Below are 106,529 nucleotides of genomic sequence, written 5' to 3' on the forward strand. Positions count from 1 at the left end.
AAGTATGAATTGTTGATGAAAACGTCTCTCTGAGCTCTACAACATACTAAAATTTCAGACCTCTAGCTATAAGGGAAGTGATTGATAGTATTTCAAAATGGCGGACGGCGGCCATCTTGGATTTTGAAAATGCGAAAAAATGAAATTTTACACCCATATTTCTATAGAAAACTTCAAACCGGAAGTCTCTATCTCTTACCGTTCGAAAGTTATAAGGCAAAGTTTAGGCGACCGGCCGGCAGGCCGGCAGGCCGGCCGGCAGGCCGGCCGGATCAAAAATTTTCCACCACCATTTTCGTAATGTGGGATGTCTAAAACGTGCTCATACCAAGTTTGAACCCGATCTGAGGTGGCCGGTTTTTCCGACGATTACAATACTTGGTGTTGGCCACGAAGTGGAACACCAACTAATGGTGTAAAAACACCATAGCATGACACTTCCATACAAGCATGATGTGTGAGTGTATGTGTGTGCATGTTTTCATCGTGGAGCACCCCTAAGCGTGTGTTGCGCAGCTTTTGTACTGCCTTCATGCCGCAATAGGAAAAGCGACGATTCAGTATGGGTTTTGCGAGACGGCTTTTTGTTGCAAAGGTCGCGAGTTCGAATCCAATTAATTAATTAATTTTTTTCCCAATATATTTTTTTTCCTTAATAATTTTCATCCCTTTCTTTCACATTAAGTCATTTGGTACAATGTGACATGAAATAAGATGAAAAATATTCGATTTTAACTTTTTTAACACTTTAATCTCCTTTTATTTTTATTGCTCCAAGAATTTTTTATTTTACTGATTATAAAATTATTTCTATAATTTGTTATTTTTAAATTAATTACGTACTGTAACAACCTGGTCTGAAAAGTTATTTTTTAACAAAAAAAAACAGTTTAATTAAAATAGTTTTAAGTAAACCAGTTTTTCTTTTTAAGAAAAAAACTTTTAGAAAATGGCAAGATGGAAAAGTCACAAGATCTTAGGAAAAGTTGTTGGAAAATTTGGTCAAAATTAAATACAAATATGCACAAAATATTTTTTAATTAAAATCAGGGAAATTTTATCGATTAATTATTTAATTATTTAGATTGAGAAAATGGGGAGTTTTTTGAAATTCTCCTTCCGGTGAGCGTATTTAATTATTTAATTTATTTTTTATTAAAATCAGGGAAATTGTATAGATTTATTAATTCAGTTATTAAATTAAATAAATTCTTAAGAACTTTTGAAAGAGAAATGAACAACACTCTTTAAATGTGTTCTCTATTTTTCTTTCTCTTTTCCATCTTGCCATTTTCTAAAAGTCTTTTTCTTAAAAAGAAAAACTGGTTTACTTAAAACTATTTTAATTAAACTGTTTTTTTTTTGTTAAAAAATAACTTTTCAGACCAGGTTGTTACAGTACGTAATTAATTTAAAAATAACAAATTATAGAAATAATTTTTTAATCAGTAAAATAAAAAAATTCTTGGAGCAATAAAAATAAAAGGAGATTAAAGTGTTAAAAAAGTTAAAATCGAATATTTTTCATCTTATTTCATGTCACATCGTACCAAATGACTTAATGTGAAAGAAAGGGATGAAAATTATTAAGGAAAAAAAATATATTGGGAAAAAAATTAATTAATTAATTGGATTCGAACTCGCGACCTTTGCAACAAAAAGCCGTCTCGCAAAACCCATACTGAATCGTCGCTTTTCCTATTGCGGCATGAAGGCAGTACAAAAGCTGCGCAACACACGCTTAGGGGTGCTCCACGATGAAAACATGCACACACATACACTCACACATCATGCTTGTATGGAAGTGTCATGCTATGGTGTTTTTACACCATTTTTCCCTCAAAATATCATTGGTTGATATTTTTAGCGGAAAAACTTATTAATTAATGTCCCTGGAATAAAGTTATGGCGAGAATTCATCCAATATTTAATATTTTTTGGCATAATTTTTGATCCAAATTCGCAAAGGATCAAAAACTATACCCATCTCATACATTTGTCTCTTTCTCAAAACATTCGTGCGTGCCAAATTGGGCGTCACACTGAGAAAATTTGCAGAGCGGCGCTTTCATGTCGCATTTTCAATGCAAGTCCATTGAAAATTTTGCGTAATTAATGCTATAATTTTTATTTGCAGTTTCATAGCAAAACTAATGATAATTACGGGCGAGATCGAAAAATTGCCAAAAAAATCGAATTTTATTAGGAAAATGGGTATAAAGTAAAACAAGGCGTACTTTGACCCGCCACTTGAAATAGTTAATGAATTATTTTGTTAAAGAAATTTTTCCAGGAAATTTTTATTTGCAAAGGATATCGTTGTAGGGATGATATTCTATCGATTTGCAAAAAATTTGGTTTAAAAAAAATTTTTTTCCTATGAGTTATCAAAGAAATCCTCCGGGGGTGTATCGAGGGGTTTTCAGGGGGATCCTGGGGCTACGGTTTGGGGTCCCTTGGCCAAATTATCACTCAAATCGGTCAATATTGTGTTCCCCTAGGGGACTGCGTTGAAAAAATTGGAAAAGAAGTATTATTGGCTTCAAAAAATCTAATGGACCTATTTGAACTTCGCTTCATTTTGGGCCATTTTTCAGATTTTTGCCCAAAACTTCCCCAGGATCAAAATCCTGTGGATAATTTGAACATATTCTATTGTAAAAGGATGTAGGCTATACTTTTTGGTTGATTTTGGATTAGGTTTCCCAATCATCTGACCAAAATCAAGCAATAATAGGCCGGACCTATCTAAATTTCGTCCACTGTACTGCCAATACTTCTTATTATGTAGCATTTTGTGTTTTATTTATCAGAATCGAGTATCTTACTTATCTAATGGTATGTTTCGTTTAAAATATCTTTCTTAAATCTATATGAATAATAATTTCTTTCATTGTGTTCATTTTTGATTCTTCAAATGAACATCATGATAATTATCGATATTCCAATGATTAAAAAGATTTTTTTTCAATCATACACATACCGGCTTCTTATAGATTGTCGGTATTTCAGAGTTGCAAGAAAACCTTTTTTTTAATTGATCCCATACCGTGACACTACAATTTCCACTAAATACCGTGTGAGGCCATCAACAATTTCAGATCTTTTTCTGCAAGAATGATGAAAAATTTGAGAAAAACATAATTCTTTATTTTGCATATAAATATTGCGAAAACAGCTTTTACATTAAAAAAATCTTTTAATGGTCTAGAAAACACAAAATCATATCAATGGACAGTAATGGTTTGACTCGGCGTCTCCACTGTATCTGTAACTTATTTTCCACTAAACGTTTTGAAAACCAGGCGCCTCCATCGTGACATACATATCTGATTAATAAATTTCTTATATAATTAAATATTCAGAAAAAATCAGATCAATTGCTTAAGGTATTAAAAATAAATGGAATAATCCTTAGTTGGCAGTATTCGATTTACGTGGCTGTTAAACACCTTTTATTAAAAAAATAATTGAAGTGATTTTTGTTACCTCTTTAATCGAGCGAAAAAAATAATTTCGTGCTAAAAGCAAAATTTTCGTACCTATAATTTTATGCAATTGAGAAAATTTTAAAACGTAAGCGGGTATAATTAAAAAATTCTATTAGAATTTCTTGCAAGGTTGTTCCTTGTCTGTTCTGACTCGGCTTTGTAGGCAAAATATTGCTTATGGTGCCACAGCCCGTTCTCACATCATTCCATCGACATGGAAATGGTAAAAGTGCTTTCAGCGACCAGTTTGCTCCCGATTGAAGGTTGCCAACTCCAATCAATGGTATGTACCTATATGAAAAGTTATTTCAGCAAGTGCACAAATATGTATCTGGTTAATGGTTTGCCTAAATTTATTTTTTTGTCTTCAGACGCCTGGCATTGGCATTTTCTTATAAAGAGCCACCACCGTGGAAGGGACTACACGTTGATACAAATTCAAGTTTTCACCTCAAGGTCATTTCCGGACATGTTTTGGGTAAATTCTTCAAGTTTGAATTTCACAAGAAGTTAAAGTCAATACAACTGGTTCCCATACTTCTTGGACGAAATATCAACGAAGAGGCGGAGAAGTCTTCCTTAAACTTAATTTTTTTTCTGGTCGGCACAAGTGGACTTTATGACGGCAAAACTACTTTTCAGAATATTTATCAAGGCTATCGTTCAGCCTCTCCCATTTTGGATTGTTACCTGTACACAGAAAATATACATATTTCTTGTGTGGACAATGCGAAAAGCCATTCTGCAGGTTCCGCATTGTCTTGATCTTACCTCAATAAGCCATTTGCGCATATACAATGTATATGCAGATACATATATGTAGGTATAGGTAGGTGTATCGTGCATGATGCTTTCAATGCAGATAGATCAATTTTCAGAATGAACATTTTTCCTTGTGTCAAATTTGTAGTGTCACTGCGACTAATTGAACCTTTAATCTACTCAATCAAGCGATGATGCAATGATTCCAATTTCGCATTCCTTACGATGCAGATAAACACCTCTTTTCATAATTTGTGCAGCGCGAAATAACCACAATAGCAGTGGCCCATAGGTAAGCTTTTACATAAAAGAATGGAGCGTTTAAAAGCTCAAATTGTAACATAACAACACAATCAGGTGGGAGTTGCTATTAACACATGGTCCAGTATTAGGAAATTTCTTGATTAACGATTTTTGATTAAATTCCTTTTAATTATGCAACCCCATAGAATGCACATATAAGAAGAATTGGAAAGTAGAAAAGTATATAATTCATTTTTTTTTGCGCAAACCCATAGAAGAGAAGCCTCTGATGAAATATATCACATGATGTTCAGTGAAAAAAAGAAAATCTTAACACAGAGTCTTTTATTTCCTATTTTGACTTTAAGGATTTTAGGGCACTTGCATTTGATTCTATAAAGAAGAGAGGAAAAAAAGAGGAAAAGAAGATGGTTGAGTATTGAAGTACAAAATCAAAATACATAGTGCAATTGGCTTTTGGTACATTCTTTTAAAAGTAAGAACTACATAAGAGGGATGGGGGAAATGTAGGTGGAAGGACTTCTAATCGAATTTATCCAGTGTACTGAAGAGTGTATGATCCTGTGTTGATGTCAAAATGCGTTGCAGCAGGGTGAGCTTGGTATCGGCCATGTGTTTGTGGTTGATAGTAATTCTGTGGTTGATGATAGTTGTTGAATCTGTGTTGGGGTTGTTGTTGGTAAACCGGTGTCTGATCTTGGACGGCATTCTGAGAATAATACTGATTGGGACCAGCTTGGTAGTTGAAACCATGCTGGGAAACAGGTTGTTGACGGACTGGTGTGTTGAATTTCTCATCCTTGTAGTACACACTGGGATCCTCACGATATTGACCATCGTCTTCTTCATTTGGACCCAAAGGACGAATAGCTTCAGGGTTATTGTCCAGAGTCGGCGGTGGCACATTAATGTCAGTACCTGTAATGCGCAAAACAAGGTCGCAATGAAGTTATCTATCTTCTTATTTGATATGTGCTATAAAGTGAAAGTGGATTGACCGTATGAATATAATTACCTTCTGGCTCAAAACCTCTCTTGCTAGCTCCATAAGAAATTTCTCTCAGCTTTCCTGTCCCATCGACATAGCCATATTTGCCGAAAACCTCCCCATTTGGATGCTTTGTCTCGATCTTGAAACTACCATCGGCTGCCTCATAACCATAGCTGTTGGATATAATGTCAAGTTTTATTTTTAATTACAAAATAAACAAGATAATAACATGAATTTAGGCATATGTAGAAAAATATCTGCGCATGCAGTCAAGAAAAAAATATAAAATATCTACCTATATGATCCATCCTCATTGTGACGATTAATTTGTTTCAGGATTGGAATGGGTGTTGTGTACTGTTGACTTTGAACCACTACGACGGTCGTGAGTGCAATAAAAATCACCTGAAAATTGACAATTCTCATTATTAATTCTCGTATCGAATTGTTTTATTTTTGCCGTTTTGCCAAGAAATTGCTAAGAGTGCAAATGAAAAATTTCTCTCTCGTACGGTGAAATGGAAAGTGGTGTAAAACACTGATTTACTCGTTTTCATACAAATAAATTAAAACTTTGCACACAGTATAACAGGAAGATTTATCCAAATTTTCGTTACACACTTGCAATGAAGATTATCTTTGAATGCAAATTGCAAAAACAATTGCTACACAAATAACATTGCACAATTAAAAAAACTTCACGAAAAAAAGGTAGTTAATCCAATTTCGTTAGCTGTGGGGCATTATTATTATTCCATTTGATTCATGCACTACACTTTGCTCTCAATGAGAAATAAACTCATATGAAACTCACCAGACTTTTCATTTTGATTTATTTTTTTTTAACAATTAACTTATTATTACTAATAATTCACAGACAAAAAGTAAAATAAAATTTTTCGCTTCGGATGTACTACTTCTTCGATGCTTGTTTACCAACAACACCTCCGGAGTGGTACCACTCGACTTATATACGCTGCGACTTTATAAATCCCGCCACCAGTATTGCATTGGGAGTCGCTCATTTCTTGCTACATTTTCAAACACACAGAAGAATCAAACAGGTGGAACAATTTCTTTTGAAGTACAATATTATTTTAATCGAATCGCGTGCTGATCTGAGGAATGTGTGTGGGGTTGTTTTCGTCACATTCGGAAGCATTGGTTGTGCTACTCGTTCATCAATTAAATGTCTCAACTCTTCCTTGAATGTGGTAAAGGTCGAAACCATTTTCTTTACATAAATCAATATTATACGAAAATTCATACAAAAATTTTATAGCCCAACTTAGAACAGCATAATCTACTTAACCACAAAACTATATTAGCTTATGTAAAAATCTTTTTTTTTTTTTGACTATCAAATGGAACTCATAAAAATTACATGGTTAGTTTAATGTTATAACTTTTTTTTAATAATATAAAATCATAGATATATAAATGGTCATATGTACATACAAGTGTTTGAAATATGTATGTATGTATATAGTTGGTACCTATAAGGTACTTATTTGCTATTAACATTACCTTTGAGTTACATAAAACATGGTTGAATAAGTGTTGGGTGAATTCAAATATAGGTATAGAATAATTTTTACTGATAGTGATTTCGTTTTTTTGTTTTTATTTCAAGCAAAAATTGTACATTTTATGAGCATGATGGTTATGGTATATGAAGTTCTGAACGTATTTCACGTGCAAATAAAATAAATTCCTGCGGAATGAGCATGTTAGTGGGTGATGTAAGAAATTATAACATTTTTCTGTGGTTTATTAAAAATTCAAATAGCTATATTAAGTTCACTTCAAACGAAAAGGGTCAATAAAAACCAATGTATCTTGTTACTATGAAAATTGGTTTTAGGATTTGAGGAAGGAACATGAAAATTCCATTTATCACAGCGAAATTAACTTTAATTTATTACAATTTGTTATCATCAAAGATAAAGTTATTCACCAGAACTTAAAGCTTTTATAAAGAGCCTGCCTCTAACTGAATTCCTTAAGGTATTACACAACATTCAACCTTGAAAGATCTTAAGACTGGTTCAATAAATTGCTTACAAGCATTCTAGGAATTTACTCTCTTTCTCTTTCTTCCTTTAGATATCAACAAATTGGTTTATAAATAGAAATTAATAAAATAAAATTATTACACAGTAATTATAAATATGTAATTTACTAATCCTTTTTATTTAATAAAAGCAAATTGGAAAAGAGTGTTAACTTGTTAGTTATAATTACAAAATATTAAATAATGAAGCAAGTTGGAGCATTTTACCGAGCATTTTTGCGGTAGATTACATAATTGTTTTAACCACCTCCACCATTCTGTCACCGTCATTGATACCGCCATGTGAAACACACGTTCCTAATGTGGAACCAATTTACAACTAAAGTAACAGAATTGTTTTTGTTGATTTATTCGATTAATACGCGGGCGCATTAATTTTTTTTTAGTTGTGAAATTTCAACGAAGTTCACCTGCAAGTTTCATTGGTGGGCAGACAAATCCAGCATAATGTTGAGGATAATTAATCTATGAGCATTTAAAAAGATCTTAGCTAACCTTTCGCAACATTATACATATTTGAATGTACGTACATAATTTCTTGAGAATATAGAACAATAAAATTAGAGGTAAAATTGAGATCTTTTTGAAACTGGGTCTAATTTGTTAAAACTTTTTTATGCTGCTCAAATTTTTCGACAGCTGCTTTTCTTTTTAAATTCCTCTACATAACTAGACTATCAGGTTATTTTTTCGGTATTATAAAAAGAGAAAAAAAGTATTATGCCTTTTAGTAAAAAGGTAGAAGTGGAGACTACAGACAGTCACATATTAAGGAATTCAAGCCGTTAATGAATTTTATGAATTCCTTTCTCAACACATGCTTCTGACGTCATTAAAATATAGAATTGCATGAGAATTGCGTACAATGTCATGCGTTTTTTTTATATTTACAGTTCCTTGTATAAATAAAATAAGTATTTGCATATGTATGCAATGTGCTTTCCATCTGGGATCGTCCCACGTCTGATAAGTATGTAAGTAATTTTAGTACAAAGTAAGTATGCTATTAATTTGCCTACCAATAGGCGAAAAAAGTATGAAGATTTACAGGGTGACTCACATGGAAAATTCTGTGTGCATAAAAGGCTTTTAAAATTGAAAGCTGTCATTATCCTACAATTTTATTGGAAAATTTTCTATGCAATTACTTATTAATTTATTTTTTTTAAAAATGGTAAAAAAAAGTATTTAAAAATACTTCTGAAATTACATTTATAAACCTTAGCACAAAATTATGTTTTATTTGCAAATTTGTAGATGAATAGTTGCATCATATTGGTGCCATGCGTGTACTATATATGAAGCTTTGAAAGCTTGAAAAGTTAAATTACTTCCGGGATATGAGTACAAGATTTTTGTCCATCGCGCTCTCTAAGAATATATTCTGCACACTTTAATACCTTTAAGAAATTAAAATTCAATATGAACTAAAATATATTTTTCTTCATTTTGGTATTTTTAATTTTCAAGAATGACTCACCAAATCTTATCAGGATCGCAACGCCTGCGAAAAACTAATTAAAAACAAGACAGAGGCAAATTCCGCATTTTCAGTTCTTTATCAAAATTTTGTGGTTGCAACATACATCCATTATTGGAATATTCATTTAAAATTTTCCAAAGCATTGGTTTATTATCTCGTTGTTTTCTTAGGTAAGTAAAATTACTTTTTTTTTAACTTATTTATGTACAAGTTTCTTTTAGTAATAGGATTTTTGGCGCAAAACTTAACTCTCCTGGTGAAGAAAAAAAAAATACTGAATATTCGTCATCTTGGAAAAAAAACTATTTTAGTCATCAACCTTTATCGGTCAAGGTGGGATAATTCAAGCCCTATATTAATATTTTTATGATTTTTAAGTGATTAAATCAATAAATTATGAATCATTTACTTAAAAGAAAAACCAGTGGAGTTAGTGGAATGATAGTGAGTAATGGTATTGTGCCATATGATGCATTCATGTTGAGGAATATTTTTCACCAGCTACCGGATATGAATAATAAAAACCACAAAAACCAACAAATTTTTACTCTTTTGTACCTTTGGTTTTTGGTGAGATACAAAAATTATATTTCCATATACGTCATCGGTGCAAATTTGAACTTGAAAATAATTCAGTTTTATTTTAAAATATATTAACGTTGAATGCGGTAAAAGGAACAAGTTCACCAGACCACAGTCAAGTTTTTTCAAGTTATTCGCATCGTCATGTGTAATATACATAAAGCTAAGCAGTTCGAATGGTCTGGAATGAAATTGTGTTTAAGAAAAAAAAAAGAAAGAACCTGTAATGGCTGTATGTAATATTATGTAGGTACATATTCATGTTGTGTTTAATGCGATAGATGCCGAATATTAGTGATTGAAAGTATCTGTTGAATCACTAAGTTTGTGTTAAATAATCTTTTTTTTTCTTCAACAAAATGTCAAGTTCAAAAATGATTTGAGAAAAAAAAACATACGTATTGTAGATATTCAGAGTCTTCATAATTTGACGATGTCAGAATGGCAATATTATTGGGTAAATTGAAAAAAATTGTAATATAATTAGAATTGAGATGAATACATATGACAAAAGCTTCAGCTTTTTTCCTGTCTCTTTATTCGAAAGGTATTCGAAAATAGGGTGTGACGAAAAAGGAAGTTATTTATTGATATTTCAGGTTTCCTCCCCCTGAACCGTCAAGTCAAATTGCACAAAAAATTATTCGAATTTCATACAAAGAATCCCAAGTTGCAACAATTTGTTCCCTTTCCTGATGCTGTGAATACATTATACATAAAGTATGTACGTCCAATGTTCAATCTTTAATTCTTATTTTCCGCAAGAAGAACTATTTTTATCTGCGAACAACGCGATAATAAATGTAGGGTTGGCTAAAATCTTTAAGAAGAAGAAAAAAGTTGAATCAGATTAAAAAAACAGACTCCACACCAAGAATCACCTGGCGTCTCCACATTCACTTTTCGCGAGGGTTTGTTTTCATGTGTATATACAAAAAGAAATATGTTCAGTGGAACTTGTCCAAGCACCTAAAGCTCACAACTGGAATTCACATAACGACAGTTTCACTATTAAATATACATACATATGTACATATATCTATTTATATCCACATACACACTTTAAAAAAATTTTATACGGCACTTATAAACACTTCCATATAGCCTACCTCAAGACGGGAGACTTTCTTATGCCAATTTAATTTCTGTTTCAGATTCAGTGCACTTTAGACCGCGGAGCGGGAAACAACCAACATTTGGCATTGCGGTGTAGTTCGCAAAAAAAAAATAGTTTTCTCGCCATACTTTTGTGCTATATACAAGAAGTGAGAGAAAAGTAATTTAACAATAAAAAAAAAACATCTAACAACATTACAAGACCAAATTTCGTACGGAGAATTTCAAGGCTGACATTATAAAGATTTTTCGTAATTCCTCGAACACAGCCAATGATTTCAATCAGTTTTAAATTGAGCGTTATTTAAAGAAATTCCATGCAATAATGGGATTGAGTATATTGAATTATGAACGCTCAGTGCAATAAATGGTGATTTTCGTGTGTTGTTCTTGTAAAAGGTACAACAAGTGGGCGTTTAATCAATCCTATATAATAATTAACATATATATGTATATCAAGAAAATCTCACAGAAGAAAGTGATTGAGCGTTCAGTGACATGTCAAATAACTCATAGATTGCAACAACAATGATTTTTTGCTTGGATATGGTACTAAAGAGAAAAAATGGATTGTTCGTCATCAATTTTGGATGCCTAAATGTCAACAAGTATGACATTCCATCACAACAATAAGCCACAAATCATTACTTTGGGATATGCCTGAGAATTAAATTGGCACATCAGCGAAAAAAAATTCTTGAGCAACAATATCAAAGCGAAGGATAGCCATGGTCCATGTGCCAAGTTTCATTTTTATCCTCTTGGTGAGTTAAATCGATTTGACAATATTAATTCACATACATGTCTTACGCTCATTGGTCAGATGATTTGATTTAAATTGAATGGGCATCTTGTGGTCCAAATATTTATTGAACTAGAACTTATGAATGGTAGAATGCAAAATAATTGTGGGAGTTAATCCTAGCGTTTTTCTGAGAAAAGGCGTTTTCTTTTAAATGGATTAACAAACAAAAACTCAGGGTAGGTCACAGATTTTAGGATGTAGGTATTATGTTTAAAATCAAATAGAAAAAAAAATCAACAAATAAATGAAATAAAGAAATACCAAAGCACTCATAGCTTCACCTGATTACGAAAAATACTACAATGAAAATTTTATGTTTGGAGTTTGAAAGAGAAAACAAAGTATTATGAATTTAATTTTCAAAACTAAAAATGAGAATTCATCCATTATACACCTAGACGTCATGAAAATTGGTAAAAAGTTAAATTCCAGGAAACGCCAAAACTCATCCTATAGCACTAATTTTATCGAAATTGGTCAAGGCGTCTATATTTTGGAAAGGTAATACGTATATACATATAATATTACACCAATACGTACAGTTATTGTTCAAAATAAGGTAATAAAAATGAATATGGCGTGTATTTCTACACTATTTATGAATTTCTTAAAAAATAATATTTTCTTTAACACTAAGAATGTTTTGTATAATTTATTCTTATTTAGAAAATAAGAAGTAATATATTGAAAATCGATTAAAGTTGTTAATTTAAATGTGAAAAAATATATAAATGATTTCTAATATGTATATATAATAAAAGTATAATTTGTAACGCAGGTGACTGAAAAAAAATCACCTTCAATGTATGTGTATATAACGTATCTTTGTAATCATATATTCGGTAATTACCTATTTTTACGGTTTTTCTATCAGTCAAGGTAAATTAAAATTCCAAAAGTAGATGAATGCTTAAATAATTTTCCTAATTTCGTATACATTATATTTCTGAAACATATACATACATAGGTATCAATATATTAACAGATGTGGCCAAATCTAATGAAGATTAGATAGGTATAATGAATTTGATTATATATGTATTCTATAATGCGTTTCATTATTGCATATGATTGATTTATGTATTTGTATGTACAATCTCTGCTGTAAGGTTACAAGTATTATGTATTATATATTACATGTTAAAAAGTCTAACAACGGGTGATAAAGTCAAAGTCAAATCTTAAGAGCATCTCCAACATGTTTATTTAATATTTTGCCAAGTGCAACGGCGTGTACAGTTTTCCGACAACACAGACATTTAAAAGTAAATTATGGATGAAGATGTCAACAATAAAGATATGGCTACAGGTAGTTTGTTTCTTTAGTACATGCATTTAGGTGTCTCTTAAATCATTCGATTCTAATTGCAAAACATTAATGCAAATAGCATATAAAAATGTCATTATTGTAATTAATGGCACCAATAATGATATAGCACCACCCCATTTACTATTGTAAAATAAATTGCCTATTGGCCATATACATGTGCATATGCACATACATATAACATGCGATTGTATGTATAGAATTAAAGTGAGATATTTCCTTGCTATGTACATACATATTTAAATGACTTAAATATTTTCCACGACATAAGATTGTATGTATTAATAAATTATAAAATTATAATCTCTTTTGATAAATCTTTAAATATTCAAAATGATTTTTTTTGCTTCAACACATAATAAGAATAATATTTAAACCGAAGTTTAAAAAAAAGTAAATGGTGGTCAAGTAGATTTACCAACGAGAAAAAATCTATTCGTTATGTACCAGAAGAATTTATGTGTTATTGATTATGAATACATATAGTTTATTTAAGAACAAACCAGATTGAAACATCATTAAAAACTCCCTTCAACTTCAACTATTTATCAAATTGTACGGGACTTAAAGATCACATGATAGACCAGTTATGTATATATACATAATTGGAATCACGTATGAGTTACATGATCGAAAAGAATTCCCGGTGATAAAATTGTAAGAAAAAAATATATATATATAGCTACAGAAAAATGACAAATAAATCTTTCTGTGTAAATATCGCAAAGTTATATTCGCAAGTTCTCTTTTCGCATTCTCTGAAATTACTTACAAGGTAAAACCACATAAAATGTACTGGTAAGCTGACCAAGCTTACGAGAGCTGTGTTTCTTTCAGTGTACCAATTTTGTGAGAGCAAACTAGAACGCGAATTAATTTAAATACATGCAAAGTCGGGAAAAGTTGAAAAGTCATACCCTAAGAAATCTTTAAAACGCCATATCTCGGGAACGGCGCCATAGATTTTCGAGTTTGAGCTATCGTTGGAAAGGTCTTAACCTCAACTATAATATATTAAAATATGAAGTAAATCGATAATGGCATTTTCGAAATATTCGAGTTCGAAATTTTCGAAAGTTTTGATTTTGACTTTAGCGCCTCTCGCGGTCATTTCTCGAACTTGCAATGTTCTAGACATTTGTAGGGCTTCACGAAACCTTTCATTTGCACTTGAGTTGATCAAAATCGGACTTGTAGAACCCGAGATATGACATGCCAACTTTGTAAGGCTATATCTCGAGAACGGAGACATAGATTTTCTTCATTTTTGGCATGGAGCTAGATAATATGGTCGGCTATAACATATCAAAAAATGAAGCAAATCGATAATGGCGTTTTTGAGATATTCATCGAAAACTCATCGAAAAATTTGTTTTTGATTTTTGGCCCCCTAGCGGTCACTTTTGAAACTTCGGATGTTCTAGAGAGTTGTAGGGTTTGTTGAGAGCTTTCATTTGACCCCGGGTTGATCAAAATCGGTCAAGCCGTTTTCGAGTTATGGTCGATTTTCGATGAAAAATTGTGGCGGCCATATTGACTAAACGGCTTGACCGATTTTCGAAAATGAGGTATCGTTGGAAAGCTCTTGATGGGCCCTACAACATATCAAAATTTCAGACCTCTAGCTATAATAGGGGCTGAGATAGAGCGAAAACAAAATTTTGAGGTTATTCAAAATGGCGGACGGAGGGGTGGGGGGGTGGATTTGACTTCATAATCGGATTTCTTCCTGTCGATATTTAAACTTTGCCGTTTACCGCAAGTCTCTATCTATCACCGTTCTCTTGCAATTTAAGTTTATAATCCGGACGGACGGACAGACGGCCGGACGGACGGACGGCCGGACGGCCGGACGGCCGGAAAAAATCTTATTTTTGGCGCATACGTTTTTTGGAATGTGGGGACCCTAATTCGTGCTCATACCAAGTTTGAGCCCGATCTGACGACTTTCGATTTTGCTCGGTACACAAAAGCTGTGTCTGAAAGAAACACAGCTAAAACGGAATCAAGTTAATATAAATTGAATGTTCAGTCAAAATAAGTACATAATGGAAAGAAAAAAAATTTAATGGACGCCTTATTACGTGTGTTGCCCATCTTAGCCTTATGGAATTGCAAAGACTCTATCTGAAACAACGGCAAAAGCAACGACATTGAACGGCCTTGGTGCAATTTCATGAGACTATTTACAGTGAAATATACAATTTAACGTTCAACTTGCCAATCAGACAGTATAAAATCAGTTAGTTACAGTCACACTATGGGCCAGAGAGTCAATTCTCTTCTAATCATTTCAAAACTTTAATTACAAGTCAATTTAATAGAAAATAAATTATTTTTTGTGAATTAATTAATTTTCTTGAATCTAAAAAAGTCCATCAGAAAAACACGAGTTCTTATTATTTGAACCAAAGTTTCTTTATCTTTTCACATAAAACTTCTATAATAAATTAATTAAACCATTTTGTCTCAAATGCTGGACACAGATCAAAAAAACGAAACTGGTAAACTCTTATTCCACGAATGGAGGTGTGATTTATTTTTAATACTCAATTCCATTTATAAAACAAAATTTATGCAAATTATAAAAGAAATAAGAAAAATCCATGAAAAATTCAACATAAAAATTGAAAGTATCTTAAATGTGAAAGAGGGAGTTTGTTATTTTATCTTGATCAGACTATATTAGTAGGTAGTACATAAAAATATTTATTTGGATACATAGAGCGGCGTTTCTTCTTTCTTGGGCGACATACAGTCACTTGCGTGCTAAATCAGGAAATATAAAACAAGTTCACAGATTTGATATAAAAAGTATCACAACTAAATTATACATACATACATACGGAGTAGTATAGTGTGGCGGCGGACAAGTCTTATTGCAATACCAAAAGTTCTAATAAAAATTTCCTTTAAAGGATATTTAAAGTTTTACTAAATTGTAAATTCTTTTCTTATTCTAATTTTTAAGAGATTTCGTTTAAAAGGTTATTGCGATTGAACATAGATTATTTAAACAAAAATATCAAAATATCATGACAAATTGTTGATAATATTTTTTTTTAATTTTATTTTTTGCAGATTTTGATCAATGATTCATGTGGTCATCCGGCTGCTCATGGGGACCTAATAACCGGCCAAGATTTTCTATCATTATTCACTGATAGTAAAAATATTCGCCCATATGCAGAAGACACAGATAAAGTGGATTATATTAAGAATTTGGAAGAGGATGATACAATTTTGCCAATTGAGAAATTATTCCTGTCCAATGATGAGATGGTTGCCGAAAGTTCTAATCACTTTTCATTCGATCGACGCACAAATCGAAAATTGGATACATTCACAGCAACAGCTACGCTAAAGCCCCCCACACCTGTGATGACTGATGTAAATAATTCACAATTGCAGCTTGTCAAGACTGGAAGTAAAATCATTTTCATCGAACAACCCCAAGAGGAAAACAAGGATGCAGTGATTTCTTCAACAACATTAAAGGATGAAACAACAACAGAGCAAAATCCAAATAGTGATAAAAATGTGCGGGTAATTGCTGTAAGTGTATCATCATCTGTGGCACAGCGATCGTCCACACTGCAAAGGGACTTTCCTGTTGATGCTACACCATCGCGAAGATCGGGTAATGATTTTTCAATTGAGGAAGATGAACCACTGACAAAGCTCAATAAAGAAATATCCGATTCAGCCAGAGAAGAGTCAATGAACGTGCACAGTTTCGTTGCACCACCTGATTCAGATGTTGTTTCGCAACTTCCAGTGGCTCAACCGCCATCTCAGCAGGTGAGGTCAAGAATGCAGCGCAAACAAGATGACGTGGTTCCTTACCAAACATTGCTTTATCGCAATAACGAGGAGAAGAAAGACCGTGCACCGCTGCCTCGCTCCATTTCTTACACATCTCTGGGTCAAGCTCTCATCAATGAGCCCAAATTGTGGCGAAATTATGATGTGCAGCAAGTAAATAAGACCGAAGATTCCCTCGCAAGTAATAGTGCATATTCACAACCAGAAAAAATCTATGGTGAACCATCAAAAGTATATTCAGTGCCAGCAAAAATTTATGGTCAACCGTCGAAGGTGTATTCTGAGCCAGCAAAGATATATTCAGAACCAGCAAAAATCTACTCGGAGCCAGCTAAAGTGTATTCGGAGCCAGCCAAAGTATATGGAAAACCAGCTCAAGTTTATGCACAACCACCCACACCCTTTCCCACTCTAACCACTAAGTCGCCAGTACATACATCCGTGTCACCATCTAAGAAGATTGTTTTCAACCTCGACAAACTTCCCTATGATTTACTCAACAGACCTCAAAGCACACGACCTACATTTGCTCATTTTGAAGTAAATCAAGGGGGAAATAACTTCATACCAAGTTCAACGCCCCAAACGTTGGAGGAATCCACATTAACTGCATTTGAGATGTACGAGGGGCCAACACCCGAACGAAATTATGAGGTTGATGAAGCAGTTAGCGTAATGACAAGTGGGAGACACCATGGAATTCAGCCGTCACCCAGTGCCGCAACACCAATTACAGATGACGCCAAGAAAGTAGGTTACGTCGTGGAAGGACGAAACTTTAGAAAATATCGCGTAGAAGAAAAAACCGCCGATGGATTTATTGTAGGAGAATACGGGGTAGTTAGTAATGATGATGGTAATCTACGTGGTGTTAGATACACCGCAGATTCCAATATTAGTCCGAGTCTCATTTATAATGCTCTTCTAAAGTTTTTGTCTCTCTAAAATACAAATAAGAGTATATTTAGAAATAAGGTACCTACTGAAGAAGATAATGAAATCATGTCATTTGCATAGTTAGGGAAAATAAATAAATTAAAATATAAAATATGCCATAGTCCAACGAATCTTTAAATGATTTAAAATCTTTGAGATAGGTAGGAACATTATGTATTCACTTTGAAAGACATTGTCGTGTATTATTTAGGTTAATAAAAAAAATCATGCATAAGTTAGATAGAATATTTCAATTTTTATTTATAAAATACGAAAGATTTGCATGTTATGGATATATAATTCATTATATTGTGTGATAATAGGAAATAATTCAATTAATAAATTTATAGAAAAAGAAATTAATTTGTTTTATTTTTTGCTCTATTTCTTTGTCACCTTGTGTTTGGAGTAATAAATTTTCCGGATCAGGTGAGTTGATACTTGAGAAAAGTTATTTATCAAATTGATTAAATCTTGAATTGAAAGCATGCTTGAAATACTTTTATTGCTTTGTATGTTTAATAAATAACTACTAAAATTTATTAAAACTTTGCACAGACTTTAGACTTAAGTCTTGACGAGGCTTACCAATATACTTAAAAGAGTTCTTTTTTATAAAAATTATACAAAAATTGTGTCATATCTTGTGAATATCGCTAAAAATCTACAAATTTTAGAAGATTTTAGTAAGATTCTTAACATAATTTTAATAAGGTCCCGAATCAATTCCTTATAGAATTAGATATATTTTTTATTTATTTTCGATGATTTTCTTTGTACCTTTCTCGAAAGAATATGTGCTTTAAGTTCCAATTCAATTACATATTTGATCTTGTGATTAGAAATCATTTGATCCGACGAGACACCCCACAATCTGTCTTTAAAAAGCATTTTAAAATCACTAAATGATTTCATTAGAGGCGTTAAGATAATTTTTAAAGAGCAATTAAACGAATTAAACAAAGTGTCGCCGACACTATCAAATTAAATGTAATTAACTACAACGCTTTTTACTGTCTCATATGGTTTATATTTTACAACATCCTCGACGTCCAGGTAATTGCTAAATCCACAATAATAACATTTAATTCAATTTCATCCACATCTAAGAACTCATTCTGCACAATATACTGTGGCGTGGCGACATAAAAGTATCGGATAATTTTCATTTCCATCATGTCGATTACCAAAGAATTAAGTGTGAGGATAAAGGTGCATTATCCATGTGCTGCATTGTGTATGTGGTGCATTGAATTCACGCATAGGTGTACGTACAAAATAGGTGTGATTCCAGAGAATTTAAGCACAGCGAGAGCGGAAATGGCGAACTAATCTGAATTTATTGGCGACTGCTGATTTACATTTTAGTTAACCGCGTAAACAACATATTCAGATTCATTTCGGTGGAAGATATCAACATCAATTGAATGTCAATTCAACATGACTAATCAGACGAGAGGGCAGTTAAATATTTCCACCCCTACTGATGGAAATTATTCAAATTTATGTAGGAATCTACTTTGAAAAAAATCATAATACTTACTATTTTTATTTAAATACAATGAATATTTTTTTATTTTAACTTTCTAAAAGCCTTATTCACAGCAATGTCTGGGATGTGATGCTGGGTCATTTAAGAGATCAAGTGATGATTCTTCAGACTTCCTCTTATGCTAAAATGCTATTAGAAATATTATCAATGGAATATTGTTCTAGAGTGCCGCTGGTATGCAACGACTGACCAGATACATCCAATAGTTGTCCATATAAAACTAATAGCAGTTCGCGGCTGGTGGATAACATAAAGGAGGGTACAAACCAGGGTGCAGCAATGATCAAGGCAAACATCCATGACGTTATTACGCAGTACATACTTATATCCATTTAGGCTCGTTCGACGTCACAATATCCAAATTTTAAATTAGAGAGGCGGCACAAAAATGCGTCGCTGTATTTACACATGATACATATCTTATGCACAAGCTCAAGAGTATGCAATGAAGCATAAGAAAAACTATTTTACATTTTTACAGTTTTCTCGATTTTATTATTTTAATCTACAAGAAATAATGCAGATAATTGAAATAAAGTAATAGATACATACATATATGTACGTATGTATATGTGAATTGTATTAATACAAGAAAATAATAATATAGTGTAGGCGGCTTCGGGAAATGGTCAGGTCAAACTTGGGTGTTTTACTTACTCTTTTGCGATCGAACATATCAATAAATTATTGCAACTTGGAAGAATAAAGAACATACATGATCTGATCAATATTATACATATTATTCTGTTGTGATCATTCCATTAGTGTAAATCTTATACTGTAAATAAAATTATTGAGATTTCCAATGATGAAATGAATGTTCAGCATTTTAATAAACTAAATTTATCAGTGTACACACTGCGCCTAAATTGCTACTAAATCTTCAGAGTGCATTACCCCAGTAAAGAATGTCTCTACATTTTGCCATACAAAATGTAGACAATTGAGAGGAATAATATATTTTATTACAGGTCATCTTATGTTGAAAATTAAAATATTATAAAAAAAATATATTTAACGATAGATCGGCTTTAACTTCCAGCTCTACAAAGTTATGTTAAAATTTTAAAAAAATCTCACAAAACAGATTTCGATACGTATCTATTCAAACAACCCCTCCTACCTAGAAACGAAAAAGATAACCAAAATTAAGCATTTCATTACAATTGATCTACGCTAAAATTTTTTGCAAGAGTGTCTTTCATTCATTGTATTTCTTGCATCAATCAAAAAGGAATAGGCAAATGAAATTTAATTCAATGTTACAAAAAAGTATTCACTTAATGATATTTTCTATTCGTAATTGAAAGATGGCTTTTCGAATTTATTGTTAATTGTGTAATTGGAGTGACATATTAATTGTTTGTTAAGAGTTGCACTTATCCCTTCTGAGAGATGTACATTGTACAACGTATGTAAATTTTGCAACAATAAAAATGCAGACAATTAATTGTTTATTAATGACATATCGTGAATAGAGAAATCGGAGTCTCCCTCATTGTAAATTTCCCACGTTGTGTTATTTGATGCCATCGAAAATTCATTTATCTCCGAAGCAACACCATGATGTAGGAGTTGCAGTAATCTTGAAAAGTCCCCCAGTCTCGGTGGATAAAAAAAAAGAAAGGAAACTGGTCTTTTATAGGGAAGAGGGTTCTTTTGTTATTAAACACGCCTTTACATCGATATGAATGGAGTCCTTGTCGCTATAAAATGCGCGTAGGGATTCATCAGGTGGCTCGCCGCATTGTTCTTTGCAGTTAATATTTTTTTGCCAAGTTATGTTGAGTGGGATATATCTTTTCTCATACATTCTTCACGATATCTTTGCTCTTTAAGAAGACAAGCTTGACTCAAAGTGGATCATAATGAACACACAACGAACATATCCTTATATATTGTTTTTTGTACAACGTGTACAACATTTTTTTCAATCATCAGAATCATCATGTTTATGTACACAGACTTTTTAAATTTTTGATTCTTCAGTTTGATTTAAATACAACGCATTAATAATTTAATATATTAAAAAAAATCAACCCCTTACAGGAAATGCTTTATTTGGATTTAAATAAAGTAAACTAGACTTTGGTCTATATATACATATATATATGCTTGTCGCATACATAGTATTTGTGTGAAAGCATATTTTTTACCTCACTTCTCCCATATTCCTTCTTAGCATGTTGTAGACCAAGTATTTCATTATGCAATTGACGAAAAGGCAAAGGAAGGACTTACATGATGTATACATACAATTAGAAAAGGGACAATAAACAGGGTGTAATATAAAACTCTGACGGATGAGAAGGATACCTCTAAAAGAACATTCACCATGTAATTTCGTAGCTGGAAAAGCAACCACACCTCCAAAAGTCTTTCTTTTGAGAGCTCGCGAAATTTGAGATGCCATATCGAGGTTTATTCATCGCAAGCATATAGGGACAAAATGGATTTTAAACTCACTGAGAAGAAAAAACATCTTTTGTTAATCGCACTTTGAAGAAATCTTTTTTTTTTTTAAGAAAAAAATCACACGATCAGAGGAAATTCAAGTAGGTACATTTATCCGCCTTTTGACCATTTATTTTCAACTTCTTTTACATGTAAGTCCATGACATTAAAAGTCAGCAAATATACACAATCTTTTCATGCTATTTGTGCGAGGAAAAAAGAAAATCTTTGTCCTCTTGAACTAATAGGGCTACTGGACTTGATGTAAAGTACTTTTCAATTGAAAAGATGTAGCTAAAATTAGACAAATAAATTATATTTACTTACATACATATATCACATATCAAACTATCGTTATTTTTGTCTAATTTATATAGTCTCAAAGTCAAGTTTTAAAAAGTCATCTCACATAAATACGCGCTGGTTAATCTCTCAAAAAAAAACTTCTCTTGAAAGTAAGTATATTCTAGACCCAGTTCTACGGAAAGAAAATATATGTATGTGGATAATATCTGCTGAAGATAGGTAGTTTAACTTTTTTTTTCATGCATACAAATAATTTGGTGAACTTAAGCAGCATTAAAACGTATTAGCACAAAAATCTCAAAAAGAATTTTTCATTTTGGTACTTCAACGCTGTTTATGTTTCATTTTTAAGCACTGTCGGGGGTGTTGTCTTTTCGCCTTTCAAATGCTTTCAAATATTTGCATTTTTTACACACTAAATTCGTATTTTTTTTTTTTACATAAGGTACTGTGAGCATAAAATGCAGAAGATGCCTCTCGAAGAAAATTTTAGAATACATAATGTGCTCATGTTGCGACACTCTTCAAAGCTTGTTGGGCTGTTGGCAATGCTCTTGTAATTGTGGGGTTTTCCCAACCCTAATTTTTGGAAAAGATTTTTCAGCCCCTGAAATACCAAATATGCCATAAAATCTCTCGCCCAAACCAATTTAGAAATTATTGAGTACAATAAAGTTTGGCACTTACAGACTTCCTTCTTAAACGAGACTCAATTCATAAAAAAGGTGCCCCAAGCCTATTAAAATTTCAGCTTCGCTCCTAATACCAGGGCTCTTGGTCGTCTTAAAGGCAAGAAGCTGATCCACAGAGAGCTTAGCCAGATAACTTAAAGATCACTAATTTTTGTGATTTTCTTAATTGCAGGAATTTCCCAAATTTTGTCCCTGAGGGATTTTCAGAAAAGATTTTCATGGAACAATTTTTACTTTAACTCGACGAGACACTTTTAAAATTTCATCAAATCGTTTCTCATGAAATTCCCATACACGCATGCAATCACCCCTTAAAAATTTTTCATATCGATCCTCAACACGCAATTAATATAAGATAGAGAATGTTCCTGTGAGAACATGTCACCCCTCATCGAATGACCATCACCAACTATTGCTAAACATGATGCGGAAATAGTGAAAATGAACAACTCAAAAAAGGTATCATCACCATCTGTTGTGGCATTTAATCATCATCTCAGTTTCATCTGATGAGAATAAAAGCGAAACAAGTGCGTTACATTGATAACCCCAATAATAAACATACATAAGTTAGGGGTGGGTTTGAAACTGGAATAGTAGGTGTGATGATTCCCTGTCCAAATGATTCACAAACAGATGTTCTCTCCGTCTCTTACGCGTGGGAAATTTATTTAAATAATCGGATTTTTTAGAACTTATTTTATTAGAGAATAATTTTATATTTTTGCAATTATTTATGCATTTAGAATTTTTTTATTAATTATTTTATCTTCACCGTGATAGAAGACTAGGGAGACCTAGGTAAATATTTTGTATCGTATACTCTTTAGGACACTTGCACTAAGAATCTAAATCATATTTTCTTCCATCATGAGATTAATAACGTAAAAGATTTTCAAACTAAGCGAGATGTATAATTTTTAATTTATCTCATATTTCGCGGTTCAATCTTCTGACTTGCACGATTTGATGCTATATTTTAGGGTTCCCCCATACAATTCTTCTTCAACAAATCATTTTAGAAATGAGTAATTCACATTCCATATTTTTATTTAATATGTTTGCATGATACAGATAGAACGTAGAAAAATAGCATATGGGGTGTACGTAATATAATCTTCATCAAGTGGAATTCAAGAAATAACTGAGAACAAAAGGAATTTTCATATAAAAATCCATATGACATTGAATAAAAAGCCTAAGAAGAAGAAATTGTCACTATACAGAATATTTGCTCTATTTTTTAGAATTTTTTTTTATTGATTAATTAACAGAATTAATAAGGGTTAAAAAAATTACCAATTTTAGATTTTATTTTAAAAAAAATAATTTTTTCAAATGAGTTTTCTATGTTCCAAAAAAGATCACTGTGATGATTAGATAAATATACTACGTGCATATGTATATACATAATTTGTGCCAAAATTCTGTTCAATACAACCCTTTTATTAAATCGACACTGCATAAGTGGAATAAGACTTAAAAGGTATTAGCTTATCAACTGGATACGTGAATCAACCATCAACGCTTCCTTTCCAAGCACCACTTTATATACTTTGCGTGAAATTTAGGGGTCCCTTCATTCGAAAAAAACACCACTTACATGCCTTTCTGGCTTGCTGAGCAAAAATACCACATAATGAAATACACAAAAAAGAAGGTAAGCTCCTCCCTACCCATAATTTCAAAAGGGCCCCTGCATGAACCAATCAAGAGAGGGATGCGGCATATTTTACACAAAATACTGCCTGAAATGCACATACACATAAGGGATCGAGCAGTAAATGGCCCTGTTTCCGATCCTTGATGCCTACTGAATTTTTCAAAACTCCCGAGTCCCTTTGGTACACTGAACTTCCAACTCTTCATTCACACATCCAACGCCGTTTAGTCAAAACGTCAAAGAGCAAAAAGTGGAAGTGAGTAACTTTGGTGAAAATTCAAGTGTTTTCATAGCAAAATTATAAGTTGAAAAAAAAAATTCTTCAGAGGAATAGAATAAAAAAATTTCTTGATTATTGTTGGAAAGGATTTAATGAAGATAGAGTGTTTTGGGAATTTTATGAGAAAAAGTAGTTTTTATAAAAAGTGGAAAATGCAGAGTCCAAGTACTTCACCTGATTTAATGGATCCCCGTTACAACCATTTACGCATTCAAGCTTCTTCAAGTAAGTGCACCCATTTTGTGCCCATTCAATAAAACTAATGGCGTTACGCAATAAATAGTGAAATAAATAGTTTTGGGTAAATATAACACCCGAGAAAATTAAAATAATTCAAATCCATAGTTTGAACAAACAAACTCACAGCAGGACTTCTTTTACGGGCAAAACTATTGGGCTATTGGGTAAAACTATAAATTAAAATAGTTTCAGGTCAAAAACTATCGTTGGGCAAAACGTGAATGGCAGAGAGAGAAAATTCTTCGTGCAAATAGTTTTAGTTTTAGTGCAGTGCAATTTTTCTACCTCTACTGGCTACTGGAAGATTATAGGGGTGGTGCTTCAAATTTATTCAAAACTAATATTTTCTTTTACTCAATGAAAATAGTTTTTGTGATGAATTAACTTTGAAGAAAGAATTACAGCTAAAATAACCAAAATGTCAATTTTACCGGGAGAAATAATAATAAATACAGAACGGTACAAAGAGGAGGTGAAAAAAGTGCAAACATTTCCGGTTTATTGTGATCGCAAGAAAATCCCTCACCATTGAAATCAGACTGCTCTTTTATACATAGCTCCTTACAATGAAGTGAAATAAGAGACTTTTCTCAGCGATAGACTTCTCACACAGCCTTTTTTAATTGACTTTTAGGTCGAATTCTCTACGATACTCCATGTAAGGTATGCAGAGATCACAGCTCTGGCAAGCACTATGGAATTTACGCATGCGACGGATGTGCTGGATTCTTCAAGAGGTCTATTCGACGAAATAGACAATATAATTGCAAATCACGTTCCGAAGGACAATGTGTCGTTGATAAAACACACCGTAATCAATGTCGTGCGTGTCGCTTGAGAAAGTGTTTCGAAGTTGGGATGAACAGGGATGCTGTGCAGCATGAGCGTGGTCCACGAAATTCCACGCTAAGGAAGCAAATGTCTCTACTTATCAATCGAGATCACCCAATGATGACGGACTTACAGAGCATGAGGCGCGAACTGATAATGACTCAAGCAATGCCATTGTCTCTCGCGGCACCACCAACTCCAATAGTCCTTGATCTCTCATCACGGTCAACACTTCTCTCGGCATCAACCAATTTTATGCCACTCGTTACACCACGACCTCTACCACCCACACCCCCACTTATGGCCGCAGAGGCTATCCGTGAATCTGCGGCACAACTCCTTTTCCGCAATGTGGAGTGGCTGAGAAATCTGCATGCTTTCACTGATCTTTCAATGCACGATCAATTGTATCTGTTGGAGGAATCATGGAGAGAATTTTTTATTCTTGCCACAGCACAGTATTTGATGCCTCTCAACTTTTCGCAACTACTCTATGCGTATGAAATAATGAATAACAATAGGGACAATCGACAGCCGACGGCAACTCTCATGCAAGAAGTGGATAACTTCAAGAAAATCCTCCATCGTATTACGCAGCTATGTATCGATGACAATGAATATTACTTCCTTCGTGCAATTGTGTTGTTTAAAACAAACTCCGATGCGGATTCCGATTCATCCAGTACAACAGATGAGGGTGGAAATGTATGTCGGGCACTACAGGATCCAGAGCGTGTAAGGATTCTCCATGAGGATGCAAAAAATAAGTTGAGTGCCTATATTAACACAGTTTACCCAATCCAAGTGCACAGATGCAAAGAATTGCTCCTAATTCTCCCAGATTTGGGATCAGTGTCCAACTACACCATAGAAGAATTATTTTTTAGACAAAACATTGGATTGGTTTCAATTGCTAAACTCACTGCAAATATGTACAGTCAGCGTAAAACATCACATTTTGAGTATCAGCAGCCTGTTGTAGTATCCAAATAGCATATACATAGTAATAAAACATTGTGATAGGTTTATTGAAATTGCCTTAAAATTTATCGAACGTCCGAATTCTCAAAATTCACAATAAGTAAAATATAATCAGTTATCTTTATACATAAACTAAGAAATTATACGGTGAATTAAAATTTATTTGTGAATGTTTTTGATCATATAGACGAAAGACTCAAGTCTAGACGGATCATTGTATGCTTTCTGTGCTTTTATGCATCGAGACATGATTTTAAGAAATATCCTTATGTCACTCACTGTGGATATTCTATAATATGTCTGAAAGTTTTCCATACGATGATAAAATGCCCAAAATGTTTAAGTCCCGTCGGAACTTAAGTCTTTACTCTATGTCTATGGAAGGTATACTTAAGAGCATGAATATTTTTAACATAAAATATTAGAAATATAAAAGTAATTTACCATCGTTAAATAAGAAAAAATAAATGTTTATAAGATCACTTATTTGCTTTATTATTCATCCAGCGGAAGCAATTGGAAAAAGTCGTGGTTTTGTTCATCAAAAGAAAAAGGGAGAAATTGAAATTCAAAATAAGTTCAATGAACATAAACTTTAAACATTATAAAGAGTGTGAGTATTGTACAAATTAACTAAAACTATTGGTAAGTCTCATATGAATATTCCCAGTTTCAAGCATTATTTTCCTTTAAAAGAGTAAAAAACAAGATTTTTTGTAGAAATTGTCGTTCAAATTTTCCTAAAGTTCTCATTCTAAACAAATCATAATTTATACACAGAGACGAGGTATAACTTTGTACTAAAGTATTGCTTTAAGACTGTGAAGTGTTTAACGATTTTGGAAGTTCTTTCACATGAAATTGGACAGATCTCGTCTTAACCAAACTAAAACTACCCCAATTTCACTCTCTTTCTTTTTTCATGAGATTCCCCAATTTGCAGTGATCTAATTTCATTTTGCTTTGCTTTCTCGGCTTTCTCGCATTATTTTATCGGTATTCTGTTTTGAAGTGATTTTTTTTGAGAATTCTCTTTTTTTGGAGAATATCTTTTATATATAGCACAAACACTGTTTATGTGTTATGTACATACCGATCCACAGATTTCAATCAGCACCCCATTTTCGATAATCCCTACCGTAGTAAAAAAAAGCGTTCGGCTTTAAATTCAAGTCTAGTAGCCGCATTACCCAAAAAACAAGGATCGAACTAGGTCAGTTACAAAGTAATGCTGAAATGTTTTGGAAGGCGATGCCAAAATTCCTGGATTCCTCTCTGAATTGACTATGTGATTCCAAAGATGGCTTTTCTCTATCCTCACCATTCGCATTCATGTGATGTGAAAAGAGCTGTTCGGCAAACCAGGTAAGAGACTTTAGCATGATGGTGTCTTATTCCAGGTGCGGTACATTTTTGTAGTTGCAAATAGTTTTTTTGTGTATAAATAATCTCCATCATTTCGGCTATTTAGCATTGTTGAATTCAATAGCCAACTGACAAATTGCAGTATACACGACAAGGATTTTCCATCATCACCACAGCATCACTACATATATATTTGTATAAGTCATATACAAAAACTGCTGTTGACAAGCAATAAAGGGAGAAATGGGAGAATAATAAAGTCTCTCCTTTATTTCGGTATAAAGTTATTCAGTCAGAAATACTTTATTAATTTCGGATTTGTCACTCAAAAATCTCACATAATATGAATGCATAGATATCTGAAAAAATATCAAAGTTATTTACAATAAACTAAAGATTTCAACTATAGAATCGATAGAAACTTGATTTCAATCACCACAGTCATAATTTCTCACACTTTCTTGGTCCTCACGCTAGGCGAAGTGTCTCATGCGGGTCTCAAGTGTTCTATAAGGAGTTTGCGATAAATATTGAGACCTCATTTCAACCTTCATGCAACTCTTATGGAGCTTAAGATATTTTTTATCTCATTGGTAAAGTTCTCCACAATAGGACTTCCGAGGGAAAATGAATAAACCACATTTCAAGTGTATCTTATTTTTTCACCTTTCCATCAGCAGGAGGTCTATTCGAATAATTGAGAAGTTTTTGGTTCAATTCAAAAGTATTCCAATGGGACAAAATTGAACGTGGCTAAGAAATTTTGAGAGTGTCAATGAGTTTTTTTGAGGGCTAATAAGGAAGGTTTTCTCAGCATTTTTTTTCGAAACATTAATCAATTGTGGTTTAGATATTTCTCATGAAAAATCACATCATACACATATTAATCAGAATATATAATGCACAACATTCCCAACCCCTTCGTCGCGTAATTTCGCAGCCGGCATATATTACAAAGAATCAGTGATTGTAACACATTTCGATGGAGTAGCCACTCTTGGTTTGGCTACATTTGAGTACCTACTTTATTCTTGGGTTTGTAACATTTTAAGAGTGCTACCTATAGAGTGGGTTGTTATTGTTTTAAATATCATTATTATTGTGGTTTTATTTTATTTGAGCCATGTTATACAGTTCATAAAATTAAATGAAAAAAAAACTACTTACTTAAAAAAATGCATGAATAGAACGGTGCGAAATACCTGAAAAGGAATTTCATTGCTGCTGTTACAATTTTATGAGAATGCTATTTATAATTTTTTTTTTAAGATATAGAATAGAGAGATAGAATACCAATCTCTGTGAATTCGGTTTTTTAATGTGAAAGTTTTATAAATAAATCAACAGTACACACTTGAATTGACAACGACCTCGAGGCGTTGAACGTTTCCGATGTGAAATGACATAAAATACACTCTAACATCCTCAAATTAATCTGTCGTGCAAACATTTCTTTGAAAATGTCGCCTCAACGTGGCTGCCTGTGAGTTCGATCGTCATACCTCACCCCATCTATAAGGACAATTGGTTTGCAACACTCTTAAATATACTCAAAAGTACCCACTTCAGATTTTATTGCGTCACAAAGCATGAGATTTTCCTGGTTATTCTCGCATATTTAGTGGATTAGGACCGCACTTGCATATGGTCGGTCGAAAGGCGCAGATGATTTTAATCTAAATGTCGCAGTATTACATAATAAGGGGGAGGTTTTGTGGTGATTAAACGTCCCACGTGAAAAAAATATATGAACAACATACTACACTACATACACAAGTTTTTTAGTTATGTATACCATTCATTTTCTCACAAAATCATTGAGGCATATTATAATTCAGAGGCATCTTTGAAGAAAAAAATGTTTGCAAAGTTTTGGGTCCTAAGTCTCCTTATGACTTCCGACCATTTTTTTCGTTAGTGCTGTGGCATATACCTGTAAATTGTCTTAGAAATCCGGGATAGAAAATTGAGTCAAACAAATCAAGGTAAAAAATTCCCTTCATTGTACCTTATTAAAATTCTCATCAATTATAATTTACTTTCAATGAAATTTTAGAAATCCTGATTTTTAACGATAAATTAGCACTTTATAAAGGAATTGTTTTTATCTCATGAAAATTTGTCAAAGAACTGCACTAATTTAATTATCTAAATAGCCATATATAAAGAATTTTTTGTCGTTTGGTGAATTATTCCAAAGAGAAGTAAAGAAAGTGAGGAAAGTGCCGAAAAGGGTAAAGACTGTTTTTTTCTCTTTACCTATATACCTAACTTTTTACCTATTCGGCTTATACAAGAGTATTACACTTTGTCTAACGTTTATTTTTTGCTTCTTCTTTGTATTTGAATAAAGAAAGTGGCAGAAAAAGATAAAGGCAGTAACTCCTCATAATTACCCAAAATCCTCTCACAAAATGCCGCTACAAATTCAAGGAAATTCTATATTCTTTTGATAAAGTACACCATTTTTAGTAAATAGCCTCCAAGCCTTAGACTTGGGAGAATCAACTTGAAGAGCTCTTTGGTGATATTTAATATTGCAAATTCAACAGTGGGTATAGAATTAGGATAATGATGACGATATTATTTGATATTGAATAGACAAAAAAAATTTAGTTTATGTTTTAATTAATATTTCAACGATAGATATTTGGAGGGTAATTTCGGGATAAACAAATTATTGAATTAATAAAGATGCTAAGGGAGTAACTTTTCAACTTTCCTTTGACTTATTCTCTATTCACGTAATGCATCAAAGTACAAATCATTCCATTTCATTCCCTCTCGACCTATGAACGTATTACATACATATGTATATGCCTAAATAATTTATGTATAACGCGATGCTCATTGTGTTTAACTTTTGCACAGGATGGAGTGCGTTTGGGTATAACTTTGGGTGAAGTTACCACTGTGGCGTGAAGGAACTTCTTTGAGCAATTCATTTCTGCCATAATTCCCTTATGTGCCTTTTGAAGAGATAATCTCTCTGAGAGAGTGTGTGAAAGTGGCAGGAATGGGATCGTGTATACACATTGTGAAATCATTGGGATCACTTATGGTACAGCTGGAAAATATGAGAACACTACATATGTGAGAGACCTTCAAAATTTCCACATAGGATGAGCTAAAAATCACGAATGAACTCCCGATTCATTTTAATGGAAAATCACAAAAGGCACCAATCTACAAAAATGAGGGGGTAAATCTAGTATAATGAACTAATGGGCAAAAAGTTACCTGAAGTCTAACACTTATCTCACAGTCTCGTAGTATTATGTCCCTTCTAAATGCCCTACAATATATGCAATATATATTATATATAATTCTAAAGTGCGTACGCATTTTTTGAATTTCGATTAATGTAATATTAAAAGAATCTTTTGGATATATTTAGCATTAAAATATCTATGTACATTATTTTCCCTTTAAAAGATATCGTGGAGCACACAAATGCCCCATGGTGTGCAGTGCACCCACAGTTGCTACACTATGGCATCAATTCGTGCTGTCTTTCCATAATTGCTGCACAGTGGATACAAAACTTGCACTTACTACATATGTATGTATATTGGGAAACTTGTCAGAAAAAATATTTTTATATTTCATAGCTAAATAAGAAGTTAAGTTTTATAAGAATTTTTAAATGCTTTTTAATACGTGGGCCAAAGAGCCATTGTCCGTGTAATGAGGTGAATTGGCGCTTAGCGAAAATTTACTTCGTTTTGTATACCTACATATTATAATGAAAAGAGGAGTGCATTATATTAAATGTATGAAGAGTAGAGAATGATAGATAGTAAAGGAGAGAATATAAAGAAAAAAACGATGGAAGGGATTTTGTAAAATGGTCTCCAATCGTCAGATATTGTCAATATTGCTAATTTTTGTAATATATTATTTTCTATCATAGAGACATAATTTTTAATTATTAGGTACCTACTCTAAAAATTAAATTGGTCTTGTATTAAAATAAAAAATCTTATTCTTAAGAAATCAAATCAAATAAAAGCTTTAAAATGTCTTACAACTTTTAAATAAATGAAAAGAGAATCGTGATTAAAAAAAAGAAATCGAAAAATAAATTTTGTAAAAACTTTAAACATCGCATAGAATATTAAATGGCTATATAGTTCATTGTGGCAATTGAGTGCGAGCTTCAAAAATCAAGCATTATCCGCAAACAAAACATAAGGGGAATATTTAGAGGCTATATTATGTATTATCAGATATAAAAGACAATATGCTTCAGTGAGTTTAGCCCAGTGAATTGAGGATATGGAATCCTGAAAAACTATTCCAGGCTATTTTCTTTTTGCCTTTTTTCCCTTTCAATGGAAATACAATAATAGCCATCTAACTGTGTGCGTTGACTGATGTGACGAATAGACTTTTGTAGCACCTGAATAAATAAATTACTTTTCTGATCCTTCCAAATTATATACAGTAATATTACCCTTCAATTGGTCTTTGGTTGAAGTACAGCAAAGAATGCATTTACTTTATGGCAATTGTGTACCTTTATATAACTCAGTTTTGTAAAAATCCTAAATTGGTCACGGGGAAGGAAAAATTATTTACTTTTTTATTCCTCAATTCCCGATTGGTTTAAAAAGTATAAAAAGAAAAAAAAAGTTGAACCATAATACCAAAATAGGAATGTAGTTTTGAAAGTGAAAACCTTGATATTGACCTGCCGGCATTCGCAGTGATACAAAATGTGAAGAGAGTTTGACTGATTGACGAAGAAACATTATGTCTTACTACATAAGAAAAAGAAGTATAGAAAATGAATTGTAAGGACAGAGTACTTATACTTTATCTCATAGGAAATTTCATAATATTCAAATGCACGTGCTTATGATCTTGAACTGATCTTTTGTATAAAGTTATGTGCATCTTAGAAAAATATTTCTTTCAAATACTTTCATTGATTAATTTATGATCAAAACATTCCATTGACTAGGAGATTTATGTGTAGGATGAAAAAGAAATGTATTACGCATCAATTAGATACTGTTATTAAGTACTTATTTACTTATTTCGTATTTTATTTCTCTTGTATTGATAGAGGTTTTGACGTAATCACATCAGTGTTTTTATTCCACATAAGTAGTACAATATATTATGCAAATAGACACATTTCTCTTCACTCTTCAGAGAAAATACCACAGAGATGTAGTGAAACGGAATTTGGTAATAGCAGTACAAGTGAACTTTATGAGAAAATATCATTCCTAAGAAAAATATATTAACAAAGTTCGCTCTCAAATTTTAATTATGATTCCCATAAGTAAGTAGGAAATAAAATAAATGTTTATTTTATTTTAATATATTCATTGCAAAAAAAAACACAACAACAATTTTTTTTTAACTTTAAAGTTTGACTTTTTAAAAAAAAATTTTTTTTGAACAGTCATTTTGATAAAATAAACCGGGAGTTTATGAAAGACTTACACCTCACTAACCACAATGATGATTAATACCTGTCCCTTCCCGCAATCACTAACTATATGCGTAAATATTTGTATTATTCATCAAAAAAAAAAAAACAGTGAGACATGAGACAAATTCAGCAACAGTCGATCACCTTGGGTTGGACAAGAGAAATGAATGTAGAAGAAATACGAATTTCAGGAAGTATGTAAAATCGGAACCAAGAGACACATACGCAAGAAGTCCATTTCTTGTAACTGGAACACCATGAAAAGTACTTTAATTACATGCGAAAAATAAAGAGAGGAAAAACAGTGGTGGTATTATTTATTCAAATCGGAAGTGAAGTATAGGTGCTATGTATGTTTCTTTTTTTTTTACTTATAAAAATACGCACAATGGTATTTGGTGGATTTGTGGAAAAGAAATGTGTGTATATTCATTTTTTTTATGCAGGCGATTTAAAATTTGAAAGAGAAATTACCTACGTATAAAATGTGTTATCTAATCTTTTCTTTCAAATAGACAATAATTATTGCAAAGAATGCATAAGAAATTTTGTGGTGTTAAAAATGCAAGAACGTGTGAGTTATTAAATTGGACATGCTCCAAAAATGAAAATTGTTTAATAAGTCATTTTCTCAGACGTTTTTTTTTTCTTCTTCTTTAAGTCTTTTACACATTGATTAGGTACATTATGTAAAAGATATATAAGATGACATTGTAAATTGGTCTTTCATTAATTAGGGGCACATGTGTAAAGAAAGAGTAATTTTATTCTTCTAAAGAAAAACTGCAATAGTACATAGTTTTGCGATTACCTGTAAATTGATTTGGAAATTACATTTCACAGCTCAATGGTGCATCATTCTGCATATGCATACATATTTATGTATTGAAAATATATCATGTTTTGTAACTTTCTATAAAATTTATTAATAAAATAGCATCTCAAACAAATTGAACTAATACGCTACTGTTTTTAACCATTTCTGTGAGAATATAATCTCTGCAAGGAATAGCACAATTTATTATAACACTGGAGCGATTGCAGTGACGTATTTCTTCAGACTGCTGCCGCCGTGGAGTGGAATTGAATGGGGGACCATCAAGGTTTCCTTCACTCATATAAAAGTGAAGCGGGAGACCGAAATGTATCAGTTCTCTTTTGCCATCGGTTAGTGATTGGACAGTGCCTGTTGGAAGTACAACACGCGGAAATTGTAAAAGTGGGAAAAAGGCTGAAAAGCAGTTTATAACCATGTTGAAGTTTGTGAGTGTGCTTTGGAAATATACCTAATTTATTAAACAACAACAAAAAAAATAATATTCAAATTACCTATAAGACATGGATTTACAATCAATCAACTTACTCTTCCTTCAGGCGATTTTCTTTGCTTTGGCCCTTGTGGCATCCGCCCAGCACGGCTACCATAATAATCCACAGACAGCCGCTATTATCAGTGAACAGAGGTACTTGTCTGGTGATGGAAAATTTGGAGCTGCCTACACACAAGAGGATGGCATTGACTTTAAGGAAGAGACTGATGCTGATGGAAATAGGCATGGTTCCTACAGTTACATTGACCCCACCGGGCAAAAGAGAACAATTTCCTACACTGCGGGAAAAGATGGGTGAGTACAAGCTATGAGCATTTCTCCATGCTTATTTTTCTCTGCATTTTTTCCACTTTGCTCCCACATTCTTTCTTTTTTTCTCAATTTTGCCATTGCACGATTTCTTCCACGATCATTGACGTAATAACTGATGCAATTGCGAAATTGTACAGCAGACAAAAGTACTTACACTCTGATATGCAGTTGCATAGAGTAATGCTAAACATATACCTATACATATATTAATTATTTATAAAAGTAGAGTATAGAAAACTGCATTCATGTGTGAAGTCATTAATATAAAATTCTTTGTTTGATCGCTAAAAGTCCACTACTTGCTATATGTACATATGTATACATAATATGCATATTACAATTTATGTAACACTCTATCCATACCTACCTCTTGTTCATTGTGAAGTGCATATTAGGAGTAGGAGAGATCAGATAGGAAAATGAATTGTTTGCCCCACATGATCTCATTGTAATATCTATTCTGAATTATATGAAATCAATTTTGAGATTGCTCAATTTGTAACTGCTTTACTTTCTGATTTACAACCGTGTACCATAGATTCCGTGCAAGTGGTGATCACTTGCCTGTTGCTCCAGCTGCCCCGCCACAGCATGCTCCTCAGCCACACTACCAGCCCCAGCCTCAGTACCAGCCCCAACCCTACACGCAACCTCAGCAGTACCACTCTGCCCGCAGTGATGACTACGACGATGGATCCTACGACCCTCGCTACAATGACCCAAGCTTCGGCCAGAGCGGAAACTTCCACCAAGCCCCACAAGCCCCTGTGCACCACCACCACCACGCACCTGCCGCAGTCCCAACACATCCACCACTTCCCACCCACCCACCAAGTGTGCAGCAGCAAATCCAGCATGCTCACCAATTCCACCAGAGCCTTCCCCAGCACCACCAGCAGCCATCAAACTACCACACTACCCCACCACCACACCGTTTCCAGCCACCAGGCAAACTCTCCCTCAACCGCACACCCGACGGCTACAGCTATTCCTTCAACAAGGTCTAGATATTACACAAAATTCTAACTCTTTTTAATTTTTTTCCCAATTTTTTAATTTATATGATCTTCATCTTATATTTTTCCCATATTAACACACTTCTTTTCTCCTTTCAAAATTCAACTCCTTCTCCCTCTACTCTTCTATTCTACTACGACCTCTTCCTTCCTTCATCTTTACCTACCCCTCAAAAAAAAACAGCCGAATCATGCAGCATAAATTTTTGTGATAAAAGATCGCGCAGTTTTGATAGAGCAATAATGGAATTTGTTATTGATATCTATTCGTATACTTGATATTATCAACTCAGAGAGGACTGTGTGTATGAACAAATTTTACATGAGATAAAAAAAAGAATCACGTGTAGAAACAATAAAAAAGGATGTGTACAGAAAAAAAAAACAAATGTCTTTCTCTTAAATATATTTGCCACTTCCTCCTCCGGGTTTGGAATCACACCCTGTTCTTGAGAGCTGTTGTTTTTCATCGCCAGAAGCGGGAAGTGTATGCGATTGGTAATAATTTAGTGCCTGGAGGTGCGAGCTGCTCTTACTCCACCACATATAGTTCACACAGACGTTACTCCGCATGTAACCAGGTGGAAGAAAAATAGGTAAAGTCAAGGTGAGCGTCACCCAAGGTTTTTCTCCTCACGCCACTACCATCTCCATCAATCGAAATTGTCTCAAAGTGGTTTTAGCATCAAAGAACTGGGAGTGGACTCCCTCTCCTGTATTAGATCTTGTGGTGTTTCTAAACTGATATCCGCCAAAGTGACGATTTGCCGATGTAATTGGAGGAAGGTGAACCTCTTCTCACTCCAATCAATACACATTTCTGTACAATATTATATTATGTGGATTTCATGACCCGAACCCATATTCAATTCAAATTACACGTGAGCACCCATATCTTGGGCGTGGGTGGCCAACACACCGTACACTATACTATTTCCTCATAACAAGAAAGATTATTGCACTTAAGCGCGGGATAAATTGTGTGTAGCTGTGTGCTAATTGATTTCAACATTTACCATTGCCATAATACACATTTTACTTTTTCGCAAAGATCATTTGAAATGTCTCAATTCACTTGAAAAAATGTACTCCAATTTAGTGGCAAATTAGCGCTAATTTAGTCAATTCGACATACCTACCAATATATTAATGGGCGCAATTAAGAAGTGCGTGAAACCACTGATTACAATTACGCGATAAAATCAGACACGTGATACCATCGCTTTCTTCAAGTAACGCAGTGAAACACTTTGTTCTATATCATACTACATACCTACATATGTACATAATCAATGTAAAATTTAAAGAGAAGAAAATTAATTGATTTTAAATAAAAAAAATTGTTTAATTGTAATTTTGAATTCAAAAGTATAATGCCTGGATTTTTACTTTTCTTACACGTTGTGTCCCAAATACGACAATTGTAAGTGGTTTGGTAGAAATTTTTCGGTCGTGAAAGTGTTAATACATTAATAATTCATTTTAGGCTTTTAATTAGCATTTTAGCAACTATAATGCTTTTATGTGATACAAATTAAATGAAAATATTTTGTTCAGTGTGTCTAATGAGATATTTTTCATGTATTTTTTAGTCAAGAGAAATTCCATTAATCTACTATTGAAAGATTTCTGTTTCTTTGAAAATAAGGTAATGTTTTTGTAAAAATAAGATTCATAGATTCTAATTTGTTTGAAAATTAAAAAAATAAAATTTAAGCATAAAATGATATCAATGGGAAATTCACAAACACGGCTAATATTGTTCAGCGATAACATTATTTCTGTTGTTCACGAAATATTTTTCTCAGTGTTAGCCGAGACACTTAACACGACTATCCGATACCCTTAACATAGATAGAGATGGATATATAATTTTCACTCACAACTGTCTTACTCACACCGATAGTTTTTCGTAATTTTCTCACAATTTTCCGAAAAAAATTGATAAAACGGAAAAGCATTTTAAGAATAAAAATAATAAAAATAGAGAAAAAAGATTTCTGGAGAAAAATATTTTGCCTATTTGTGAAAGAAAATTGAAAAGTAAAAGTCCTGTTAGAAAAATAATAAGCGACTACTTTTGACGAGAAAACCCTAAGACCTCCTGAAACACGTGTCTTGTATTTCCAGAAGCCACATCTGGGCAGGAATAACCAAATAAGAACTTTCATTTTTTCTTAGTTTCTACCAAATAATTCATCGTTGAATTTTTTATTATATCTAATAAATTATAATATCATAACAAACCGTTATAACAAAATTGGTACAAAATTAGCATTGTATGAACATCATCACTTACATTAATGCATGTATGCTAGTGAAAACATGAAAAATGAGAGAAATTACATGGAAATGCGAATGGAATAAGGTCCATCGATGATTGGCCTTGATTTGTACGGGGTTCTCGCAGCGGCAGGTGTAAAAGCTCTCGATGGTTTCCTCCTTGGTGCACTGAATCTATGTGGCGGTTGTTGGGGTACAATGGGACGGAAGTTCGTTTGACTCGCCTGACCGTAGCTGTAGGGGGCACGAGACTTTTTGATTTTCTCCATGATCATTTGCTGCTGCAACTTCAGTTGATTCTGTCTCTTCAGGTACTGCTGTGGATTTTGACTCTTTGACGGTGGAACTGCACCACCATCTACATTGTAGTATTGCACATTATCATTGGTGTAGACGTACTTCGGGGGTGGTTCGAAGTATTCCTTTTGTTTCGATGACGAAACCTTATCGGGGGGGAATTCCATTGATGGCTTAAATGATGGCTCATCTTTGGGGTACAAATTGGGGACATGCTGCAATTTGAATTTGGGCTTAAAATTCTTTGGATCAGGATCAGCAATGGGTTTTTGGGAGGGTTTATTCTTTGGAATGAGATAATTATTGGGTGCATTGGGTGGGATGCCGTTGTATTTCTTAATTTGACTCTTTGGCGTATTTGCTGGTCGTCGAGCAATATTTGACGATGCTGCTTGCAATTTTGACAGGGCTTGTTGGTAGTCATTGAGATACTTATCAGACACTGGGGCTACATTCACTGTATCACGTTTCGTATCAACGTATTCTTCTTCATCCTCGTAGTATTGCTGGTAACGACTACTTATTAAGTTTCCTTGATTCTGCTTCGGCGGTGGATTTGGATGATTTACCGTGAATTTTGTCATTACGGGGCGAAAACTTCCCTGATTCGCATTGTTATTGGTATGGCTGATTACAGATGGTTTTTGGGATGTTGGCAAGCTATTGTAGTGGGGACTAGGCGTTGTGGAGAAGTGAAAACCTCCATATTTGAAGGGTGATTTTGTTGTGGATGATGTTTGATAATTCAATTTATCATTGTACTTTTCTTCATCATTGTCGGTATTTACAATGTAAATTGGTCTATTGAAGTTTGTATTTTGTGGATTTCTTTTAGCACTGAAGGGCCCTCCAAAGTCAGTGAAATCTCGATCGGAGGTGGATTTTGCTGAACTCTAGAAGTGCAATGATTGAAAGAAAAATATGTTAATGTAAAGAAAATATCAACAAAAATATTCCTATGTATAATACAAAACACTTTACCTTCTTGTCTGTTTCATAGGTGACGTGAAAAATAGCTCCATGTGGATCTGAATAGCTGTAGTGCCCCTTGACATTGGGTGGATCAGCACGGGGTTCTGCAAAACTATGGTACGATTGCGATGCTTTTGTACCACACATTGCGGCAGCAGTGATAAAAACCACAATCTATGGAAAATAAATTGAATTTTCTCTTTTTCATCTGTAATTATACATAATACACTGCATTTCGAGTGAATATAAATGCATTTTCTAAAAAGCATTCAACGCTGCGACGCAATGCAAAAAGTCTCGGTAAATGATTTACTTTTCTATCTTATTCTGTTTTTAGCGCATAGGTATACACACTTTCAGTAAAACATCAATTATCTTCATTGATATATTTTCTCATTTTCTTAAGCCGTTATATGCCCGCAAATAAAGCTCATGTTTAAAAACATCATGAGACGGCTAATTTAACACTTCCTCGTGCACTATTTTATATTTGGATGGGAGGTGTTTGAAGAAGAAAGATAGAAGTGTGAAGATGCGAATCTAATGCACGATGAGGAAGTTTGAATATGTATATATGCATGCGAAGAGCGTTTGGCTATGCCAGGAGAGCAAGAGGTGCAATAAACTGCACTAGATAAGTCAATATATGTACAAAGAATATCGCTGGGAAGGTCGTCCATCCACCACTTTCACTTTATAACATACACTATACACCATCCAACAATTTCTTAATTGATGCCGAGAATTGATCCTCGGACATTGTGAAAAGTCGCTTGGCGATTTCTTGCTAAATATGCACCGATGCATGTTCATGTTCCGGATATTGATATTGAACCTGAATTGCAGTCGTGTCAAAAACTGGTTCGATATGGTGGAAAGGAAATTTTTATGACTATATATTCAAAGATATGTTTGATCAAGTTCAATGTTTATTTGGTGTAAGCGCCTTTCGCGCGTGAATCTTCTCCCGGCTAATTAATGCCAACAAACAAAAAGTTAATATATGAGCTAAGAAAATAACTGTTTCATTTCTTTTTGAGAACAGATTTTTATAGCATATTTTTTTTTTATCAAAAGAAGCACTGACTTGGGCACAAAAATAAGTAATTGATGTGCAATCAATTAGAAATTTCAATATAATCGTTCACAAATTGCAACTGTAAGAGAAATTATTGTAAAGCTCTCTTATCCGGCTATCGTCATCCAATGTAATTAGAGGTATAATTAACTTTTTTTTTCACTTCTTATCTTTTCACTTTTCTTCTTGAGGCGCAATGCTGTATTTGCGGTACTTGAGAAATTATGTGTATATATAGCCATGAACTTGATTTATCTTTTGCAATGAATGAGCTCTTTATGCTCATTCCAGCATCACTAACTGTTGATGTTTTTGGCACAATGAAACTTCAATCACATTCAGTATTGAGCAGTGAAAACAAATAAATGTAGAATTTATGTCGATATGAGATTTCTTTTGGAATTATGTTAATTTCACTTGTTGACATGGCTTTTGGAATTTTTGTGAGATATTTGCACTCTTTTTTAAACCATGTTCTACTGAAACTTTCTACGCGCTTTGCACATTATAAGATCACCTTCGGTCCAACTTACCAAACGTTCCATCATCTTGGATATGTGCGTATAATCTCTGTGAACGGTATCTCCGTTTTGTTGGACGCCACGGAAGAAACTAAACTTGTTGCAAATCCTCAGACTGCTTTTATACCAAATGCCCAAGATGATGAGTTTACCAGCGAGAGAAACAGATTTCAGTGCAAGAAGCAAAGTTGTGGTGAATGATGATGTTGATTTTGATTAAATTCCCCCGTGTATACGCAGTGATTGTAGTAGTGCGAGTAATGTTGAATTTGCATTTCAATATGTTTACTTTTTTGTAGGTATCAAGAGCACATTGCCAGTTAAATTTTACTTTTGCAAAATGCAACTATAAATATGCGCGCTGCCACAGTGAATGCAATGCTATAGATATTGGTGGATTTTGTATGCACATTATAGAAAAGCTAATAGCAATGCGATTTACTGATTAATTGTACCATCGAATTATGATTAAATTATTAATTTTTTTATTGTTGTATATATAATGCTTTACATCTTTGACTTTTCTCTCTTATCGTTCCGAATTAATCTCCCTCATGCATCCTCATTTTTAATTCAGAACCGTACATATCTTTTTTTATTTCCTTTTCTTCACAATGAATAAACGCAAATTTCCTAATTCAGATATGTCATTATATATTCAGTTAGATAGGTTTTCTATTTTCCTTTATATTTTAGATTTTTTTTTTTCATATATAAATAATGCAAATTCCCTCCAAATACATACGCCAAATAATTCCACTTCTTTTACAATTTGCAGAATTTTTATTCACCTCATTTCAGTTGAATTGAAGTTAATTTGATTTTATTTTTTTCCTCTATATATTATTATTTTTATACACGTTCATATTTTCTTTTGTAAATATAATCATTAGATCATATTTTCTTAAATCCTTCATTGGAAAAAAAAATAACAAATTGATATCTACATCTTTTTTTAGTATTATGTGTTATGTACTAAAGTTTTAGTTGAAAAATTTCCTACAATCTCTTTCTCATATAAAATAATTCCAATTTTAAATATTACTGGTTGTTTGAAAGCTGAAGGACTCTATGTACGGGTATAGTTTCTCAATTGTTTTTTCAAACCTTTTTTTATGATATAAAAAATGTTCTATATAAAGTTACATTGTGTATGTAAAAATTTCTATAGAGACTGATTTTGAATTTATTCTTTTTTTATAGTTGATTCTTTTGCTTGTTTTTTTTAGAATTGTATGATTTTTTCTGCCACTAAAGAAGGATTTTATTCTATATACCTATATGTACAAAAATGAGTCAAATTCACGAAGAATATTGTGTGGAAATCGTATTTTCTCCAAAGACATTATGCGGAATGGCAAATAATTCCTGTCTCACGGGGAGCTGAATGCTGTGGCATTTGGTGTGGAAAACACATTGTTGACAGTATATTGATGGTGGTTGGGTGTAGAATTGACCAGCATTGCGCACTGACCGAGATGCCAGTGACGCTCATCTAGATCCACTGCATGGGCTGATGTGGACGCCGAGTGGAGAAATTGTTGTACGGCCGGTGATTTACTACTTGCCGGGTAACCATTTAAGGCGCCGGTTGTTGGATGATGAGCACGGTGTACCTGATGCTGCTGCGACAGAATAGCTTGGTTTTGATGAGGTAACAACATTTTGTCCTTCACTGGAATCATACCTGTGCCCACATCCGAATTACTGCTTTGATGCAACACGTCTCCATTTGCCTTTCCCTGATGTCAATACTGCAAAATAAATAAAATTTATCAATTAAATGCTCTCTTTGACGACAGAGAAAGTATATTTTTCTATGCCGAAAAAAAAATTGAAAAATAAATTTTCTCATGTAAAATATTTTTCGGTATTTTTCCAGTTGTGTTCTTTTTTTCTCTTCATGAAATGCAAAATAAAGTTGTACTTTCTGTGTAACTTTCGGAGATGAGTACATGATGATCTGCATTCACATGGAACGCGTGGAATAAAAATAATAAATTCAAACTCTCCATGTATCGCGGTAGGTGTACCCGCTTCTTTGCAATTTTGTAGACCGTTTCAAATTTAAAGAATAATTAAAGTCTTTTGCAGTGACGTCAGAATAGAAAAAAAACTTTCTTCCTATACTTCTTCATATTATGAAAAATTCATAGACAATTTGTGCTCTATTTTTTAACCATAATATTGCGCTTGAGGAGAGATTTAGAAATAACTTTGTCACAAGTCACAGACAGAGAAAATTGCATTTAGTAACAATGAACTGCGCTGGATATAACAGTCAGCGTAGTTCCTGATCTCACAATTTATTAAATTACTAACATTTTATCCTCTTTTCATATTCATTGATTTTAAACAAAAAGTTTTAACATTAAATCATGCATAAATTTCTTTAGTAGATAACATTAACTATGTACAATGACCCTTCTGGAAAAATATTAATGCAATTTCTTCAAGCTCTGTCCATTTTAGAAAACTAAAAATTTATTTTTAAAAATAAGCATTTAACTTAAAATGAAAAAAAATGTTATGTACCTCCAAGTGACTCTTGGCATGCAAAGACCACTCATCTCTTGTTGAAAACATCCTGCCACATAACTCGCAGGTCCACGACAGTTGTTGTTGGTGATGGTGTGGCAGAGGCACCCCCGGAATAGGGGTACTCGTCTGTGGATGTGGCTGCTGCGGGGGTACCATACTGTGCGACACTGCACTTGGAGTGGTCTGCTGCGACAAACCCTGATGATCAATAGTTGATTGTTTGGTATTCTCGTTGTTCTCCTCCTTCTTTTTCACCGTCAAGTTGTTGTGACGCTTTCCCAGTGGTGCAATGTTGGTCGGGGTGACATGCTTAAATTTATTCATGTGGATCACAAGCTTATCTCGCCTAGCGAATGCTTTATTGCACACCTAGATGTAAATGGGTAGCGGAAAGGAAAAGACACAACAATTAATTGAATTTCATCGTACACGCTATCCAACATCATTTTCTTTAGCTAAAGAATATACTTCACAAATGTAAGGTTTTTCTCCTGTATGGATACGCATGTGAATTGTTAATTTATCTTTCCTGGCCAGTCCCTTTCCGCACACGGAGCACTCGAATGCCTTATGACCTATCCATTTTCATATGGGATGGGTAGAAATTATATACAATTAGGATTATTTATCAATGTCAAAATATATAGGATAAAATATATGGTGTTGATTTATACTCGTTTCGCCAGTGCTAGTACTTTTGGATGATGTGTTCGCTTTTCTAATACCACTTGATGCTTGTTGCACTTGCTGTAGTGCTTTTAGGCGACTTGCAGGATGCATTGAACCACCCTCCACATATGGTTCTGTGAAGGGTATTAGGTTTGGACGTGGCACATTTGGAGGAATGTCGGGTGTCCTTTAATAAGGAAAAAAATCCTTAATATTCGATTATTTCATTTAACAAAAGAATAAGCAGATCTTAAGAAATTAGAATATTTTTTATAGATTTTCTGGTTAAAATAAAGTTTCTTTTCTTGAAATAAAAAAAGCAAAAAAAAATATTTTGTACAACCAGCAAGAAAAGAGAGAAGTTAACGTATGGATAAATTAAAGTAAAGTAAAATATTATATGCGGATGTACGGGATGTACAATTTAAAACATTGACATACCAATTTCCCAAACTTTGCAGAACCCTTACTCCTCCTTCATATCCCATACCAACATCATCCGGAACTGTAAATGTGCTATCAGCACCACCGGAACTCGATGAACTAATTTGCGGAACCTTAATTGTACTACCATAGTGTTGGGATGATGTCACATTTGATGGTGAGTGTTGCGTTTGACCAGACTGTTGGGATGATTGTTGATTATTTCCACTGGAATTTTCACTAGCATGGCTCCCAGGTCGTGATAAAACTTGCTGTTTTAGTTGCATAGCAGCAGCTTGAGCCATGTGCTGCTGCACAGCCATATGAGCTTCCAAATAGGCATTTTTTTGTGCCGAAGACATCTTGTCAATATTCACCTGCCCATCCTGAAGAGATATTTATTTTTAAAACTGATTTAGGATAAAATTCGTGGCAAAATCGATAAGAGTTAAATAAAAGGAAATTTTTCTAGTCGCTTAATGTGATGGTTTTATCGAAATATAAAGTAATAAGTTTGAAAATTTATATATATCGAAGAGTCTAAATGGTGGGAGATGGCAAAGGGAGTCGCGCAGAGCTCAGTTTCAATTCGAATTTATGTTAAAATCAATAAAACTAATTGAAACAGTCATACACACAGCGGCAAAATGCTCGAATGGCACAACCCCGAGTTGTCGGCTGGCGACGTTGGTAGTGGTAGGGAGATGGTGAATTTTCTATATAGCGACGACTAGGAGAGAGAAAGAGGAGGAGACGAACAATTGCGGTGCGGACCGAATTTTCCTCTAATATGGATTTCCCTCAGTGGATTCCCCTCAAAATCACACATAAGAGTAACATATATGGGCACCCTTGTATGTACATATTCAGTGGCAGAAATTTAACGCCGAATCACAAATGTACGACGTTCTGTGTAGAACGTTACCTCAACCCCCTTATGAATCTCCCATGGGGGGGAGTGAGGGTGGAATAAGAATTCTCGCACCTTACGAGGAAAGTCTCTTCTTTTGGGCTCACTTACTCACGTACCCCATCCCCATATATCATTTTCTACACCCTATGTATTTATATATATATATACATATTACAGATATATGTACATATGTATACTACACACAGGCTACACAGAAAACAAGGAATACATTTTCACTGTTCTGTCCATTGCATCATTTGCAGTATAGTTTAAACTTGGAGGTACTCACAAAAAACATATTGCATAACCAATTTACTCCAGACAGTATTTGTGGAGAGAAAAATAGATGAAAACCCCCGTCTCTCCGCAGGAACAGCCTTTGTGACTAAACCAGTGAATCACTTTGCATTTTTTTTCTCACTGCAGCACATTAATTCATTACACACCCTGAATTCCAACTTTTCCCAATAATACCCCAAAGCTTTGCATTTTAACACAGCACAGGTTGCAAGAGGTAATGTGAGAAATAATTCTCTTAAACACTTGTAAACCACAATGTACTTTTTTTTTTTACAAATTATGTGTACAATTTTCTCAATAGAAGTGAAGTCCTTCACCCCAAAAGAAGGGCTGCAGAGTTTACAACTGTAGGGAGGAAGAAATTCCGCGCGCGCGACGTACAAGCGCCTTTCTCCGTTTGAGTCGTGCCGCCGTCCGTCAAGCCCGAGTCGAAGAAAATTTCCTGGCTCACCACCAACCAAGCGGCGGCAGGCATTTCCACCCCCAGCCCTCACTACACACTGCTCCAAGCAGTCCCTTTCCCTTCTTCATGTACGGACATACACATTACACACAACACACATACACATACGTCATATGGATGGTGTGTTCATAAACCGATGTAATTTATAAACGGCCTCACCGCCATCTACTCCCCCTAGGCAGTTTCCCTCCCTTTCTGATATGAGCTCAATGCGGCGCCCAGGGCCGTACAAAGGATAATACGAAAAGATTCATGTAGATGGTTAAATGAATGGATGGGCAACTCACCTATGGGAGCCCCAATCCGGGCGAAGGATTAAATTTTCCTTTTCCTTTGCCGTAGAGCTGGACTGTATATTTTTCAATGTTCACTTTGTTTTAGGTTTTGGGTTTTAAGGGGTTTGGTTTGGGGTTTTTAGATTGGTTTTTATGATCACTGAGAAATTAGCACGATGTGCACACTTTGAGAGTTGGTTTTACAATGACGAAAAATGATGTTTCACTAAAGGGGTCTCCACTTGTGGGAGACGTATGAGAAAAAAGATTGAGCGGCAAATTTAAACCGAGGAGCCGTTACATACTCCCCGGGAACAGGTCCGAAGGATCCTGCTGAGTCTTTGAGGCGATCTCGTCGTTATCTGGAGTTGGGAGGCGACAAAGCTTGTTGACCGACCTCTTGTAGACACCTTTTGCTGTCCGAACTGTGACAACACGCACTCTTCCATCCTTGCCGGGATGTATCTCTTGAATGACTGCCAGAGGCCATCTATGAGACGGCGAGTTGTCAGTGTGAATGATTACAAGATCACCAACCTTGAGATTGGGAAGGTTGGCGAACCATTTTGTCCTCTTCTGTAGCTGAGTGAGGTATTCAGTTCTCCAACGGCGAGAAAACTCTTGTACCATGTGCTGACACAATTGCCAGCGATTGAGGCGGTTCATGGGGAGCTCTTGAAGATCTGGATTAGGTAGTTCTGTGAGTGCCTTTCCAGGTGTCAGGAAATGTCCTGGTGTAAGAGGTTCGAGCTCTGATGGATCATCGGTGAGGGGAGTAAGTGGGCGGCTATTTAGGATGCCTTCAATTTGTACGAGGATTGTGTAAAACTCCTCATAGGTGAAGTATCTGTCACCCACGATGCGAACGAGGTGATGCTTGAGAGATTTAACCCCGGCCTCACACAAACCACCGTGATGTGGAGCTCGTGGTGGCTGGAAGTGCCAGGTGACTCCCATTGAAGCAGCTTCAGAAGTCAGTTTCCTTTGGAAATCCTCAGCTTCTAGGAGTGACTGTAGTTCCTTGTTGGCTGCTGTGAAATTTGTAGCATTGTCACTGTAGATGTGCAGTGGAGCAGAGCGCCGACCTACGAGTCTGCGAAGAGCAGCAATGAATGCCTCACAAGTCAGGTCGTTGACGAGCTCAAGATGGACAGCTTTAGTGGTGAGGCAAACGAACACGCACACGTAAGCTTTACGAGGAGTGCCTCCGCGTTTGAGGTTGGGTCTGATCCAAACTGGTCCACAATAATCAACCGCTGTATTATGAAAAGGTGAATTGAAGTTCACTCGTGCCGAAGGTAGATCACCCATAAATTGTTCGCCGAGACGGGGTTTGAAACGAATACATCGAATACAATTTTTGACTGCATCCCTGGTGAGTTTCCTTCCCCCCAATGGCCAAAGACGCTGTTGAAGTGTGGCAAGAAGTAGCTGTGGTCCGGGATGCAATTGCTTTCGATGTTCGTGTGATGCAATCATTCTTGCGAGTTCCCCCTTTGGGAGCAGAATGGGAAATCGAGCATCATAAGCCTCAGAAGACTGAGAAGTGCGTCCGCCGACGCGTATGAGCCCATCTTTGTCGATGAATGGAGCGAGCATTCTGAATGATTTTATCCCTTGATTAGAGTGAAGTGTTCCCTTTTCAATTGCCGTGAACAAGTGAGAGAGTTTATTCTGCTGGTCCCATTTGACTAGAGCCCGTTCTGCGTGGGTGATCTCCGCAACAGAGAGTGGGCCAGTTTGATGAGGTGCCTTTCGAGCAATAGCGAGAAATCTAAATGTAATGGCAAGAACACGAGTTGCTTCTGCGTAGTCGGTAGTCTCAGAAATCAACTTTGCGATAAAATCGAATGAAAGATCCTCAGGTTGATCTTCTTTTTCTAGGCTAGATGCGACAAGAGCGGATTGCTCATCAACTGAGATGTTGCATTGTGGCCAATTGGCCGAGGATTCGAGGAGAAATGATGGGCCGTGCCACCACAGCGAAGATGACCGCAGATCTTGTGCAGTGGACCCCCTCGAGATGATGTCAGCAGGATTGATTGACCCAGCGTGATGCCAATTTTCTCTGTTGGAGAGTGAATGTATCTTGGCAATTCGGTGGGCTACGAACACTTCGAATTTCAACCCTGAGGATTGTATCTGATGGAAAACAACCATTGAGTCGGTCCAATAATGGCAGTTAGAGACGTTGTACACGTTGCGGAACTTATCCATGATGCATAGACCCAACTCGGCACTCAAAAGTTCAAGTCGGGGAATTGTTAGTGTCTGAATGGGGGCCACCTTTGACTTTGAGAAAAGTAGAAAAGATGAACGCCCTTGTGGACCTTCAGTGACATAGTAGAGCGCAGCACCATATGCTTCCTGACTGGCGTCGCAAAATACATGTAGCTCCTCTGAAGTTGGTGACTGAATGGTGGACGCCCAGCGAGGAATTGTGATGGCAGAAATCCCTTTCAGGTCATTGTGGTAGGCTTCCCACTCGGAAAGAAGTGACGGTGGAAGTTCGTCATCCCATGTAAGCTTCAGTTTCCAGAGCGATTGTACGAGTATCTTCCCTCTGACAATGAGTGGACCCAAGAAACCTTCTGGATCGTAAAGCCGCGCGATAAAGGAGAGTGCATTGCGTTTGGTCTTAATTGGTGAATCATCAAAGCTGCCCTCGTAATGGAAAATATCTTTCGTAGTGTTCCATTTCATGCCGAGAGTACTCACGGTGTGCTCAGGAAGATCGACCGAATCGCTAACAGAGTCACCACAAACTTTGAGGAGCTCTTTGCGGTTGGAGCACCACTTGGAGAGAGTGAGGCCAGCTGATTGTGTGATTGCGATGAGTTGTCGTTGAACTTCAAGGGCTTCTTCAATTGTTGCACATGAGAATAGACAGTCGTCTACATAGACATTGTTGAGAAGCACTTGTGAAGCTTTAGGATAGTTCTTCTGTTCATCAAGGGCCAATTGCATGAGGGCACGTGTGGCTAGGAACGGCGATGAGGCAACGCCGAAACATACTCCTGTGAGCCTGTACTCTACGATTGGTTCTGATGGAGAGTCCCTCCAAAAAACTCTCTGCAGATCCCTGTGTATAGGATTGAGAAGAAACTGGGGATACATCTGACGAATATCCGTACTGAACGCAACGGGATGCTTTCGAAAGTTTGTGAGAGTGGCAACTAGCGGAGGCTGAACTGTGGGGCCGACTTTCAAGACTTCGTTGAGACTAAGTCCCGTTGAGGAGCGAGAACTAGCATTGTGAACGATGCGCACCTTTGTTGTGGAAGATGACTCCTTGATTACAGGGTGGTGAGGCATGTAATAGACAAATTCTGATACATCCTGTTTAGGAACTGGTTCCAGGAAACCATCCTTGAGATATTGATGAATGGACTTGGTGTACTCCTCCTTGAGTTGAGGGTGCGCGTTCAGACGTTTTTCCAAACGGCGAAATTGACGGAGAGCGTTTTCCTTGTTATCTTCCAGGTTTTCCACTGTGGGACGAAGAGGAAGTTGGAGAACGTATCGGCCATTTGGGTCTCGGTATGTGGTCTTTGAGAAGTGTTCCTCAACCTCGTTGTGCTCCTGCGTTAGCGGAGGTTTAACAGAAACCTCTTCCACTTTCCAGAATTTTTGAAGAGATGCGTCAATGCTGGAAAATGTGGTGAGACAACACTCGAACGGGTTTGAGGAGTGAAGTAGGCCAACTGTTGATGGAGATTGTGCCTTGTGTGGCCCTATGAGAGACCACCCAAAATCTGTGTTCTTCAGCTGTGGGAGACCTGACCCAAGTTTGATGGATTCATCCTTCACAATGTCACCATAAACTTCCGCACCAATGAGAAGGTCAATAGGGCGTGTGACATCCCAATTAGGATCAGCCATGAAGATGTTCTTGGGAATGGGAATAGATTGAGTGTCTACCGTCCAATTAGGAAGCTCTCCTGTGATCTTGGGGACGATTAGACATCTGAGATCGACATGGAAGTCAGTGGCACGGGACCTGACAACGGTTTCCACCTGATATTTCGCAACCGATTGTGAACCTGTAACTCCTTTAATGACAATCGGGGCAGCAAATTTGTCAAGCTTCAACTTCTGACTGAGTTCTTGAGTGATGAGATTCAGCTGAGCTCCTGAATCGAGGATGGCTCTGCAGAGGTGAACCTTGTTTTCCTTGTCGAGAATTTCCACTACCGCTGTGGCCAAAAAGACTCTTGTACCTGTGTGTGAAGACAGCACAGACGATGAGATTGCGACAGTCTGATTGGGAGTGTTGTTTGGCACTTGAGGGGCAGGAGGAGTGTTCTGTTGATTCTCGGGTGGAATGGAGGCAGGGAATGCATCGTGTAGCAGGGTCGAATGTTTTGTATTGCATTTCTTGCATGTGGAGGATTTGCAGTCCTTGGATCCGTGATTTTTGCCCAGACAGTTTCGACAGAGCTTGTGCAACTTGACGAAATCGTATCTCTCGACGGGAGTGAGGGAGACAAATTTGGAACATTTGAACAGCTTGTGGGAATCCCCCTTACAGCAGGCACATGGGTCTGCCTTGTCAGTATTGATGAGATTGGTTGCATTTTGTTTGGGACGCGTGTTGGACTTCTGTGGGGCCTGGGATTTCTGTGATGTGGATTTCTCAACAGGGGGTGTGTAGATAGCGAGAGTCTTTGCACGTTCGTCAAGAAATTTATCGAAAAGATCCCAGGTTGGCAACTTATTCTTGATTTCGCGAGCCCAAAGTGACATGGACTCACTGTCGAGGTGCTTTGAAGCCCAATGAACAAGCCAAATATCCCGTCCGTTTGCGTTCAATGAATCGAGAGAGTGGAGAATTGAGTTACAGGTTGTGCGAAATTGACGAACAGATGCTTCAGAGGAAGCCTTGATGTTGGGCTGGGATAGAAATCTCTGAATATTGTCGTTAATGAGAGCACATTGATCATCATATTTTTCAGAGAGAAGAGACCATGCAGCGCGATAATTGTTGTCGCAAATTTTCATGTGTTGCACTGTCTCTTTGGCCTCCCCGGAAAGACTTGAGATGAGATACTGCATTTTGTGAGCATCGGGCAACTTTTTGGAATCCCCAATAGTGGTCAGGAAAATGTCTTTGAATGTAGGCCATTCCTGATAGGAACCCGAGAAAGTTGGGATTGAAATGGGCTGGAGTTTAATGTGATCGGAAGCTTCATGATATGAGGGTTTGCCGGAAGAAATTTTGTCCAAAGCACTTGAGAATTTCTCCAAGAATGTGTCGAATTTGTTGGCTGTTGTACTTTCAAATGACTCATTCCCGGTAGAACCTTTTTCACCCTTATCCAACGGTTCGTCTTTGTACAAAAGCAGTCTAATGGCAGTGTCGATGTCATCGATTCGAGAAAGAAGCTTCTCGAGCTCTGATTCTTCCTCCTCGACGTTCACTCCCACTTCGGCAATGATTTCCTCGTGAATGTTGAGGAGTTTGGATTTATTTTCGTATAGCAAATCGAGTTTGGCTTTCAATTGCTTGCGCATGTCGGGATGATCGATTTGAGCAGTCTCCAGAGACTTAAGGAAGTTATCAATTCGCGTGATGGAGCTCTTGACCCCTCCCCTTTGAGCCCTGGGCGACATTTTTGCGATTTTCTGGGCAGTTGATGCGCGCAGAAACAAGAATGAAAATTGGAAAGGACTTACCAAGAGTGAGGTTAAGTGCTTTCTTGACAAATTGGCGGTGAAAAGAGAACCTCGTGGCTAAAAGTGAGGTTATGATCTTCCGGACTTCACTGTGCGGTGTGTCGCAGTAATGTGGTGCTTCCGGAGAGATGAGATGACGCTTCGTTGTGAAGAGTCGTGAGATGATAGCCAGTGGGTGTTTGAGCAAGTTGCAAATTCCTTTGAAGTCGCCGATGAGCGCCCCTTGAAGGTACTTTGCTGATTGTCGTGACGGTGCGTACAATGGCCGTCACGGGGTGAATATCCAAATCGCTGGTGGGTCGTCTCCTCCGGACGACGCCGGGTTGATGGACCAAAATATGTAGATGGTTAAATGAATGGATGGGCAACTCACCTATGGGAGCCCCAATCCGGGCGAAGGATTAAATTTTCCTTTTCCTTTGCCGTAGAGCTGGACTGTATATTTTTCAATGTTCACTTTGTTTTAGGTTTTGGGTTTTAAGGGGTTTGGTTTGGGGTTTTTAGATTGGTTTTTATGATCACTGAGAAATTAGCACGATGTGCACACTTTGAGAGTTGGTTTTACAATGACGAAAAATGATGTTTCACTAAAGGGGTCTCCACTTGTGGGAGACGTATGAGAAAAAAGATTGAGCGGCAAATTTAAACCGAGGAGCCGTTACAATTCATAACAATTTCCAGTTTTGAACTTCATTTCCTATAGAAGAAGCTTTTTTTGAGCTTTTTGAGTTTTCCCATTATTGTACATCAGGCCCTGTACACGGTCTACTTTGTTTTGAAGTTGAAGAGCAAAAATGGCTCACTTTTTGTATGGGAATTTTTCGCCTTTGGTAATAAAATTTTAATTTTTTGACACTTAGAATACTGATCGCACTCTGAGAATCTGTTATTTTGTAAGTTATTAGTTGTACAATTTAATGGTACCAACGGATTTGAGATTGATGCTGTCAGTAAAAAAGCGCAGTCCAACTTCATTTTTTACCAAAGAATTCCATACAAAAATTGAGTCGCGTACACGGCCTGTTGTACATAGATTTTCAAGATCTTTAGAATATTCTTCTTCATCAAAATATGACGAAATATAATTTTCCAGACAATCGCAGCCCCTGATGAAGGCTACGTAAAAGTCGAATAGCCAGACAAAATACGTCTTTTTAATACAATTTTTTTTAATACAGTATGATGAAAAATAATACAATTTTCTTTACCTACTACCCAGTATGTTCCTGTATATTGTTCCTCATCATCGAAAAGGGAGGCATGAGCCAATGGGGAGCTTCATTATATTACAGTGATGGATTCGTCTTTGGAACATTGTGTGGTTTCCGATTTTTATTACATATAGTATCCTTTAAGGATGGATGCTAAATTTGAGTAAATCCGTCACTGAACGACACCCGTTTTATAAGTATTTTCATATACACATACAACCGCTATATATATAGCATCAGATTGGCAGTGAAAGTGATTAGGACTTTCTCATCTTTCAGTAATGATTAATTGGGAAAAACAGGATATGATTGGAATTAAAAAAAAATAAATACGTCAAAGTTGAGGCAAAATGGAGAAAGAATGAGGTGGAAAACTATTGACATGCATCTCTTAGCTGCGTTTACACATATGTATGTTGTATATATGTATAAAACGGAAGTAGTTCGCACTGTCTGCATTGACCGACAGCGGACACTTCCGTAACTGGAGGCGCACACGAGGACGAAAGGAGTCGACGTCGTGGAAGGCGAAAACCACCCTGCGTATGTCCCTTAGTTGCATTCAGGCCACCAAGTGTGAGGGGGACGGTTACAGTATTTACAGTCGCAAGCAAATATATGTATAGCTATTCCCATACCACACATCCCCATTGCGTCCCCTCCTCAAACTGAGCATGAGTCTGGGGTGAAGGATCAATACGACGTCCCTCCGTCGAATTTCGAGAGCCGCGTTCTCGATCCCCCCATTCGGCATTTTACATGAAATACACACAAACTTACACCATCTCAGGAATACAATTGGAAAATACCAAGCATTTCCACGGGGGGCTCTTGTATTTGTGACAAGAAGAAAAGAAATAGACTTTTGATATAGATTATAAAATGTGTTTAATGTTCTTACACCCAAAGTATGTATGAAATATACTTGTATATAATGCATATTATATACATATATGTACAAGGATATGTCGATATATAGCGCTGAACGTATAAAGAAAAAAGTTCAGATTGTTTTATTGATTTAAAACTGTGTACACGAGACAGTCACACTCTGAGCTAATGGGAACATCAAAAATGATATTGAATGCGGAGAGGATGAAAGCTTTAAAAATTAATCGAGTTAACTTTAATATCGGTCAAATAAAAAAAGTGTATGTAAAAATAGATTTAGAAAAAGAAAAGAATTTTAATAATAATTTTACAATTTGGTGCTTTAGACAATAAATATGTAAAACGAATTTCAAAAATTTTCTAATATTTCCCTACAAAGCATTTAAGGTCCTTTAAATTAAACATGAATTAAAATAAAAAATAAATAGCGTTAATAAAATAATTTGCAATATCAATCCTTGCCTGAAATTTGAAATTCTAAAAAAAAGATTTAAAGAACATTTTGAATTTTTTTTCTATGTAGCTAAGAAATACAATTTTATGGTAAAAATAATATTTTTAAATTTAAAAAAAATTATAGAAATTTGGAAGAAAATTAAAATATTTTTGTAGGATATTTCGACAGGTTTGTTTGACTTTTTCTATTATCATTTGCTTTAAGGGTTTGAGTTCTTTTCATTAAATTAAACTTATGATATATAAATATCTTAAAGGAACACATAATTTTCAACAAAAAAAAACTCTGAAATTCAATAAATAATTTCAACAACTCTCCTAGAGCATGCAATTATTTTTAAATTCTCTGTGACTGGACAGGAAAAATAGCTCTGCGCAACAGTCGCTAAAAAATATGTATATTCGTGTCCTGATATAATGGAATACATAGTAGGATTCATTGTTTGTATATTCTATTGATGGAATTCACTTGCAAAGCGCACACATTATTATATGAATGTGTATAGCAGATTAATTAGAAATAAAAAAAACAAAAAGTTATTCAAGTATTTTCTTCAATTTGTACTAAATTCATTTAACTTGATTTTTTTTAAAATTAAAAGTTCTATAATAATTATTAGATAAATACCTGAAAATTAATTGAAGCAGTTACTGCTCTCATGGATTCAGCATAGTTTCTCAGTACTACATCAGTTTGAATGCAATTGGTGCGCCAATCAAAGAGTACCTCAAGACGATTAACGCAAACTTCGCAGATTTTCTTTGGTAAGTAATCCTCCTTGGTTATCTGCAAAAGCAAAAAGGCAAAATGCAAAAGAGAAATTAAAAGTGATTGCTCTTGTAAAAAGCTTTTTTTTTCACTGAGACGACATAAAACCTCACCGCGACTGGAAGTATAGACCGTATTTTGTAGATAATTTGCCTCTGTTCTGCCTCTTTGTCAAACAGGTGGAGCTTTGGACCATTCTTTAGTGAACAAAAACGACACAAATCAGTGAAAGCGGTAAAATTCAAATCTTCAGATTGATGCTGCTGCTCCGACTGATTCGTCAACATTGCCTCAGACATTTTCCTTCATTCCAGGATCTCTTTTTTCGAATTAGTTTTACATTATTGAATTTTCACATCTTTAATTTTCATGAAAATTTTTAATCTCTTTGTTTTTAATGATTTTTATGGCATCCCTTCTAGAAACATTACTCACATATAGGTATGTATTAAAATTTTGTTCAACATATTTCAGTTTTTTCACGTTTTATTATTTTCCATTTTTGCAGTAATTGCAAAGTAATAGTTTTTGCGCTCATTGATACAGTGGTGTAGGTATATTCGCACAAGTAATACACCGATAAAACGTGCACTTTGTGTTGTTGCTCCCGGAGGGCAGGTAGCCGGGAAAATCGATACTGCATCCAACAAACAAATAAAGAGAGAAAAACGACACACAATTTTCAATAGAAAACTACTCTCAATTCCATTTTGTCAATCCATAGGAATTTTGCGTGTCTTTGCTTTCAAGGCAATGCATTTAATTGTTCGATATCATATTAAATGACATGGATTTGATGAAAAATAAAATGGAAAATTTAAAAGAAAAAAAACCCTTTCAAGCAAAAAGTCAGCTCTATGTGCAGTCGTGTAAAAGTTTCTCTGTAAATTCACAAGAAACTCTTGGTGTACAACTTTGAATTCAATGCTAATCACTTAATCAAATCACGTCCCTTTTACTGCGTCTACCTTATAATGTAATTCAATGTAATTTCTTCACTATTACACATATACTCAGGATTTTCCCACAGTTTTCACTCCTGCACAAATGACAGATTGTCCATCCTTCGGGTGCGCATGCCTTGAATTTTTCACCACAGACATTCTATGCCACTCTTAATGCACAGATACACTGCTCTTGTGGTTTGTTTGCTCGTACATTTCCATACATTTAGTCTCTCATCTAGTGGCATCCCATCGTTCTCGTTGGGATAGGTTTGTAAACTTTTGGTAAAATTAAATTAAATGTTTGAGTTATATTTTAAAGAAAAGTAAGAGGAATACAATAATATCGATAGAAATAAAAAAAACAATAGAAAATCAAATAAATGTCTAAAAAATACTTCAATCCAGTTGTGGAGCCCAAACATTACCCAAATAGTTGTTGACCTGATGAAAGGTATAAATAATTCCAAAACGTCATAATCGATTTTTCATCATTTCAATTTTTTAAATCAATTTTTGAGAGATTTGTGTCTTCTAAGCTTTTAAAATTTTAATGAATAAAAAAACTTAATTTTTATATTTCATTCAAATTCTTTATTTCAATCTTCCGATTTTCTTACATTCTTCATGGATATTTTTAACGTCACAGTCATCGATTTTAAGAACGATAAAATATTATAAACTGAATCTCTTCGGTCAAATATAAACATTACTTTCTCTATACAACCTCAATCATCTCCACTGTACATAAGAATCCCTATTATTCTTAGCATTTATAAGACCTCTTGTTACCATAATTAAGACTGTGCTAGTGTTCATTTTATTTTTAGTATTTTATTTTTGGTAAAAATTATTAAGTTCCCGCATTCTCCTACGTAACTTATTAAAGATTAAATTTTTTTGTATGAAAAAAGGTAAACATTTTTTTTTAAATCCTTCCATCACCTCTACGCACTGGGTTTTCCATCCTTCCAGTATTTCTCAGTGCAGTGTGCCAACATCTAAAATGCAAAGAAAAGAAGTTGGAAAAAAATTAGATAAATTAATTTGTGTTGAGTGGACGACTAGATAAAAAAAAATATTTAAATTACATTGCATTTTTTAGCATTCTCCTCATTTGCACACCAATGAGATGGACCCCAGGTGCATTCATTAGCCCCAACAAGTCGTTGCTTGGGGGTAACTTCTTCTGCAAACTCAATCTCTCGCGGTGAAATATCACCTTCGTAGAGTTGGATGTATCCAGGACTTTCACCCGGGAAGCACATACCAATTTGTTCGCAAACCTTTATTGGTTCACTCTTTGCCACGATTAAATTAATCATGCTCTGCCCATATATCTCCACCATTTCCCTGCACTATAATAAAATGTAATAAAAAATATTTAGATAACAATTTGATAATTATATGATTATTTTTTTTATCTCCTAACTTACCTTCTCGTAGTACTTGGATGGCAGAAGACTGCACACTTTGTATGCCATTTTTTCAACATTCCTTTCAAATTTAGGATCACTCACGAGCTTTTCCACTTCAATAACCACGCTCTGGCAAATGGCACACTCAATGACTTCCTTCTTGCTCTCAACATACTGTGGTGGCAATTCAATTTTAGCCGGAGCACATAGTCCAATTCTCTTGCAAACTTCGCTTGGTGGAGCAGTTGCCAAAATTGAGAGAATAATTTCGGCATATCGTTCAACGAATTGGTTGCACTGTTGAGAAACTTTCTTCGGCAATCTCTCACAAACAGTTTCAACTGCTTTCTTCACCTCATCCTCTGTTTTCTTATTAATCAAATCCTTCTCCAATTGCGTTATAATGAATTGGCATAGGGTGCACTGATTGGAGTCTCCAGGGTATGGGCTAGCAATGTCCTTCTGAGAATTTGCGGGTTTTGCAAAGACTGTGATGGAAATGGCTTCATCGATTTCCACTGCAAAGAAATAAAAGAAAAATTTAGAATCTAAAAATTCTTAAAGCAATTCAAGTGTTGCAACATACAATCTGGTTCGCTATTGGTCAATTCATCAGGATGAATAAGGCAGTAGCCTAAAATGCGACAGATCTCTTTTGGTGCCAAATCCTTCATAATTAGATCCGCAATTTGATCACCGTGCTTCTCAACGTAAGCCAAGCATTTTTCACGCAATTTCTTCACTTTATCGCAAGCATGCTCCAAAGCGTGTTTAATTTGTTCCTTGGATTTCTTGTTGACGACTTTTTTCTCCACTTCATTAATTACACGCTCACACAGGAGGCACTCAGGTGTTGTTTCATAGCGTTTTGGTTGGAAATCATCAGTCACTAATTGCCCATTTACGGTGTCATCGGGTATTTCATTTGTGAAAATGTCATTGTCTTCATTATGAACAGTTGGTGGAACCGGTGTATCCTTGCATAGACGAAGATTTACACAAATTTGTTCCGCTGTGAAATCATTAATGAGCATATCAACGAGTTCAGATGAATATGTATCGACAAAATCTTTGCATTCCGGTGTAAGTTTCTGCGGTAGATGACTGCAAAGTGACTCGAGATTCTTCATGATGTTCGCCTTAGACTTATCACTCTGGATTGCTTCCTGAAGATCCTTCACAGCCAACAGGCACAGTGGGCACATTGGTTTATCGGCACCAGTATTTGAAATATCCACAGTTATTTCCAAATTGTCCGGTGCAAAGATCTCAACATCTTCCTCCTTGCGACTTGGACAGAATCTAATGCGTGGGCACACCTAAAAAAATTAATTAGCATTTTGTAGGTCATGTAACAATATTAATTAAATTAAAATTTAATTACTCACCATACTTGGATCAATATCTTGCACCAAAAGTGCAACAATGGCATCACCATAGACGTCGACAAAGTTGTGGCATTCCGCTTCAAAGGTGTGTGGAATTCTTCCGCAAACCTTATTCACTTCTGTTTTGATTTTCTCCTGAAATATTAATAAATTAATTTTTGGTTTCTTAATGACCCAATGCTAATATTTTTTGTGGAAAAAATTTATTCGAATTTCTCGGAATTTGTCCCTAAAAGTTATCGAATTTTCCCAAGACAAAAGAATGTTGCAATTAATTAATCATAAAAAAAATATTGCAATCTGATAGTTTTTTTAAGTTTCAAGGTGAAAATTAAATTGTTCAAAGAATGCGATCAGGATTTTCCAGACTTGTAGAAGATGTTAGTTCTATGTATTAAAAAAGTGCTAATGGATAAAAAATTTATGACAATGTAAATAACATTAACGTGCTGAGTTGAGAATTTATTTTAAAAAACACCCGGTTTTTGTAGATAAATAAAAAATGTTATACAAATCATACCTCATTGTCGGGTGAAGAAATTGTATCCTGGAGGAAGTGCATGACGTATTCACAGAGCAGACACCATTTTCCATTATCAATCAAGTACAGAGAATTTGGTGGACCCATGAGACGATCAATGGGTAGTTGCATATTGAGAATCTCCTCATTGGAGAGCTTGGGTTCTCCTTCTCCGAGAAGCTTCTTCGGTGGTGCAGGTCCAATTTTCTTGAGTGTCACATGAATTTCTTGAGCCTGAAGAGCTGGGAGAAGTGGCATAATTTGGGAATGTTCATTTACATTGGCAACACCTTTCGGGCAAATACCAATAAGGAAGCATGCACCCTTCTCATCGAGTTCATTTACAAGTGAATTGTAAATTTGATCGTAATATTGATCGACAATACTCAGGCACTCAGTGCTGAAGCCACCCATTTGTTTGCAGAAACCCTCGAGGACCATCTTGAATTCCGCCTCAGTGGTGTTGGCAATCAAAACGTCCCGAAGATGACGAACCAACTGCTCGCACAATTCGCATGGAATGTCATCTTTCACCGAAACTACGCCAACATTGGCCATTGGCCTAATTTCAACCATTTCCGAGTGCTTATGGTAGTTTTTAGCGCAGACGCCACTAATGTGACAAATGCTCTTCTCATTGAAATTCTCGGACATGTGGTCGTAGATTTCATTGAAGTAGGTAAGAACAACGCTTGCACACGAGTCCGAGAATGATCCCATTTTTCCACAGTAGAGAAGCATATTTTCCAGAACAGTATCGCGATCAGCATTGGAAAATCTACGAGCAATTTCACTGGCAATCTTATTGCAACGATCGCACGTGAAGTCATCGACATTTTCCGTTTCAACGTGAGGCACAAGTTCATCCACCTCTTCCGACGAATGTTGCTTCATCTCAAGTAGTTTGTCAATATTGGCATTGTTGCACAATCCAGCCACAGAGCATACCATCTGAGGATTCATTTGGGATGCAAGAGCTTCCACGAGTTCAGGCACAAAATCATCCGCCATCTTAATGCACTCCTTGCGCACCAATTTGATCGGAATCAACTTGCAGGAGCCCTCAAAGACATCCCTGAGATCCGACTGTGTCTCATTACTTTCCAATTGATCACGTGCCTGCTGTACCATATCCAAGCAAATCTTGCAAATTGAATCCCTGTCTTCAGGCACACTCTGCTTCTCCCACACCGTCTGAATGCAATGCGTTACGGCGTTGCATTTTTTTGCAGTTCTGAAAATTAATATGTGTGTTTATGCTTTTATTTTGAATGTTAATCAAAAGTAAAATTAATGGCCATGAAAACTGTATTTTATACGGTTATTGTGACTCTCTTGCATCAATGGGTTGAAATCATAAATTTATTATTGACTAACATTAATAAAATTTAAGACAAAATTCTCTGAGCTTCAGGTAAAAAATCAAATAAAATCCTTGATCACTTAAAATCCTTGAAGCAATCGAAGGTTTTCTTCGATAAACTATACTAAATGTATCTTTAGTTTTTTATAAAACTCCTGAAAATCCAAATGTTGATTTATTCAAGCAAGACATGTTGCAATATTTTAAGGAAAAAGATCAATAAATTTATTTATTTAGCAAAAAAAATTAATTTATTCTAAATTCTTATTTAATAAGATGTTAATGAAAAAACAAGAAATAAGACGAGAAAAAGAGTCTTAATATTTCCTACATTCTTTCTTTTTCTCGTCCCATATTTTCTTGAATATTTTTATAAATATGTATTTATCGTCTGTCTTAACACAGTTAATCTTGGGTTATCAGTGAAGGATTCTGTGGGGTTACAAAAAAGTCTTTCGTGTTTTTTTTTTCAGAGATATTTTCTTTACAATAGTAGATTTATTGTAAAAGATCATGGTGGCTCATTCATAAGAGGAAGATGAGGAAGACAAAAAACGCGTCTTTGGTCAACAAATGACCCTGTACGTACGAATATTGTAATGGAATGAAATATGTACATATATACACACCATTGCATAATGGCCTAACACTTATTGATTTCTTTTGCTTCAGCAGCTCAATGAGAAGTTATTTTGGAATTAGAGAAAGGAATATTATATGGTATGAAGACCTACAAATATGGAAAATAATAATTTTCCAACAGTCGATGCATTTCACAGAACGGTTTTTGTACCTACATGCAAGATTAAATAGAGAAAGGGAATTTCTAATGACCAGTTAATGAATAATTTGGATAAATTTTGTCATTAACATCATATAGGGGAATATTGAATAAAATAATAAATGTCAACTTTTCTTGCATTCCATGATCATCATCATTGTTGTTTCCTCCTCTCTAACTTAAATGCCCGCTTCATTCGGTAAATTCGTCAAGGAAAGATAAATTGTGAGAGATTTTGTGGTAAAGAAGGGGGCAGTGAATGAGTCATTGTAAGAATCAATGCAATGCAAAGTCAGCAAATGAGAATTCTAGTGAAAAAAATTTCCCTCAAGGAGATGCCTTATTAAAAGCAATTTGAGATAAATAAATAATTTTTATCACAATTTGGTATATAAAGTTTGGAAATTTTGAAACAAAGGGAGGGCTGTTCTTGAAAATTCTCCGAACAAAAATATAAGCAATATTCCTGACCCAAGTTGATAGCGAATGTCGAATGAATCACACGACTCAACAAAATGATCGTCTTATCGCAAACTGAATGATTGCGAATTTACACAGAGAAAAGAAAGTCGCTTACACGATATTTGCACACCAAAATTGGGGTCCTGTAGCACATCTACGGTCCAAAACTGTTTCCTTTTCCTGTCCAATGGGTGATGCTGCAACAGCACCTACAGAAAAGATAAAGCAACAAAGTTGTAAAATGCTTAAGTTTAGGAAAAAATAGAAATGTCAAAACACAAAGAGAAAGGAGTTTCCATTGAAAGGGAAAATGTAAGACGCAAAATAATTTCTTACCAAAAACTAAGAAGCCACAGAGGACTGCACGAAGCAATGCCATGATACTTTTTTCAACTGCAATCCACACCAAATGTATTCACTCTTGTCTTTACGTGAAATAAAGGAGGAAAACGGAGAATAATAAAGAAAAGCAACCTCTCTGTACAGTTTCTCTTCCTAATAAAATAAATTGCAGAGATAAATCCCAGTCATGATTAATGCTGCGTGTCTCAAATGGGTAAGCATTATTGTTGCGTTGTTTCTTGATTCATTATAGTTTGAAATTATTTATATTTTTAAATTTTATTTTTAATAGAGATGGTCTAATAAATTATGAAAATTCGAGGAGTGTTTTTTTTAGTTAGTTTTAAAGTTTAAAATTAAAATTTTTCTTTTGTCGTCGTTAAATAAAAAAAATATCTTTGGAAAAAAATGTATTCTAAAAATAATTATTAACTATTTTTAGAGTTGTTATAATTATTTTACCATCTTTTTAAAAAAAATCTTTTTTATTTCATAAACTATTCTGATAATTTATTATTTTAGCTCAATAATCATTAATTAATATTTTATTGTTCATTACATTATGTTTTCCAATATATGCTTATACAAAGTTTGAGGCCGATCAATTTTTCAACAAATACAATACTTGGGTATTATTACCTATTAGGAAATACCAAGTATGACTCACAGAACAAGGGGTACATTGCAGTTGATTCCACATTCAGAATCAGACTCTGATTCGAGTCACCCTTTACATGCCGGAAAAATGAGGAAAATCCATATAAAAAATAAATAGATTTTGCTCCAAAAGAAGGAGACGAAAGCTATACCTTACAGGGATGTAATAATATTCTATTTTAAAAAAAGTACCTATTAAAATTTGTAAAATTCGTTAATTTAAAAAGAAAACATTTGAAACGTTTATAAACCTTTTAAATGTTTTTCATATGGCTATTCGAAATAGTGTAGAATAGGGTAAGTAAACCTAATATGGGATATCTACTTTCTGTAAAATTATTTTTCTATTTATGGGATTCTAGATAAAAGAGAAATTCTAACTCTTCTAACTAAGATTCCCACCTCGAATTATCATGAAAAATCCGCAAAGAGATAAATTAATTATTGTATTATATATATTTTTCGATGTGAGGCAGTTCAGTAATTTTTTTGACCCCGGCGTCAATTATTATATTAATTTATTAATTTTTCTCAAATTAATAAATTTTATTACTTCTATAATAACGATAAATCTTACCATTTAGCAAAAAAGGTATATCATATTGGACAGGATTAGTCAATTTTGCTTTAACAATAGTTTAAAATAATAACTGAATATTCAGCCAATAAAATCGGAATGCATATTAGATAATTTTTAAAGATTTATTTATATATTTATTTACAATTTATTAGTATTAAATACATATTACAATATTTCACTTGATATAAAAATAGTTTTTCGCCATTTTGAGTATTTAAAAATAATAAATACACGCTCCACATACAATATGTATAGTGTTGTTACGGTTAAACTAAAATAATATGATGTTGTCCAAAATTTGCTTTATATCGTAAATTTTGGTAAGGAAATTATTTTCGGGGTGTAATTCGTACACGAAGTCCATCTTTGGGTCGCAAAATTAATTCTCCCATCAGTGTCAAATCTTCTCTTCGGTCAACTGCTTCAATTTTATATTTCCTCAGAACAGCAGAGATCACTGATTTTTCCTCGAGAATTGCAAATTTCTGCCCAATGCAATTTCTTGGGCCAGCACTGAAAGGAATGTACGCATAAGGATGACGACCCTGGCAGTTTTCTGGTAAGAACCGATCAGGATTGAATTGTTCTGGTTTGTAGTAGATCTGGGGATTTCTGTGAAGCATGTAAGTAACAATCATAGCGGTGGTTCCTGCAGGTATGGTATATTCATCAATTTGTACATCTTCCTTAATCTGGCGCGCAATAAGGGGGACACTGGGGTAGAGTCGAAGTGCTTCCTTTATGCAGCACTCCAAATATTTCATATCAAGAAGCTCCTTCATTGTTGGTGCACGCTCACGATCACCATCCATTACTAAATCAATCTCCTCTATAACGCGCTCTTGAATTTCCGGGTCAGATCCAATGAGGAAGAGAGTCCAACTGATTGCAGCTAAAATGTGGTCAATGATAAATATTAAACATTTTTTTATAATTCAGTAAGTTTTATGAATGTTAACATTGATCGCAACAACGGCATGAATTATTAAATAATTACCTGACGTGGTATCATGTCCTTCAAACTGCAAAGAAAAGAGAAGAGAAAAAAACATATTTCTGTATTTGAGAATCAAATTAATAGAAAGAAATTCAGTAATTCTTTACCATGAATGTATCGACCTCCTCTCGGATATCATCATTTGAAAGAACCTTCCCATCTTGTGAGGCCTCAATCAAGAGGTCGAGAAAGGCGAGTCTCTTCTTCTTTCCCACAACATCCTCATCGGCCTCCACTTTCATGCTCGTGGATGTAATGAATTGCATCCTCTCCTCTTCAGAATCCGATGTATCCCTCTCCACGATACAAGATCCATCCCCAATGTTGTTATTGTTAGCAAGTTGCTGCATTTTCTTCATTTGCTCCTTCTTGATCATTTCTTTGCGTTCCCTGATAACGCGATACGAGAAGTCATGAAGAACCTTTAGGCAGCGCTGATGGTCCGCAAAATGCTTGGTTCGCCTGAATATTATATCAGGCTGAAGCCATATTTTTGCCTGACGATTCAAAACAATCGCCCCAATTCTAATAGAAGAAAAAATGATTGACATATCACTACATATCATGCATTGTTGAGAAAATGAGTGGAGGGAATGAAAAGTCTTCATGGACGCAAAAATGAAATGTGTACGTATATATCTGACAAGGTTTCCCGCCCTTTTTTCATCTCACTGCTGTATTACATTTTTGTTTCTATCGACAAAAATAATGTTATATGGATGGGTGGGTTAATTTTCCACAGCAACGAATTTGTGATATGACATCAACTTTCCTTATGTGCGAGAAAAACACCCATTACTTTTCCGTGAGGGATAAAGTGCAAGAGGTTTGATTGAGTGATTGTGAACTCAGGGTGGCTAATGTTCCGGTAAATTGTCTTCTAAATCGACAAAAGGTCACTAAGTGGTAGTATATGACCCACTCACAAAAGAAACTTTTAATGAGAAAAGATTATCCAAAGTTTTTTTTCTCTAAACATTTAATTCAACATTACTCAATTACTTACAAGACCAAAAGAAGATGACCATTTTAGGGGGAAGTGGTAGCTAAAGTTAATTTATAAAAAAATTGACTGTCGTTTCTCACAATCATGTCACAATTTTTAAATTTACTTGACATTCGTGAAAGAAAATAATTATACTTTCTGTCGTCTTGTGCATCAATACAAGGGTTTTTTTTGCATGGGCCACACATATCAGAAAATATTATGTACAAATAGTTAGTACGCTATTTCAATGCGGTTATATATAATATACATAGTGTCGTCATACTCAGACTTCCATTGAATAGAAAAACGTGTGTAACACGTTTAAATAAAAAAAAAGGTCAAAGCACCATCATCATTGATGGACTACTAACTACTGTAAATGTCTCATGGATGCCATCGTGTAAGAAATGCACGTGCGCCATGTGATGATTGCTTATAGAATCAAAAACAAGTTACTTTTACACTAGATTCCGTTAAAAGAAAACTCATTCACTCACTCATAAACCGCCTTAACGTATTCTGAATCACTGTTGCTCTGGGCATTGACTTGTCTACCCATCGCCGTCTCTAGAATAAGAAAATTACAAATTAATTAGCCAACATCGAAGTTTATCTATTGTGCTGTATCTTAGCATATCACAATTCCACAACCTCTCACATAAGGTCATTTCACTATTTTAAACATATTACCTCTATTTTGGTATGACCTAACGAGTTTTTTCAACTTCTTAAAAAAAATTATGTTTGAAAAAATTAATATTTTTATAATAAATTTCATACAACAACACCTCAATGTTTTTGTTCATCAATCGTTTTTATATACCAATAAGATGCCACTTATACTACACTGACGTGAAAAAATAAGCATCGAAATATTTTTCAATACAAATTATGTGCATAAAGTTATTGACCTTCCTTGGATGTTTAGAAATTTCAATTAAGTGCGCTAATCAAATTTACATTTTTAAGTATTACTTTATATATTTTATAAATTAAACAAATTAAGTTTTCTGATAGAGTGAATGCACAAGAAAAAAAAATACTCACCACAAACAATATCAAGAGTACAGAGAGTCACGTAAGGGAAGATATTAAAAGACTCTTTCTCAACTTCGACAGCCAATTTCGATGCTAAAATGGAGCTTTGCTCCGAGAACACATCGATAAAATCTTCAAGGATTTTGAAGTGAAAAGCTGGTGTCAAAATCTGCATAGAAAGGACATTATTTTTTTTTTAACTTTTATTTTATTAAAAAATGAAAAGGTAAAAATTAAATTTTCCTTCTTTATGAAACTTTACCTTTCTACGGGAATGCCATTTTATTCCGGAACTTGTGAGTAATCCAGTTCCAAGCCAGGGATGTAGATAGTTGTAATCTGAACTTTTGTCAATATGTTTGGGGCTTCCTAATATGGGCTAATGGAAATATTTCATTTAACACCGTCAAATATATTTTCTCCATAATGATTTTTATTCAGAGACTTACCTCAACAACTGATGGTTTGGATATGAAAACGTATGGTTGCGTCCCAATCCAAGCCCTACAAAATCCTTGTCTTCGCCCCCATAGTGTTCTCATGCCAAGTATTCTCGTGAATAATTCTGTAAAGTTCAATATTTTCAGAATTTTAAACAAACTGATTGTTGTGACTGCTTGAAAATTTAATAAAAATCACAAGAATAATTATTTTTTATCGTCAATGGTGAGAAGGAAAAAGAAAAAAGCTTTTTAAAGAACCTTTGTCAATATGTTTTAGATGATGGCAAAATGCGAAACCGACCGGCAGATAAAAAGATCGAATTCCACACCACGACGTTTCAGAAAATTATAAACCAAGCATTTAGACATATCTTAACTATTTAAATTTTAAATAATTTAAGCGACTTTTGCCATAAAAGCGAAATACCTAGTAATTATGTTAAAAATTACCTAATTCTACAAAATAAATAAATGAATAAGTCATTCAGCCCGGGAATTTTTTTCAAAGTTGTGCGCAAAACAACACGAACGTAATTTATAATTCACGGATCTAACCGAGAAAACCTGCTGAATATATCATAAGAAGTTAAAAATTATTGTCAAAGAGAAGTTTCTTTGTCTTTTATCGCATATGTGCTAATTTAATTATTCATATATTTTTTTAATTAGAAAGAATTTAGTTAGGAAATTTCAGAGAGTGAGAGAGATTAAAATAAGTATGATAAGTGAGCTGCGAGGTGAAGGCTATTGGTTGACTAATTCTTTCCGTTTAATATATTTTTGACGACATGTACTATAAAGAAAAATGCTAATTATTGTAAAATGAATTAAAGTCATTTTTTCTACATTTATCCAAAATAATAAATATTAATTTGAAAATTTTGAAGGTTCCCTCTAACACCGAGTCACGATCAAATCGACTCTAAAATTCAATGCCGATGATGGAGTCATAATGAATAATGCATCGACCCAAAGCACCACCATCAGATGCAGACAATTTCAATGCTATTTTGCCGTGAAAGCATTATCATTCACGTGGTTCCCATGAAATGTATCAAATATTTAAGTAGAATATACTATTAAAATATGCAGATAATAAAACATGTCTAAAAAAAGTATAATGCATAGCACATTAGAAAAAATATATATAAATGCATAGATATATACATTATATATACATATAAAAATGCAAAGATAAATATTAAATATAGCATGGATGGAACAGTATAAAGCGAAAGAACGGTAAGTAAAACTTACGGGCTGTGATTCTTTCTTTGTCAGTGAAATGTGTAGATGGCTGAAAATTGAGGATGGGCAAATTTTGAGGAGAGACTTACTCGCGAGCCGAATCACAGCCAACGCGCAGAAATTTTGAAGAAATCCTTAATCGTGGCGGGCGTTGGCTGTGATTCGGCTCACGAGTAAGTCTCTCCTCAAAATTTGCCCATCCTCAATTTTCAGCCATCTACACATTTCACTGACAAAGAAAGAATCACAGCCCGTAAGTTTTACTTACCGTTCTTTCGCTTTATACTGTTCCATCCATGCTATATTTAATATTTATCTTTGCATTTTTATATGTATATATAATGTATATATCTATGCATTTATATATATTTTACTTTACTTTTATTTATGTATATATAAAACGCCCCGCTTCGCGGGGCGTTGGTCTTATGCAACTTAAGATATGACATGTTAACTTTAAAACGCGATATCTCCGGAACGGCTACATAGATTTTCTTCATTTTTGGCATGGTGATAGATATTATAGTCAGCTATAACATATCAAAATTTGAAGCAATTCTATAAAGCGGTGCTCGAGATATTCATCGAAAACTCATCGAAAATTTTGTTTCCGATTTTAGCACCACTTGCGGTCATTTTTTGAACTTGCAATGTTCCTAGCAGTTGTAGAGCTCATAAATATCTTTCATTTGAGCCCGAGTTGATCAAAATCGGTCAAGCCATTCTCGAGTTATGGCCGATTTTCGATGAAAAATTGTGGCGGCCATATTGACTAAACGGCTTGACCGATTTTCAAAAATGAGGTATCGTTGGAAAGCTCTTGATGGCCCCTACAACATATCAAAATTTCAGATTTTTAGCTATTACAGGGGCTGAGATACAGCGAAAACAAAATTTTAAGGTTACTCAAAATGGCGGACGGGGGGGTGGGGGGTAAAATTTGACTTCATAATTGGATGTCTTCCACCCGATATATGAACTTTGCCGTTGACCGCAAGTCTCTATCTATTACCGTTCTCTCACAATTTAGCGTTATACTCCGGCCGGACGGACGGACGGCCGGCCGGAAAAATTTTTGGCGCCACCATTTTTTGAAATGTAGGGACCCTAATTCGTGCTCATCCCAAGTTTGAGCCCGATCTGACGACTTTGCATTCTTGAGTGTACACAGAAGCTGTGCTTCTTTGAAGAAAGAATCACAGCTAAAAATATACATATAAAAATGCAAAGATAAATATATATAAACTGCAAAGATAAAAATTAAATATAGCATGGATGGAACAGTATAAAGCGAAAGAACGGTAAGTAAAACTTACGGGCTGTGATTCTTTCTTTGTCAGTGAAATGTGAAATTGAGTGAAAATTGAGAATGGGCAAATTTTGAGGAGAGACTTACTCGCGAGCCGAATCACAGCCAACGCGTAGAAATTTTGAAGAAAGCCTTAATCGTGGCGGGCGTTGGCTGTGATTCGGCTCACGAGTAAGTCTCTCCTCAAAATTTGCCCATTCTCAATTTTCACTCAATTTCACATTTCACTGACAAAGAAAGAATCACAGCCCGTAAGTTTTACTTACCGTTCTTTCGCTTTATACTGTTCCATCCATGCTATATTTAATTTTTATCTTTGCAGTTTATATATATTTATCTTTGCATTTTTATATGTATATATATAATGTATATATCTATGCATTTATATATATATATTATTTTATTTTATATGTGTATATAAAACGCCCCGCTTCGCGGGGCGTTGGACTTATGCAACTCAAGATATGACATGTAAACTTTAAAACGCGATATCTCCGGAACGGCTACATAGATTTTCTTCATTTTTGGCATGGTGATAGATACTATAGTCAACTATAACATATCAAAATATGAAGCAATTCTATAAAGCGGTGCTCGAGATATTCATCGAAAACACATCGAAAATTTTGTTTTCGATTTTAGCGCCACTTGCGGACATTTTTTGAACTTGCGATGTTCCGAGCAGTTGTAGGGCTCGTTAATATCTTTCATTTGAGCCCGAGTTGATCAAAATCGGTCAAGCCGTTCTCAAGTTATGGCCGATTTTCGATGAAAAATTGTGGCGGTCATATTGGCTAAACGGCTTGGCCGATTTTCGAAAATGAGGTATCGTTGGAAAGGTCTTGATGGCCCCTACAACATATCAAAATTTCAGATCTCTAGCTATAATAGGGCCTGAGATATAGCGAAAACAAAATTTAGGGGTTATCCAAAATGGCGGACCGGGGGGTGGGGGGTCGGATTTGACCTCATAATCGGATGTCTTCCACCCGATATTTAAACTTTGCCGTTGACCGCAAGTCTCTATCTATTACCGTTCTCTTGTAATTTAGCAAAAGGTTCCGGACGGCCGGACGGCCGGACGGCCGGACGGCCGGACGGACGGCCGGACGGAAAGATTTTTGGCGCATACGTTTTTTGGAATGTAGGGACCTTAATTCGTGCTCATCCCGAGTTTGAGCCCGATCTGACGACTTTGCATTTTTGAGTGTACACAGAAGCTGTGCTTCTTTTAAGAAAGAATCACAGCTAATATAGGTGCCTATTAGTAGAAATATGAGAATATGATATATGTTACACTACACATTTATTTAGATTAGATAAAAGACGTGCCCATTTTTTCCGTGCTTGATAAGTTTGTCGGGAGATGTTATGTGAGAAGAAAACAATAAATAAAATCCTATCAGACATCTCTGTACAAAAACGTGACTCAATCAAATTGATATCAATATATAGAACTCCCATTTACAAACTGGAGTGGATTATTTCTGGCGAAAAAGTGTTTATTGGTACATCGTATAACTGTCAAAACCGCAATATAAACATTTTGGATAATTAATCGAATTTGCTACATCAAAGGACCATCCGCCCAAATCGATGGACGGGAATAGATGGGCGGGATGGTGCCATTTGAAGGAAATTCTGTATGGTGGATGGGTAAAGTACAACAATAAAACGACAAAAAATACCAAAGCGATGATCTACAAATTACATTTTGGCCGTTTTCTCCAGTGATTAATCATGTCGCAGATACCATCGTAAGAACGATTTATTTATTACCTCCGTATCGATCAAGTTCCCTAATATTGCATATTTGACGGAAAATATAAAAAGAATCGTTTGATCGGTAGCTCATTGATGACGTAATGTCACTATATGAGCCACAGACATATTGGCAAATATTTAAAAGCCGGCTTCTCAACGCCAAATATGTATGTATATAGTTATAGGTACCGTAGCATCGTGATCACAGAAAGCGACTTAATGAACAGGATTCTCAGACATGCCTATTAAAACAGATATATTATAAATAACTTTTTTTTGTCCTAACAAGAAAAAAAAATTCCTTTCTAAGAGGATTCACTACAAATTATGCAAATTTATTTAAAACGACATTGAGATTTGAATGTTCTCAATTTATATACTACTATTTATTGATTTTTCAAAACTCTCGTGTGTTGTTTATGTCTGGAAAAATTTGAACTTGATTTTTCAATAAAATGAGAATTTTGGAAAATAGTCACCACACACATGGAAGTGATATGTGGACTTGTTTAAATATTGTATCATATAGCATAATTTGGATATAATCATTCATTATGCATTCATTTTATATCACACAATCTCTTGAAAACAACACGCAGTTGCTATGCTTTGTTGCAGAATGAAATATTGCTACCTCTAAAATATTTAGAAGTATAGTAGAAGTGGTTTGCAGTCAAATGGAGAAGTTTTTTTTTCATACTAATATTCGACCTATTGCATTCATTTTGTCAAAGTCGTTTAGAGGGTAAAAACAATCTATTATGCTAATAAATTAAATTAAAACAAAAAAGATTTTTATGTAATCTTAAGCTGTCTCAGAACCTATTAATTCATAGAATTCATGGAAATTCCGAAACAGTGCTAAATGGTTGGGTTTATTTTCTTATTCTAGGAAGTTTGTTTTTTTTAATGGAGTTTCTCTTATAAAAATATATATTTATACTATTTATAGTCCGTGTAGTTTTAGAATTAGACCGGTAGACATGGTCTAGTGGTAATGCAAAATCACTAGAGCATGATTACCAAAAAGTAAATAGAACTTTAATTAATAATATGCAAACAATTTCTGGTTCTTGCATCAAAAACTACGGACCTTTATATAATTTAATCAAATTTTGTCTATTAGTTGTTCATGAAAAACTAATTTATAATTTAAATCATATTATATTTTTCAAGTTCATCAAAAATTTATTTTGCAACATGTGTCAGTTTATTCACTTTGAAGACCAATGGTTTTTGTGTTTTGTGGAGGAATTTCCGATAGTAGGGAAATAATAAAAATGTGTTCATACAGCAGAAAATGATTCCCCTGAGGGGAAATAAGTACATTGTTTACTTAGGTCATCCACTTTACCACAATTTCAACCTATTTTATAACATCTACCAAGGTTTTCTTTTCACCAAAAAATCAGGTCAGGAAAGCAATCAGTCTGCATTGCAGTTTTCTTTAAGATACAAATTAAGAAACTATCCACAATTATGTATATTTAAATATATAAACATATAATGCATACATTAATACTTTAGTGTAATTTGTAGGAGATTATTGTTGCAATTCAAATTATACTTTTTTTTATGAAATGATGCAATCATCAAAAGCAAAGTGCAGGGCAAAAAAATATGCCATCACATACTAACTAATAAAGCAATGAATTGTGAAGTAAATAATATTGGAAATTGCTATATGTGCGATGTATCGGAAAAAAAAATATTTAATATATTTGTTAGAGGTTCAAGCACAATAGAAAATGAAAGTGTACCAATCTTACAAAGTGGGCCACTCATTCACTGGAAGATTCAAAAGCAACTTTTGTACAATTGTATGAGACTTTTTTTTTATTTGTTCAAAAGAAGATTCACGAAAAGAAGAAAAAGATACCAATCTCACTAATACGGATGCTTATTATAATAATAAAAAAGAATTACCATCATGATCAACGTTAATTTCGATGGTGTTACCCAAAATTGGTATACCGGGTGGGCCAGGAATTTTATCAATTAATTTCACAAGTCGCGCTCTTCGTTTATTGTACATAATGATAAGTGTGATCAAAAGAACGTAAATGAGGAGCGTAATTGGAGATAAATACATTAAGTACTGATACATTCTGCTCAGTATGACACTTTTTCCCAATATTAAATTCATCTTGATTTTTTAATTGGAGCTATTGGGATTGCATACACTGTATTATTATTTATAAACCACTTATGATAAATCCATATGCAGTATTAATATTGTGACTTGTTCAATTTCACCGTCACTGCATTTGATGAAAATTTTAATATTAAAAACACTTAATTGGTCCAATGTTCACCCACATTCACTGATAAGCCAGATATATGACTCTTCAATATTTTGCCGCTAAATTAAATTAAATTTTTTTGTCCAGATGCAGAAACTCGCACAGAAAAACTTATCAGTGTCGATTAAAGTCTGAAAATAATTGATTTCACATGAATAGACTTTTTCAATTGCGAAAACTTTGCGATAATGTCTCTGGACTTTGCACTTAAACTTTGATAAAAAACATTATTACATAGGTAGCAAAAAATTTTATTTTGTTCATGATACCAAATGATGAAGGCACCATATCAATTTCACTTTAAACCCCTTGAAAGAAGTCCGATCAATCTGCGGACTAAGATCACAACTTAAGATCACTAAGAAAGATGAAATGAAGAAGAGCCCGGTGTGTTAACTTCTCTGGTGAGCGATCAAACGCAGAGTGAAGACAGACAATGCTATACTGAACAAATTGACCACTCAATGGATTGTATGGGAGGTTGATGGTGGAAGCTCTACGGTCATGGTAGCACAAAATGCTACTCCACACGGGTTTTGTGTTTGGGGACTATGAATGCACTGTGCCGTTTTTCTCCTACTCTTTTTCAAAAATTCAAATCACCATATTCACGCATAAATTGTGTGGACGCGTTTTTCCTTCTCCCCCATTATCTTACTTTTGACACTAAAACACGTACACATGGGCACTGATGTTGAACCACTTCACCCATTGACTTTGGGTTTCCACAGAATTAAGCATTATGCATATCAGTTTTATATTTGGACTATTGCAATATACCTGAGTATTGCTCCATAGACACTGACTTTGATTTTAAGAATCATGGTCACATGTGACAAGTAAATTTTCGCAAATATTAAAAATATTCCCATTGCAATCTTTGATGGTTTTAATTGTTGGATAAAAAAGTGGATTTAGCAATTAATTTATTAATGATTATATATTTACACATTAATTAAAATTATATTCACTTTGTATAAAAACCACCTAATTTGTGTGCATTAAATACCAAGGTCAGGAGGAATGTTTTAAAAATAAATTCAATCTCATATTCTAAAAAGATACGCATATACGAAAGTAATACAAATTGGGTAATGTTGGACAAAAAAGTAGGTGTGTTTAATATGATAAATTAGCTATAAAAATTCTAGGCGGACGAATTGAGCAAACAACAAAAGAATGCACGATTAAATGCGGGATATCATAAGAATTTCTTTAAAAGAACTTATCGTTTGAACGCAACACGCAAAGTTTCACTTTTCCCCATTTGGAAATTCCATTTGAGACAAAGAATTAACGCCGTGGATAATAAATAATGTCATTTGAGAGAGACGACGTCAAGCGAGGAACAAGCATCTTGACCACAGGGCTTTGTCATGGCTTTGTTTTTCTATTCTTCTTTTTTTCTTTATTTAAACTTTGAATTTATGCAAAAGAGAGTTCCTCAATTTCAACATGTGAAATTCCGGTTTACAAATTTGGCCTTTAATAGTGGGTGAAATATTTGGCAGATAAATTTCTATATGGGCAATTAATTACAGAGATATGGTCTCTGTCAAGGTTGAGATTTTGAAGACGTTGTGTGCATCAAACGAAGATTCCTAAGTCACATCTTGGACTTCAGCACGCTCTATGCAAATTTATCAGACAACAAAATGTGTTAATGTCACCATATTCTGATTTTTATTTTTTATTTAATCGCGGAAATGGTTTTTATGCTCGCATTAGTAATTCACTTCTGTGTGGTTTACTTCTGTATAGAGATGACTTAATGCTCAAAATGCTATCCAAAGAAGATAATTTTCCAATATCTTGCATCATTTGTCAATTTCCATAGTTAGGTACAAATTAAATGTAAATGTAAAATTGGCGGTTTTTTATCGTAATGCTTTTGCCATAGGCAAGAGAAATTTTCAAGCATTTTGACTGCAGAATTGAAGAGTGTCGCAAGAAGTGTCGAGACTTGAGACTCGTTAACACCATACAATAGCTACCTACATGTATATTTGTATACATTCACCACATTTATTCATTCACAAATAAATATGTACATACATTACATTTATATGCTAAAGCTCTATATATACCTACCAATAATATTTTACCTTTGTTAAAATTCATATTGCAAACAACGTATATTGAGAGGCCCTTGATATTAAAAGTGTGTCTAGTGATGCTTAAGAAGACATAAAAAAGAGATAATGTAATGATTTTTATCCAAATTTAAGCATTAGAGTATATTAGTCATAATCTTAAGGTCAATTTTTGAGTGTTTTGAGCAAAAACATATTTTAAGCACCTGGTTTTTGGAAGTTTTTTTTATATGTACAATTCAAGTGAAGATTCCTTTTCGTTTCAGTTCAAACGCAGGAGCAAACAGCATTACAAGAATGTTTAGAAAAAAAAATGACGATCAATTAATTTATAAATTATTTTACAAAGAGACTTAAGTTTTTTTGGCATAATGTGAAATTCTTCCTAATTTTCCTACATATAAATTCATCTGAAAATTCTGCTGAAATTTTGTTCAACATTAAGTCACAAAAGAAACAAAGACATCATCACTTTTTGAATATTAGACACTTTACGCAAAACTTGTGTAATTTTTTTCTTTTATGACAGTGTCATTTTACTCGCGAATCACATACAAATTAACTTTTAAAATGCTTCAACGAGATTAATTTCTCTTTAAAATACCTACATAATGATATAATGTAAAGTAGGAGTGGTTCTGCAAAATTGTGAAAAATAAGAAATAAAAAAGTTTATAAGTTAGCTATCATTTCCCTGTTCTTCTTTTATTTATTTTCTATGCTATATATGAAAACAATCAGGTACAATACTGGATAGACCGACAGCATAAAACGAAAAATACGATTCATAAACAATTCATAGGTACATAAATATAAATTAACATCAGTCATGAATACGGAGTGGCTCATTTGAATGAAACGTCCATATAAAAAACTTGACCAAGACACTAAACTTGACTTCAAGACATCTTACGTATGTTATGAAACATACATATTTTAACTATATATACATACATTTACATAGGCAAAATCAACATTATTAATTTTATCATATCGTTTTTGTCATAATTATACCACATGTCTAATTCCTACTGAATATTTTTGAAAATCGGACTTTTTTTCCTTGATAACTCCAACGTTGTCCAGTCTAGGTATAAGACTCTCCGCTTTTATATCATTATAATCTTTATATTATCATTCATGAAAGTATTCTTCACATTGGACATAATGCTCTTATCTCTGTTATGTTATAATTTTCATATAGAAGATTCTGAACAATAATTGAATTCTTTATAATCCATTTAAAAAATATTTTGAAAATGATTAATTATCAATTAGTATTTTTTTTTATAAATTAATTAGCTTTAAAAAAAATGTTTACTAACTATTTACATATATTTGCTTATTATAGTTTTGTTTGTGAAAATTGGGAAAAAACCTACAAAAGTGTGTGTGCAAAAAAAAACACGATGTGGTGAAATTCTGAACTGTACAGAACATCATCACATCAATTTACGCGCTTCATCAGATAACTCCCCTCTACAAGTTTATCTCTTTGGAAATTTTCGATTTGATCTCGTTTTTCCTGCAAAACAAAGTTACAGCGAGGGTGCTGTAAAAGGGTCAAAACTAACACATTAACTTTTGATTGGATGTGACATCAAACGTAAGTTATTCCTTTTGATTCATATTACCATTCGATACTTCTTTGGTATCATATTTCGTTGTTTATTATGAGATGAAAATTGTTTTTTTTTCTTTCCTACATAATGTTACATAAATGATACAGTGACGTCAATCAGAAAATTCAGTTGAGGCATTGAATGCATAATAAGTATAAAATGTAAAGAATATCGTTTTTATTTAATTTTTCTATTATGTTTTCCCAAAAAAAACTAATTGAGATAGGCAGCATATAGAGAAAATAAAGAACATTGAAATAATAAAAAAATATATTTCACCAAATTAAGCACGTTCTGGTTGCACTTATGGATTAAATCGTGTGTAGAAAGTAGATTTGGAGATTTATACTTACTTGAGTGTGAGGAAAGAATGTCACGTGTCTTTATATAAATAAAATTGCGTTCACAAGATTGGTAGACCACTTTAAATTTTAGTAAAAGTTTATTTTAGTTCAGTCTTCAGTTTTGATTAGGGTCCATAATTCTCAATAAAAATCGAAAATAAATATTTTTTTCTCCAATTGTGATAAGTAAAATTTGTGAGCTGATTACAATCCATGGCTACTTACAAGCCATTGTCACGTTTGTCTAATGATGCTCCTCTGTTTTCGAAAATCGTAAAAATATTTTTTTTATTTAAAATTATCTTTAGTGTTTTCCATTTTTGTAATTTTAATGTAAAATTTTGGTTTTGGTGTAAATAAATATTAATCATGCGTATTGACATAAAAGATTTTCGATTTATAGTATTATGCGGTAAATAACTTCCGTACATAAATACCAAATGTATGGAATAACTGTGAAAGGCAATAGTGTATTTTCCGCATCGGGTGTTCCCAGTAGTCACGTGTCGTGGAAGGAAACATTTTGGTTATGGGGCGGGCGATGTCCTTTCTGAAATCAAAATTGAAGCAACATTTGACGCCTGATACGCACGTGACTCACATAGGAGTGATCAATTGTATAAACTGGGAACACGTGACTCGTGCAAATATTGTATTTTAAATTAAGTTTATGTACTAAAAATGCATAATTTTAAATGTGGTGTGGAAAATTGGCTATGAGAGAAAGAGATAGAGATTAACTGTGAGAGAATCTTGAATAATGTGGTAACTAGAAGGACATAACATAACTTATAATAACAATAGGATTGAATAAAAATGTTTAATCTTTTACAGTTTACATTATTATGTACGTCTGTATAATTGTAAAATTAGGTAAATTGTTTTTTGGTTCAATATTCTATTTTCTCCCCACCCTTTGTCTTTATAAAACACCCACGCTGCTATAAAAAAAATCCCGAATTGAATTACATTATTGGTCCTCCTCATCTCCTTATGGTTTTGCATAGATACATGAAAAAGTATGGGATGGGTTTGAAAAAAAAATGCGGTCTTGTGTTTTGTGCAAATAATATTTAATTTCAATTAATGCCAAGAGGAATTCAATGGAATTATAAGCAATGGGAAAAATGAAAATGAAATAAACAGCTGATAAAAAAAATAAAAAATAAGCTTTTTAAAAGGTTCTGAAATCCCTACTAGCCATCGTTGTGATGGCACGCATAATGGGTTTTAATCTTTTTTTACCCCACCATTTAGTTATAATTTAAATGTAGGTTCGTGTGGAAATAAAATTACATATAATGGAGGAAGCATAAAAGAAAAGCAATAATCAAATTTTCCCGCACATCTTTTCTAGTTGAAATTATTATTTGACTGATGTGATCAACGCAGTGATGTCAATAAACTTTGTTTGAGGAATTAAGTTTTGCATATCGAGGGTTGGAAAATATACTATACTAACTCATTTTTGTTGATTTTCAGGAGAGCGATTTGAAGTTTGAGATTTACATTGCTTCTTATGTAAAATTTTTTACAGGTTTCGCTGTAACTTTGTAGGGAACAAATATTCGAATTTGTCCTTTTGAGGGAAGATGAAGGACATCAAAAGCTATCGAAAAATGCGTTAAAAATATACTATACTAACTCGACTTAGTATAGTGTATTTTCCAACCCTCGATATTATATCAAAGTTTTACGTATAAAAACCTGACACAAAGGAATAAAACTTAATTTATCAATATTGGGACCACCTAGCCGAAAAAACTTTAAAATTTCCTATGATATCATCATTTTGTCGAAACAATGAACGAGTCAATTCGCAAGCTTTTTGGAAAATTCCTTGCAAAAAGTTATAGAGTAAAATGTTCCACGTTTTCGCTGAAAAAGAATTTATTGGACCCATGCCTTAAGTCTGTGAAGTGAGCAATTATGAAGGAAGGCAAATTGAAAGAATGCGCAAAATGAATGTTCCTGTATGCATAAAATGCATATAAATGTACAATATATAGCACATTATGCTCAATGCATGTGCGCATGAAGTGGGATAAAAAGATGACGCCTCTACTGGTTTCTACCCTCAGAGAGCTCATAGAATATTTTATCCATCGTTCCTCGCTCAATTTCTTCTTCAACAAAAATTTAGATACAGACACCAATTTGTCAATTTTTTTTTCAATTATGATTTATTGATTTTAAGATATGTAATTAATTCTTCATTACTTCTGCAACACTTCAATCGCATCATTTATATTTTTCACGCCCTAATATACTCTTTTCTGTAGCTGTTTGCAAACTTGCCATTCATGCCATTCATCTCCGTTCTTTTACGTATATCACTAATATAGAAGAGAAAGGAAAAAAATCAACAAAAGGCGTTTAAAAAATGAGGAATTCGCTGTGTATTTTATCCCGTAGGTCGCCTCCTGTGGTTATGAATCCATCATTATGTCAATCTTGCCTCTGCAAAGAAACCTTGTATGAGATGGGGTGAAATTCACCACATCATTTTGCTGAACTCAAAAGCGGCTGATAAATACTGGGGGTCTTTTAGTATAATTTCAAGGGAAATTTTACACTCTGCGAAAAAGTATCGAATTCAATTTACCGTGTATAATCTGTCTACGCGATCCCCTGACAAGTGAGTTCTTTTATCATATTTAAAAAAAAAAGAAATACATATTTAGGCAATGATAATTATTGATTTGAATGAATAATAAAGAAACAGACTAAATAAATAAAATACCTTTTGCAGGTAAAGTAGGACAGCCTGATTCAAACCTCCAAGCATAGAGTGGGAAAAGATACCTAATATTAAAAAAATCAATATTCCTAAGTTTGGTACCACCTTAAAGACCATTAAACCATGGTTATTTTCATAACTTTTTTGGAAATATTATCGGTTTCAAAGTTGATTAAAAAAAGAGTTTCAATTGGGACATCTTTCCCTAAAGTTTGATTTTGGAAGAGTATTTAAGTTGAAATGATAAATATATTTATAGAAGGATACAAAAATTAAAAATAATAGATCAAAACATATTTTACATTTCACCTTATTTAATTTTTGATGGTGGCTTATCCGGTCATATACTTATATAAAAGTCCAATGAAAATGAAAAATCACAGCCAAAAGATAAATAAAATATGCATATTAAGTTAACATCAAGACATTTTTTTTAAATCTCTAATTGTCTTTTTGATGTAATTTAAGTTCAAATAAAGTTTTGGAAGAGGAATATATTGTATAGAAGACCACACACATCGTGTTTGAAGCATAAATTTCAGCCTAAACATATTTTTAGTGTTTCTTTAAATCATAAAATATGCTCTTGAGTGGACTTATTTCATTTTCGATGACTGTAACTAATTAACCAATTCAACAATGTTTAACGAAGATAAATTTCACTGAATATTCTGAAAATGTTCTGACTGATGATTTATTCCAATTAGGCAAAGAGTTTTCTAATGTCCTTTAGAAGTCCTATACAATAATAAAGTTGAATTAAAAATAAATAAAACAAACATAAATTCTTTAATTAAATTTTTTTAATTACTTGATAAAAGAAGGAAACACAGCTTAAATATTTTAACTGATAATTTTAATCACACTTTTATACATTAAAAAAATCCTTGAAAAAAAACTTTTTACATGAGCTTTTACAGAAAATTTATAAGATTCTAGTAGTCACAAATATAAATATTGTGTAGATAGATATTAAAGAATCATTAAATTCACTTTTATATAACACAGCTTACAATGAACCACAATTTCCTCAAATCAACACAACAAATTTACACTATAAAACTTATAAAATTAATTTTGTACAATAGTGTTGTCACCGAATTGCGGTGACATCAATGTCCTACTTGCGGTGAAGGCGCCAAGAACAATTTTGCTTTTGATGTGATAAGGTTGAAAAGGAGTCGCCGCCGTAATATGGATTTTCCTCCTAGCTGTGGATTGACTTTTCTTGTAAACTTCGGTATACATGCGAACATTTTGGCTACCGTCACGGCACCTACCACTACATCTCTACATATCTGTCGCACATGTGTAGCAATACTACCTCCTGTGATTTTTAGGGGCCGGGTTTATCGCTTTTGGTGGTATCAGTGACTCTGTAGGCGGAGCATCAGGGATGAATTTCTTCGTTTATTTTTTTGTTCATTGAAAAAATTTTTCATTAAATATATTTAAAATTTGTACCTACACTTAAGTAAAGAATATTTAAAAACAGAACAATAAAAATATTTTTAATTTAATTTTTCCCTCAAAATATCCATTGAAAATCGATCAATTTCTACATTAAGATAGGTACCCTATTTGATAATTATTCTGCTAGATCCTTAAAGATTTTTCTAAAGTCAGTAAAGAACTTGACTTTAGTATTTATGCAGTTTACTACAAAAATGTGTCTTCAGTTCTTTTTCTACAAAGAAAATACATAGAAATCAGTATAAATAATTTCTTACCGCCCATTTCGGTACACCATCACACAAATACATATAAACACAACGTAAGAATGGAACAAAGTTATATATAACTAGGCGTCTCCACCACCATCTTCTGCTACTTAAATGTACGGCGCAAGTCAAGAATAGAGGGGAAAATTCTAAAGCAAAATTCAAACATGATGGGAAAAGTTCATGAATGAAAACATTCCTAAAGGCAATTTTATCAACAAAACAGAATATAGAACATTTTAAGATAATACGTTAAGAAAAATATAATATTGTCAGATAGTTTTTTTTAGTATCTTATTTTAATTGACTACATTGTTTTTAGTGTACATATTTTAATGAAATCACCTGTTGCTACGTCCACATATACGATCAAAAATAGTCAAAGTTCTGATCAATATAAACAAAAGAGAAGACAATAGAGTGTTCAAGAATTTTTTTTTTAACTTTTGTGTTCTTGAACTTAAAATAGTATATAGCAAAGTTAAAAATTTTCCTATAAAAGTGTTGAAACCTTATCGAAGTGAAGCACATCAGGAAAAAAATCTGGCTGCATTTGATTGAGATAACGTATATTCTAACGCTTATCGCATACCACACGGTGGTATATGTTGTTCATAATTATCTACTCGATGTCGAGAATTTCAGTTTGAAACTCAAGTGATAACACTTCAGCCTACACGAACACACTTGGAGGAGAAAGAATCGTCGCACTTGTTTTTCATCAACTGATAACAATTTGGCTATCTCTGTCATCGTGCTGTGCACACTCTTTCAGGAGCACACTCAAACATCACAGAGTGAGTTTCACGACGAAAGCACGTACAACCGTTCCGTTCTGCTGTATGCCACAAATCAGTTCACTATTTCAGTCGCAGTGTAATTTTGGACGAATAACAAGAGGGTTCGATTTGGGTGCTTGATGTACTACAGACTGAATCCCAGTCATATAGAGTGTGCAGAGTGCCAGAGGGCGAGTAAGTGAATTTCCCCGTTTCGACGGATGATATCCCGGGTCTTTCCCATCGCGCACAGTGAACAGTAGCTATTTTGTGTGGCTCCGGATCAGGCTGCGAATAGACTGAGAGTTCCACAATAGCACTAAACTCTACCAAATAATAAATTTTTATTTTCGTGTGTGAACCAAAAATATCTGGTGTCACAGAAAGAAAAAAAAAACTCAATGGGAAAAACTACATATATAACGACTTTTGGAAAATAGTGTATTAAATACAACAAGTGATTTGCTTTCTTAAAAAAAATTGAGAGAAAAATAAAATTATGTGTTTGGTGACCGAGTAGGTAAACTCTGCTCTTATTAGTCAAGTGATGCAAAGGATAATTTGTAGGAATTTTGAAAAAAGCATCATCACTTCCTGCAATCAAACATCGTACATAATAAAAGAAAATTGAGAATTTAGTGGATTTAGAAGAAAAGCGATTGCCTCATTCTTGCCAGATTGTCTGACACAAGGTCTGGCAAGACCGCAAAACCTATAATACCATCTAATACTTTATAATACTTACAGAGAATCCCAAACCCCGCAGAGACATTATCATTGATTTTTATTTTATCTTCGGTTTCTTCTTCAATGAATATACGTTGTGAAAAAAATCCTTTTGTTTTGTCCACTCTATAACACGTGAATGGGATTCACAATACAGTTTACATTTTTTTTAAATGCCCATTCTTTAAAAAATCACACCATTGATACACATTCAAAAAATTCTGTGTGATTTGTTCTTTAAATTAAAAGTGCTCCAAAAGAAAACTTGGAATCGTAAAGTGAAAAGAAAATTGTGGAGAATGTGAATATTCTCACTCACTCAAGTCCCATAGAATTTGAGAATTATATAAGCGCAAGGCAACATCACGGTGGATATTTTAGTTATAAGGTGAGTGTTAAACAATACCCTCAAACAAGAGAAAATTTATAAATGTGAAATAAAGATCAAGCAATCTACGTTGAATTTTCCATATAATTTTGTAAATTTTATTTGTGCATTTTCACTCATTTTAGCGAAAATGTTAAAAATAAACATCGCGTCAGCAAACAATGTGCTATAATTTACGATTCTGCAAATAACAACGCAGAGGTTGTGAATAATTTAGGTCTAATAAATTGATAAGATGTATAATTTGCTCACCTTACATCCACTCAAGTTCTATTTTATATTCTCGTGTAAAATTTTATTTCTTTTGTAGGAATTCATAAATACAATTCAATGACACATGTATAGGAGAAAATATAATAAAAAGTTTAAAATAATATTTTCCTTAAGGAAAATTTTTTCGTCATCGGCAGACTAAAAAGATTTACTAAAATCTTCTTATGACATTTCTGATAGAATCCTTATATTAAAACCTTTAGCAATCAATACGTCATATTAAAATAAATTTGAGATGTCTTTTCTGTATCTTCTATAAAATGAAAAATCTGCTTCTTATGATTTTTACCTAGTTAAATCGATTGAAAGTCTACATAGCATACCTAAGCAAAATACAAGTCATCCTTAAAATATGTAATTGTTACAAAATTATGTTAAATTATCTTAAATAAAAGAAAATTATTTTTCTTCGAAAATTCAATTAGGTGTTATACCTTAAATTTCCTACTCACGAAAATCAATTTGTTATTTCAGTTGTTTTTTTCTTTATTTTTATCAGGGTTCCTAGAAATTTTAATTTACTCGTTTAAATTTAGGTGATAAGCATGTATATAGGACATTCATAGGTATAAATCGACTTAACTTCAAATCATCATGATGTCAATTTTTATTTAAAATCGATTTTCAATCGGCACATGTATAAAATACCAGGATAATCACAATATTTTAAAATACATGTCGCTATTTAAGGACATTGGTTAAGGAATCAAAAAATATTTTTTTTTATCCTCTTGCTTTAATCGAGTAAAAATTTAACAAAATAGCTTATCGAAAACTTTATTAAATAAAGCAAGTTCCGGTTCATTCATGACTCCTCTCGTAGAATATACTTAATGTTCAAGACATCCGGGTATACATAAGCTACAGATAGCGAATTACCCGACGGGTAAATTGGGATTTTTTAAAGTTGTTTTTTTTATTCTTAAAATTAAATAATCCATCATAAATAATTTACATAAATACAACATTATTGATATTCTTCTTCACTAAAGAATTATTATACTAACTAATTATTCAGTCAACAAAATCTGTATTCAAAAATATAGTTAAAACATTCCAGAAATTAAAAAAAATATGCTGCAAAACTCACAGGAATTTAATTTTTGATATCAATGTAATTTCCTTTAGTAATCATTCTGCCTCGAAAATATCAGCGAACTACCCGTCGGCAGTAGGTACCTCAAAATTTACTGGTATTATGTGTGAAACGCTCTGATAAAGAAAATCCATTGAAACCTTCTAGAATATTTTCAATTGAATTCTTTGTGTGCGTAGCGCATTTATTTACCTATTTATTTTCAAATTTGGCATAATAATTGGGAACTTATACGTTTGGAAAAGCAAGATTAATAATAATTTAACAAAAATAACATCCACTGGATTACATAATGTAGTAGCAAATCTTGTAATGATGATGGCGAAAAAATTATTTGAAAATTAGGATCGTTTTATATACATTAATGTTGAATGAAAAATATACATATCTGAGTTTCCACAGTGTGTGTACTGAAAAATGTGGCAGAAGTCTGTAGATCGTTTGGGACACATCACAATTCATTTAGTTAAGAATCTATATGAACAAGGTTTAAGTCCTTTTATGGCGCTGCATGCCCCTCTGAATGGACGAGTGTATAGTAGATATAAGATGTTGGGGTACAAATAATCACTAAAGCATCACCCCCAGCTTTCTCCAACCCCAGTCTCGGCATAAGCTGAATAATATGTATAATGGCGAGAGACGTCGGGACGGATGCTCTCAAAGCGTCGTTGACTATATATGGGCGGAGCTTTAGCCCATAACCCCACGACGTCGTTTCGGTGTACACACATATATTTAATAAATATAGGTATACATATATATATAGTACACAGGCAGCAACTACCATATACATATATTGCTATTTCTTCATATGTATCTATCTATATTTGGTTTCCTAGCCTCACATACTCCCAACATACGTAAACGTATATTTTATAAGGGTTATAGGGTTCTTCAAATTAGCCCCAGTGGCTGCGAAAGCTGTGGGGGACCGAATAAGAAAGATATATATTTTAAGATGGAGGCTTACGAGAGCTTCAAAAAAGATCTACTCTATTGCTGCTTTCAGCTATGAGTGAAAATCACAAAAGAAACAATACGGGTTTTCTCCTTCAATTTCTCTTACACACATCATGGAGTTTATAAACAAAAGATTTATTACTTTTTAGTTTTTTTTGTGAGATTTAAAAAAATATATGTATGAAAAAGTGTCTTTCATATACAAATGTATTTAAGTTTTCATGTGTTTATTAATCATTTGCAAACATAAGTTATTGAGACTAATTGAAAAGCTCTATAAATGCAAAATAATTAGCACATAAATGTCTGGCGGGTGACGATTCGGCGTTGTATTCTTCGAAATGTATTTAAGCTCGGCGGTCAAAATTTTTGTACAGCAGCCAATCTGGTTAAGCCAGTGTGATTAAAATATTACATCCTAGAGATCAACTGAGGATAAACAAGGATTCCGTCGGTTAGGCATTGTACATATACCAAATGCATTCCACACAGAGAGATAGAGTGGGAGAGAGAGAGAGAAAACGGGAATATTGTGGTTAAATGGTTCTCGAAATATTAATGATAATCATTTCATAAGCTTGTGTCATTAACTGAGATTATGGGTCTCGGAAGATTTCAAATCGTGTAGAGACAACTCAAACTCAAATAATTGAGTCTATAAATATTGCAGAATTGGTAGTGATTAAAAAATTAATTTTTGCTCTTATTTCCTTTTTTTCACAGGAAATTCAACATCGACATACGAAACAATTTTTTTGGATCCGCAAAACCATATAGCCATCCAAAACGATTCGATACCACGGATTTAGAGACGTCAGTATTCCAAACGCAAGGAGGCTGAATCAACTATCGGCCATATTTCCACCTGCTATCATGGAGCGGGGTGGGCTTGAAAGTATATCCGATTCTGCCGGACTCTGTCTTCAGGACTTAGTTGGTGGGGGCGGCAGTGGGAGTGCCGCTCAATCGGACCACTTGCATAATCATCATCCATTGCATGATTCTGTGGCAGCTGCGGTTAGTGTTTCATCAGCGATAACGGGCTTGATGACAGGTACGGGTGGTGCCGGCCTGGGGCACTTGCATCACAGTACACACGACATATCTGGGCATCATCACCACAGCGTTGTGCCACACACCCCTTCTCTGCATGAGCCGCTGGAGAAGTTAAAAAGTAAGTTGGCAATTCACAGATTAACTTTGCAGAGTTCAATACCAATTTGTTTTTAATTTGTAAAGAATTTGAAGAGAAAAAAGGGAAACCTGATCGGTTTTCTTCACCCCAAAGATAATCCCCTATGCGAGTAGTTTGTATTGCATAATAGGTTGTAATTATATAATACGAAATAATCATTCGTCACCCTCGACCCTAAAGTATATTTCTGACTAACGCGTGTGAAAAATCTCCTGAATGAATAGGGTGATCAATTAGCTGGAACGCAAATACACTTCTCGCTCACTTTCTCGCCTCATTTTTCTCCTAGCTATCAAAGCGAGACTGCTCTTCAGTATTCAAATAGTCCTCTCTGTGCACATGGTATACAAGTGTATATGCATATATAGTATAGCATAGTAAGCGATTTTATGGTGATGATGCCAATGCTCCTCCTGCACCGCGGAGAATGAAACCCTCAATTTTGCGTTGATATTGTGTCGAGGACAAAAAACGGAATGAAAATATATACATATGGGAGGTAATCGAATGAATTTGCTCTTCTGTTGATGGGAAATTCGTACACTTGTTGCCAAAACGAATCGAGATGAATTACGATGCCATTCACCACAACCTTTGCATAGGAAAAAAATAATATTCCTCCAATAAATTAGTTTTGTATAGAGCATGGGTAAGGTGGGTTCTTAAGAAATAATTCATGCAGAATAAGTAAATTTATTTCTTTGTCTCTATAGTATTGAAAATAAAATTCATAATTGAATTAAAGTGCCCATTTAAAAAAGCCAATAAAAGGTAATATAAATTTCCCACCATAATGGATAAAAGTAGCCGCAAAATATTATACCAAATGCGTTTGAATTAGGGGTTGACCACATTATTCATTTAGAAAGCATTAAAAGAGCATCACACGCTAAATAAAGACAATTTCACGAACATATAACGCATAGAATGGCATCTCAAACAAGGAAATTATTTGGCACCCCCTTTTTCCTGATTTGTCTGCGTTCCATTTGGCTAGAAAATTGGTCCCATATGGCCTCATATCGTTGCACACAACACCCTCATTCATTGTCAGTGGCATAGTATACACAGATTATGTATTATTTTATTATTATTGTATCATCATTCAACATGTAAGATAGGGAAGATCATCTGTGCCAACAGATTTGAAAACAAATTATTGCGGGTAATGGAATGAGAATTTGATTTAGAATTGATTCGTTTTGGAAAATATGTGACCTTTTAGCTGTGATTCTTTCGAAGAAAAGAATAGCACAGCTTCTGTGTACCACCTAAAATGCAATGTTGTCCGATCGGGCTCAAAATTGGGATGAGCACGAATTAGGGTCCCTACATTCCAAAAAACGTATGCGCCAAAAAAATTTTCCGGCCGGCCGTCCGTCCGTCCGTCGTATAAGGCTTAATTACAAGAGAACGGTAATAGATAGAGACTTGCGGTAAACGGCAAAGTTTAAATATCGACTGGAAGACATCCGATTATAAGGTCAAATCCACCCCCCCACCTCCCCGTCCGCCATTTTGAATAACCCCCAAATTTTGTTTTCACTATATCTCAGCCCCTATTATAGCTAGAGGTCTGAAATTTTGATATGTTGTAGGGGCCATCAAGACCTTTCCAACGATACCTCATTTTCAAAAATCGGTCAAGCCGTTTAGTCAATATGGCCGCCACAATTTTTTATCGAAAATCGACCATAACTCGAAAACGGCTTGACCGATTTTGATCAACCCGGGCTCAAATGAAAGCTCTCAACAAACCCTACAACTTTCTAGAACATCCGAAGTTTCAAAAGTGGCCGCTAGGGGGCCAAAAATCAAAAACAAAATTTTCGATGAGTTTTCGATGAATATCTCGAAAACTAAATCATAAATTTTGATTAAATTTAAGTATGTTATAGTTGAGGTCAAGACCTTTCCAACGATAGGTCATTCAAGAAAATCTATCGAGCCGTTTCGGAGATATAGCGCTCTAAAGTTAGTATTAAATATCTCGGGTTCTACTAGTCCGATTTTGATCATCTCAAGCGCAAATGAAAGGTTTTGTAAAACCCTATAAATGTCTAGAACATTGCAACTTCGAGAAATGACCGCAAAAGGCGTTAAAATCAAAAACAAAATTTTCGAAAAATTTAAACTCGAACTATTCGAAAACTAGATCATAAATTTTGATTAAATTTTAGTATGTTATAGCTTATATCAAGACCTTTCCAACGATAGGTCATTTATGAAAATCTATCGAGCCGTTTAGAAGATATGGACAATTAAAATTAATATAACATTATGGCTATAAGTAAGTAAAATGTCTACCAATTATCGCCCCGCGAAGCGGGGCGCTTTATATATAATGTATATAAATATGTATATATAAATGCAAAGTAGGACAGTAACCCTTTGGCGCCCCGCGAAGCGGGGCGCCTTATATATAATGTATATAAATATAAATGCAAATTAAGACAGTAACCTTCTGGCGCCCCGCGAAGCGGGGCGCCTTATATATAATGTATATAAAGTATATAAATATAAATGCAAAGTAAAATATAACGGTAAAATATATATATAGCTGCAAAGTATAGATTAAGCAGAAAAGGGAATGTACATGGTAAGTTTCACTTACGGGCTGTGATTCTTCCTTCAGAGGCCAAGTTAAATATATGTAAATGCAAAGTTTAATAGATAGCTACATGGTACAGATTAATCAGAAAAGGGAATGTACTGGTAAGTTTCACTTACGGGCTGTGATTCTTTCTTCAGAGGTCAGTCTAAGTGTGATATTTGATATAAGTTTGGCGGTGCAAACTCTGGGGAAGGATGACTCGCGCCACGAATCACAGCCAATGCGCGAGTTAGCCTTCCCCCAGAGTTTGCACCGCCAAACTTATATCAAATATCACACTTAGACTGACCTCTGAAGAAAGAATCACAGCCCGTAAGTGAAACTTACCAGTACATTTTTTTCTCTCTCCTATTGTCTTTCGCTCTTGTGTTAGAATATAGACAAAAAAATATACCATCCTCTTTATTCATTTTGCTTTCATCTTTAAGACTGGCTGTATTTAATTAACGAAATATGCTCAGTCCATGAATGATATATCTAAGTCCAATAAAATCCCACTTAATCTAACCATCCGCTAGACAGACGTTGCACCTGACACTAAAGAAAAATCTTCAGAGAGGTCGAAAGGCACGTACCACCGCCTTGTCACGACAATTTTTATGCTTTTTTTTCTCAACATCCTTCTTTGGCAAACAGGATAAGACTTCATTGATATAGTTCATAAGGTATATGAGATTTTCTCTCTCTCACTCTCTGTATTATATTTCAGTGATCATAGAATGCATATTCATCATGTGAAGATATTAGGAAAGAGAGAAAGTTAGTGTACATCCCCTAAATCGTTTCCCATAAAAATTGACTTGGTCCATCCTTCAGTTTGAAATGTGTGATTTATAGTATGATTTTGGGATGCCTCAACAGTATGTCCAGATGGTGTGCTATCTTTTTTGGTCTTTTTGGTAAATACAGTAAATATTTAGGATCAGAGAAGGGGATGGTAAATTTACTTCTTTTGATTTCGATTTCAGGGTACAAAAATCAATTCATGGAAAATGTTTATTTTGCATTAGGGGAGTGACTATATCACACATGAAAACATATTTCATTTGTCTCTTTGATTTATTGTGCAAGAAATTCAAATGTGTGTATAACATTTTTTAAAATAATAGTATTATATTTATAAATGTACATTTATACATACATATCTTATTATTTAGGTACGTGTTATACCCCATTCTTTTAATTCACATTCTGTATGGAGACAACTTCTAATTTAACCACTTAATTGAGACACAAGCATTATAAGACACTCACTTTTCCTCTTCTGGTAGTTAATTTGTTGTTATATTGTACCCAGGTTTTTTCTCTCAGGTCATATCATAAGCAAATATTTACGAGACACTTGAGTCTCTTGTTAAACAATGTTGTAATCTCATGCTGCTGAAGGACCTCATGACTATTTGTACAGTATCAAATATCATGTAGCTCCAACAGAACGAAAATCAACACAAATTTTGAAAGCAAAGCCTTTTTTGTTCCTTCTATCACAGTAGGTATTTACTGAAAATATATATAAAGTCTGCTTCATAATATTATTTTATTATGTCTTCAATTTTTTCTCACCTGTCTGCTCTTAATTAGTTACAATTAAAATGACTTTTTATTTATTATTTGAAAAAAAAATTAGACCAGGTATTAATAATACATCTATAGCTTGTCAAATTGACCCCCAATGATGCTTCAATTAAATCTACATAGGTACTATTTCTATAATTATGAATTTGTAAAGTTTGCGAAATAATAGTTGATATGCCTACATTTTGCATTTGTCTATTCTACTACTAATTTGGCACTATTGTTTATCATTTTCAAAAGGCCATGATATTCTTTTTGATCTACTAGAGCCCTCCCATACACTGATGAGTGGGCGGGGGGAGGGTTAATAAAGCATAGAAGATAAATTTATACCTACATAACTCTTCTAATTCATTTTAATCGGATAGTAAACAGATAAAACCAAAATCTAATAAAATACTTAAAATTTATTTGCACCAAGATTAATTCTGATCAATTTTATTATACACGCTGAATACTTTCAGTAAACAAAAGATAGGTATATACATAATTTAAACTCTCATTAGTTAGTAAATATTCTTGAATATTTATATTACACACCAACACACTTTAGTTACATAATGAGGCATTACTTAAAATTTTGTTGGGAATAAAAGTAGATTTTCTTCATTTTAGGGCCTATTAGCCAAGTACTTAAATTCATTTTAGCATAAGAATCTGTATTTCTTATGTCCAAAAATTTTACTTCATTTGAAGAAATTTATTAAACTAAAAATCAAAGACCTCTTGCAGATATTAGAAAAAAAATTAAGCAATGTCACCAAAATCTCGACAGATGTGTTAAAATGAATAAACTTTGAGTCAGATATGAAATACAAAAGGGTTGAAAAGTCACATGGTATCCATAGAACAGATGATTATTGCGGTTCATACAGAGATTTTCACAGTCAGTTAAACTAAACGATAGAAAGATATTTTCCAACTATTCTCATCATTTCATTGCCCGATATAGAGCCACATACAGTATTATATATCTGCTTGTTATTTTTGTATCAGTCACATGGACCTTATAGATTTTTCCGATACATTTACACTTATGGTGGGATGTTTTTTTTAGGTAGACAAAAGTCTAAAATGGAAAAATTGCTTGTATCGTTGTTTTTATTTACTGATTCATCGCTGTGCCTGGATGATATCAAAATTATTAGAAAAATAGTATTAATGATGCGTTTATTCTCCTTGTAATCAAACCTGCATTTTTTTTAATGTAAAATATTAGACGGGTTGTTTAAAATGTATACCTAATAAACCTTAAGAGAGAACTGCATATACACGTTATAAAAAATACCTTCCTAATTAAAATTTTTGGTTATTATATAAAATATTCCATTTTTTGGGGAAAAGCTGTATATATTTTCATTCCATATGTTAAACTTTATTGAATGTGACAATTTTCATTTGCAATGCCGCGGTTTTCAGGAATATATGTAGGTACATACATATAAAATGTACATATGTTGTTATAGCGAAGAGAAGAAAGAGTGTTCCTATTAATTGATGTTAACAACAAGCTTCGTTGGTATATTTTTCAACCAGAGTGTCAAGCGACGATTATATGTTCCTGGGGCCATTTAACACTTGTCAGGAATGCTGAATTTATGATCAAAATATAAATTACATATTTTTTTTCTCAAAACAGTGCTGTAGAGATTTTAGTCTGGAGAGAGCAAAATTGGAATTATTTCATCGTGTCAAAGTAAAGACGAATCTTTAATCTGCTTTTATTAATATTCTATTTACCTCATAATATTTCAAAAAGAAAAAAAATATTGCCACTCTTTCATGACAAATAAGTTAGGACGTGAAATTTGTTTAAGATGAGTAATGCCACTTGACTTTACAAGAGCATTCTCTATAATGCAATTTTTTTTTAAAAACGTTTATCGCGTGTACTGTGGAAGTAAAATTGTTGTTTTCCTACGATGAGGACTCTGAACACGTTCAACAACTCTAATGAATATTAAAGTGAGTACATTAAGTCCATAAATCCCTTTTATGATCCTCCACACAACGATCACAGTATTGCTCTCTTTAAACTCAAATGGCCCTGGTGGAAGAGCATAGTTATAAAAAAGATAGTGCTATATAATATTTACTGATGAAGATAACCATATCCAATGTGCATCTTTACATAGAGATGCCAAGAGAGAGAGGAAAAAAATCAGATGCACTTTTCCTTTAATATTCTCTGCTTCAGTTGCTGCACAGAACAAATACAATAAAAAATTAAAATTCAATGTTTTACTCTATCTTTTTCAAGTGTGGGCTGAAACTGGAGACTTCAGAGACAATACACATAGCGCAATGACGGCAGTTACTAGTGGAATGGATCATACTCAACTAAATTTCCAGTCTTCAGCATCACGAGGAAGAAGCAGAGATAGAAAAGGTGAAGGTACGCTTTGAGTTACCTAAAATGCAGAGTGAAAATTGGATATATACCTCGGCATAGGTATAATTCCATTGCACTCTCTGTGCTTGTATGTGATGGTGTAGGTGACAAATGAAAGAAAAATGATTTTAAATTCATATCTATTTACAAATGACGAATATTCTCATTCCCATTTTTTGGGAATCTTTCTTAAACCTAATTTGTCATATAGTGACATGCTTTATTGGAAAGCAAACCGTGTCTAGACAATTTTGATAAAATAGTTAACATTTTATTGGTGTATGTACGTCATATTTAGGTTGTTCTAATGGGAAGGTTATGTGCATTAGACTAATAATGTGATTGCACCATGGTGAAATTTTCAATCAATCATCGAACAATATGACACATTCTTTTCTAACACGCCAAAGCGTCGTCTTCACATAAGCACGTGTATTAGATATTTCTATGCATATATTGTTAGGACGATTAGATCAAAAGAGATCGAAGTATATCACTTAATATGTTCAGATTACACTGCCTACAAGTCAAGGAATACAGATCGATATATTTTTGAAGTTATTTTGTTGTTTTAGGATCAAAATAATTTATACGTTTTCCTTTTTAGCTGTCTTTCTCATTTCCATGAAAATATTAAATGAGAAAGAAAATGTATTTAGTTATTAAATTTTCAGAGATTCGATAAATTACATGACTGCCTGCTATTAAATCTCATTATAAATCTATAAAAATCACGATAAAAAAAGCATGGGAAAGATAGAAGATTTCTTTTATTCTGAATATGACCTTAATCCCAAATCCGAACTCATTTAATTTATCAGTTCATATCATATTACATATCAGCTTTTCCAACTATGTCCATAATACATCAAATGGAATTTAAGGCAACAATTATGGAATTTACTTACACATCATTGCCCTTTATAAATGTCCCATCTTTTCTTGTATCATGACATATCAAACACTTTCCATGAATTTGTATATTATTATAAGGCGCCATCGATAAGAATGTTGATTAAAAATGTCATTAGTGACGCCATATCGTGTGATGAATGTAAGGTAAATATACTTTACATGAACCTACATGTATTCATCTACCTACATATTGTCGAATTGAAGTATTGATAAAAATCGATCAAATTATAATTAATTACATTTGGCGACGTAATGATGATCATCATGATCAGTCAAGGCAAAGTTCAATATGTACAACGTAGATTTATTTTTGCAAACTACCAATTTTTTTTATACATTCATGACATTTATAAATCACTATGAGAACGAAGCAGATTTGTGATATTTTTTCAATACCTTTGAAAATATGATTCTTCTTATTAGGAAAACAACACCGAAAATCGAAATGATTATTTTTGATATTGTACCACGATCTCTGGTCAAAAGCATTCACTGACTGAATTTTCTGATCAATAAATGCAACTGATAAATCAATTTCCAACGTATAGGGAATACATGATTCTCACAATGTCTACTCCTTACACCCATAAAGCTTAATATTCGGATTTTTCTTTATACCTACCTGTCGATGATTCCTTTGAGTGATGACAAAGAATCATTAAAATTCATAACTGCTCTATATTTGCTGTAAGACTGACGAAAGCCATCATACATAATTACGAATGACTGATTAGAATATTAGTGATAGCTTTACTTTGGTAATTTGTAGTTATATTAATCCTAGACTTACCGCAAGATTCAGGCCAATATGAGAAATTTCACAGTGAATTGAAATATCAATGTCATTAGTTATTTAGAACAGTATCTTTTATTTCCATAGGAAATCGTTCACTAGAAGCATCAGTGAAAACGGAAGCAGTTACACCTGGCCTGAGTCACGATGACACCATTGTGTCTACAGATGAAACGAAAAATGACAAAAAGAATAAAAGGCAAAGACGCCAAAGAACTCACTTTACATCTCAGCAGCTTCAGGAATTGGAACACACATTCAGCAGAAATAGATATCCTGATATGTCAACACGTGAGGAAATCGCCATGTGGACAAATCTAACTGAAGCAAGAGTCAGGGTAAGTGCACCACATTACAAAATAAAGTGTGAATATCGTGGTTTGTTTATGCGAATGCACGCTCAAATTTAATACACCACCATTATAGATATAGATTTGGGGTTGAATATTCAACGTAAATCCAACATCATTGTGCCAATAAACTGCGTGTAATGTAAACAATTATTCTATATCAATTATCCTTTGAGTACACACTGTATAGGCTAGGCAGTGTATATGGAAACTGTAAAGCATTTAGGCTCAAAATTATATTGCATAGCCTATCCTGAATGGTGTTGAATTCTAACATACCGATAATACAGCCTTTCATTTACATCTGCGATAATTAAATTTGTTTATATCGTTGTATTTAATGTAACTTTTAATCTAATTAGCAAACTGATAGTGATTAGTTGCACCTAAAATTAATTTTAAAGTCTCAATAAATTTTTAACATTAGTTTTTCAGTTTATAATCTAATTTAATATTATATTTATACGTTTAACCAAAGCCTATTATGCATATGTACATTTGTAGGGATATTGTTACCTATAGCACCTGCTATTTTACACTGCCTGATTACCTATAATAATTCTTTAAAACCAAGAATCATATGACAAAATTTTGACAACTGACATTGTTTTAAAGGCATTATACATATTTCAATGAAAACTGTGTATCCGTGTAGATAACATGAGTAAAGATAAGAATAACAATTCCAAACGCTGTTCTTCAAATCGGCTCTATAATTGTGAAATTTTCAATCAATAATTTTATGTTTGATAATAGTGACTGAACACAAAAATAATGTTTATATATTCAAAACAATTTTTAGTAGAAAAAGCAATTTTTAATCGTGTCGTAGGAGATTAAAAATTCACAGAAACCTCTTCAAAATTTTCTTAAAAAAGTAGTTTCATTTTACATAAATTAATATGATAGTTAAGCATAAGATGGAATTATAGAACCAAATTTCGAAATCCATTATGATTTTTTGCCTTGCAATATATTTTAATGGAACACGAGAAATCCCCCAAAATTTTAATATATACACGAGATGGAAAACTTATTGCACCTACTAAATTTTTTTAGGGATGAAATTTGCAAAATAATATTTCACATATGTATGCATTTTATACCACCCCGGCATTAGCTTGTGTAAAAAAAGGGGTTGATAAAATATTTGCAGTTGAGGGGTGTTTCTATCAACCCCTAAAAGGGCTAAAAGTGATCACATGGATGAATAGTTTTTAACGTTTCCCGCATGGATAAATAATGTCCTTTTTTCACCATCGGCCTTTTGAACAATGCAAAGTAAGTAAACAGGGAGTTCACGATAATAATGAAAACATTTAGCTGTTATTCAGTGGTGAGATTGATGATATACAAGGGGCTGATGTAGGTAAACCATAAGAATTTATGGGTTTGCCTGCGATTGAACAATTTGTCCGTCCCCTAGCTATTTTTCTTCCCTTTGCAAAAAAGCAGCGCAATAAAACTGATGCATTTAAAATGAACTTTTTTTTTCAATTTAATTCTTTTAAAATTTTAATTTTTATAATTGCTTTACTAATGTCTACGGGGTAAACGAGTAAACATAATAGTCATATATTTTTGTTCTAAAGTTTAAACGGAATATGAAATGAAACTCAACGCGGTTTTCAGAGAGCTTTTTAACAAAATCAAGAGCTTAGAAATTGCATATAGCAGTAAAATATACCTACGCTAAAGCTAATCCCCTCCTGGCATATTTACGAGAGAAACAAGGCAAAATGTATAAATAAAGCGGGAGTCGAATGAAATATTCTATTTATTTGAATGTTTGTTACTATTGTAACAACCAACGGAATGTTGTATGCAAATTATCGATATGGTCAGTGAAAAATATCATTTGGAACAAATCGTAATTTACTATAGAGGTGCTACATTGCTTTGGTGGAAGTAGGAACAGATTTTAACTTTCCATTGAATATCGGTTTGAGTTGTAGGTTTATACATAATATTTAACTTTTATACATAATATTTAAGTTTTATTTAAATTAAAATAAATTAATGAAAGCTCTCGGGAAATCATCTTATTAATAGAATCTGACAAAAGAGGAAATATAAGAGCTTTTGTGATACATATATAGATACTCACTTAGATTTTTTAATGGTGATGAGAAGTCAAGGGAACTAATCAAATGCAAAAAATTTCCACAGGCATGTGAAATAAGTAGTTTTCTTTGCTTTCTTATGAAACTCTACTCAACTGACCAGCTAGTAAAATTTTCATCCTAAACAATTCTATTGGTTTAAGTTAAATTTTATTAAAATTAAAATTTTTTTTTATTAATTAGTTAATTTAACTTTCTAAAAAGGGTTAAAGGGAAGTTCTTACAATAAACTACATAAAAACGCGGTATTATCTTGTCAACCTCATATAAAACACAAAATATTTTGCTATACCATGGAACCCATGGAGCCTTTGTCTACCTACATGTAGATTCTCATATATTATAAATTGCGAACGATCTATGATTTTAGTGCAACATTGCCAAAATTTAAATTTCATGATATGCGCAGAACTATGTATAAGCTGGATGTGAATGTGCGGAGAATCTCAACTCGATATTGTGCTCATGAAATACGACCATATTCAGCTTTATGCATATACGATTCAAATGGTAATCCATTGAGATTTATTGTCTTAATCATACAGGGATTAACCTTATGTCGTTGAAAGGACTACGCGTGTTTGTATAAACATATAATATAGACAATTGTTCCTGTGATATATCATTTAGTTACTCCTATGTACACATATGGTCCTTTATGTAAATATTCTGTACATAAACAAAATTAATTTATACCCCAATATTATTTTAAAAAAATATTTTCTCAAAAGCTCTCATGGTCTTGTATTATTTTACATACAAAATATTTGGTGGTAAAAATAAAATTGCTATAAATATTATTGTGTCATTGAGATTAATGTTTTCTTTAACAATTATTACGTGCTTCATGCCAAAAAATAAGGACATAATTGTTATGTACATACTTTTTAATAAATTCACATTGAACTCATCTTAAATTTTGCGAAGAATCTTTCATTATTTAAAAAAAAAATATGTAGGTTTTCATATTCTCCGTAGATACATACATACATATTATGCATAGGTATATTTATGTGTATAGTGGTATACTTTGAAAGGTGGGGCCTCTTACCATATGAGTATTATTTGTTATTAATTAACTCATGCATGTTATATCAAGGAACATGTACTGCATGTGCTACAATATTCTGAGGGGGCATTTGGTAGGATTATGTAATGCCATCATACATATTGCAAATAGGGATATTCTTGTCAACGAAGATTCTAGGATACGCATGTGCAACATACATACAATTGGATGCTCGGACCACCATCCACCCAAATTTCCCCCCTTTTGTATTTGACACTCGTACATATCTGAAGTAGGTATATTGTGCAGTGCATATGCCTTTGTAATTTCAACAAAGGGGGGATAATGAGAGTATGCACCAAATATGTGGATGATTTTGTGTATGTTTTGAGGGTGGTTTTGCGGTCTTGAATTACAGAACATTTTAATTACATTCATAATATGCACAAAACTGTCCAGCTATCTCTCTGATTCAACCATATCATTATGAAGGATATAACTAATGTATGACCAATTGTGTCAACATTTCCCACTCTACAAAATTTGTTAATAATAAATAAAACCTCGTTTCTGGCACGCATAATTATAAAATTGACATCTCTCCCGCACAAACAATTCATACAAATTTTACTGTAACTTCAATAAATTGAAATCCACGGTTGAATATGTATTTATACGGGTATATCAATACATATATACATAATATTTATTTATACATTTTATATACTTGATGGTAAAAACATATAAACATAAAATTACAAGGGTGCGTTATGCAGCATTCGCATAAATTTAACATCCTTTCGTTATGCTGATTTAAGGACACAAGCATGCAATGTTCCGGATTATGAAATTAATCCCTGATTTACACTATAGTTTCACAATAATTACCGGCACACGTATTAAATTTTCCGTCTAATTTTTCGTCAAATTCCCATTGTACAATTCTTTGCAATGTTTGAAAAAATATTAAATGCAGATATCTGAAAATTAATGAATTCATGTGATTTCTAATGTTATCCTTAATCAATAGTATTAACAAACTTTATCATATCATAAAATATATATTCAAAAACATTCATAGTCTCATTATTTTAACATATTAGATTCCGTGGAATTATTTAATAATGAAATTATGATATAATCTTTGTATATATTGCATTAACACTAAAACTGAAAATTTAGTTTTAAAATAAATCATTTAGTTGTTTATTAGAACATTTGGATTTTTGTTAAAGAAATAAACTCTGTGATAGTAATTTACTCTTTGTAAATTGCTACAAAAATTCGGAAATTTGGGAAACACAAAAAATCACAATGTTGAGTTTAATTTTTTACGTGTGGGAAAACCATAGTTTTAAAATAGAAATTTCCTAATGAATAAAAATGAAACAAAAAAAGTATTTTTAGAATCAATAAAATAGAGTGATTTATTTATATTTATTTTAGGTATGGTTTAAAAACCGTCGGGCCAAGTGGCGCAAACGTGAGCGGAATGCGATGAATGCGGCAGCCGTCGCGGCGGCAGATTTCAAGAATGGTTTCGGGACACAATTTATGCAGCCCTTTGCTGATACAGATACGCTGTATACATCGTATTCCCCATACAATAATTGGGCAACAAAAGTGCCGTCCCCCCTTGGAACGAAAACTTTCCCTTGGCCTGTGAATCCACTAGGATCTGTAGTATCAACAAATCATCACCAAAATTCAGTGAATTGCTTTAATTCGTCAGCATCTTCTGTGGCTGTAAGCATGTCAACATCAGGAACTATGTTACCTGGCGGTATGGGTACTGGTCTCGCTGCAACTGGACCGGGTACTGCTGTTGCAGCACCACCGTGCCCATATACCAATCCCACCAACCCCTATTCAATGTACCACCATCGCGCCACAGCCGAACCATGCACAGCAATGAGTTCAAGTATTGCGACGCTTCGCCTTAAAGCTAAGCAGCACACATCTGGATTTAGTAGTCCCTATTCAGCTCCGTCTCCTGTATCAAGATCTAATTCAGCGGGTTTGTCCGCCTGTCAGTATGCTGGTGTAACGGACACCGTGTGAGAAAACGCATTGGGCTCCTTACTAAGTAGCCAACTTCAGCATCACACTCACAAGAGTCATGAAGATGATGATTTACTGGGGCCCAATAATGATGGTGATGATGACGAAGAGATACAAGATTGAAGTGAAATTTCATCTGAATTCCAGTAAGTGTTTTAAATCGCAATTTTCTTATCGTCAACCGAGAACAATGGCGGGAGAAATTTTTAGCATTCTTTCCATTAACAATGCCAAAATGTTTAAGCCTACAAGTCAGATTAGTATTTTGGTATGATATATGTTCTTGGTCATTTAATTTACATTTTTTTAATCAAATTTTTAATTTTAAAACATTTTTTTTATTCAGCCCTTAACACAAAAAGACTCTAAAAATTAGGTCTTGATTTAAAACAAATGCTAATCAATATAAAGTTCTATCTTTCGCAATTTCCATGTTAATGATAGTACAAAGTGCAAGAAAAAGAGATTCTTCCAGCCATTAGAATGATTGGGATAATCTATCATGAGAGAGGATATACTAAAAAAAATATTAGATAGATCCTATCATCAAAATATGAGCATATTCTCCATTTTTTGCGTATACGTGACTTTCTTTAATACTCATATCACTTATCATCTAATTGGAAATTGAAGCCAAATAATGTTTTGTCTACTTTTATCGCTTAGTAAGGTAAAAAAACCGTGCTAAACCCATTTATAAATGAAAAATCTCTGATTGGCTTCAGTTTCTAAATGGGCGTCAATTCATGCCGAAATCGCGATAAGAATCACCTAATTACCAGCGTAGAAGTGTTATCATTATTTAATTTGGGCTTTAATCAGTACCGAAATGGCTTATCAGCCAAATTAGAGGCGGTTCTTTTCTTTTGCCACGGCATTAACTGAGTCATGGGGCAGTTTGTGGGTATATCACAAAAAATACTTTTATTATATGAAAGCAAAATCTAATGATAAATTGAATTGGCAAAGAGTCATCAATCACAGTTTCCCAAAAATATACTCGAGATGACAAGAATATTGCGGAGAAAACTTTCAAAAAAAAAGGAACAGATTGCAGATGTACATACATAATTTGATTTTTAAAAATTATGTTTAATTTTCCATCGCACTTCTGCAGGAAGGAAACATTTACATAAAGTCAAATAACATTCTATTAGGATTTTATTACTAAAAAAAAAATGCCAGCATACGTGAGAGTGTGTTGCTCAAAACCCTTGGAAGGAATGTGAATAAAGAGTGAAAACATTGACACATCAGTTTTGAGAGTCATGTGCAATTTGTAAAAAAATACTACAATTTAAGTTTATTTTATTTTATACATTTGGATTTGAAAGTCAGAAATTTAGTCAGAAAATATAAATTTAGGACAAATTAAGTTAAAGAACTAGTTTAATGAAAAATAAACTTAGTAATTAATAGTATAGTTCTTTGATTAAAACTAAAAAACAACCTCCACAGGTAGGAAGATAGGATATAAGAGTGAATTGTAAATAAATATGTATGTAATTGAAATGGAAAAGAATTACCTTCCAATTTTAAATACAATACCTACATGTGTAATGAATGAATTTAGAAACTCACAATTTACTTGTCTGATCTCATTCATTTTGGATTTTCTGTCTGAATTAGACAATAACACTAAATTCTGAAAAAAAAATGCGTATGACTACCTGAAATTTAAATGATTTGTGCATGCGATAGATTGGTCAAAAGAATAAATTACTTAAATAAATGTATCCAGAGAAATTTACTACTTTCATTTTTAGGATAGTCTTTTTTTTACCAAAATAAAATACTTAATTAAATTTAGATTATTTTTTTTACAACATTACCTACTTAAAAGAATTATTCATGAGAAATTATACTCGTTAATCTGTTTTTGGTTTCTTTATTTTCTTATACATTTATACTCTGGATGCATTTCTCTGAACTTCAGCAAGACACTTTTTTATAGCACACAAAATGCAAAAAATAAAAACTACAGAAAAAATGTACATTTTTGAAGAAAAGAAACATCTCTACATAAACAAATAAATTTATGATTAAAAAAAGAAAGTAATTAAATATCACACGTCAAATAAGAGTTGTCTAGTCAGATGATATAAAGAATAAAAATTTAAATTAAAATCACATTAGTTTTATTAGACTCACCATCTACATACTGTGTTGAATTATTTTCCTCTCACTCTGATATCTTGTAATGGGATTCGTCTGTGGAGAAAATCATGGCGATAAAATGAAGGAAAATTGACCCTTATTTTACGAGGTTAATAAAACCGAAATTCGGTGCGAGAAAATTCATACGCATGGTGCTCTGTGTATTTATATATTTTAGAAGAAGAGAAAAAGGAGGAGAGAATGTGAAAGTATCTCACACTGAGAAGATGAACGGAACAAAACCACCCCTAATCCGGACAACAAAAGGGATCCCATTTAATGAAAACTATTTTGTTATTTAGCACTATACGATACGGTTTGAAAGATGAATTTATGTACATATACTTTGATTTGATTACAGAGGGTGAGTATGTGTGTTTTGAGGGTGCATTGTATAATGATATTAATTTAGGTGGAATAATGAATGAGGAATGAAATAAAATTTGGATTAAAATGGTAAGTGAATTTTAATATTAAGTTCATCAATCAAATAATATATTCCACGGCCATGTGTACACATTTAGTTTTTGCGGTTCTAACTTGAATATTAATAAAATCTATTATCATCAACTGGTTCAATGAATAAATGTTTATTGGGTGTATTGCAACGGCAACTTCAAATGTTGTTTCCAAATTTTGGACAAAAAATCAAGCATAAAATAAAATGTATTTTGTATTGTATGTTTTTATTTCAACCCTAATTCAAAATAAAATACCAACTCTAAATATATAAAATTAGGAAAGAGATTTTGTAGATATTGTAAAGATTATGTACTCCCATGAAGTTAGTTAAGACGTAAGAGTTTTACTAGATTATGTTTATGCGTTAAGATTACGCGAAAATGATCTTTTCATCCGTCGGTTATCAATGGTAAAAGCACTAGCTTTTGCATGAAAAATCCTGATGGAGTAAACTTATGTGAATAGTTACTAAAACCTCAGTTTATTTCTATAAATAAAATGACAAAACACCATAAAAAGCTTTCTTGGGCAATATCATTACAATTACACCATTAAATCATGCTATAAAAGCAAAAATCAAATACAATTATTGATCGAATCTTGAACGGATTTCAAACATAAAACAAAAATCAACTTATTACAGACACTCATAACATAACTCCAAGAGTCATGGGCGCAAAGGTACATATATATTTTTATACATGAATATATAGTAATACATGTATGAAATGATACAGAAAAAGCTTTGTGTAAATCCCTAATTAGTTTGGTCCTGCCATAAATATTCAAATCAAAACTTCGAAAGCCAATTATAAATTCTGAATGTAAAGTGTTACAATTATTCATCGGAGTCGTTGCCTTGAATATATTATATTTTATCATGTAACATCATCTAAAATTCTATATATTGTACATAAAAGCAAATAAAAGCTCTTGTTAGGCTTCACATTTAGTAGGTAATCTTTAAATAAATTTTGGGGTTTTAAAACTATTAGTATACTATATAAATATTATACTATTTTTTCACTAAAAAAAAAGATAAACTACTATTTTTTTTAATTTTTTAAAAAATCATAAAATGCAGAAAGAATGCTTGAAAATGTTTTTCAACCCTCAAAAAATGTCTGTAAATGAAAATATGTATGCTTTTTTCCATCATTGTAACTCAGTTTTATAGTATGTACTTGCATATTTGGTATACGTATACGTATGCTATGTGTATGATATAAAATCGTAAAAAAGAATACACAGTCGAAATAAGAATAAGAAACGCTGTATACAGGAAAATTGGATTGCTTTGTTATGTTACTTACGTAATTTTGGGGTTTAAATAGGCATAACTTGGTGAGGAAGAATAAGCTGTGATGTGCAGATAAGGGTAGTTGGTTGTAGCTGATTGAGTGGCGTTGTCTCGAGAAGTAAATACATACATAATACATTACATAGGTATATAGGTATACTCAAAAAACGACGAAATGAAGAAAAGTGAAAAACAGAATTAAGGTCGAATGTACATGCATAACTTTTAAGGAGATTTTCTTTCCCTATGTCACCAACGACCATAAAACCAAAATTAATTTTTTGCTCATTACCTTAAAGAATGGAGCAAGAAATTAGATATTTTATACGAGACTTCCATTGTGAATGGGATTTAATCTTTTATACTATGCAAAAAGCCCCACTCTGCAAAAATATTTTTCTTCTGTCCCTCCCCTATATCTCTCACAAGA

At 33.7% G+C, this 106,529-nt stretch overlaps 9 protein-coding genes across 15 annotated transcripts; 4 read left to right on the top strand and 5 right to left on the bottom strand.

Annotated features, from left to right (window-relative positions):
• Positions 1-4,824: 4,824 nt before the first annotated feature.
• On the bottom strand, positions 4,825-6,482 carry LOC129785900 (cuticle protein 3). Its single transcript, XM_055820568.1, has 4 exons — positions 6,323-6,482; positions 5,804-5,913; positions 5,533-5,681; positions 4,825-5,435 (listed from the first exon to the last, which is right to left on the bottom strand). The coding sequence occupies exons 1-4, from the start codon at positions 6,332-6,334 to the stop codon at positions 5,050-5,052; spliced, it is 657 nt and encodes a 218-aa protein (XP_055676543.1). The 5' UTR covers positions 6,335-6,482; the 3' UTR covers positions 4,825-5,049.
• Positions 6,483-10,805: 4,323 nt separating this feature from the next.
• On the top strand, positions 10,806-18,015 carry LOC129785836 (uncharacterized). Its single transcript, XM_055820478.1, has 2 exons — positions 10,806-11,527; positions 15,977-18,015. The coding sequence occupies exons 1-2, from the start codon at positions 11,492-11,494 to the stop codon at positions 17,663-17,665; spliced, it is 1,725 nt and encodes a 574-aa protein (XP_055676453.1). The 5' UTR covers positions 10,806-11,491; the 3' UTR covers positions 17,666-18,015.
• A 6,590-nt stretch (positions 18,016-24,605) lies between these two features.
• On the top strand, positions 24,606-27,130 carry LOC129785858 (protein tailless). The gene is made up of 2 exons (XM_055820515.1): positions 24,606-24,828; positions 25,478-27,130. Exons 1-2 carry the CDS (start codon positions 24,696-24,698, stop codon positions 26,665-26,667), a joined length of 1,323 nt encoding a protein of 440 aa, XP_055676490.1. The 5' UTR covers positions 24,606-24,695; the 3' UTR covers positions 26,668-27,130.
• A 7,427-nt stretch (positions 27,131-34,557) lies between these two features.
• LOC129785894 (cuticle protein 16.8) lies at positions 34,558-36,514 on the top strand. 2 transcript variants are annotated; one of them, XM_055820562.1, is made up of 4 exons: positions 34,558-34,729; positions 34,841-35,091; positions 35,648-36,110; positions 36,310-36,514. In XM_055820562.1, exons 1-4 carry the CDS (start codon positions 34,718-34,720, stop codon positions 36,325-36,327), a joined length of 744 nt encoding a protein of 247 aa, XP_055676537.1. In that variant the 5' UTR covers positions 34,558-34,717; the 3' UTR covers positions 36,328-36,514. The 2 variants fall into 2 exon arrangements, with proteins under 2 accessions (XP_055676537.1, XP_055676538.1); XM_055820563.1 differs by having other exon boundaries at positions 34,562-34,729; positions 35,648-36,514.
• Positions 36,515-38,350: 1,836 nt separating this feature from the next.
• On the bottom strand, positions 38,351-41,641 carry LOC129785859 (uncharacterized). Its single transcript, XM_055820516.1, has 3 exons — positions 41,289-41,641; positions 39,687-39,851; positions 38,351-39,598 (listed from the first exon to the last, which is right to left on the bottom strand). Exons 1-3 carry the CDS (start codon positions 41,301-41,303, stop codon positions 38,468-38,470), a joined length of 1,311 nt encoding a protein of 436 aa, XP_055676491.1. The 5' UTR covers positions 41,304-41,641; the 3' UTR covers positions 38,351-38,467.
• A 97-nt stretch (positions 41,642-41,738) lies between these two features.
• LOC129785854 (early growth response protein 1-A) lies at positions 41,739-56,932 on the bottom strand. 5 transcript variants are annotated; one of them, XR_008750064.1, is made up of 8 exons: positions 55,977-56,932; positions 55,723-55,881; positions 44,928-45,295; positions 44,492-44,673; positions 44,286-44,392; positions 43,812-44,186; positions 42,964-43,030; positions 41,739-42,898 (listed from the first exon to the last, which is right to left on the bottom strand). XR_008750064.1 is itself a non-coding variant. In XM_055820509.1 (7 exons), the coding sequence occupies exons 1-7, from the start codon at positions 56,160-56,162 to the stop codon at positions 43,025-43,027; spliced, it is 1,362 nt and encodes a 453-aa protein (XP_055676484.1). In that variant the 5' UTR covers positions 56,163-56,932; the 3' UTR covers positions 41,739-43,024. The 5 variants fall into 5 exon arrangements, 2 of the variants coding, with proteins under 2 accessions (XP_055676484.1, XP_055676482.1); XR_008750066.1 differs by having other exon boundaries at positions 41,739-42,901; XR_008750065.1 differs by having other exon boundaries at positions 41,739-42,915.
• Positions 56,933-57,378: 446 nt separating this feature from the next.
• LOC129797859 (prosaposin) lies at positions 57,379-63,264 on the bottom strand. Its single transcript, XM_055840716.1, has 8 exons — positions 63,076-63,264; positions 62,855-62,948; positions 60,134-61,367; positions 59,614-59,748; positions 58,812-59,544; positions 58,244-58,743; positions 57,899-58,165; positions 57,379-57,808 (listed from the first exon to the last, which is right to left on the bottom strand). The coding sequence occupies exons 1-8, from the start codon at positions 63,116-63,118 to the stop codon at positions 57,755-57,757; spliced, it is 3,060 nt and encodes a 1,019-aa protein (XP_055696691.1). The 5' UTR covers positions 63,119-63,264; the 3' UTR covers positions 57,379-57,754.
• A 1,201-nt stretch (positions 63,265-64,465) lies between these two features.
• LOC129785838 (cytochrome P450 4c3) lies at positions 64,466-74,887 on the bottom strand. The gene is made up of 8 exons (XM_055820480.1): positions 74,032-74,887; positions 67,791-67,906; positions 67,604-67,720; positions 67,351-67,510; positions 66,801-66,870; positions 65,423-65,840; positions 65,316-65,340; positions 64,466-65,210 (listed from the first exon to the last, which is right to left on the bottom strand). Exons 1-8 carry the CDS (start codon positions 74,249-74,251, stop codon positions 64,648-64,650), a joined length of 1,689 nt encoding a protein of 562 aa, XP_055676455.1. The 5' UTR covers positions 74,252-74,887; the 3' UTR covers positions 64,466-64,647.
• A 7,671-nt stretch (positions 74,888-82,558) lies between these two features.
• On the top strand, positions 82,559-104,307 carry LOC129785861 (pituitary homeobox homolog Ptx1). 2 transcript variants are annotated; one of them, XM_055820518.1, is made up of 6 exons: positions 82,559-84,227; positions 84,455-84,821; positions 87,877-88,327; positions 94,798-94,926; positions 96,725-96,975; positions 101,566-104,307. In XM_055820518.1, exons 3-6 carry the CDS (start codon positions 88,027-88,029, stop codon positions 102,178-102,180), a joined length of 1,296 nt encoding a protein of 431 aa, XP_055676493.1. In that variant the 5' UTR covers positions 82,559-84,227; positions 84,455-84,821; positions 87,877-88,026; the 3' UTR covers positions 102,181-104,307. The 2 variants fall into 2 exon arrangements, with proteins under 2 accessions (XP_055676493.1, XP_055676492.1); XM_055820517.1 differs by having other exon boundaries at positions 82,559-84,821; positions 94,798-94,932.
• The last annotated feature ends 2,222 nt before the right edge of the window (positions 104,308-106,529 follow it).

Source organism: Lutzomyia longipalpis, chromosome 1 (assembly GCF_024334085.1).
Source record: "Lutzomyia longipalpis isolate SR_M1_2022 chromosome 1, ASM2433408v1".
Taxonomy (NCBI): Eukaryota; Metazoa; Arthropoda; class Insecta; order Diptera; family Psychodidae; genus Lutzomyia; species Lutzomyia longipalpis.

Excerpts from the sequence above, each read along its gene's own strand:
- LOC129785900 (XM_055820568.1), bottom strand. Across the intron at positions 5,682-5,803 it reads AATGAGGATGGATCATATAG|CTATGGTTATGAGGCAGCCG; the intron begins GTAGATATTTTA and ends TATATCCAACAG. Across the intron at positions 5,436-5,532 it reads GAGAGGTTTTGAGCCAGAAG|GTACTGACATTAATGTGCCA; the intron begins GTAATTATATTC and ends TGCGCATTACAG.
- LOC129785836 (XM_055820478.1), top strand. The coding sequence starts at position 11,492 with ATGGTCCATGTGCCAAGTTTCATTTTTATCCTCTTG. Across the intron at positions 11,528-15,976 it reads GTTTCATTTTTATCCTCTTG|ATTTTGATCAATGATTCATG; the intron begins GTGAGTTAAATC and ends TATTTTTTGCAG.
- LOC129785858 (XM_055820515.1), top strand. The coding sequence starts at position 24,696 with ATGAAGATAGAGTGTTTTGGGAATTTTATGAGAAAAAGTAGTTTTTAT. Across the intron at positions 24,829-25,477 it reads ACGCATTCAAGCTTCTTCAA|GTCGAATTCTCTACGATACT; the intron begins GTAAGTGCACCC and ends ATTGACTTTTAG.
- LOC129785894 (XM_055820562.1), top strand. Across the intron at positions 35,092-35,647 it reads TACACTGCGGGAAAAGATGG|ATTCCGTGCAAGTGGTGATC; the intron begins GTGAGTACAAGC and ends CGTGTACCATAG.
- LOC129785859 (XM_055820516.1), bottom strand. Across the intron at positions 39,599-39,686 it reads CCTATGAAACAGACAAGAAG|AGTTCAGCAAAATCCACCTC; the intron begins GTAAAGTGTTTT and ends TTGCACTTCTAG.
- LOC129785854 (XM_055820507.1), bottom strand. The coding sequence starts at position 56,162 with ATGTCTGAGGCAATGTTGACGAATCAGTCGGAGCAGCAGCATCAATCT. Across the intron at positions 45,296-55,722 it reads CTGCTTCAATTAATTTTCAG|GATGGGCAGGTGAATATTGA; the intron begins GTATTTATCTAA and ends ATATCTCTTCAG. Across the intron at positions 44,674-44,927 it reads CTGCAAAGTTTGGGAAATTG|GACACCCGACATTCCTCCAA; the intron begins GTATGTCAATGT and ends TCCTTATTAAAG.
- LOC129797859 (XM_055840716.1), bottom strand. The coding sequence starts at position 63,118 with ATGGCATTGCTTCGTGCAGTCCTCTGTGGCTTCTTAGTTTTTG. Across the intron at positions 58,166-58,243 it reads CATCCAAGTACTACGAGAAG|TGCAGGGAAATGGTGGAGAT; the intron begins GTAAGTTAGGAG and ends ATTTTATTATAG. Across the intron at positions 57,809-57,898 it reads AGAATGCTAAAAAATGCAAT|ATGTTGGCACACTGCACTGA; the intron begins GTAATTTAAATA and ends TTTGCATTTTAG.
- LOC129785838 (XM_055820480.1), bottom strand. The coding sequence starts at position 74,251 with ATGAATTTAATATTGGGAAAAAGTGTCATACTGAGCAGAATGTATCAG. Across the intron at positions 67,907-74,031 it reads AATTAACGTTGATCATGATG|AATTATTCACGAGAATACTT; the intron begins GTAATTCTTTTT and ends TGAACTTTACAG. Across the intron at positions 65,211-65,315 it reads AGGACATGATACCACGTCAG|CTGCAATCAGTTGGACTCTC; the intron begins GTAATTATTTAA and ends ACCACATTTTAG.
- LOC129785861 (XM_055820517.1), top strand. The coding sequence starts at position 88,027 with ATGGAGCGGGGTGGGCTTGAAAGTATATCCGATTCTGCCGGACTCTGT. Across the intron at positions 88,328-94,797 it reads GCCGCTGGAGAAGTTAAAAA|TGTGGGCTGAAACTGGAGAC; the intron begins GTAAGTTGGCAA and ends ATCTTTTTCAAG. Across the intron at positions 94,933-96,724 it reads CAGAGATAGAAAAGGTGAAG|GAAATCGTTCACTAGAAGCA; the intron begins GTACGCTTTGAG and ends TTATTTCCATAG.